The following is a 102,307-nucleotide window of genomic DNA, read 5'->3' as shown; positions in this document are numbered from 1 at the left end:
CACAATGGCAGCGGGGCCTTTACCGCTGAGGGCTCCGTGCGCCGGGAGGGGGGACCCGCTGCTGAGGTCAGCACATTCTGCAGCTGCCGTGTCGCCGTTTCCCCGGCGGAAGCAGCGTGTGGCGGTGGGGCTCACACCGAGGTGCCCCACACGGCCCCTCTGCCGCCAGCCGCCACCGCGGCCCCCGGGCCCTGCGCGGGCAGCAGTGGCAGCGGGGACGCATGGAGTGCAGCTGCGAGGAACAGGGAAACGGCTTATGCAGCTTTTCCAGCTGACTATGCCACGGGGAGAAAACACAAGGAAAAGGGAGGCCCACGCTGCAGCTTTCCCTGGTGGTCGAGAGGCGCTTGCTTCCTCTTTTCCTTTCCTGGCCAACCACAGGAACATAGAGGGACTGCTGCTGGGGATGCAGGAGAGACCTTCGGCAGAATCACTGTGCCAGTAAGAACCTCTGTGCAAACAGTGGTGGTTTGTGTGTGAAGTGGAAGTGTTTCAGTTTTCCCTGAGAATAGGCCAAGATTGCTTGCAATTTTTGAAAGGCCTTGCTTGGCAGGAATGCTCTTGCAAGACCCTAGGTCCTAATTCCTGCTCCCTGTGAGGTAGTCCTAGAATCAAGGGACTAGCTGATACTGAAGAGACAAATACAGGCTGCTCAGTGTCTTTAATGTATCAGCTATGTAATGGGCAACTGGGCCCTGCCTGCTCCCCTCCCACCCCATTTCCTGGCAGTTGCATTGCAGTTGGATGCATCCTCAAGCAAGCTCAGGAGAGAGCACATCCTTTCCCCCCTACCTCGTGGTAAGGGCTGAGGTTATGCTGTCTGGAACTGGTTAGGTCTATCCTGGGCTCAGATGAGTAAGCAGTGTGGTTTAATCTCCAGGACTCTTAAATTTATATATACACGCACAAAATGGGATGAAAGAATACCCAGCCACTTAGACACAACACCATTTTACAAGCACTTGGCTACTGATTTATTGCATTGGCTATTGGTTTACAAATACTAGCTACAAGATGGGTCTAATGGCCAGTAACAGCTCTGCTGGCTTCTCGTCTGGCTAAAGGACACTTCAAACAACAAAGTAGATGATATTATCGTAGGACAGGGGAAGATTGCTCTGATGGTGCAGTGAGCTTCCCCAAGTCTTGCAGCTGGCAGCTTCTTACCTCCCTCCCCTAGCATCAGCAAGGGAACAGAGATGCATCAACCAAATCTTCCTGCTGCTTGCTTAGCCTATAGAATATATACAAGAAGTGGTAGAGGAAAAACTGTTATGTATACATCACAGTAACTGTGCAATAAATTAAACTTCAAAGTGCTTCACTTTCCTATTTACACCACCATTAAATAGTAACTGACATTATTTTCTCAGACTAGGAAGAAGTATTTAGTTAGTTAGCTGACAGGGTAAGAGTGCTTGGAAGTACACCAGGACATGGGGAGTAGGCTCAGCTTGGCAGCTCCTCTCTGGGAGAGATTTGGGAGGAAGGAGGTAGTGGAGAAGTGTGAGGACATCTTTATGGCATCAGTCAGGGGCTTTGATAGGAATGCTGGTCTAAAAAGGGAGACCAGACCTGGAGGCTTGGAAGACACAGAGAAAGTATGTAAAAACCAAGTGATGGGACCCTTTTTTAGAACAGCTGTGTAGTGGGCAGGTCAAGCAGCCTCTTGCTGCTGCCATTTCAAATGCAAAGTAAAGCACTGGAGAACTTAGCAAAGCTGTCAAAGGGTGGAAAGCAAAGCTGTGGGTTCCTGGAGGCTGGCTTGCTGAGAAAGGAGTTGCATGCCTTTTCTATTTCCTGATAATGTAGGCCTGAGGCAATAAGGTTTTAGTACCTCTATTTTTTTTAAAGCCTCTTTTCATTTACTGATCTGAGTTGCCTGATTGTTAGTGCCATCTCAGTTTCTTTGTACTTTTTATCTCACTTACTCAAAAGCCCAGAGCAGGTGCTTGTTTAGGGAACAGAGAAGATCAAAACCACAGGAACCACCAAGACAAGACGTCCTGTGTTTTCAGAGATAATGCTATAGTCACTGGATAGAGTGACACTGAGTTAAGGGACCGAGTCTCACTTTGTTTTGTCAACACTTGAAGGTCTCCCCAGAAGACATTACACACTTCACTAATGCCCTGTATGGGCAAGGCCTGAGCATTCATACAAGGCTCTCTTGCCTTGCCCAAGCCCAAGTGAGGCTGCAGTAGGATTGAGACAAAACTATGCCAAACAGAAGTGGTGCCAGGAGCTGATGGGAAGAGCGGGAGAGGAGAGGGGTAGACAGCACTGTGGAGGAGCAGAAGCAAGTTAGAGCTTTCTCTTGAGCTTGCGACTGGCTCTGCCACCCCCGCTCCGCTCCCGCTTCTCCTTGCGCACACAGAAGTACTTGGTGACCCGTTTGCGGCACTGCTCGCAGCGCACAGCACAGCACCAGTGGAACTTGCAGTTGCAGCTGGACACCATCTCGGCTCTCCTTTCCTCCACCGCCAGCCCGCAGTCCCCGCACAGCCGCCGGCAGCTCCGCTTCTCCCACTTGCTGAGCGCCTTGCCCCTCTTCAGGCACTCCCTGCCCTCTGTGCCCAGCAGCCCCAGTGTCTTGTTCTCCAGGCAGTAGTCAGGAGAGTCTTCCAAATGGACCAGTTCCTTCTTGGAGATGGAACTGAAGGTCTCAGCAATGGCACCCCGGCTGGCAGCGCTGTTCCCTGCTCCCTGCAGCAAATCCACCTTCAGGGCTTTGTGGTACCTCTCCTTGAGGTAAGTGCCCACCTCCCGAAACTCGGGCAACTGCAGCCAGCAGGTCTGGGTGGTGCAGCTCCCCGACACACCATGGCATTTGCAAGTCCGCTTCATGGTCCCTTTCACTGCCTACAGGGTGAGTAGAGAGAGGGGTTCAAGAAAAAACCCCAGAGGGGCCATTTCTGTACTGCAATGCATGCAGAAACATGGCTCCAGGCCTGTGGAAGAATTTGGCATCAATTCTCCCTGCACAGTAGTCCTGAAGCTCACAGATTTGCTTTTCCACAGTGCTCCCCTCTTTTAAACTGGGAGAAAGAGGACTGCAGAAAGTCATTAACACTGTAACAGAGAAGCTTTGCTACCTTAGAGCAGACACCATTGTACTGCTGCCATCCCCCCAAGAAGTTGTTTCTTTTGGATATGTGTTTTTAGCCACATCAAATTGTGACTCTCCACAGTGAATGCTCAGAGACAATTTGGTATGCACTGTCAGTTCTGGAGGGAGAGAAGGGCTCACCTTTCTACCTGCCTCGTTGTTATGCAGGTTCATAGCAGCTCTGGCATCTTGTCCAGTCTCCAGGGCATCCACAAACTGCTTGGAAATAGCTTCCCCAAAGCCCACGTTATCACTGCAGCCTCCCCACAGCCAGCCTTGTCCCCCTAAGAAAGGAGATGAGATGTGTGCTGTCAAAGAACCAGAAGAGGTTTCAGGAGTGACGGGAGGGAATGGAGGCTGTGGGGCAAATCCCGCCTTTCACCACACAATATTCCCTGATTCCCTTTCGTTGAGTTCTTGACATTTTTCCTGAGGCCTGGATAGTGAATGGCTCAGGCAGGTAGCAAAGGGGTATGTCCTGTACAACAAATGCAGGGCTTTCCAGGCTTTCTGTAGAGCAGGATTTAGAAGCTGTCAGTTACCATGCATTAGCAGACATGCAGAAAAGCCTTTGCGTCTCTAATCACCTCTCAAACCCTAACTTCAGCTGGTTCAGTGTGATTTGCAGGGACAGCATCTTGCCAACTTGGATTAACAAACTGGTGGAGGCCTCCTGGTCAGAGGAGGACCTGTTCTCTGCCTAGAACAGCCCAATCCTGGCACATGTGCATCAAGGAGGCCCTGGTTTTGGCACACCCAGAATTCTGAGATGAGATTTGGCATCTTAGAAGGGTCTGATTTTCTACTTACCATCAAGAAACACAGGAGTCAGTACAGAACTGTGAAATTACACAAAAATATGTGGAAGGTACTTTTCCTAATTGAGTGGGAGCTGAGTGGGACTGGAAAAACATCATGCAGTTTTTTTCCTCCTAGAGAAGGATGCCAATTATTAATGAAGGTTTGAAATCTGGAATTTTCTGACCCTGACATGCGACATTGGTACCTCTTGGGAGTTGTGGTTTAATGGCCTTGTGCCTCTCTAGAAAGGCCTGGCCCTTGCCTGGACTTCCCCAGGGCATCATGATCCCCTCTCCTAGGGAAAGACAGGAGTGTTTCATGGGAGGTGGGTAATTGCAGTGGATGATGCAGTCCAAATCAAGAACTGGCACTGAAGGAAGTAGGAAAACCTTTCACCAGCTTGGATTCAGTTCAATGGCTAAATTGAATCATACTGTTTTTGTCAAGCCCAGAAGTTTCCTGTGCCTTACAAGGTTTTAAGTCCACAATGGAAAGTTTTTTATTAAAAACAGATATATCTGGGAGGAAAGAAATGTAGCATGACGAACTTGGTTTTCCAGAGAAGATAGAATTTGATGTGTTGTTGCCCAAAAGTCTTGCTCTGCTAGAGACAGACATTCCCAAACTTTAGACACCTAAGCAGTAGTGACTGCTTTCAAAACTATCAGCCAGTAAAGTAAATTACTAAACACTGGACACTCCAGAGGAGTTTGTCATAAAGTGACACATACTTACTGCCTGGTGTGGCTGGGCAGGGCATGGCTTTTAAAAGGCTTTGATTGTTTGAAATTTGACCTCTTTCTATTCAAAACAAAACCCCCAAATGTCAGTGTTTTCTGTGAAAGCTGAGTGGAGAGCTGGAGTGGTGCAGCCTGGAGTTCCCCACCAGGAGTGCTTGGTGGCTGAGGGCCTGGATACCACTGACATGTGAAGGGTGTGATGGCTGTGTGCTGCCACAGTGATTCTCCTGGTTGTGCACTTGTGTGCCTGCCATGCCAACAAGTCCTAGAGAGGTTTATGAATACCACCCTGCTTTTCCTCATGGTCATTCTGCTGTGGGGCCAACCTGGTAATGGAAAGCATCAAGAGCTTGGCTGGTGTAAACCGGAGATGGCTCCATTAGCTTCCACAGAGCTACTTTGGTTTGAACCAGAGAAAACTCTGCTCTGAGCATTATTCCCAGCTGTGAGGACCAGGATGGGGAGGTGTTTCTGCAGGCCTCAGTGGAGGAGAGAAGAGCTTCTCCTGCTGCCTGGGACGAGTGAAGGGCAGCAGCTCATCTCTCCTTACCCAGCTGTCCATTGCGGGAGTCGTCACAGCCACAGTTGTCAAAATCCCCCAGGCTGCAGTTCCGGGTCAGTGTGTACATGACGCCCGCAGAGCTGATGGCATGGACAAAGGCTGTTTCTCGGTTTGCTGTCAAGGGGGAATACAAAGAGAGCAGATGTGCAAAAGATTTCATGGCAAGGGCAGCGTTAGAAATTGTTCCTACCATGTAGGAATCTACACAGGACATCTGCAGTGGGGAAGAATTTGTGGGGTGGAGAAGAGACCCTACATATCAGATTAACTTAGTTTGCGCTTGAACTGCATAAAGATAGAAGCTCCTAAATATGATCCAGACTGACTCTTGCCATTTGAAAGGGTGTGGACAAGACAATACATGGCTGTCCTTGTGGGAGCTCAACAGTGGTGATTATCACAGACAGCCAATGTCCCCCACTTCTCACTAACACACCCCCCACAGGAAGGGGTCCTCTCCAAGTACCAAAGAGCTCCTTCCCTACAGTCCCCTCGAGCCTTACCTTCTGCTGAAAGGGATCTGAGCAGTGACCATACCTACCCACTAGGATCAGTCTGGGAATCATCAACTGGCTTCACTGAGCCTTTGTCTTTCATTTAATACTAGCAAGGTGTGGATCTGAGCAAATAACCTTGACAGGAGTGATTCAAGGACCTGCTTCTGGTCTCAGAGTGGGCCTTGTGCTGCAATCGTCTCCTCAAAGCCTCGATTTGACACCTTTGTCCACCTGTGCCTGGGGCTCTGGTATCTTGTCTGCTGCCAGTCCCACCAGAGGCCTGAGGCTTTCCTCCGCACCCAGCTCCTGCTTTTACAGAGCAGGTATGAGCCCAGCCCAGCATCAAACATAGGTCTAGAGGGCCAGATATGCACTGAAATATTTCCTGGGACCTGCATGTAGGTAAGGAATAGGATACAGTGACAATGACCACAGCCCCATGCCCTACATTGGCCCAGGTCAGGGATGATGGATTTCTGCCTAGGGTGATTCTGACATCTGGAAGATGTAGGAAGACTTTTCTTCTGCCTCTTGGCCAGAGCACAGCCACTGATGAACTCTTTTGTGGTCCCTTTAGCCTTATCCCCCTCTGGTTGCTACCCAACAAGCCCGTGCTGGTTCTCAGCCTCCCTGGGATACTCCGGGACACCATCGAGGCATGGTGTGTCCAGCAGGCCATGTTCAGGTGAGGGGGGTGCATCCTTGTGGGGAGGAAGTTGTGTGAGGGTTGGTCCTGTGCCAGCTGGGGCTCAGCAGGTCCATGGGTAAGGTTGGCATTGCAAGGAGGCCTTGGAGCTAGATCCCAGCATATCTGGGAGCTTATGGGTGAAGGAGTCTCCTGGAGAGATCCCTCTGTGGGATTCCTGGGAGAGGCACTTCCCAAGTGGGAATGGGGAAGAAAAGGAGGCACTTGGGAAGAGAGGAGGGGGCCATGGGCTCTAACCTGTAGCAAGGGGGTCCCAGTAGTGGTATCCAATGCTTTCCTTACCACTGCGCAGCCCACCATGGCTGGAGAGCTGCAGTGCCCTCTCCGGGCAGTTCCAGCGGTCCCAGGCGAACTGGAACTTGCACTCCTCGATGCCGCTCTGTGCCCCAGCTGCCACGCTGCTGGAGTAGATGAGATAGGCCTAGGAGCAGAGCTGGGGGTCAGCACAGGGACCATGTGTATTTTCAACTGAAAGTAATCTGTGTGCCATCTTACAAAGACAAACAGAGCTCAGAAGGTGTCTTGGCTTCCCTGAGAAGCTCACCGCCAGCAGCAGCAAACCCATTTCTGCTGTGCTAGGGTCAGAGTCTGAGCCTCCTGAAGGAGAAAGCTGAGCTTGTGGCTTTTAGCAACATTAGGAAATGTGCCAGCCAGCCTCTGCCATGGGGAACCCCTTATCTCTCCATCATGTGAGGAAACAGAGCTTTCTGCTCAGATCAGGGAGCTCCAGACCAGCACATGCCTCAACTTGCCTTCTTCTTCACCATAGCCCATGGGGGAGAACTAGTGCTTTGGGGCAAGGTTGCTCCACCAGTGTATTGGGAGCTAGATGGGCCTGGGGAATAGCCAGAACAAAATCTTTTTACGCCTGGTCCTGGCTAAGAAAAAAAGCCTCTGAAAAAGGAGCGCAAGGATGTGAGGGGTCAAAAAATATGGAACAAAGTCCTGGCAATTCTAGTTGTGCTCCTTGAGGAAGTATGTTTTACAGGGCCTACAGACAATACTTTCTGGCTGGATCAGTGTGGGCCCTGATGCCAACCTGATCCTTAGGAAGCAGTAGATGTCAGATGAGAGCTTTAGCTGGTGTCAGTAGACAAATCTCCAGAATCTGGCCCCAACCAGCTTAAAAGAGCCTGAGGTCAGCATTGCTCATGGCTTATGTAGCCCAAGGAGCTCACAAGTTGTAGCTCACAGCAAATCTTTCCTGGCCTTTCTCTGCCTTATTGCTGGAAACCTGGGGGTGAGGGGAGCTCTGGCCAAGGCTGGGTGGAGAGGATTGGGAAGGAAGAGCCCCTCTCTCCCTCTCTCCCCTTCCCTCCCTAGGTTTAGTGGAATCAGGAACAGAGATCAAAGGGATTTCTCTTACCTTGGGGCCCGTCATCAGGAAATTATTCACTGACCTGGAAGATAGAGACAGTGTCAGCAGGGAGGGGGTGATGGTGGAGGGGCCTGGGGAATGCCAGGCATCCCAGGACTCTCCTCTCACTCCCCCACAGTCTGCCTGTCTCCTGACTGCAGGCACCACTGGTCTCTCCCCCAGGTCCCCTTGCTGCTCCCTAAGGGACAGGACAGTGCTGTCCCATTTCCCCCTCCCTGCTCCTCTCAGTCAGGCTGTACAGGACTGCAGTTGCTTCACTTCTCCCTGCTTTTGCTTTCCTCTGCTCAGCTACCCATTGTACCAATCCACCCATTATTTAGCTTTCCTGTTCCCCTAGCCTTGCTTTTCACCTCACTTGATTAAACTCAGGGTGGCATTCCTCCCAGCCCCAGGAGTGGGACCATGCTGAGGGAAGGAGGGTATCACACTGCTGCTCCTTTGCAATATGTGTCCAGATGCATCTCTCCACATCACAATCCCTTGTTCTCCTGTGGTTCCATGTCTGACTGCCCACATTCTTTTCTTCGTCAGGTTATGGTGATGGCTCAGCACAAATATATATGTCCTTCCCGTCCTCCTGGACACCATGCAAGGGACCCTGGGGGTTTGGGGTGTGTGGGAGATCCTAGACAAAATTAAGCTTTCTGGTGTTCCCACTGAAGGTGTGGAGGGATCACCTCCAAGGGTCAGGCAGTGTGGCTTGTCTCCAGCACTATTCCTATGGCCTTGCAGACCTGATGGTGTCTAGTCTGTGTCTTTTTCCAGTAAGAAAGACTGTTTCTGTGCTAATGGTCAGTCAGCATTAGGACTCCATATGGTACAGTGACCACTTGCAGAATCTGGAGAATGGCTGCGTGAATCCTGCTTAGCTGTGTCATGGCAGAAAGGACTGACACTTTGAAAAAGCCCAAGAGCCAACTCCAAATATCCCAAGTCAGAAATGACATAAGAGAGAGTCTCTTAAAAATACCTAATTCTAGTCTTTCCAGGTTTGTAAAATAACACTCATAACTATTTCTGGTGAGTCTGTGGAGCATTTTTCCTGCTGGAACCTAGCACTTCAGAGAAATGGGTGAATGCTTTTACCACCCAGAGAGGACACTGAGGCCAGAGAGGTGGAATGAGTGGATTGAGACCTTGCAATGAGTGAGTGATTGGGAAAATGACAAAACATTCACTGATAGAAACTTGGCTCTTCAGCTTCTTCTCAGTATTATGTTCTGCTTCAAATGAGCCACTAGTATTCCCTTGTAAGGGAGAGAAAGATACTGTCTTTTTGTGTCACAAATCCAGCACAGACACTGTGGGGGCATCCCAGGCTGGGCTCAAGCACAGGCAGAAGCAAGCACTGACAGAGAGGGTGGCAAGACTGGTGCCCAGACATCAGACATATGAGAGATTGAAAGAGGATTCTGTCCTGCCCTGGAAAACCACTTGTGCAGTTAGCAAACCCACTTCACTAGAACTGCACCCACAGAGATCCTTTCTGAAGTACACCACAAAAGGAGGTCTTACTACTTTAGCTTTGTCAAAATCACAAGAAACCTGCTTTGCTGTTATGGTTTAGAAAGAGTTAGGAGAATGAGTTTGCAACACTTCATTCTAGCAAGTCTAGCTTTCTTTTGTTCAGGTTTGGTTTCGTGGGTTTTTTTGGTGAAAATGTGTTTATATTGATGAAACTTGCTTTGGGAAAGATTCTCCTGGGTCAAAACAGGAGTGGGCTGTGCCAGGGCACTGCGAGAACAGGAGATTCTTTCCCTTTGTTCCAGGCTTTGGATTCAGACCCGGCTGTGCTCCAGTCTCTATGGATGCTTTAGCATGAAGTCGATGGTTGTTTTTCAGAGGAATTTTCCTTTGGAAGCTTCTTCTGCATTGTACAGCTAATTAAATATTTCCTGGGACTTGGAGAGACAGCATCTGTAGCCGAGTGATTAGAGCATCGGGTGACCTGAATCACACAGGGCCATGAACCTGGGGTTAATCAGACTGTGTAAGCTCCATGGGTCCCCATCCTAACGCAACTGGGTAGCAGCATGAACAAGTCATTTTTCCATCTGGTTTCCCTTCTGTCCATTGCCGTGACCTTAAGTGCTTTGCTATGGGGACCACACTCAGGATGGTGTCAGTGTGAATCTGAGCCCCTGGTAGCAGCTGTGAGAAAACTCTGGTAAAATGCTCCTGCGCAGACAAGAGCTAGAAAATGGCAAGTCCTCTCTTATCTTGTTTTTATCACCAAAACAAGAGATACATTCCTCTGCATTGCTTCCCATGTGGGTAGGAAAACCCAAATTCACAGTGTATAGGAGGGATTTGCCTCAAACCCTTGGATTAGGAACATCTGAGAAGTTGCCAGGACAGCTTTAGGAGGAGGATGGTAATCCACAACATCAGAGTTTGCAGCAAAGCAGCCTGTTAGCAGGAGTCAATTGACATGACTGCATTGAAGCAGAGGATCTGTTCCTTCCAGGATAAGCTTCAAGGTTCACAAAAAGGCCAAGTTCACCATATGCCAATTCTCTGTCGGCAGTGGAGCAAATGATACAGTAGCAATTTCCCAGCAGGATATTCTAAATAGTTTATAAAGTTAGAGAGACGGCATTTTCCTTAAGCTCTCAGATCCACAGGCAGGCATGCTGCTGGCTGGGTTAGTAGGACTCAGACAAGTGAAGGATTCACAAAGTTTCAAGTGTTTGGTGCACTTGACACCCCAACATTTAATTCTTACAACTTCAGGTGGGTTCAGGAGAAGGGGAGATGGGACTGTCACATGGCTAGAGGCTGTCTGAAATTTTTCTTACTTGTGTTGAGAGGGAAGGAAAGATAATGGAGACAGAATCTGTCTGCTTTGTCTTTGCTCTTATAATTTAGCTAAGAAAAATGCATCTCCATTCTGTATATAGTATCCAGTATGGGCAGAGAGCAAATAGGCCACTACTTGCACAGATGTAGTAGAATAGTGACAGTGTCTCTAGAATCATCTCTGTGCTGTAAATAAGAATCACTAGCAAAATCTCTCTTCATTATTTTCTCCATAGTGTGATTTTGAAAAAGAAATTATGTATTTCTACTGATTTTTCATTCCATTGTAAAGGAAAGCAGAATGTAATACAAAACTAACTATTACTAACTAGTTGCGTTTGCAGCTGGTGTTAACCAGCCCAATTTCTATGACTTTGGTAATTTTTTGTATCACACACATGGAAAGAGACACTTGAAGTAATTTCTCTTCTCTGAGAAAACTCAGGGGGTTCCTAGCTGTGTAAACCCCTTTCCCTCCATCTTCAAATTCCAGGACAGCATTACAGGGACTGAAGCAGAGCAGGCTCATAGCTAAGCAGGTAGAGGGTAGACCCCCGAGTTCCTCTGCCCCCTCCCCAAGCTGTGCAGGGCCCTGGCCAGGGCACACTGCTTCCATCAGCACAGCTCTGTGTCTTCAAGTTGGAAGTAAATCTGGAGCAAGAGATTTTCATTGGATCCAACATTAGAAAATTGTCTCAAAGCTAGTGAATATCTTCAGCAGGAGTTTTCTGTCATAATTTTATTGAATCTGAAAGCAAGGAGCCCTGCCAAGTAGCTGTCCCATTATATTTTACTCATATCAAATACTAATAAGCCTCTGATAATTCTGTCTCAGTTACAACTTTAATCAATAATATCACTCTCCTCAGTTTAATATGCCCTAAGAGCCTTATCTAATCTCTCATTACAATATTTGTCTGATACCTTACCACCCACTCAGGCTACTGTGCTGCTGGTTCTTCTCTTTAGAAAATGATAAAGCTGGATTTACATCTTCACTGTCATTATTGTAAACAGAGAAAATGGATAGAATTTCCCTTTAGATCTGAGTTTTCTTCTCAATATGAGCTCCCTCAGTTTATTAGAAAATCAGGGAGGCTGGAAGCTAAAGGCAGTCCCACAGCTGAAGTGTAAAAAACACATTAGAAACAAACTACTGAGTTAGAGATATTTATAGTATTCCCACAGGAGAGGAGAACTGGGCAGAAACTCAATAACATTTGGAACTTTACTTCTTTTTTCTTCATTTTCCTTTATTTTGTTGTATTTATTTTGAGGATTTTGTTCCTAAATGCAACCCTGACATTTTGATCACCTAGAAATAATGCACTGGTTGAATGGTCCATTAATGGTAAAATCTAATCCACATTCAAAGAAGGGAAGTGGCCACATATATATACAAAACATTTTTTGTTGTTGTTCTATATTGCTCCCCCCCCCCCCCCCCCATGCTCCCACTCCCAATTCTTGTGAGTAAATCACAGGAAAAAAATAACGTTGTGTTTTAAGCCATTGGATCAGATAGAGAAAACCAGCACAAATTTCAAACAGAATTATTTTATGAATCCCACAAATTTGTCTTTTCTCTCCTCAAGAGTTAAGGGAGAGTGTCTGCAAAATGATAATTTCAAATAAAGGCTGCAATTTTCCTTTCTCTATGGAACTCATGACATATGAGTAATATGCAGAGAGAAATGGGGTTGTCTTGATCTATAAACTTTTCTCCTAGATAAAAAATGCTGAGAGACAGGGAATTTAATCATCCAACTTTAGACTGAAAATGTCTTGGATTTCCATATTTAGCTCTACTTTGTGCACTGAAATTTCTCTCCTTTTCTCTCCTTTGACCTGTTTCTTTAAAATGTTGGGGTTTTTTCTTTTAACATAATCTAAACATATTTTTATTGAGGAAAGCAAGACACATACAGAGGAGGAGCAGAAAAATAATAATAAATTCAGCATGAGCTCTTGCCTAGCCTTTCTGTAGAACATACATATTCCCCTTCTTCCAGAAGGGAGGTTTATCTTGAGTTTGCTGCTTTACAGTATTTAGACACACACAAATTGTTGCATATTTTTTTAATGAAAGGAGTAGAAAATCTCTGGAAGAACATAAATTTCACTTCCAGACTAACAGGAATGAATTCCCATTTACTCTTTAGTTTCTCTTTTTGTCATTTTGATTTTTCCATCCATGATAATAACGCTAGAGATCTGCTATGGGGAAGGCAGGGGATTTTAGTAATTGAATGGTAAACGACTTTCCTTGCCATTAGAGATAAGTCTGTAACCTGCTGAGCAGATTCCCCAGAGCGTCACAGCAACTGAGAAAAAAAATGTTTGGATGCTTCGCAAAAATCACATAGAGAAAATACCCGCAGAGACCATTTCCCTTTGGGAATGGGACTGATATATCCCACAAGGAATGATATGAGACTTGATGCAAGCATAATCTCTTTCTGTTCATCCTTAAAGAACTTTTTGGAAAATAAATATAACACAACCCTCAGGACAGAGCAAGACGTCCACGGGAGATGGCCACAGATTTGTGCACAGCAGAACTGGTCTGATGGGACTCAGGTGGTTGGAAACCAAGCTGTAGCAATCACCATAGCAAAAGCTTCTCCCCAGGAAATCCTAATACATGAATTTCAGACGTGTAATTCTGACCCTGTGTGTGTGCCAAAGAGCTTGGCTCTCAGGCTGCTCATCCAGAGTGACACTTCTGTGGATCTAACTCACCCCTGTGGTCCCTGAGCTCTTAATCATGGACTGTCCTCTTTGGGGAGCATGAGAGAAGCCCCACTTCATTTAATTAAGACAAGAGACAAGCTGTCTGGGAGCCTTTGGAAAAACAGAAGTCTCTGGCTCTTCCCTTGGGTTATCTTCCCACTTCAAAGTGAGGGACAACGTCTCAGGATCCTCTCTCCTCTATTTTACCCCAGCTTACAATGTGGCCCCTAGTTATTTTTGGGAGGTGCAGGGAAAAGGGGGACTTTCACAGTTCTAACCTCTCTGCCAATGCCTGTGTAGGGACTTGGTTAAATACCTGATTCCATTAGAGACAGAACTGAGCTAAGTGAGAAAGAGGAAACATTTAGGAAGGTGAAGAGGAATTTCCTTAGGGTATCTGGGAAGAGCACCTGCCTGTGACACAGACTGAGTTGATCTTGATACTCACCAGGCATAGCAGAACTGGAAGAATGGAGTGAGGAAGAAGATGCCCAGATAAGGGTCCATGTGAAATATAAAATCCAAATAAACAGGGTGAAAGGAGATCCTAAAAAACAAACCCCAAACTTGGGTACCACCACCAGAGAAAATAAAATTAAAAAAAAAATAAATAAAAGAAAAGAAGTAACACAACTAATTTAGGGAAGGGATGGAGTTATTTTCCACCCGGCAGTGCTGGTGTGGTGATGAAGAAGCGGGTGGCTCCTGAATCCCACCTTCTGCAAAGGATAACCAATCCTAAAGTAAGAGCTAAAGGGGGCTGGTGAAATGGAGCCGCAGAACTTCCTAAGAAGAGATTATCTACTTAATTAAAGATTTTTTTTTCCTCTAAGTCCTTCAGCCAATCAGGACTCAAGTGCCAGAGAGAGATTGAACTGATGAAAAGAACACCCCAGGTTCCTCGAAGACAAATGCACCACGAAAGGGATAAGAGGGAGGGAAAAGGGGGGGAAAAGAAAAAAAAAAAGAAAGAAAAAAAAAAAGAGAGAAGGATAAAGAAAGAGACAGCAAATCCCTTAAAGTAATCACTAGATTCAATCTCCACCAGCACTGCCCTGGCTCTCCATTCCCGGGAAAGGCAACTGGAAGGGCTGTTTTTGAAGTGTCCTCTCCTCCTGCCTTGGAGATACTGCTGAGCTGGGGGGCACTGGGTGCTCTGGGTGGGGGGATTGGGTTCAGGATGCCTGCATCTGCTGCTTGGGTCACAGATACGTGATCATTGTCTCTGCCTCAGTCTCCCCCAGAAGTCTAAGGAAGACCAGGGCCGGTTTCTACCTCCATCTGCTTCTCCATCACGTTGACCTGCTCTTTCTTCCCACCTCCTGTTTGCATCAGGCCATCCTCACCCCAGGAGAAAGGCCTTTGGCTAAGTTTCCTATTCACCCTTAATTTTTTGCTTTTGGTATTTCCTATAAAATCAATGGGAGGGGAATCTTTGGTTTGGAAGGGTTAGCAGTCTCTCACTGAGGGCTTATCCGAGGCCAACAGCTGCATCCAGCCTGTGACAGCTGGCCTCATGGGACTTCCCATTTACTGTCACAGCACCCACTACAGATACCCTGACAGGTCCTAAATCAACATGACCAGTTGTATCAACATGTCCCAAAGCCAAAGGAAGATCTTCTCCACACTATACAATTGAATTTTGTGCTGTGGACATGATCAGCCAAAATACGGGCTGAGACCAGTCAAACTCATTTCATCCAGGGCACAGCTACCAAGCAGAAGTGCTGGACCCGGGCAGGATTTGAAGAGGACTGGGACCCTGTGGCTGAGCCATCAGGCAGGGCTGGCGTGAGGCTGAGATTTGCCTGGGGATGCTTGAGGTGGACAAAATCCCTCCTGGGTTTCACAGTCTCAGGAGAAGAAAATTACCCAGCAGAGATTTGCTGTCTGATGGATTTGGGCCATCCCGCACTGAGCCCAGCTGTGCTCAAGTCAGGGAGCCCTGGCCAGGCACAGCATGTAGGACACTGCTGGCAAAACACTACCTTTGCCCACAGTACTGCCTGTCCAGCCAAGGCACCCCTCACCCCAAGGCTGGCTGGGCAGTTTGTGGGCACCTAGAGGAGAAGAAAATGCAGGTGGTAGCAATTTATCCCAAGGCCAGCTGTGTCCCAGCTGTGTCCTATTACAGCAAGACTGATGGTATTTGCACTCATTAAAGCCCCAGGTCCTGGAGCCCTAAGCATTTTAAAAAAATAACGTGTTATATATGCTAAGGAAAACCTTTTTGAGGATTTGTCTAGTAGAAGATAAAACTGCAAAAACTAAAAGTTTAGGGAAATGTGCCCTTTATTTATTCTTAAATTATTTTTTAGGAATGCTATTTTTAATTATTAATTATATTGAAACAAAATTTCAATGCCATGATGTTTAGCACAGTTCAGTGGTTTTGGTGATCTAATTCAAGCAGCTGAGGTAGCTGTGCTCCCCCTCCTAGGCTGCCCTGGACTTGGTGTAGAGAGCAGCTGCAGAGGCTGATGCTGCCTCAGGGGAGCTGAGGGTCTGCCAAGGGGCTCATTCCCACTGGGACAGCACTGGTGAGAAGCAGGAGATGCCACCATCCTGCATTTGGCATCTATTTCTGATGGTAGAAAGGGGAAGAATTTCCAGTTGTTTCTTGTAAGTCTCCAACTGTCTGTTTCAGAATTCTTGAGCTGGAGTTTTCACATTTCTCAGGTCCAGCAGCAACAGCATTTTGAAATCATGCAACATTTCAGACATTTCTTGACCAATTGGAAAGGAAGGACGCCATTGGGTTTGCTGATATGAGCTGGTTTTGTTACTTCGAGACAAATTAAGTAAGAAGATTACAAAAAGTAGGAAAAAATAATAGTAGATGGATCCAAAATAAACAGATGCAATAAACTGTTTTTTTAACTGTTGCAAGAGGCACCCAGGCCTTTCTCCAAGCTCACAGAAGCACCAGCAGCATTGGAAACATCAGCTTCCTCTGTCAACATCTAATTCCAATTAAATGCAATACTCACTTTACTGGAAACAAGCATGTTTTTCAAACCAAAGAAGCTTGAGGCAAAGTCTGAAACAAAACTGTCCCAAACATGTTTCAAAGTATTTAATTACAGTTCTCAAAGGCTATTTAAAAGATTCTATTAAGCATTATCTAAAGAAATGGGATGCAAAAATATTTTATAATATTCCTCAAATTTTGTTATTGTTACTGAAAAAAGCTCTGCAAATTTACTAAATGGTTGTAGGGAGAAGTAAAACACATTTTGTGGCCAGAACTGGTACCCTACCTCGCTTGACCTGCTGGCCAATACAGATCTCTTCTGACCTTTGCACTGAGTACTGTAATGTGTGTTTGACTATTTGTTCATCTCCCAGAATGGCAGGCAGGGCTTGAGGACAACAACAGATAGAGAACCTGCCACCATCTGCAGTAATTGCTTCCAGTTTATGAAAAAGAAAATAATATTACAAAAATTTAAACTGCCAGATTTTTAGTACAATAAGTCTGATTTCCAGAGTACAGAGAAAATGTAAACTATTCTAAAAGACCTTGTACAAGTAATCATGAAAGTCAGAGGAAAAAGTGAAAAATAAGGCCCTTAACACTCCTGCTGCCTTTCACCTCAGTACCAATGGAACTGATGGATAGGAAAAAAGAGATTAAGAAGTGGGGGTAATAATTCCAAGTCTGGCTCACAGATATCTCAAAAGTTTCTTGGTGTCAGTGTAAAATGGCCAAAGGGCTGATTTGTTGAAACAAAATGGCCATTAAAAAGGTGAAGAAAGAATTCAACATTTCTTCTGCTAAAAGATATGTAGAAAGTATGCGATCAAAGTAAAAAGGCAATTAACCTTATCTAGGCAACACACAGAATTCAAACCTGAAAGGGCTGAAATAGTCTCAGGAAGGTCCAGCTTCCAGTGCAGTAAGTGATTTCAGTTGCTTTGACTGTAGCTTTGCCTTTTGCAACTAAATGCATCTTCAGTAGTGCCTAAAATCTTTCAAAGCATCCACCAGCACCCCAAGAAGGTGTACATGTTGCTCACAGTCCTGTACTGAACATGCCATGGGCTATTCTGTTTCTTCAGTCAAGTGGCCCCAGAAACAAAGCCATATAAAGGCTAGGGAAATGCAGTAGCTTTCATGAGATCAACTGACATGCAATGGAAGCAAACATGGAATTTTTATCATTTTGGCTCTGAAAAGGCAGGAAAGGTGTTGGTGTGCCCAAAAGCCTCTCTGTTTATTTTTGTGTTTAGCTATATCAGTCTGAGATTGTGCCATTAAAGACAGTATTGACACACCAGAAGATGTGATGTGACCTCTTTGCTGTAAGCTTGATTTTGTAACATAGCACTGTTCCCCTATGCTGTTCTCTGCGTAGGTGACGCACACAGAGCAGTCTCCTGTGAGGTCTGCTTGTTCTTTAACCGTATTGAGAGCATCCTCACATTTGTAGGTTCTCTGAAAGGTTCATGCAGGGACAGCTCAGTGGATTCTTGTCCACTGTAGTGAACTGTGGGACGGGACACATCCATCACACATCATAGAAAGTGACTTGACCTGAGGAACCCCAGAAAAATCTACTTGGGAGCTGCTTAAACAGGTCCACTGTTGCACCAGAGACATATATTTTCTTTCCCTTTCAGGCTCTCAGTGCTCCCTTCATTACTATTATTATTATTATTATTATTATTATTATTATTATTATTGTTGTTGTTGTTGTTGTTGTTGTTGTTGTTGTTGTTGTTGTTGTTGTTGTTGATATTTGTAAACAAAACCACATTTCAAACTGTAACAATGAAGCATTAAAAAGACTCCCCAGTGCCATGCTTCAACCTTCTTTAGCTGAAACTGTTCACAAGTTCTGCAAGAGCCATAAATAACTCCAGCTAACGTACAACTGGGTCTCCTTCACCCAAGTTAGTTTGTTCAGCCTTAGTACAGAAAGACTGACTGGTTTGCAGTCCCTTTTGTGAGGCTGCAGTCCCTTTGAGGAGGTGGTTTAGCTCAGGGATTTGTCCAACCCTGTGATTTTTCATCTCTGATTTGCTGTGTGGTCTAATGAGCGTGCAGCAGCGTACACAGCTCTAGGTTACCCTGTAATTCGTCCCTCTGACAAGCCAGCCTGCCGTGTCGAAGCCGGCAGATGGTGCTCCCAGCTTGGCCTGTGGCCGGGCTGCAGCTCAGCACTCCTGTGGAAGAGCACCCCTGGATTGCAGGGAAATGCTGCTGTGCTACACATGACCATGTCCAGCACAAAGAGGCACTACACAAGATCTGAGCTTAAAAATTCTCCTTTCCTCCTCCCTGTTCCTCCAGACTATGTATCTTGAGGTCTCAGAGTAGGTAAAGTCCAAGGATGATTCTGACTGGTTGTGTCACAGCAGTGGTGTGGAACTGCTGGTGGCTGTGCCCACAGCTGGAGGTCAGCAGTGCCATGGTGCAGCCACCACCCATGTGCTGCAGCACGCTTCCCACAGCCAGCCACTTCCCAGTGGTAGCCAATGAGACTCCCACCAACACCTGGCCCTAGCTCAGGCACAAGCAAATGCTCACCAGTTCTCAGCAGTCAGCAGTATATACAAATCTGTATTCATACTTTCTCACTGGTGTGCCCTTAACAGGTCCTGGGACAAACCCCAAGGTCAGGGACCAGCAAATCTGGCTCAGCTCTTTGCCCTACAGCAGCAATGAAACCTGCACTGGGGTAAGTCTGGTGAGGTCCTTCCTCTTTGCCTACATCTGACTATCATGACTAACCTTCTGCATTTATCCAGAATGAGTCAGACCTGTAAAATCATGAGACCAGCTTGAAAATAATACACAATGTGAGCTATTTGTGTCCAAATCTTTAATGTACTCTTGGGGCTTGTTTCCTCTGGAAATGGCAGAGCTGGGAACATTCTGTTCTCTCATAAAAAAGGCAAACTGACAGTGCTGGGCTCCAGGCAATTGGACTTTCCAACGATCACACAGTGTCAAAAGGCTTGCCAGAAATTATGGGGGTAGTGAGACTGAGCAGGCATATAAGGCCTCTCTGTGTTGACCAAAACTTGCTGAGTGTGGGTCCTGGCTGTTTGCCTGAGAGATCTCACACGTTCATTGTTCGTACATTGAATACTGGATCCTTTTTGCTCCGTCCTTGGCCAAGAACTCCTGTTGGCCTTGCGTTGTTATACTTGTTGCTACTCTTCACCTTGGGAGTGGCTGCATTTTAGTGGTGAACATCAGATCAGTCCATGGGGTGTGGTGGCTCCCAGTGAGCTGGAAGGAAAGCTGAATCATTTCCCCATAAAACTCAGGGTGCAGGATCTGGCTCCAGCTTCAGCGTTCCCCAGTGTCATCTGCATTGACTAGCACTATTTCTTTTGTCAGAATAGTCAGCCAGTCCCAATAAATGGTGTTGGTGTTGATGATGATGAGCTTGGCTGAATCAGGCAGCCAAGATGAAGAAACAGCTCCAAAATGGTCAGGATAAACTGGCACCACAAAATCTATCACCAATCCTTTGCAAATGTCATTGCTGACAGAGCCATTATTAGGCTTTCTGTCACAATCTTAAACATGAGGCACTTTTAATGATGGTTATTGGAAAAATGTTACAGACAGACTGTTGTTGGACAACCCTGACCCCTTTTATAAGTGTCCCAAGAAAGAGGCATAAATAATAAAGCATCACTTTTGTTTGCCTGTTTGGAACAACCCCTTGGCTTTCATACTGCCAGCCAGGACAAGGTTTCACCACTGATGTGGGCCACCACAAAGAGGTGCTTTATTGAAGCACAACACTCTCTGAAGGACGTTTCTTTTCCCATCTAAAATGAACCAGATATTTTGGTTGCAAGTTAAGAGCACAGTCTGTATCCTAATCAAGATTTTCCCTGAGTCCTAAAAACCAGAGATGCAGAGAGTGAAGGAAAGAGAATTGTGGCTAGAAATAATAAGCTTTTTTGAGTGCCACTGTTAGGCACAGATTGGAAAGAGAGCTTTGTGCTGTGAGGTGCTGCTGAGGGGAGTCAATACATGGTCAATACATACAAAACTTTTGGCTGGTTATGTTCATTTTTCACAGCTGAAAGCAGTCAAGCATACTTTGTATAAATCTTTTACAAAGTCATTCTTACCCATCCCAGGACATGGGCTACTTCAACCTCTCAGTATATTTATGAAGTGTCATCTATTGTCTAGAGGCTGGTAACTGAGGCATGACATAAGTAATGACCTGCCCAGACTCAGGCAGCCAAATGCTGTCTCATATGGTACATCTAAGCTGAAAATAAAGCAGGATATAGCCTGCTAATAGTGAGAAGAAGAGCGAGCTGAGGGTGCCTATGCAACAAATCACTGCTCAGAAGGAGGGTACCCTATAGCAGAAGATGCAAGAACATCCTGGCTTCTGGCCAGAGGTTGCTGTGACCTGAGACCCCAGTACACTGGGATGGCATTGCCTTTGGAGTACAAGAGAATCCTGTATAAAGTCAGCTCTTCCCAAATACTGGCATTTATATGGGGACCTGTATCATTCTGTGTCAGAATGAAAACCAACAACAAAGTTTGCACTGGTTTCACATTAACATATGCAATGTAGGAATGAGCCCTACTTTGTGGAGGACAAAGCATTCCTTGCCATGAGAGAAGGCAGCCAAAAAACCCCAACCACCACATTAGGGGAAACTATGTATATAGTTTCTTTATACAAATGTTCATATTTATCCATCACAGAGTAGTATTTTTTTGGAATAATGTACTTTACGTAGCTTTATCCTTACCCGTTGCCACAGTGAAAGACGAGCTAACTCCCAGACTTTGTGTTGTCAGATTGCAGTACCTATTTGGAGACAGAGTCCAACCTTTCCTCTCCTCAGTTTTCAGAAATATGGCAACATAATTCAGACTTCATGCCATCAGGGTGACCGAAGGGGAATCTGTAATTCAGACACATTGAGCCTGCAGTTCCCTGTCCGACTCCAGGGTGGCGATGCTGCCTCAGCTCTTACTCGGGCTGATAATGCACACTGTGCACTCCGTGAAGGGATTTTTTTATTAGCACCACAGGCTGTGCTGAAAGATGATTGCGTATGGCAGCAGTCATTCTTACAACCATGGTCCGCCTGCTTTTGCTACATCTGAAGCCTTGCATGTAGCTGCTGGAACAGCCCTTACCTGTTCATGGATTGTAACCAGAGGAAGAACGGAATGTCCTAAGCAATTACAAGTGTCTTGTTTCTGGGATGCTTTATATTATAAGTATTTACAGATGGTGTCAGTCATTGTTAGGTGGTTATGCTAAGAGGAGATAACAGATCCCACGCAGGACACAGGCTCTTCTAATTCCATCTCAGCCTTTGATCATGGAAAAATTATTCCTCTTTCACATGCCTCAGTCTCTCTCCCCATTCAAATATCTACTTAGACTGTAAGATTTTGGAGACAGTGGGTGTCTCATAGCGTGGGGATACAGAATGTAGTACTAATACTGTATAGCACCCAGAACAATGGAGATGTTGATCTTGATGGAAGCCGTCACTCATTATCTTACTGGAAGCATCCGAGTCAATATATGGGACAATTTATATGAACAATACTTTGGATAAGAAGTGACAGAGGAAACTGTGTGTGTGTAGACAATTTTATATCTTTGAAATGACTGAAGGTATAACTTTTGCAGCCAGAATGGTGGTGAGTACCCTCCAAGTGGCAGCACTGTACCTCACACACAATGTGTGTGCCATTTCCATTACAGGCTAGAGCTTTCTTCTGAGAAGGGAAAATAAATTAACTCCATCTTGGATCCCAAAGGGCAATTTTGTATCAATTTTAGTGGCTCTCTGCAGGGAGCAACTCCTTAGAGAGCAGAGCTAATACTACGCTGGCACCAGAGAAGGAACTAGTACCTCCCTCGCAAGGGGACACTCTACCCATCTGAAGAGGGAGCAGAAACCCAAGCTTGAGGAGATGGGACCCTCCAGCCCTCCAGTCCCTTTTCCATTTTTAAGTACACACTAGAAACACCACGGGACATAGGAAGCATCAGTTCTTAAGGAAAACTCCCTTTTGACTAAAAAAATCTCACAAAGGACATTTTAATGGGGAGGTTTTGAGCATAAGTAGCGTGAGGACCATTAATACTGTTTCGCCATCATGAAGAGAGTGAGCTTCCCATCTTGTGTGGTGGAAGAGCAGACCCCAGAGTGTACCTCACCTCCAAGAGTATGTCTTCCAGCTTTGCTGGGCTGCGAGGAGCAGATCTGTGTGCAGCCTCTACCAGAGTTTATTTCATTGGTGTACTACTACCTCTCAGCCAAGACATCAGTCAGTTATCAAAAAGACATGGTAGTGCTTCCTCAGGCCAGTTTTGTATTTTATGTGTCTCCTCCACCCCAGCCCAATAGACCCGTACTCACACTGTGCAGGATACTCCTGGTAACACTAGGCATAGCAAAGCAACAGTGAACCTCTGTTCCTCATTTGACAACCACTTTCTAATCCAAGCCTTGCTATTTTTATCTAGTTCAGATTTCTTCACTCCTTTATTAAATAAATAATGTGGCAATCTCTCAAATGTCTGGCCAAAGGCAAAGCAGTTTGCAGTCATTTCTGGCACTACTGCCAGAAAACAACTGACTAATCAAATGGCATCTTGCTTGCTAAGCTGACCCCAGTAACAAGGTTCTCCTCTCAGAGGAAGCACCTGCATATCAGGACTCTATCAGCATTTCCACTAAACTAGGGGTCTCTTTCCCCTTCTCTCCCAAAACAACTGCGTTCATGATGTAGTAGAGGAGAATTCAGCATCATCCTAGCATGTCCACCATTTTCCCCAAACACCAAAGGAGTAAGTGCCTTATGTGCCTCAAGGGAGGTTGTAGGACCTCCAAAAAAATCACTCAGTCCTCTGAGAGTTCTGCCCTCGATGTCCCAACAAATGGTAATAGTGTTCAATGCCCTGTCCTCTTGTGACCTTAGTCCCAGTGTGCCCTAGAGGTGATACCTCTCATTGAGAGCCGAGTGACTCTTCTGGCTTGGACCACCAGCAGACACAGCTGGGGCTTTGTCTGAGGTGAGTCGAAGAACACACTTTCAAAATGTGCTAAGCCCTATAATAACAGGGAGAGGGTGGCCCCAAATTATGTTGTTTGTAGCATCAGCTAAATGCTAATTTAGAGCTGGTTTTCCTCCCACTTTGCTGGGTTATCTTGACAGAACAAAAGCCAGAATTCCTGAGGAACTAGCAGTTACTACTCAGTTTCCAAGGGCAAAACTCAGAAAATGTCCAAAGGAAAAAAACAAACCAGTCATAAAATCTCTGATTTCTGAAAAATAAACAGAGTCCCTCTCCTCTGAAAACTCTGCTTCACACTGTCTTTGGTAGGATTTCCCAAATCACCTGTATATAAAAGCCTTGGGCTGGGTGTCCTTTATACAAGACTAAGATGGTGGATCATTGTCTTACAGCCAGTCAAATATGTTAATAAATTTCTTTCAGGCCTTGTTAGGGGCTCAGCCTGTGCATTTTAGAGTTTGTACTGAAAGCAGCACAAGGTGGAAACTACTCTGCTAAAAAAAGGTAGACTGACTCTCTCTGAACCTCAGCTATGCCTTATCCCTCCTTTCAGGTGGGGGTATTTCTAGAGAACAGAAGGCAGCTGAGCAGTTGGATTTTCCTATAAAAGGAGACTATGGGGGTAGAACTTCTGGAAGACTGGGGGAAGTGGGTATGTAGGGTATTGATGATATGTGCTAGGGAAAGATGGGTTGCAGCAAAACCGTAATGTAGATTTGGAGATTAAGCCTCAGAAGCTCTGTGGTTTGGCTGTTGTTTAAGGCTGGCAAAGCAGCTGCTAGAGAAAAGGGGAAACAGATGAATTTGAATACTTCTTATTATAACTGGTACTGTGGAGGTAAAGGGGAGCAAAGCAATGCATGTTCTGCTCTAAGGGAGGGAAGCATACTTGGTTGAATAGCGACCTACCTTTTTTAATTCTCCCTTGTTTCTATCTCTTTTCTGTAATTAGGCATGCTCTGGATAGTGTAATGGTGTAATGGAAATTTTACCACTCTGATAGTGGGAGCCTGCAGCAACCCTGAGGCCCCAGAGCCTATAAATATTTCTGAGAGTTTAGGGTCTCCTGCTGTTGTAGAAAGCAGTGCCCTTGTCCCTGGCCTTACATGCAGTGAAGGCTTGTGCAAGTCTCCTGATGACGATACAGCAATCTGACCTCCCATGTGGCCTTTCTCTACTTATTGCTGGGATATCATCAGGGTCTAGAAGTTTATGAATTACTTCTGGGGACAGAGCTGGTATTTTAAGTGCCTTTGTTCCCTCTTCCAGAGGCATGGGAAATCTATGGTTTTTAGGTCTCTGAACATATTAATAGTTCATTTGCAGGCTCTTCCCTGTGCCAGAGCAGGTCTGCTGTGGGATCTCTTTGGGCAAGCCAGGAGTATTTCTCAGCTGATGACTTCTCAGACAGTGGGGTGGAAGGGGCAGAGCTCCAGGAAGTGCCATCAGAGGTGCTGGAGACTGAGGCCGTCCTCAGATGAGGTCTGTCACTGACCTGCTATCTTGGTGTGGTGATGTCATCCTTAGTGAAGGTTGGTGTGCTGGCAGTGCCTGATCAGAACATTTCAGTTAAGTAACCCCTTGTTCCTCACATGTCACAGAGTGTGGAGGTGCATCAACCAACCACTTGCCTGGCACACTGCTCTTATCTGAGGGTTACTGCTCTCAGGTTTCTGTGCTCAGATAAAGATTTGGCAACTCCCTAGTGCTTGTAGCCAAACAGAAAATCCGGTACTTGTGTTAGTGTGACCATGTCCCTGCAGTGGTTGACAGGAACTGGTCTGAGGGAAAATAACAGAGTTTGACCTTCAAACAGTGTCCATTGGGACCCCTACTAGATCTGAACAGTTATCATATCTCTGATATCTGAAAAGCAGACAGGGGCTATACCCCTGCTCTTTATCACTAGGCAGATAAACAGTTTGCAAATCTTTTATTACGTACTGATGTGAAATTTTTAGGCCAAAGGCTTTTGGGCCTGAAATTGACTTTTTTTCTTCATTTGCAAAAAGATCTTAATCAAGATTGCAGAATCAAATAGGTTGTGGATGGTTCACCCAACTCTTCTGCCAAGCCTCTGACCATCTAGGATAGGTGCAGTTATTCTTTTAATGGGTCACAGGCAGGATCACAGGCTGCAGCAGGGGTATGTTGCACAGGGCTAGGTGCAGTTCCTTCTTGTGAAGAAGGAACAGGAAGACATGGCTGAGGTTGCTCAGATGATCAGTGGCAGAGTGGGAATGAGCTCCAGTTCATGTTTTATGCATCAGGTGAAAAAAAGCACATTTAAAATCCTCATTAGACTTTTATGGGGGTAAAGGGGTATTGGAAATTTCTGCCCTATTGATGGAGAAGCTCATATGCTCACCTTGTTACATACAGAGCCAGACCAGAGACGTTTCTCTGAGTGGAGGGATGGATGTAACTGGGGTTTAACTTGAGTAGGTGTATAAATTACCTCATACAGATTCCCTTCCTCTGTAATTAATTTAAGTCCTAAAGTGATGGGATTTAATCTTAATGTTCTTGCTGGCTTCCCTCTGGCATTTCTGGCAGTATAGTCTTGGAGAACTCTCACTTGATACCCTAAGGCTTTCTAAATGCCACAAAAGGTGACATCTGTTTAGGTTGCTGGCAGCAGTAGTGAGGAAGCTTTAGAGGGCACTGGAGCCATGCCATCAGCTGCCATACTTGTTGGTGCACGGAGAGAGGTAAAGGCATATTGTATTCTGAAGTTAGGAGGCTTTTGACAATGTTTTGGCACTGGTAGAGAGGACTGGAAATTAATTCCTCTAGCTCTACAGGTGCTTACACCTTTAAGGCTTTCCTTAAAGTCTGAGGCAGAAGTGGAAGTAACAAAGCTAAACAAAGTTTTCAGGACTGTCTCAGCAGGACTGATATCACCCATTTCACACAGATGAAAGAGATTAGAGGAAAAAGGAAAGCAAGCACTGAAAACATTGAGTGAGCAAAAATTCATGACTAATATTAAAGCATAGCTGAACCAGCTTATTTTCCCTGATCTTCGATCACACACTATTTGACTTCTTTTACCTGAGCACTAAGCAAATCCAACAGCTGTAGACAATGTATAGGCTCAGGAGGTCCCACAGCCTGAGGGGCCTTCTTTTGCCCTTAAAGTGAGGTGCTGGGCACAAGAGCAAGCATTTCATTATCTGCCCATGCAGGCAGGTGACAGTGGGAATCAGCTGCTGATTGCAAATGTTTGCTGACCACAGCTTGCCAGCTCCAGCTGCCAGCACCGAGAAAGCTCTCAAAGCCAGGATCTCATCAGTAACGACAGTGGTGGGGGAAGAGAAACACTGGGAAAACTCTGTTGCATGTCTTAATAAATCATAATGTTGCTGATATTTGTGTGCTGGTACTGAAGGAGTTAGTGGAGGCAAAAGGCTCATCAAGCAGTAAGTTTTGCTTGAATGGCTGGGCATGAGCTAGCACTATGCTCATGCACACTTAGAGGTCAGGTGTGCATGAGGGATTTCAGTGATCAGGCTGAAACTGCACCAGAAAATCTGGAAGGAAATTTCGTCTGCCAAAGCCTTTGTTCCTTTAGTTTAATCACTCTCATCATGTTTCGGACAGATAGTTTTGAAAATATGACCTAATGGCAAGAGACTGCATTTGATTCTTAGCTTTGCCATGAATGCTCTGGGCTGTCTCTTGCAAGGTAGCTCTGTGCCTGCATTTTTAGATGTGGATTTTGCCTCTTGGGTTATAAACTCTCTCTGGAGTAGGAGCTGCAAGATTGTGTGATCTGCTCAAACCTTTCAGCACTTACACGGACGGAATGCTTCACAGAAGGTGAGGTTATTGGTAGTTATTAAAAACAGAGGTCCAGATATAATCTGTCTGTTCTATAGGTCTCAAAGCATCTGCTGCTGGCTGTGGTTAGTCAGAGGGTACCTTCGGTCAGACTCAATAAAGCTAGTTTTGTTGCAATAGTTAGTTAAACAACCTTACATTCTTTTTATAGATGGAAAAATCTGGCTGTTGCTTAATTGGAAGTACAAACTTCAGACCTCTGGAGATACATGCGAATGCAGATTGCCTGGAGTCACATTAAAAGGGAGGCTTCCAAGATAAATTGTCATTGTTGTCACTTATTTGCAGCAGCATGACTTCCAACACTTGTTACTTTTTTGCATTAGAAGTGATGAGTATGCACAGATTCTCTGTACATCTGTGGAAGCCATAAGGCATACAGAGATGCTTTAGTAAAACAGACTTGAGCAATGCCCATGTTTGCAGTGTGTACTAAGTGGCAGAGTTGGGTCTGCCAGTTCATGGTCCCCAGCCATGCATTGAAGCACGAAGGGAAGACAACATGTGGGTGACAGAGCAGAAAGCATTTAGCTAGCTCTTACGTGGGACCTTCTCCTTTAGAACAGATCTTGCCCATACAGATGTGCATGTGGTTCCTGTCAAGTCCCTCCACAGGGCTGAATTTGACTGCATTTCCTACGGCACATTTCAGGAGGAGGAACATGTTTCCCACAGCCATCAGTTCTCTCTGGCAAACAGTAGCACGTGTTTCACTGGGCTTTCCACAAACCATTTCATGTTATTTTTGGTCACAGAAGCTGTCCTGTGCTAGCACTGTCCTAGCTTTATCTGCAGGTGCTACCATGAAGAGTTATGCATGCCACACTCTCTTTAATGTGTTTTTCCTAAACAGGTTGTATAAGGTCCTATTTTCTTTGCTATGGAATACTCTTGGGGGGAAACACAGATTACAATTGCTATTTCTTAAAATATCTTTTATTCATTAGCTGCTGTTAATACAACCAAGGAGTTACTACTAAAGCAGATAACTATTCTCACAACACATCACTCATTCATGTTCCCTCGTTAGCGGGAGCAGCCATTAGAACACCAATCCCAATGTGAATGCTTGGAAGCAGAAGGTCTTCCTGACGTACCACTGCCTTCTGTGTAGGTCTTTAGAAATTCCTTCAGAGGGCACTTTGTTTCCCCACCTGTATACATAACTCTTTATTCTTAATCTGTGTAGAGCAGCCACTGCCCTCCTGGGTGTGATCCAAGTTATACAACCTGTTGCAGGCTCTAATGTGTGCTGGCAACCTTGTAGAGCATTAAACACTGGTAGTCTAAATTTATAATTTCTTTCAAGTTCATGAGGATTACTTATCTCTGTAGTTTATCAGCCCCTAGGAAACTTTCACATAGTATCTTCTGAGAATATATATGTCTTGGCTTTGACCTGTAATATTTCTCGGTAACCATTTATCGGTCTGAATCTATAGAAGCATACAAACTTGTACAAAGGGGGCTTCTATGATACCAGGAGGTAGTATTTAACTGGGGTGGTGGTGGAACATGTATGTCCTCTGGATAATATGTGATAGTATGGCCTAAAGTGGGCTCCAATTCATTTGGAATAAGCTGGATGGATACCAGTACTTGGGCACACTGATGCCATCATCTTCTTGTGGATGGAGTTGACATTTACCTACTCCAACTGGTTTAAGAGCCTGTACGTGACACATAGAAAGACTCTCTGCCGCAGCTCCTCTTCATGTTTTGCTGGCTGGTGGGGGTTCCCCTGGTGATCCAGCTCTCTCACACATGGAACAATGACCTCTTCTGACAGCTCCAGCATGGCTGCTGGCGCAAAACAGAGTTCCCTGCAGACCCTAGAAGGGTTAGGAGGAGCAGTGCAATTGCATAGCACCCAGTGGATACCAATTTACATTTCTGCTCTGTATGGAAACTTATCAGAGCAGGATGGCTCAAGCTTTCAAACCAGGAGAGAGCACTGTGGGATCCCAGCCATATGGCATGCAGTGCTGGTTACTCATGAAGAGGTTTGCTTGGGGTTTTCCTATATATGTGGTTAATGAGACAGTCTGCTCCTTTAGCAGGTCTCAGTCTGGCTCCTTTTTGAGCAGCACTGGCTCACACTGGTGCCTTTGCTAATGCTTCTGGTTGGCTTTCCATGGTCTTGCCCAGGTAAGACTTGGTCTGCTGCTGCTGGAAGAAAACAGCCCTATTGCTGACTGCAGAGCAAGCATCTCCAAAGAAGTCTGAGCCATAGTTGGTGTGGAGTTGGCCAGCCTGAATGTAAAGCCAGCCAGCTAGCCTGGAGAAAGGCGTATTACCATCTTTGGTTGCCACAGTGAAAGAAAGGGGTAAGTGCTCTGAAATTTTTCCTAAATCTAGCCTTGTGTTTTCACCTCCATGGAGTCTGGCCTTCTGAAGAGGCTCCTGTCCTGAAAAGCCAAAGTAAATGGGAATAAGGGTAGAGTTAAAAGAGCATTGAGATAGAGAAGTCTGAGGGCTTCTGATCACAATTACATGGACCCTTCCCTGCAGGAATCTGCAGGATCCCTCAGATCTTGTTCCCCATCTTACCTGGAGGGCTTGCTTTCAGTGCAACTGCAGCAGACCCAGTGGATCTGATCTATCAACAACCTGATGCTCTGATCCACATTAGCCACCGTCAGGGCAACCAGGATGCATGCGAGAATCTGGCTACTGTAACCAGAGAAAGAGGAGGAGTGGGTTTATTAGGAGGACCAAAATGGAGAAACATTCTGAACTAGAAAATTCTTTTACCACATAGCACAGTGGAAAAAACCAAGAGGGTTGTGCTGCTGTGCGTGACAACTGACTGTGTAGCTATTTCCTGTGATGGTGGAGCTGAAGTTGGCAGGTGTGTAGGTTAGCATACATTCCATGTCTTTCTGTCGCTGCCATTTTCTGTTAGTTTTCAACAACATTCAGAAGTCCCACACAGAATTATAAATTTAAAATATGTGGTAGCTTGTATATCATATGATAAAAAGTATAAACCAGCAGGAAAGTGTGAAAAGGCCATGCTGACATGTCAGTGAAGCACAGTCACTAACTGTGGATATAAGTGCTACGTGAAGTCCTACAGGTTGTTTCACAAAGCCAAGTTTCTTACTCAGCTTACTACAGAGCTGTCATTTGGGAAATCAGAGGCATGTGCAGCCCTTCTGGACAGACTGTGCTCTGCATTGACTTCACTGGAGGTTTGCACTGCCAAGTGCCTTCTCTTCTTTATTTATTTGTCACTGTGATGACACCCTGCCAGCCATGGCAACTAAAGCATTTGTTATCTGTCGTGCCCTTAACTGGAATTTGGTCCCATCCACTTTTCCCTGCCGGTTCAGTCAAACAGCTCTTCAGCAGCCAGGTTATTTCTCAGCCTCTGCTGCTGGTTTTTCTGCAATGGTACCCTTGTAATCTCTATCTTGCAGTAAGAACATTTCTGTATCAATGTCCCTATCTCCCCCAATAGGAGGAGCTGCCCAACCCTGTCCTTTCAGCCACGGAAAAGCTATTTGCAAATAGGAAGGAGGCACTTTTTCAGTCGTTCCATATCTGAGCTTTTACTGGGAGATGCTTTATCTATGCCAGCTAATCTAGTGTCTCAGTACTTTACACTGAGGATGAGGGTAATTATCTTTCAGCTAACTCACTTTCTAAGTGAGCACCGTTCTCTTTTATGGCTGCACTGTGGCCTCCTCATGACCAGGAATCGGTTCTTTCTCTGCAGTAGTCTCCTCACAGAAGGGAATGAGTGCATTTAATAAGCTAATGTGCTCTGAAGTGGGGCTTGTGTTCAAAATGCAATACCTGATCACAGGCTGATCTTATAAATATTTATTATTTTATATGCTTGCAGCAGTCTTATGCATTTAAACATTGGCAGTGAACAGCAAGCACATTTATAAGGATGTGTGTGGTACCACCCTTGTGTTAGAGCTGATGTCACAAGGCCAGGAAAGCTCTCTGCCTATCTCTTGGGGACCAGAGAAGGTCAGAGGCCATTGGCACTGACACCATACACTGTGCCCAGGCAACATTTGGGTTGAAAATGTCTGTATGTGCTGGCCACATGGGAAGGAGGTTTATTTTTAGGGTGCAAGTAAAGGGCAAAGCTGCTGAGCTAAGAGTTCTCCTGTGTCCCAGCTTAGTTGCTTTGCTGCTGCATGGCAGAGCAGCACTGGGCAGGAGATGCAGAAGTGTTTCTCCAGCCAAAGAGAAATCTATCACAGCACAACACATACTGCAGCTGAATTAAAGTAACTCACCAAGGCAGGGAAAACTCAGTTAAGGAGTTACTGACAACGATGTGTCAGGCAATTAGTGATCCTTGCAGTATGTCCTGTACCTGCTCAGATAGAAGAAGGAGCTGACAGTAAACATGCTGTTAAGAAATTAAATGTGTCCAGTTCTCATGGCAGAAGCATTTATTATCAGCCTGTGCTGTTCTGTTAGCTCAAGGTACCCAGATAAGGATGAGGGCATATAACAAGCTAGGAGAGCTGTGCCTCAACCCATCAATCATTCAAATCATGTATTTAAATGTGCAATTGGAACTGATTTGAGTCTCTTGAGAAAAAAAAAAAACAAAACAAAAAACTTTGCTTGCATCTCCTGGGAGAAGGTGCATAATTTCAGTGCTTCAGTGTATTTTATTGCACAGGAGTTTTGTTATGGCAAGGGTTTCTGCAGTAGCTAAGGAGGGGATACTGGACTCTGGTTTTTCTCAAAGACTGAGGGACCTGAGGACCTGCTTTGTGAACTTCAGAGAAACAAGAATGGCTGAACATTAAGTAAAGCAGCTAAGATAGAAGATTACTATGACAGCTCTGTCTTAAAACATCCCTAACCATGCTCTGGCTTCCCTGTGCTAGAACATGAAGTCTTTTGTCCACAGAGCGCAGCAGAAAACCTGGGAAGGAGGAAAGCAGTGTTTTCCCACTTCATGGAGGATTAAGAGACTTACACAGCATCACGCAGGAAGTCAACAGCAGAGTGGGAACCAAACAGATTCACTAGTAGTGATTCAGACTAGAGGCTGGCCCAGCCCAAGGCTTATAAAACTGCATCATCCATCTGACTGGATAAATTCCACTGAGGGAGCCACCTGCCAGCAGAATATGTGGTCATCATAATTGAAACACTGAAACCAGAAGGAGAAAAAAGATGTTCTGGACATTTTGAAATTTCCTGGTTTGGCTATTTTCAAAATGAAATGCTTCTGGATGTTGCTTGGAAAAGACTCTTCAGCTGTATTTGTGTGCAAAGGTGGTTTTCTTGCATACTATTATGTGGAATGGAAGGAGTCAAATCAAAGACAAAGGAAAGTAAATACTTAAGGCTGAAACTGCCTCATGAACAATCAACCACACAAGAAAGCTGGGAGCTTTTTCTCTGTTTTCAGATAAATCCAAAAAGTTTTGTAAATTTTTCCTTCAATTTTTCACCTTTCTGAATCCAAATTAAAGCTAGCTGTGAAACAAAAATTTCCCTTTTTTGATGCTTCTCTATTATAACCTCTTACACTCTGCCAACATATGACTCAGCTTAATTGGCATTGGAGAGACTAGAGACAAAGAAAAATCTCATAAACACAGAAAATAAATCCCACACAAATATTAAAACAAAGCTACATTGTTACTAGCAGTTCTAGGGACTTATTTCCTGAAAACTCTCATGTCTGCAGTATCTTCCACAGCATCAATCCCAGTATGTTATGTGGCCATTCGTCTGAAGAACATACTCATTTATGGGGTTGGGATGGCTTTGTTAGTCAGGAGTGGCAAACTCAGTTATGAGCTTCTTTCCCAAATATTCAATATTTATTATGTACCATCAAACATCTTGATAATTTCATGGCTGGCCTTCTTAGAGGTTTGGAATGCTCAAACAAAGCCTGTGGAAGAGAACTGGAAGATTTGGAAGGAATGATGTGGAGGAATAGGAGTACTGCCTCCAAAGTTGGGTGGGATCATGAGACCACAGTGATTCCAGCCCTCTGAGTCCCCATGCTGCAAGAGGGGCTGTCATGAAAGCAGAATTTAGAGCAGGGTAACTACTGGCAACTACTCCTGATCCCACTGTACATGCCTGACATGTCATATTTTCCATCAGTGGCAGCCAGAAAGGCTGTTTAGGAAGAGCCTGCAAGCTGTTTGAGGCTGTTCCAGGTCTGCTCCACTCAGACCCGTGTCCACGAACCTTTGGTATGTATTAGAGGGTACATCTTTGCTTTTACCATCTGGTTATGGACCTTGTTTGCTGTGAATCTCCCTAAAGCATGGATGAACCTGGTGATGCTGTGGAAATCAGAAAGAATTTCCAGAAGATAATCACTCACAGTAGGAAAAACCAAAAGTATGCTTATATGTCGAGTGCATTTCAAATTTCCCGTAGTTCTTGGGGCATTTTAAAATTCCTTAGCTTCAAACAAGGAAGCTTAGTCATAGGCCAAAGTCACAAAGATGCCTCAAATAACATGTTTCTCACTCTGAGCACTCTCCTCATTAATATCCAGGTGTGGAACTCATTGCACCAAACTCATCCAATTGACTCATGTCAATAAGACAGGCATCCAAAAACTAATCCAGGTATCCGTATATAGAAGTTACAGATACACCACCAGCAGATGATTCACCCTTTTCTAAAGCAGGTATCTCAGATTGCTGCTGTGAGTCACTGTAAGCACCACCTCCCTGTCACCCCTGACTAGAGGATGCTTATTTAACCAAAGTGGATTTCACACATGTTTAAAATTGCTGAAGTTAATTGCTGTCCCCACCACCTTTGCCCTGTGAAAAGAGATGCATGGATTCTGAATCATCTTGAAAGACATTTGGCTGAAGGTGGATAGTGAACAGGTGAGTGAAGGGCAGCCTGATGTTCTTCACCTGCTTGAGGTGAGAAAACATCTTGACCTCAGTCACAGTTGTAGTCGTTCAATGCTTTTAAAAGAATTATCTTGGTTTTCTAATGTATCCAAGTGTAATTTCTTTGGCATTCAGGATCAGGCCAAATCTATTTTAGTTGATAATATGGTAGCAAAACATGTGATATTTGAATCACCAGTATGTAATTAGGCAACTCAGAAGGACTTTTTTGAGGAAGAAGTGAAATATTATGATTGTGTAAGTCTCCTCCTGTTTCTGAATGTTAAAAGTCACGTGGCAGGGGTTACCAGAGTTGTGTGATTAGCTTAGAAATTTTTAATTTTATATAACTGTGTAAATGTGACAGAATGTTAGATTCTCTGCAGATGAAGGAACACGTAATTAGGATAATTTTGTCAAAATTACAACTTCACTTAGGCAGTATATAAGGTGCCTGAAGCTCATAGGCATTTTCAAAGGGGATAAGCATTTCTTCTATCTGAGTGATAAAGACCAGAGTTTTGTAAAATGCTATTTTAGGAGAACTGAAAAAAGAAAAAGCAAAGAAAAAAAGTAAAACAAACAGCTGTGTTTGTTACAAAGCCAAAGTGGCATGTAAGAGCTGTCGTCACTGTGTTCTCTATTATGAAATACTATTTGTTCTGCAAAGTGTTGTATCTTTCCACGCAGTTTAAGAAGAAATAAAATACACAGTTTTACAAGGTTGGTTTTTTTCAGTTAAGAATTAACTGAATGAAAGTGAGGGGTTTTTTTTCATGTAAAGCCATCTTTCAAAATACAGTTACAAAATCACCTGATCATAACAGCTAACATTTATATGAAAACCCTACTTTTAAATATGCATTAATTAAGAACTAAGCATTCTGCTTTATGAATGACATTTTTGTGTTATTTATGTATATATATGTCCGTGTTCGAGTGTGACTGCATGCATCCACACGCATACTGAATCACAATTTTTGCATCCCGGATTTTTTCTCCTACTGTCTTTTGAAAGCTGAAACCGGAGCTCATTTTTAAACACGCGTTGAAGCGCTCCCATTTCCCACGACTTCAGCACCGTTTGCTTTTTTTGAGAAAGCACTGCGAGGGGCTGGGGCGGGGCCGGGAATGGCGCTGGGGCCGGGAATGGCGCTGGGGCCGGGCCGGGCGGCGGGGCTGGATTGGCCCGGCGCGGTCAGGCGCCGTGGGCTGTTGCAAACACGCGGCTCCGGGCCCCGGTGACCGGCAGTAACCCCGGGGAAGCCCGGCCCACTGCGGGTGTTCCCCCCGGTGCCGGCCCTGCCTGTGCCCGGCCTCCTGGCTGCCCCGGGGGCTGTGTCGCCCCCACATCCCTGCTGCGGCCATGGCAGCCGCGGGACAAGAGCTCCCTCAGTGCCTGGGCTGAGGCCGCAGGCCAGTCAGCACATGCCGCTCCATCCATCCTTCTGCTCTGCACGGCTGCTGCGCTGCCATCTCCTCCGCGTGCTCTCTGGGACTTTGTTCCCTCTTTCCGAAAGTCCCCACGGGCGTGTGCGGCCTGCATGGAGGGTCAGCAGCAGCTGGTGCTTTCTCGCTGTGGCTGCAGCACATGGCTCAGAGCAGAGCTAGTAGCAGTCCTGCAGAGCGGATACCCAGTCCTGCAGAGCTGGTACCCAATCCTGCAGAGTGGATATCCAGTCCTGCAGAGCGGATACCCAGTCCTGCAGAGCTGGTACCAGTCCTGCAGAGCACATACCCAATCCTGCAGAGTGGATATCCAGTCCTGCAGAGCGGATACGCAGTCCTGCAGCTCCTGGGGGGATTGCTGCCCTCCCTAGGGCATCCTCCCTTGGCCCTGCTTACAGGGTCCTGGACTGGACGCACTGGGTTACTCACAGCTGTGTTCACTGCATCCCACCCCTGGGGAGTGGATTGCAGCTGGAACTTGGTCTCCCCTATAGATCACATTGGCATCTTTTGTATGTTGTGTTCAGAGTGAAAAGATGTAGCAAATTCTCCCCTGACAGCCTTCAGCCCTCCCTGCTCTCCCTCCCTTGGGTCTGAACAAGCAGGCACTTGTTTGCATGTTCTTTGCTACTCAGCAGAGATGGCTTATGAATTTAACTCTTCCTTTCCCTCTCCTTCTCTGGTGAGTGGGATATTTTCAGAGGAGCAGAGTTGGGGTGCACTGGAATTGCAGCCCAAATGTGTAGATTACATAGGAAACCACGAATGATCATGCATGAAATACTTCCAGGCAATGACCTAAAAATGCTGAGCTGGCACTGCTGAAGGGCTTGATAGTGTAGGAAAACATATTTTGGGCAGGGGATTTAATAACAGTCTTTAACGAAGAGGGAGAGGCTGCGATTGGAGTTGCACTCATGAAATCCAGACAGAGGGATCATTAACTTTATTTTTAGGCTTGGCTGAATAATCAGGAGTTTTGAAGACTTGACTTGCCTTCTCTGTTTCAATTGTTTTAGGAGGGGCTGTGCTGTCACAACTGGGATCAAAGTGCACCAGATTACCAGCAGCAGCATTTCTCATGTCACTTCCAGGGACACGGTGCTGTGATCAGCTGATGAGCAGGACTGTTTGTTTTGCTTTTTTTCTACAGCTCAAAGCAGCCACATGTCATATTGGTTGGGCTGGTCACATACCTCCAGGTGAGAACACAGCTGCTGGAAGAGCCTCAAACTTCTGTCTGAGTAACTCTGTTTTTACTCCCTTGCTCCAATTTGCAGTGTTCTGGCTCTGGTCTTCCAACCCAAAGGGCTTTCCAGCAGCAGTAGCTGCAGCTGGAAACCAAAGCACAGGCCTGTTTTTCCAAGGGATTCAGCATGCCCAGCTGCAAAGGTCTGGCAGTGCTAGCAAGCATGGGCTGGATCAGGGGTCCCTGTGTGCTGCAGGTGACAAAGATGCCACAAACAAGGCCATCCCCTCTTCCCACTTGTGCGTGGAGCAAGCTGGTGCCATGTGGAGATGGCCTTACTGGCGTTTGGGTGGGGGTGAGGAGAAGCTACTGTCAATTCAAGTGATACTTGGTCATGGGATTTCCCCCTTTTCCTTTCACTTCCCTCCAGCTGCACAAGGGGTGGGGATAATGAGGGACACTCGCTGTTGCATGAGGAAAATTCCCCTCGCAGAGGCTGATGAACCCGCCTGACGGGAGGCGGCTGCCGGTATTACGTGTTGTGCCGCATGTGTATCCGCCAGCCACAAGGCCCTGGCAAGGGGCCCCGGCTGGAATTAACCTGCAGTAACCCCAGGCGCAGGGGCAGCCTTGGCGGGGTGTGCCTGCCTGGCCTGCGCTGGAGTATGAAAGCCATTATAATCCACTCATTCACGATGCTTAAAGAGCCAGAGGCGTTTTTCCCCTGGTTCTTCTGGAAGAGAGCAGGGTTTGGAAACAGTAAGGCACTGCATTCCCCATCCTGATGGAGCATCTCGTGCTTTACCAAGCCCTGCCCACCATGTCAGCAGTCCAACAAGTTTTAAAGTAACATTTATAATTTTTATTATGAACAAATAAAATTTCAGATCAGCACAACCAGATGTCTGTTTCCATATTAGTAGAAATTATTTCAAAAAGTTTTTTTTTTTTTCAGTACACAAAACAGAGATACTACTATGCAGAAATCCCTAAGCTGTGAAAAACCGTATCCTACTCACATTTCAACAGTGACAGAGCTTAGACAATGTGCAGATTCAACTTTCCAATCCTTCCCTGAACACCCAACACTTAGACTTCTGCTCTTCACAATACCAGCAGGGCTGGGAACGGTTTTGGAAAACAAACCAGTCCGTACTTCTGCCAGCAGCGGTGTGTGTGGTTCGTACTGTTCCTTCCTGTGCTCGGCTGCTCAGCAGTGAGCCTCACCACACCTCTGGGAGTCAGGGTGTAACCCCCCTCCCCGTTACAGATCGGGAAACCGAGGCACAGAGAGTTTTTAAGTGACTTTGTCCCAAATCACGCAGTGAGCAAGTTGTTAAGCTGGGAACAGGTCCCAGCTGTTTTAGCTATGAGGTCCCACTGCTGCTTTTTCTGCTTCCACCTTTCACAGACTCATTTAAGCTAAACATACAGACGATGCATCCAGGACACAAACATGCCACCAAAAATATATATATATATATTTATAGGTATATATATATATATATATATATATATATATTTATATCTCAAACAAAGTTCTACTTAAAGTGTTGTATCTGTTTCTTAATCTAACAAAAATCCTAACTCAAATACATTCAAAATCACCTGCACCCACAGTTCAATGTAGGCAATTAAATAATTAAGAAACCCCTTGAATGTTCATAACTCAGGAAAAAAAAAACAAGAAAAAACTGCAAATAGCTGTCAATACTTCTATGTATATTAAAGAAGGATTTAAGGCACCCAGAGATATTTGCCAATCTACCTTTAAAGTGACTGGACAAACACCAGGACTGTTTGGTTACTGCTCCTCAACTTCCACTCTCATTCCAGATTCTGGACCTGAATCAGCACTTGAAATTTGAAAGGAACCCTTGATGTCAAGCCCTGCTTCTCTGCTGAGAGGATGTGAAATACTGCTGCATTTCACAGCATGCATCTCTACTGTAGGGTATGTCACACTACACCTTAAGGGCACCAGGAGCAAGGAAATAATTCTCCCCTTCTCCCCTCCCCACACCCCTTTCAAATTACTGGCTGGAGCAAATTCATCCTCTCTGGGGACTTCCACAAGTTCAAAGGGGTTTACACTAGAGCAAAGTCAGCCCACAATTATGGAGCTAACAGTGTTCCTATTTTTTGGAGAGCTTTTTCTTTTCTTTTTTTTTTCAAATGGTAGGATACTGCTCTAGCCACAACTCCCTTTACTCCAGCCAGCAACCAGGCAGTCAAGAGCCTCAGAGCAGTGAGGACACTGTCTCCTGAAACCGGGAGCTGAAGGACTCTCTTCTCCATATGTCCTTGTTCCTCTTGACTGGAGATCACATCACTCGTTACGGCTCAAAAACTCAAAGGGTCCCATTGCTGAGCAAAAACAAGGTCGTGGTGGTGGCAGGGAGGGGAAGGTGAGGAGACAGACTCATTTTCTGAGTAACAAGCTTGTTCTTGTTAAGGAGAACATCACAGAGCTATCCTGGCTCCTGGCAAATTTCACTGCAGCAGGAGGAAACAAAGCTGCAGACACTCACTCCCGTGAAGCTTCCCTGGCGTGACATGGCAGAGCTGAGGTGAGAAAGTTGGCATCTGCACTGTCTCTGCCTTCCCTGGCCTGCCTGAATAAGGGAGACACTGCAAACCCCACTCCAGTATCACTTTGTTCCAGCTACCTCTTTGTGCTTTCTTCCAGCTCCGATTGATGCATTGAAACAACAAAAACAGTACTATTGCTACAACTAATAATAATAATAGTAATAAAAATTAATAATAACGAGGAGAATTAAGGGGGGAAAAGCATGTTCAGGTCAGTGAGAGACTTGACACCATAACATCCAGAATGTAACCAACCGCCTGAACTCAAGCTGCTCTCTGCAACTTGCAGGAAACAACACCCACACGGACTTTTTTCCCCAGCGCCCTCCAGCTGCATGCCCACATCGGCTGTGATGTAACTGACCTTTCTGCAGGCTCAGCCGCCCTCGCTGCCTGTCTCACTGGCAAAGGAGTGAGGTGGCGAGATGGCTCGCCAAGGGGGCTGGGAGGCAAGCTAAGGGACTAACAAGGAGCTGTTTTTGCCTCTCCTTCCCACTCTCTCTGGGCAGCAGGGAATGGCAAACCAACACAGCGGACCCTGGGCAAGAAAGCACAGAGGTAGCTCACACTGCTGGCAGTGTCTCACCCTGAGGTCTCAACTTCCTCGAGCTCCCTGTGCCATCTGGCCCCACACTGGTGTTTCTCAGGCACTTGTTGAGTGGACCCCCAAGGATGAAAATACCTGCTCCTGAACACACCGTCACTCCTCCCTACACCTGCAGGTGCTCCCTTGTCCTGTTCCTGTGCTCAGCAAAGATGTGGATCTGCCTGCCACCCAGAAAAGACCCTGTTATTCCAGCACATAAAGCAGCTTAACTCAGAGGTGGAGCTTTGGTTTATATCCTTCTCCTCCTCTCCATTTTGGCAAAGTCCCATTTGCTGGCAAAAATCTCAGCAGTGGAGGTGAGCAAAACTCACTATGGGCTGGTGCTGCCCCTTGGCAGCCAGTGGCACATCCCTCCATCTCTCCTCCTCCTCCTCCTCCTCCTCACTGTGGCTCTCCAAAACAACTGTGGAGCTCAGAGTCACACTCTGCCTTCAGTCTCTTATGGCACACAGGGCAGTGCAGGGAGGGAGGCTGTGACACTAGAGGGAGTGGGAATTAAGGCCACCAGCACTCCCCCTCCAGTGCCCACTGCTGCTACTTCATCCTCTGGCCACGGGTGAACCTGGCCAGGGATCTGAGAGAATCTGGGCACTCTTCTCTCCCCAGCCAGAGTGGCTAGGTGGTGAGGAGCAGGGGAGAACACTTCCCAAGAAACATCTTGGAAAGAAACAACTCTTCTTTCTGATAGCAAGAGCAAGGGATGGGGCTGCTTTTCCCAGGAAGAGCAGCTTAGCCATGTCATGTCTGTCAGCAGCCCTTGAGAAAAGAGTAGGGACAGTGGCAGAAACTTTGGGGGGAAGGTAGTGGGGAGAAGGTCCCTGACTTTGGCTCATCTCTTCATCTGGCTGGTACAGGCTTCCCTTACTAAATATTACATAGCCAACTGCAGTGGGCCTCCCCAGGCAACTTCCCACCAGCTTCTCTTCCAGGTAGAGACTGGGACAATATATAGCAGGAGACAGGTTAGAAAGGTTGGAGAGGAAAACAGAAAGGAAAGGGAGAGGAGGGAAAAGGTGGCCTTGTGTTATAAAGGCAGAGTCCTAGATCTTAAATACTTCACGCAAAATGCAGCGTGGGAGGGGGACATTAAAACTCATTATCATTATCTTAAGCAAACTGGTAGCATTATTCAGTAGTTAGTTAACAGAACATTAAACTTTTGTCCAGCGTGTTTGGAGGGGTCAGGAAGGGAGAAAGGGAGAAAAAAGGAGGAAAGAGAGGTGTAGATGTGTGTGTGAAAGGTAGCAGGAACTCAGCCACTCTTGTGACTTCCATCTCCAGTCCTCATTTTCCGAGCCAGGATGACCTCCTTGGAGACCTTCTTGCGATCGCTGGCCAGCCCCAGGAAGCACATGAGGTCAATGAAGGCTGTAGTTAAGTTGAAGCGCCAGCCAAACTCACTGGTGGAGTAGTCATAGGGGAAGGTGTGATGGTAGTTGTGGAAGCCTTCTCCTGAAAAACACAGCCAGGGAGATGATGTTGCAGAGCTCTAGGTGATAGACCCTTTATCTTGACCCAAAGCACCATATGCCTGTAATAGGTTCTGGCCTGAGTCCAGGTTCCTCTCTCCTCTCAGCCCAATTTCACCCTTCTGCAATCTACCCCATCTCATCTGAGCTTGACTCAGCTTGCCAGGGCTGGCCCAAATGAGGCAATCACAATCACAGAGGATTTTTGGTGCTTTAGAGGAAAACAAGCATGTGGCAAGGAACGGTGAAAGGCTCTGGCTCCCCAGCTGCACCAAAACACCAAGGGATTCCTAATAGTTTTTCCCCTGTCACCACAAAAAATCTTCTAGTTAATTTAGCTACCAGCTAGACCAGCAGCAAGCCCCCAACAAACCAGGCTAATCAATACTCCTACAACACTGGCAATCCTAATGCCAAATCCATAGGACATTTCCAGATGGGGAAAAAAGCAGACACTAAGCAGACATTTCTACTAAGCAAGCTACACCAGCCAGACACCATCTGTTCTGGGCACTGTCAACACTGGCTTCAGCGCTCATCTCTTCAAAGACACTGCCTCAACACTTGCTCCTACCCTTGAATCTCTGCAGTTCAAATCCCTCTCTACTAAAATTCCACTAGCAGATCCTTTGGTGGTGGAAATCAGTGGAGCCCCAGTGAGATACAGTGGTGCAAAACAAATGAGGATTTAGGCGTGGGAAAACATAAGGGCATGTGCTGATCCTGGGATGTACTTTCCTAGATCTCCAACATTTCAGTAAAAAATGTGAAAGCATCTATCTTGTCTTACCCTCAAGTACCCCCAAAATCACCAGCTGTCCTGAGCACATGTCAAAATGTGAATCTGCTGGCTTTCAAGTCAACAAATCTCAGATATGCAGTGACTGCAGCATGCATTTTTCATCCTAGTGAACATGGCAGAGAGACCTCTGAACAGGGTAAATAAAATATTGCCATTGAGATAAGAAGGTGCTAAGTGTAGCAGAGTCCTTTCCAGCCTGGAAAGAGACTGATGTGAGCTGATAACACCATTGCCCTTATGTACTCACTGGCCTGCACAGGAAACACCCCCAGATGCAAAGGCTGAAAGGGAAGGGTACAGGGGAAATAGGGACACCTGGACTGATAGAAATTCCTAGAAGCAGTTGCAGCCCCAAGGGGCAGTCCCTGTTCTACAGTCACCCTGCAGCAAAGACACAGATGCTGAACATACCTAGGGCCCCCAGGCTGACCAGGGGGTTTTCCCGCGGGTTGATGTTCTGGTCATACGGCCGGTTGCCAAACATGTGAGCAGCACTGTTCACTAGCCAAGTGGCATTGAGCCCTAGGGTGTAGCGCAGGATGGCTGGAATGAAGAAGCTGATGACGATGGATTCATCCCAGAAGTACCAGGGCACTACAGCTGGCAGTGTGAAGCACAGCAACACCACTGAGGGCTTGTAGTATCTGGAAAGGAAGGGACCAGGAGGAAGGTGTTCAGTGGTAGAGGCAGGATAGGAAGGACTGATTCAGTCCTCCATTTGGAGGATTCATGCTCAGCTATGCAGGGACAGTCAAGTGCAGAAATGCCTCACTCCTGAGCCTTGTATCTTTTGCTCTGGATGTGCAGAAGCCATGCCTGGAGATTCCCAAGTCCTATCATCAGGCAAGAGTCTCAGACTAAGCCCTGCTCTCCTCACATATGCACAAAGCAATGCCTCCATCACCGTGAGTCCAGACACCAGCTGCCGCTTTTGGTCTCATCTGTCATTTGCCTCTCAGCTACATTGGTCCTTGTAAAGGCAACCCCAAGCTTTCAGAGTCCCACAAATGGTCTTTTCTCTGGCTTTGGCCCAGTGCTGTAACTCCTCCTTGCAGATTTGGGTCTGCCTACCAATACACCCCATCAACAAGTGCAAGCAAGTGGCACAGACAAGCATACAGATGAGGATGTGGGCTCTTTCACACTAGGAGAATGGCAGTAGAGGAAGGTTAACCATTCTGATGACCCACAAGAAAAATCACTGAACTAGGGACTTCCAGACTCAGGCTGCTTACTCTATGGGTTCAGTCCCACATCCCTGCAGCCCTGGTGATAGGCTCACCTGCTCTGGGGATCAGTCCTACTATAGCTACAGGTGGCTGAGAGATACCCTACCCAAGAGGCACCAGTGAATCAAGCCTGTCCTCTGTTGCTACCTCTCTCGCATCTCCATTTTCAACTGTTCTTTCACCATACTGTTTCCAGGAGACCGAGGGAAGAGGGACACACACATGGCCTGGAAGGTATACAATCTCCAAGGATGTCTCAGCCCACCTGTGTGTGGGCTCTGGGCCAGCCAAAGCAGCATCTGGGCTGTGGGGTGAGCAGGTGTGGGGGGAGGGGGTTGTGGTGGGAAGCTCAGCCTGTTGCTGGCAAGATGCTGCAGGGTAGGTGGACAAGAGAAGGGTGTGGGAGGGATAGATGTAGCACTGGATTCTAAAAGCTTCCCATAGGAAAGGAACAGCTCATTTCTCACAGTTCATCTCACAGCAAAGCCTTGGCCAAGATGAAGAGTCACATTTCTCACATGATGCCCTCAATCCTCTCACATTCCATCAAAGCCACTCGAGTTCCCAGCCTTTTGTCCCCCCTCCATTCCCCATGGCTCCCCAGTAGGGTTGACCCCACCACTCACCTGCGCTGGAACATCACCACTTTGTCAGCTTTTATGTCACTCAGGTCCAGCTTCTGTCCCTTCTCGATGACATCTGGGTGCTTGCGCACAAGCAGCCAGCCAATGTGGGAGAAGAAGAAGCCCCGCATGGCATTGTGTGGGTCTGCATCTGTTTCAGAGAACTTGTGATGGACACGGTGGTCCCGGACCCACTCATAGATGTCATTCTGCAAGTCAACAGAGTGAAAACTTAGGATCAGGGCTGGAGAGGTTCCCTTCAAATTACAAAATGGCCTGAAATGTTTAAATACTTAAATCCTATTGACATGAACTTGTATCAGTGGCATTATGTCTCATTAGGGTTTGGAGTTTCTGGCCTTTAAAACAGAGACTGGGTTTTGTGTGCACCTCTTTGGTTTTTTGGAAGCAGCTCAGTGCTCAGTGCTGCTCTTTGATTGGTCAACTCTGAGCTGGGGGTTGTACCACACCCATGGTGTTGCAGGCTCTGATTGGTCAGCCTGTGCCCCACCCCTGCAGCAGCCACTCTCATTGGCTGGCTGGTGTCCCACCCTCCTATGCTCTGCTCCTCTCCCATTCCCATCCCCGTCCCCGTCCCCATCCCCATCCCTGCACAGTGCCAGCCAGGGCTGACCTGCCCCTTCTCTGTACCTGACATTTCCCATAGGTCATCCTGCCTTGCTTGTCTTGGGATTGCCTAATCAGGTGTTTAATTTGGGGGGGGGTTGGGGGGGAGGGGGTGAGGCATTTTTAAACTCTTCTTTTTCCCATTGAAAATCAAACAGTCTTAAAATTAAGGTCTCTTTTTAGAAAGAACAAACACACCATTTCAATGCCATACCTCTCTTCAGCCCCATCGCTGTTCCTTTTAAGCAGCAAAATCAATAGAGTTTGGAAAATGTCACTGCTTCTATCATTTGTATTATGAAATGATTGCTTTGGCTGGTTTTAAGAATAGATTTTCATAAGCCTGTGATCATTTCTTTGTATCAAGATTTCAAAGAGCTTAAAGACATGTATTACACCATCCTAGAAAACATGAAATTGAGATTCAACCATGGCTCTATTACCTGTATTACACAAGAGGCTCCTTAATCTCCTACATACCCAGGACTTTTCCTGAAAACACTTTGAAGGTAGGGAAATGGCATAACCGTCCCTATTTCTTGCCTCGAAAGACTAAGGGACTTGTCCACACAGGGAACCTGTAACAGAGACACGACTCCTCAAGTCCCTTTCAAGTACTGTAACCACTCCTCCTTTGACTGAGATAAAATGATTTACCTGCAGGCCATTCAAGAAGGCAATGTTAGACATGGGCCAGGATTAAACTCTCTCTTGTTTCCAAATACTGGGAACTGCTGCCTTTCTTCCGGCCAAAAATCTCCAAGTATCAGCAACCCTTGCAGATCTTGGCCAGAGCTTTGTCACTCAGTATTCCCTCAGAGGAGGGTCGCTCAGCTGCCCTCCCTAGTGAGCAGAGAAACTCAACCAGTACCTATGCTGGAAAAGTTTCACCAGTGACCCTACACAGCACCATGTAATATGAGAAAGCCCAGTCTGAAAGTTGACAGACAACTTGGGCTTGCACACAGGGGAAGGTTTTCCCTCTCTTGCTGGAGGCAGGAGGCACAAATTTGGAAAGAGATCATATAACACAGCTGGATCATGGTATGACTTCATCCACCACACCCTGTCTACAAACAAAATCAGGAGTCTCAAACCTGAAAAATCTGTATCTTCACCCAAACTTTAGCTCATTATTTTTTCTACAGGTCTTATTTTGGTATCACCTCTAACTGCGACCCTGACTGAAAATCATTACTTTCTGAGAAAAGCAAGGAAAGCCAAGGAGAATGTCTTCTTCCTTGGGAGTTTCCAGCTACAGTCTATAACCATGAGCGCTTCTGTTGTGCTGTAGCTGACAGGTCTTGCAGGTGGAAAAGCCAGTTAGAGGCAGAATTCACAACTTCTCTGAAATTACCAGTCACAGGACTCTGAGGAGCCAACAGGCATTTTCTGGAGGACCAACGATAAGACAGTCCATGAAATTCTATGGTCTTAAAAGTCACTGATCTCCTCTGCTGCAACTAACAGGAACGAGATAAATTCAACATAAATCTTCTCTTGATGTCACTGAAAGTAACTAAAATAATCCATGGGGAATAGTATTGAATTTTCAGTAAAACTTTGGATTAGTTTCTATTGAAGCTGAAATATCTGTCTGTCTCTCATCTTTGTCTATTCCTATCCCCTACAGCAATAGCTCAGCAAATTCTTTCCCCCTCTGCCCTATAACCCTGTGAAAGATGGTCTTTGTACAGGACTAGCTAATACACAGCAACCCATCCCGTTGCCTTGATGAGTGCTAGACCACTGGCTGGCATTAGCAGCTTGGTCCCTCCCCATCCTCCTCAAAGACTGCTGTTTGGTACTATCAGAGAAGAAGAAATTCAACCATGTTTTAGAAAGTTTTTCAAGGCTTAAAAAACTTTACTCTGTTTTGGTTACATGTAAACAAAGTGGTATCTTCTGGAGAATTACTTAAGAGCACAGCACTGATACTTTTGTGTTCACCTTTTTATAGCAAAAAAGTGCTGCATTCTGACACCCTCCTGAGTACTTGCCACAGACAAGCAACCTTTCAGTACAGTTGGAGGATGGAGTGTTGTTAGGGCTGACTTACAGCAGCAAGCCTGAGAGCATTTATTTTTCTGTGCCATGCCAATCTGGGCTTTTACTCTGACTTCTACAGATTTGCAGTTTTGTTTGCTTTGGGGACTGTGAAGTACTCTCACAGTAGTTAGGCAATATCCTAAGGTTAATGCTCTTTGAGAAGTGAAGCAATCTCCCAAGGTGCTTAACAGTGCCTGCAGTCACTTGTGCCACTCTGAATGGGCCCAACCCTTCCCTCCTTAAAATATCACTGACCTGGGACAACTCTCTGGAAGCCAGTGGTGTGATTTGTAACATTAGTCCTAAATATCACTCTTTTGAACTAGAGAAACACCCCCTAAATCTCAACAAATTCTTAGAAGTAGCAAATTCTACATCCTGTAGAATTCTACATCCTTGGCTTTGAAGTCATCTTCTCCTTTGTCTGCCACACAGCAAAAGAAATGTGAGGCAACCCCAGGAGAATACTTAACACTTCCACACCTCTTTCATGGGACCTGGTGCAAGCACAGGGAGACCACACCTTGAGAGAAAGGTACATTCCTGCTTTGGAGAGCTTTCCTACCCTTGGTCTTAGCCAGTTGTCCTCTCCCCTCGTGTTTGTCTTAGAGTCAACCTCTGATGGGGCAAGGTAAAGACAACAAGACAGACTCTAGCACTGCAGTGTTAGATGAAAAGGGCTGTCTTTTTCCTAACAAGAGGTAGCTGGAGAGAGGAACCTCTTCAGATTGTGTCCCATATCTGAGACAGGGATTCATGGGATCACTTCCTTCTGAGGACCAGTGGCACATGGAGGAAGTGCTTACCTGGAAGGCCATGGAGTTCGCAATAGTCAGGAAGATGCGCAGGGGCAGCGTGGCTTTGTAGGACCGATGACTCCAGAGGCGGTGAGATCCAGCTGTGATCCCCAGAGCACTCACCACGAAACACAGAACAGCTACAAAGGAAAAGAAAGTGTTTGAGCAGTTAGAGCAATGCTTCAGGCAGAGCAACACAAAGGTGGGCTTCCCCCAAAGCTGTATAGCAAGAGAGGAATCCATGGAGAGAGCACAAACTGGGGCAATAAACTCAATGTGAGAGTGCCCAAGCTACCACAGGCCTCCTAGGCAATGTGGGGAAAATAAATTCAGTTCTTCATCTCTAACAAGGAAGGAGGCTTCCCCTTAGAAGACTTGTCACAAAGGTTGGTTCTTCAGGACAATGCCATCTGTCACAGTGTAGAATAGTCAAAACCGTATAAAGTGGCTGCTTCCATAAAGCACTGTGGTAAAAGCACTGCAGTCCACCAGGGAACAGCTTTTCCCTTTCCTTCCACCCCAAATAATCTAGGCTCTTGCTTTCCTATCTTACACTCTCCACTAAATCTCTTTTGCATTATTTTCACTTAGAGATGGTAGATAATCTTGACATTCTTGAGAGGGACAGCACAAGATCAGGGTTAGACTTTCCTTCTGCTCCCTTTTTGAACAGAAGCTAGCTAAAAAAAATCTAACCTATCTTCCCGCTGAAGCCTGGACTTTAGCTCTAGCACTATTTGAAAATCTGCCCAGAAGTTACCTTTCCTAGGGTGTTTTTGATCCCTCCCACTGCTCAACTCCTGCACCTTTCACAGAAGGAAACCCCAGGGCTAACAATTCATTGCAAGTTGTGCCCATGGCAGGGGCAGATATTGCTGGGCCCTACTGAGCTTTGAGGTTTCTTTGTGTGTTCCCTCTCCATATAGGGCAGAAGGAACTCCTTGCCCCTTTGGCATCCAGCAAAAAAACACATCCCTCTCCCAATACATCATGTGTTCATATTTGCCCTGGTCTGCGTGTCCATTTGTCCTCCTGGGAATTCTGGAAATTAAATTAAAATTGAGAAAAGACCCCAAGAGTTTCATAGCAGCATTATGCTAGGAAAGTAGGGTAAGAAGAAAATTGGTTCTGCAAATTAACTCTTCCTCTAGGAAGGAAGGGTCAGGAAGTTTGGCAGAAAGAGAGCATTCAACAGCTGGCTTGCACTGCAAGCTCAGATACAAAGAGGGAAGGGTGCACATCTGTGAACAGGTCAACTGATCCACCTCTAGTCCTCTGGGGTAAGTAATGCCTTCTTACCAGTCCCCCAGGGCAAACTTTCCTGGTATAAATTTGTACATTTCAGCCAATTGTACCGTTCATGAAAAGAATTCCTTATTTTTACACATAAGTCCATGGATAGGATAACCCTAACCCATTGATGTTCAGCCATTCAGTCCAGCCAAATGACTCTAATCAAGTTTACCTTGAACCCAGAAAACCAGATACTCAGAAACTTGCCTAGAATCAGAAATCTGAGACCTCTGCCAGGCATGACATGGCCCAGTTCTTTCATTCAGAGTAATACAGGCTTTATTTCCTGTCATCTCCTGCTTCGTCTTTCTTCTGTCACCTCCTTTTTGTTTTTCTACATTCCCAGCCTAATCTCTTATTCACTAAAAGCCTGTCTTGGCTGATTTAACATCATCTTCTGGCCCCTTAAACTTGCATGAACCCTTCTCACTTCATCCGGCTGCACAAGAGTGACCTTCTCTGTCTGCTGATCTGATTGTGATTCCCCATCTTCATCTACTCCCTTGGTTCCCCTGCCTGCTGCTGAATGCAACACAAGCCTTGGAGCAGCACAACCCTGCCTTGTGTCTCCCAGCACTTCAGCAGTCTTTCAGAAGAGCCAAGCATGCAAACACAGCAGGATCCAGCCTTTGCAAGAGACAACAGAGCTGAACAAAGCTCATAAATCTTTTCAAGCCTGGAAGGGAAGAAGTGAAGGATGATGGAACAGGGCATTTAGTTCAGGTGTCTGTCTCTTTGGCCTTACTGGTGCTGGAAACCTTGAAGATCTTACTCAGTTTCATGATTCTGACTTGAAAGTTATGAACCAACCCATGACCTATTTATTTTCAATTTAAAGATGCATTTTAAATCAGTACTAGCCCCACAGATAACACAGGACAGAGAGTTCATGATAAACAATGGCACCTTGCAATGATGTGTAATGCAACTTGCTAGGGAAAGAGCCCATCTGTCCACTGTAGGGCAAGCAGCCCCTATGACTTGATAGTGTACCAGGAATACAAATGAACTATGTGATTTTTCATGATCTTCAATAGCACAAGAAAGTAAATGCCAGGTTAGATGAGTAGAGGCCTGATTCATAGCCCTGAGTTTTCAGCTTTTCTTATCTGGTGAATCCTGACATACTGAGTATATTTTGGTAAAAGCGGCCTCCAGGAAGATGACTCTGTCAGACAACTGTTGTATTTAAGCTTTGCAGGGCAGAAAACTCATGTATATCTCTTTTATACAGACAATTCTCAGAATTCACCTGTGGTTATTGCTGTTGGGAAAAGATGACACCAGCAACAAAGACACTATAAGCAAGCACAGGGAATCAAAAAAGAGATGTGACTGGGACACCCTCAGGGCACATCCAAACCCAGACAACCCAGCATCTGCTTTTGGGTAGCCTTTCCTGGAAGCTTTTATAAAAAATTTGGAGGAGTACCCACTACTTTTGGGTGCCCTGGCATAGAACAGACTAAGCCACCATCCAAAGCCCATGAACCTCAGCAGCTCATGTTGACTTCTGTTGGAGATGCATCCCAGGTCACTACAAAATGGCCATAATCATATATAATCATACATAATGGATATGGCCTCTTGCCCATATACAGAAGCTGTAGTTTATCTAAAGGACAGACACTTTCTGTGGGAAAGCAGATGATTTTCAGTCTATGCCTTTGTGACAGCAGCCCTGTGGAAAGCCAAACCCTACCTGGAGACTATTAGATCCATCAGCCATCTCTAAGAGTTTATATGACAGTGACAGGGTATGCACAATGACTGAAATCCTTGTGGAATACAGGAGAATCCAGCACCCTTATGATTCAGAGAGTCCACCCCTACAAACAGGTACAGTGATGATCATTGCATAGTCAGGGAATCAGCATCTAACAGAGAAGGAGAAAAACTCCTTCAAGATCATCCACTAAGAATTTAATTGGAAAAAGAGTAGAGAATGTAAAATAAACTAGCACAGATTTTCACACCTGCCCTGTGATGCTGCCCCAAACTGAAGGACTTAGGGGCTCCATCAGCTGAGGATTCTAAGTCCTCTTCTATACTAGGCTTTGAACTACAAAAGATTCAAAAGATTGGCAACTCACGGGTGATATTCTTGGTGATCCATTCAACTGGAATACAAAGAATTATGACCACTGGCAGTAATAAGCACTCAATGCTCCAAAAATTAAACAGAAAACATTCCTCATTCAGTCATACCTATGACTCATTACGCTTTACCTCTTTAAGGGCCCAGATTCATACTCAAGTTATGATGAGAAATTAGGAATGCGCTGAAAGCGTTGTCACCTGCAATGAACACCAAGGATGTTTACATGAAGAGGTGCTCCTGCTCCAGAAGGTGTCCCTGGGCTTTTACTCAGTACAAGACTGTTCCCAGTCCCTGTTAGCCAGGTGAGTCCTGCTGCTGTCAGGAGAAAGATACCAGGGGCAATGAAATTTACAGGCTGCATAAAGGGAACAGTGTTTAGGAGGAGCAATAGGATCTGCTATCACTGAAACCTAACTTCCCTGCCACACTCAGAGAAGCACACCACCTACCACTTAAGCCTGGAGGGAACATTAAGCGGAAAGGTGTTGCCAGCTGTCTTGATGGGAAAGTAAAAAAAAACACTGTAAACACTTTGCTGGTCATATCTCTGGGGGTGGTATGGGCTGAGATTTTCAGACTGTCAGAATTGCCTGAATTATCCAGCAAGATTCACCTTGGTCCAAAGATAATACAGCAACAACAAAATATGGTATGAATCCATGCTTCTAGAGCCTCTGTCACTGCAGGGAACTGAGGTGTTGACAGAGCACCATGTTGAGAGGAACCATTACTGTTTACAGACACTGCTGTCCAGGAGCTAACACAATTCCTGTCAATCTGCTGCATCCGAGGGCTAAAAAGACTACCCACAAATCACGTTTCTAGGGAGGATCTGAGCAATTAGAGAAGAAACTGTCCATCACCTTTGCATCCTGCCCTTTTAGACTTAGTCTCTGTGCCATTTGGCAAATGATGTCATATCTGCTCATGATCCTTGAAAAGACTAAGCAAGACTTTGAGAAGTGCAGTGGAGAAGTCAATAAATAAAATGGGAACTGACTAGAAAGCCAGTGCTGGACAGGCTCAGGGAGCTCTTGTCATGGTGAGCTCTCACCTGATCAACAACCCGAGCTCATTCTGGGAAGCTCTGTACCAGAAAGAGATCAGGGGATACAATGCACACAGCAACGCAGAACAGCAAACAATGATGAAGGCAGGGTTGGGCAGCTTGAGAGACAAAGAGGAATCAGCACACAGAAATGAAAACAAAAGAGGACAGTCACCAATATAACTGGTTTCAAAGGGACAGGAACATCAAGGAGATGGTGGCCTGGATGAAGTGGGTATAAGCAATGGATAAATTATAGAAGGTAGATGAGCTACCAGGCCCCACAGCTGTCTACTGTAACACAACAGAGAATATCTGGGACCATGTTAATTTTTTATTATATGCACAAAACCTGAGGAATAAATTATCTGAAAAACAAAAAGAGAAACAAGCAAAAACTCGAGCCGCTCCAGAACTACCATTGCTAGAGCTGGCCTGCGATGAGCATGTGGTGTACAGCCAGGAGCAACCTAAGTCTCTGCTTCAGTGTTCTTGTGTGTAACATGGGAACTGTAGTCCTCTCCTTGCTACCAGAGGGTGATGGGAAAAAACAGCAAGTCACTGACATGACAGCCACAGATGCCTTGTATATGCCAAATAAAAGTATGAGCTGAGAAAAAGGGCAATGCAAGCAGCAAGAAGCCTTGCTGAGAAGGTAGACGTGGAGGATCAGAGTATTCCAGTTCCAGTTAGTGCTGGAGAGGAATGGACTATAATGGAACTCTGACTTGGCTGCAAGGTGCCATGAAGGGTGATCCTTTCCAGAGGAAGGGAACAGGAGTGCAGGACAGGGAACTTGGTGGAGCTACTCCAGCTTTGGTAAGGCAGGAATGATCTTCAGCCAGTCTAGAACAGTGCAGTTTCCCCAAACACCATGTCCTCCTCCCATTCCCAGAACATGTCACTCCAGAATTCACCAAGGAATCTTGCAGTGCCTCACAGTGGCAGGAGAGCAACTAGCACTTCACATCAGAGTTTACTGAGCAAGGAGAGCAGGAAGGACTGACATCAGATAAAAAGCGAAGCAGATTCCTGGGAAGTGCCAGGAGATGCCATACAGACAGACACACAGTTGCAAAGACACTGCCTCAGAGACCATTTTGGTGTTTAGCAGAATGCAAAACAGAATTAACTTTCTGGATAAAGATGCTCAAGACCTTTTAAATATCCCAAGGGAACTCATGGGAGAAGGGTTGGATGGATTTGGAAATCATGGAGCATATCAGCAGCCTGAAATGAAATCAGTAAATTCAAATCACTTTTCTTCCTTTTCCTTGCCCCAGCATCCTGAGCTTATCTGACTGGAATTGGAGGACCCAAGCCATCACCTCAGTGAGTGAGAGAAGCCAGCAGTCTTTGCTTCGCCTCCAGCCCAGGGATGGGGCACACAGAACAGGACCAAGAGCCCTGAAATGCTCCTCCAAGGTCAAGCTGAGGCTGCATGGTCTGCCCAGCTCTGACAGGCCAGAGGAAAGTACAGCCTGCCATGTTTTCATAAGGGAAAGGCCCAGCAAAGTCTTCTTTCATAACATGCCCCTGAAAGGCCATGCTGGCTGCGCAAGGGAACACATCAATATTTCTGCCTTTGCAGATGCTGTAGCCAGACTCTGGCTGCTGCCTGCAGTGAAGTCCATTCCCCAGACCTCTGCCTGTGAGAGGCTGATACCAGGCAGGAGGAAGAGTCAGCCTGGCCATCCAGGAAGCCATCTCCTTCCTGGTTCAGCTGTGATACTTGTTGCACACAGCCATCAGGAAGACAGACTTTGAGAGTGTGACAGACCAGGTGGATCGCCCCAGGGCCCATCCATAGCCTGGCTGACCAGGAAGCAGGAGCACTACCGGACCCAAAAGCCACCCCAGCAGGCCTCAATCTGGACTACTGCTTTTTGTTTCAGGATGTTCTGTTGCACAGGGAGGCAGGGGCTGGATGCAATCTCTTGACCTCCCTACTGGGAGCCATTTGGCTTCTGGGCTCCTCCAGGGGTCCACACAAAGGCTCGGGGAAAGCGAGCTCTCCTGCAGAGTGGGCCCTGGGCCCAGCTGTCTTTCAAGCAGTCAGAGGAGAAATTTGGTTCCTACCCAGGGCCAGATCTCTCAGAAAGCACAGCTTTGCCTAGCTACCTTCTGCTGGGTTGTGCTTTCCACTGGAATTTGCTGCCTGGAGAAACGCTTATTTATTTTCTGAAAGTTGTCAGCCTTAGTTCTGGAATGTCGGTGGCTAATCTGTGCTTTTTTAAGAATGATAAAAGACCTTAACTTCAGAATTAATTCTTGACTTTTATCTTCAGCACAACTGTATTTTGTCTCTTTTCCCTCACACACACATTGAGGCTCTGTGGGATTTATACTTCCCTGGTAAGGACAGGAATGGTTCTCATGTCTGGACAGCAGTCTCATGCCAAATAGTGCTCTGTACCTTGCCTCCCCAAACACCTGTTAAGGTGCTCTTGCTAGCATCTTTCTTCCTAACTTTCTGGCACTGTCACAGTACTCTATCAAACAGTTTTTGTGCTTCACCCCAGAAGCAGCTGCACATTCGGGATATTTCCAAGCCTAATGTCTGTGAATCAAGTTTGTTCTTTAAGCAGACAAGCCAAATCCCTGCCAAATCTTTCCCTCTCATATATAACCTTACAAGAGACACTAGCAAGCCCTTACACAGCTTGCTACAAACCTGGCTGAAGAGCTGCTTCTAGAAGAAGCCCCCTGCTTCTTTCTCTCTCATCCCCAAGTCTGTGGGCCTGGAGGGAAAAAAACCCCCACCCAACAGATTTGGGAGTTATGGATGCCAAGAAACAGATAGAGGAATATGCTTACCCCATGCCAGTGTCTGGATCTTCGCAGAAGGTATCAGTGTCAACGCAAATAGGGCCCCTAGGTGCAGCAGGCTCATGAGGATGATATTCCTCCAGACGTATCTCAGAGGGGGCTTGGGGCCCTCTTTCTCCTGGTAGGTCTCATCAAAGATATCATCCATCATGCCCCGGTCTCCTGCCAAGTCCTCATGATTGAGTAAGTCCTTCTCCACGACGGCATTTCCATTCTTGGTCACCCGGGAGGTGACTGTGCCAACAGCAGTGGTGCTGGAGGTGGAGGAGAACTCCTTGAAGAGGAGCAATGGAAATTTTCAAGAGGGAAAAAAGAGAAAACAAAACAAGAAGTTGGTGGTTATCAATTCAAGAAATAGAAACACATGCATCTAGGCTGGCATCAGTGTAAAGATTCACAGGCTGTAGTTTCTCTGGAAGGCTCCATTCTTTCAGCTGAGCCCTTGGCACAAAGAAGAGCCTGCTCTGGCCACATGGAGTCATGGCCCGAGAGGACGAGGACCTGATCTTTCTGAAGAGGAGGTGAATAGTAGGGTGCCAAAAGTAAAGAAAAATACTTGAAAGTCAGTCTCTTTTCCACCAGTGGTTTGGGAAGATAATTTGCAGACTGCAAGGATTTTTATTTTGCTTCAGTTTGATTAGTGGGTGTTTTTAGGTGGGTTTGTGGTCTGGGCTTCTGCATAAGCAGGCAACAATAAAGGAAATGAAACAAAGTAAATGAACAGAGAGGTGGGAGAGAAATTTGGTCTGAAACACAGTTTTATAATAAATCAATGGGCTGCTCCTGATATCCTACTTATTTATGTCACCCCACCAGGGATCACAGGGGAACATCAGGAAGATCCACGGGGCCATTCCTCTGGGGTGCCTCCTTATCTCCCCTGCCTCACTTTCCAAGATGGGATGTGGCAAGACCAACATGTTTGAAGTTCAGTGGATGGAGGCAGTCAGGTGAGGTACTTCTAGTTAGAACTGCAGCTACTTATCCCATGCCTGCTGCTAAGACTCTTATCCCTCTCTCATTTCCCACCCACAGGCAAACTGAAGCAAGGAAAGACAATCCTCTGATCTCTGGCCACCAGCATGCGGAGAGGAAGTTTTAAGCAGCAAAGTTGGCTCAGCTTGGCTCCTGGCTCCCTTCTGTAACTCTGACACAACATTCCCTCAGAACATGCTTGTTTGCCCTGGCTGAGTGACAGCCTGCCCGATCAGGCATGCATGACAAAAGGAGCAGGCAGGACTGACCCTAATGAGACAGGTCACTGAACCCTGAATCACCGATTTCCATCTCCATCCACACAGCCATGTGCTCGTGTGCTTGCTGGTACTCGCAGCCCTTTGTCAGCAGCAAGCCCAAGTGCCCAACACGGCTCAGCCCTGGAGGTGCCAAGCACGTGGGATGTGAGCGGTGTGTCCCACACACATCACCCCCATCCCCTGCTCCCTGGGATCCTGCCCAAGGGACACATCCCTCTGCAGCCCGCACTGCTGCCTCCACGGGGAAGGGGCACTAAAGGTCAGCCAGCAGGAACAGACAGCTGAGACTGTGGGAAGAAGCATGGTCAAGCCAGAAAAGCTCCTTTCCCAACAGAAACCTCTCCTGTATTAGCAGCAGATTCCCACTCAGGTGTACAGGATTCATAAAAGACCACCATCCTGCCATGGCCTAGTTTCCTGAGGGAGGCATTAAAATCAGGCCAGGCAGCTTACGTGGCCACCCCAACTCCTCCCTTTCCCAAGGGTTGAAACTAGAGGGTTACAGACATACCTTCCGATGGGGAGGAGCTGGCAAGGCTGACAGATTCCCCACATTTGGGAATTAAAATGATCTCTACAGAAAGAGTGCTTTTAGTTCTTCCTTGGGGAGCCGAAGGTTCGAAAGGCAAAAACTGGACACAAAGTATCCTGCTGCCTTCACTGCAGGCAGGCAAGCTGCTGAGCTTGGGACTGGCTCTTCTGGCTATAGGCTGTCTCTGCCTGCTTTCCTAATTAATGTTTTGAAGGTATGATACTCTCATCTGCTGGAGAATTTAGAAGTAATCCCCACTCCAAAAGAGCCATGAGAAATGCTTTCTAATCCAGACATTAGGCAAGGAGAAGTCCTGCCCATTCCCAAGTGTTAGATATTCTCATCTGGCATTTTGGCAGAAAGGTACAATTTTCTTTCTTGGCTGCAAGACAATCTACCAAAAAAGACCCAAGACTTGTCTATGCAGGAAAAATTCCCAGCAGTGATTGGTGGTATAATTAGATGGGTAACACACACCCCATATGGACATGCTGCTTCCAGAGTAAGAATGTGGGGTTGGAGTTGCATTTTTCTCCTCCGTGATAGCTTATGTCACTGTCAAAGTTACACAGGGGCAGAGGAGGAGGAGGAGGGAGAGCGCAAAGAAAACAGCAGGGAGGAAAAGATCTCTTCCAGAGTTGTAGTAGCCACATGAGGAATTTTACCAACATACCTATGCTGCTGGAATTACACTGATATAATCAGACTGGTCATTTCTCACACGCAAACTAACCTTGAACAAAAGGGTTATAAAGCAGCTGTGAAACAGATCCTCCGTTACAGACTTGGTGGGAGGAGCATGGGGGGAAGAGGGGGGAGAGAGGGCAGCTATTTAGGTAGAAACGGGGGAAATTAGGAAAGAAAGAGGACTTTTATCCCCTTATGACCATAGTGGCTCCTACCAGGAAAATCGGATAGAGATTGATCTGTGGTCTAGGGCTGCGTGTGGGAGGAGGCCAGCTAAATAATTTTCATTAGCTTTCCCTCATTTCTGAATGACTTTGCAGCTCTCATCTGCAGAACAGATGTGTTTCCCCACCTACACCCCCACCTCTTCAGCACTGAGCACACCATAGGTGATCCTGGCACCCAGCCAGCTTATACAACCAGCTGCAGCTCAAAGGCTCCTGCACCGGGTACCGTGTATGGGCCCCAGGGCACTGAATCTCGGGTCCAGTATATTTGAATATGCCCAGCATGACCCAGGGACAGGATTCTTTCCAGCTTCCAGGGTATGACTCAAAATACATGTCAAAATCATGAAACATAGTTTGAGCACACTGCCCTTGATATCCATTTTGGGAAGGGAGAAAAGTAAAGTTCTTTACATCACAGCATCCCTGGAAGGTCATGGCACCTGCACAAAAGGACCAAGGGAGACCCTGTGTGCTGATGACAGTAAAAGAGCAAGGCTATGATTTACATCCACTTCTAGGCATTGGCAGAGGGGGGGAAGGATGAGAAGGTGAGAGCACAAACACCAGAATCAAGCCCCTGCTTCCTCCCCTTGGGCAAAGGGTGGCTGCCAAAAGGGTCAAAAATAAAAAAGAAAATCTTTAAAAATCCAGCAGGTCCATACATCTTACTGGTGCCAGGTTGTTATTCAGACCTTCTTATGCCAAAAATGGGCAGTCTCCCTATTGTATGTTTGCTTGGCTCAAGCAGTGGAGATACAGTCATTCATTTAATCTGGGCAGCCGGCTTTCACCTTGTGTCTGTCCTAGAGACGCTTCCTGCTGCAATATTTGGCTTTAAAACACTGCAAGTGAAACCCCTTTCTTATAAAAAGAAAAATAATTAAGAATTTTTTTTTAAAAGTCCCAGTCTGAGTATTATCAAAAAACCTATGACTTCTTGGCACAAAATATTTTCTTGAATAGTCCTTCGTGCTATTCAAGCACCCAGCACGCTTCGATGCGTGTTTTCAAAATAAACCTGTATTTTTATTCTCAGTCTACCGAGGGCACAGGATCCAGGAAGACCGCCTCAAAGGCGGATGTTTCCCTTTCATCCATGGGCTCCCCATCAGGCTTGGGTGATGTCTTAAGTAACCACCGAACCCCTTCGCCCGACGGCTGCGAAGCGGTGCGGAGAGGACACGGGCACACACGTGTGAAGACTCTGTGCGTGTGCACTCACAGACACGCGTGGATCGCAAACCTTCTTCCCCAGCACAGCAGCAGCGCAGCGCTGCCGGAGCCGCGGAGATGGAGAAGGAAGGGGCGAGGGGGAGACAAAGCACCCGCACCCCGGGGCCCCGCTCACCTCCTCTTGCAGCAAGTGCGCAGGCATGGGGCCGCCCTGTCTCGGCTCCTCGGCGGCGGTACGCGGGCGCGCAGCTCAGGTCCCCGGCGCTGGCGAGAGGCTGGCTCTGGTCGGCTCCTCGCTCGGCGAGCTGTGCGGCTCGCGGAGGCGGGTGCGGAGGTATTTAAGGGGGGCTGCTCGCTCGGCGGCTGGCGGGGCCGGGCTCTGCGCGCCCCGGCCTCCCGGTGACCCCCTACCCGCGGCTGGGATGCGCGGGGTCAGCGCGGAGGGCGGCGAATCGCGGCGGGGACCCGGCTCTCGGCGTAGCCGGGGGGAGAGGCGGGGCGGAGCGGGCAGAGGGGCGGGAGGGAGGAAGGATGCTGAGGAAGAGGAGGATGACGAGGGCCAGGCTCTCTCATGATGCCTGGCTGCGTTTTTTTTTTTTTTTCTCTTTCCTTTTTTTTTCCCCCTCCCTCCCCCTCGCGAGCTGATTGGTTGCGGGAAATTTGGTGCCACCTCGGCTTGCCCTCGCCATTGGCTGCCCGCAATCTGCTGTTCGCTCCCCGCGGCGCGCACCCTGCGCTCCCTGCTCCGCGCACGGTCCCGCGCCCCGCTCCGAGCCCGCCGCGGCGCGCCGGGGCTGCTGCGGTCCCCCGAGAGCCCCGCGGTCCCCCGAGAGCCCCCTTCGCCTCCGCCATGGCTGCCCCTCAAGAAATAAGGGGCTCCCGAGGGGTGAGGGATGTCAGAGAGGCCCGCACCCCTTCCACAGCTGGATGTGGGTTGCGGCGGGGGAAAAATGGGATTCAGCATGAAACATCTGCTTTGTACTGGGGATCTGTCTGGGAAGCATTCTACACATATATGCATGTATAGAAATCGTACATTTCTGCAAAGAAAAGCACCCCACAACTTGTTTGCGGATAAGCATGATGTCTGTGTAGCTGTGCATCATGATGTGCACAGTTTAGAAACGGTTGCAACATTTTAAAAAGAATCCTGTCTGTTGTCTCCAGAAAACAGTGCTTTCAGCAGAGGATGGGAGGAAAAAGTAGATCAGTTTGCCATCAGCTATTTTCCATAACAATCTCCTCCCTAGCCAGTAATGTCAGCAATATCCAGCCTCTGTCCAAAATCCAAGCTCTGTCCACAATTCAAACTCTATCCCACAGAGACGTTCACCATTAAAAGTGAAAAACAGGGCCCTTACGAATTAAACCTTTTCGGAGGCAGAGCCCGGAGGCAGTTCTAACTCCACCGTGTGGTCACCGTGCCAGACACCCTCAGCTACTTAGCACCAAGGCTTAGGGGTACCCTAATGCCATCCCCCTCCTGTAGCTCCGTCCCCTACTCTGTAGTGTGTCCCGTGTTCAGTTTCTGTCCCCTGCTGACACATGAGTCATTTTGGGAGTGGAGCAGGAATGTAAAAAGCCAAAGTGTGCCCATATCCTCTGACATATATCCTGTTCAGAGCTCTCCCGCAGTGATGGAACTGACCACACGAGGTGCAGACCGACAATCAAGATCTTGCGGAGTCTAGCCCTGGGCTGATCCTGCTCAGACATATCGCGGCTTATTCAGGGGCAGCTGTCAAAAGTGAGTTGCATTGTAATCACTGGAAGGGAAAAGTGGCAATGAAAAATAACAGCAGCCCATTTCTTCTCCAGATTTAGAGGTGTCCAGCAAAGGGGGAAATATGTCCCTGCTTTTTCATTTCACTGTGTTAGATGAAGAGGTCTCTGAGGAGTATGTGTTTAAATTTGATATTAGGATCTTGAGTCACACCTACATTTTGAGACACAATATTTAAACAGAGAGCCCAAATCAGAAGATGTTCCTGGGTGGTAAAAGTGGACATGAGTCAGGGAGAGACTTGCAATTTTCTCTTTTAAGACTGTTCATTAAATGTTTGGTTAACAACACTGAGGATAAATTATGTTTGAATTAAAGATTCTACCTATTTTCTATGTGAGTGCCGAAAGAACTACAAACTGAGCTAAAAACTACCCTAAGGAAGCATGACTCTTGCTATTTCCAAAAGAAAACCAGAAAATAATTTTTTTTTTAAAGTAGTTGGTACTTGATGTTTTTAAAGAGGTAATGTCCAGATCATAATAACCTCAATATCATGAACCAGGGGCAGACCTGGAATTGCTACCAGTAGGTGACAGTGAGGCTTTGGGGAATTCAAGGTTTGCAGTTTTGCAGATACTCAAACCCACCAGAGCCCTTTGCCTTTCCATGGCTTTATTTCCTCAGACATGGAGTGTAACTAAGAGGCATTATGTAGGGCAGCTAGACTTTTACAACCTAAAAATTAATAAGATGTTTGGCTGCTCCCTCACAACAGGAATAAGTTTTCTGGATATTCCTCTGCCCAGTTAGTCTGGGGGGTAACCATCACTTTTTTTTTCTTTTTTTTTTTTTTTTTTTTTTTGCATAGAGGAAGAGACGGATCTTGACCATTGTTGGGGTTGTGCTCACCTGGTGGGTTTCAAGTGTTCTATGACAAGGACAGTCCTGAGAAACGCCCTGCACAACTTGGCCAGCTTCTTCAGCTGCCATTTTGATTGCCTTTGAAACAGGTTAATGTTCCTGAATGTGGCCATGAGGTTCAGGCATTGACACCTTGGTGAGGAAGTGGAGAGTGTGCAACGTGGTTTGCTTTTCCAGTGTTTGGATTGCAGCAGATCTGGCCTTGCTGTCGAAAGGCTTTTTGACCCTATGTGGGCTAGAGGCTTGGCCATGATCTGCCAGCCAGGCTCCCTCCTGTGGAGAGCTGCTGGCCATGCCAGTGGTCTGCACCCTGCACACCCCTGGCCCCAGCACCCGGTCCTGCCCATCTGAGTCCCAGCTGCAGACTTCTGTCTCAGCTGCTCAAAGGCTTGAGACAAAAGGGAGATCACTGGGCAGCCCCCATGAGAAAACAGAAATGTCTATATAAACACAGCAATACAGCTTAAATCAGGCTTTTCCCGCTCTAGTTTCTACCTCCTTAGACAGGCTTTTCCCTCATTCCAGGGAGAACATCCCAGCTGAGCCTTCAGCAGAATTACATTGTTTGTGGTGTACACCACCATGGCTTCATGAAGATTTTAGTCCTCAGGAAACTGATTCCATTTTTCAGCATCTGGTGACTGCTGCCCAGGGTCATAGTCTTTCATAAAAGAGTTGATGCAATGCCAGGGCCATGGTGCAGGGCAGCAATGAGCAGAGCCATGTCATGGGCAGCACAGACCATGAACTTCAGCACCGGATCTCTTTAGAAATACATTGTCTAATGTAAGGCTGTTCCCACCTTCCTAAGACCTCCCACAGATTCATGACTCAGCTGAGGCACTTAGTTAGTGAAAAATTCTTGTAGAATTCTTGTTGTCAGAGAGTCTCACAGTTTTTCATCAAGGCTGGGGAAAACGAGGCACAAACCAGCAGTGAGGTTTACCACAAGGCAGTATCAGTGAGCAGACACCTTAAGAGAAAGAACTGTCACATTCCTGTCCTGGGATGCACTAACCACCCTGGTTTTGCTAACACAGTGGCAGAATGCAGATAAAAGCATCAAAGCTAAGCCAAGGTTCTTTTACCATAACATGTTCCTTCCTATTCTCCCCCAAAAATAATTTTTAAAATGCTTTTCCATTTAACAGTAAGTTTTGCAAGGGGATTTCATCTGGTGTTGACATTTGGAAATTTTATTGGATCTCCTCAGTTACCCCCTCCAAAACTGTTGAAAAAGCCATGTACACAACAATACTTGCTGCAAGGGCTTTGCAAGGTTTGTTTAATGTTGTTTATTTATCTTTAACAACATTCCCTGTCTACCACTTTGCCTTCTATTTCATAGCTGGAAGTTGAAACAAGGAGAGGAGACTCAAATAATGAGGGAATAAGCTGTAAACTGGGGAAAGAAATGAACCTTATGCCAAAAATAAAGGCTTGCAAAAATTTTCCTAGGATTATTTTCTGCATCACTTGCATTAATTTCATGGAGAAATATGAAGCAATTCCAGCTTTAGAGCTTTTTCTAGAGGTAGGAGAATCATGCCATGGGTCTTTCATTCAAATTCATGGGTCTTTCACCAATGCTTTCTTTCCTCCTTGCCCTCATAAAGAATCACCCCACTCTGCAGAGCACATGAGCACTGCCATCACTCACCTCTGCTGCCAGTGGTCTCTTAGGTGTCTCTGGTTTTGACAAGTTGACTTTTGGGCACAGTTGTGTGTTGCAGAGAAATAGGGTAGGGGACCGTGGCTACAGAATGGGTTGGGACAGGACCTGACTCAGACTACAAAAGTTCAGAGTTAATGCCTGCTTGAAAGATGATGGCAGCTGCAGATCTTTTGGGGTTGTCTGTTTCATAAGTTCAGGTGCCAGGGATCAGATGCCTGCTCATGGAATCACCACCCTTGTTTGATGTTGTTTGCTCCCCATGCTTTCTTTTGGAAGCTGATGATCCCATGTTATACTTTCACACACTCCTCCTCGTCCGGGAGAGGTAGTAAGTGGCTTTCATATTTGAAATGGAAAGCTAAGAATTGTTTAGTCACCTGGCTCCAGACACAGTGACTTGAGGAGCCTGGTATAATAGTATTCACTGAAAGTGCTATTTATGTTTACAAGAACTGGCAGCATCCTGGTCATCTGCTTGCTTTCTCTCATGTTCCCCCCACGACACACACACCCCCCTTAAAACATCATCCATTGCTCTATAAATTCAATGGTTCCCACAAATTCCTGAAGATCCCCTGCTCCATCTTCATTCTTCAAGCATGGCTAAGCTCAGTATGCATTACCTGGGCTCCTCAGCTGGGAGCACCCAGAGGAGTAGCAATGGCCAATACCCCAACTGCCTTTGGAAGGGCAAGGGCTGGAAGAAGCTGATGCTTACCTTGCCACCCTGCTGCTGCTGAGTGGGAAATGTGGGATTAAAGGCATTCAATAAAGTAGCTGAAATTACTTGTGTCTTATTGCCAGGGTTAGAAGGGAATGCAAATGTAACTGGGGTGAGGGCCATGGCTCCAGGCTATGACCCGGATGGCTAAATTCCCTGTCATTGATGAGAGAATAAGTGCCAAGATAATCTTATCAGCATCAAGAATTAGGCTGGTAACATGCTGATGACTGGGATAGGGTGCTTATCTCTGCACTTTGCTCCATCCCTTTCAGTCTGACTCAATGCCAGGCACTCTCTCCACCCTCCTCCCCTCCTGTTACCCCAAACAGGCTTTGCTCCCAGTCCTCGGGCTGCCAGCAGCAAGAACCCAGCCGGTATTGTCTAAACAGGGCCATACAATGGGCAGCATTGTTGATACTGGATTTTTGCCCTCATTGAAGATGACCTCACAGCCCACCCCTTGGCCACTTCAGCCAGCCCCTCGGGACTGTCAGGCTGTCTTTTGAACTCGGGTAAATAAATTGGGAGAGGAGGGGGAGAAAGGGATGGGGACCAGAGGAACACAGCGGTCTTTGTGTTGCCACCCTCTCTTCAGCACTGGTGCTCTCTGGTGTCCTACCCACATCAGATGTGGCAGGCCAGGTGCCAAGGAGCCGCATGCCGAGCGCCCGTCCCCACCGTCCCGCCCTGCGCCCGCTGGGCAGCGGCACCTCTGCGCTTCCGCAGCCTCCCTTCCTCGGGCTGCAGCGTGCTCCGCTCATCTCAGCTGGCCTTTCTCCTCCTCCAGGCCTTCCGTGCCTTCCTTCCCACATCTGCAGCCGACATCTCCTGCCCCTCTCTTCAGGCTGCGACCGTCCCCCAAGGTACCCCATCGCCCGCTGCCAGCACCGCGGAGTGCCGAGCCGGGATCTGCAGAAGTGCCACCTCCTGGTGGCAGATCTGACCCAGCTCAGGAGGCGTGGGCAGTGCCACGGTGTCCCGTGCTCCGGGTGTCAGCCCGGCTTAGACGTAGCTAGCACATCCACAGCATCCGCTGAGTCTGCAGGTGGATCTCCACCTGTGGAAGAGAGGTGATGCTACGTGGCTGTAAGCGTGAACCCTGGGGACACATTGCCACGTAGTCATTACAGGGGGAAACTACAGCACGGGGGAATGGTGAGGGCACATTCAAGGTCAGTTTGCAGCTGCCTCTTGGGCAGAGAGCACAGTGTCCCATGCCACTGTTTATCCTGTTTGTGTGCGTGCTCTGCATCATTGCTTTCTACCCTGTCTCCTTGCTGCAACAGCAGCCTGATCATTTGATGACCGCCCCAACATTTAGGAGAACGAAAATACTTTATCAAAGTTAAAAATAACCTGAGGTCTAAAGATTTGAGAGACATCTCCCTTACATGCTTGCTGGCTGAATCTCAGATATTCATTTTTATCCTGGAGATGTTTCTGATAGACTCCTGTTAGGGGAAGCAGGCATACCTTGATGGGGAGACACTGGTGGGGCTGCCCTGAGAATGCATACATGCTGCTGGGATAAGAAGCAGGAAGGACAAAGGAGAAACTTGCTGGACCCTCAACTCAATCATCCTTTCTCTAGGCTTATCAATGGCACACAGATGAAAACCTCAAAGGTGGGATGTGCCTCTCCCTGCCTGCTGCTTCTGACTTCATTGACATCCATACCTCAGTTGCTTTTAAAATGAATGTTTTCTTTCCTCTTGCACAACAGGACTAGAGCAGAGAGCTCTGTGCTACGCCAGAAGCTAGTATTGCTTTTCCTCTTTTTGCCCTTTGCTTATCTCAGTGAAGACCTATATATTGTCAGCAGCATTTTATTGGTTTGGGGATTTTTTTTTTATTATTAATTTTTTTTTTACCTACAGGGATGGTGCTCATGTCTTTGTCTGAGTCCATTCACAACTGAAAATCCTTCAGGATTCCCCCCTGAGCAGAGTGTCTCCCCACCATGGTGTATGGGCTGCAGCAGTATGCATGGCTGGCCCTGGTAAAGGACATGGCCGGTAAAGGACATTTTGAGTGCTTAAGGAGAAACATCCTAAAAGCTGTTATGTTTCTGCCCAGAAAAAAGGTCCTACAAGCTGTTAGGTTTCTGGCCAGGAATATTTTTAGGTTTCCTCACTTGCTCCCTTACCAGCCTGCCTGGTTTTGCTGCCTTTTCAGGTCTTTAAAGAACTTGTCCACCCTGTCTCCTCTAAAGAATGGAGCTGAAAATACTCTTGCCTTTCCATGTCTACCTTCTCACTTAAAGTAAAGGGCTGCAGACTTCTGGGTTCCTGTTAATTTTGGTGGGTAAAAATGTCCCATGTTAACCTGGTGCTTGTATTTGGAGTGTTAATAGAGGGAAAGTTCTGTTGCAAGTGTAAAAGAAATCCTGAGCAAGTAACACTGAGGGGACCCTGCAACCAGGTAGCATCTGCTCTTAGCTACTTCTGTTATCTTTTTAAAGCATCCTCATTTTGTCTCTAAAGTCTTGTGATGGTACTAATGCAGCAGTCTCATTCAAAATGTCAGTCTACAAAGTTTTTCTTACAAAGTCTGGTCCTCATTGTACTGGAGAGGTGAGCAGATGACTGACCACCACACGTATTCACACATTCACACAGCAGGCACTTGGTGTGTTTTGGAAGGTGTGTGTTTTCCTTTGTCTGAACTGTGTTTGAATGGATCATGTTTGCAGAGGATTCAGGAATAAACTTCAAGAACAATTAATGTTGGCACAGAAATTACTTCAACCTTCTCTAATTGATAATGCCATGTGATTTTATTCCTGATTCTTGGAGAAAATAAAGCAAAGGTGAGGTAGCAGAATTTTATGCCTTTTGGTATAGGGTTATATGACACTATCACAACTGTTCTTATCCTCCTAATTTTACCTAGATGAAGATAGTTGTGGAAGTGTTGGGATACAGGGCTAAGAGCCTCCACTTTCTGTCTGAAGGTTGCTGGAACAACTCTGGGATCTATTGCTGCAGTACAGCTACTTTTAATATCCCTGCTGAAGAAAGACAGACCAAACTTCTTCCTTCTGTAGACTGTACTGGCCTAGGAAGAGTAGAAAATGTGTTGGAGGTCACTCTGCTTAGATTTCCAGTAAGATCTTGGCAAATGGGATACATGAAGTGAACTAAATTTACGGTATAATTCACTAGACAAGTATAAAGTTCTAGTTTGAGATGAAGAGTCAACTATCTGAACCTGCACTGGGAGAGTAACTTGGTGAGACAGCAGTTCTGCAGATAAGAGTCTGGGGGCAACAGTGGAGCACGTGTTCACAATGGCACACTACAAGCAGAGCGAAGTGTAGGTGTACAAATAGTGGCATATGATAGACACAGGGAGTGACTGTCTGGTTCTGGGTGGCACTGGAGACACCCAAGGTCTGAAGGTTTTCTTTGTTTGTCCACTATGCCATTTTGCTTTTTAAATAGCCTGCTGACTCTGTGGTGTGCCTTGGGAATAACAACTCTGAAAAAGGATTTGCATGTAAAGATTAGCAGCCCTAAAACTTGAAGAGCCTCCCTGAACAGCAAAAATATCACACAGGGAGAATCCAGGCAGAATCCTTTGCTGCCTGTCCTGCAGCAGCAAAGTTTTGGTTTCATGTGTGATTCTCAGCTGTACAGTTTTGGGGGATAAATACCTGTCAGGATGGCACCTCTCAAACCACTGCTGCAATGTCTCCCACCCAGTGGTGTCCCCACCAGATCACAGCTTCTGACATATGCTGAAAGCACCCCACAGGTACTCCAGGATCCCAGCTAACATACTGAGTCTGAAAAGCACTGGAACACAGATAGGAGCTAACTGGTATGCACACACACTGTTGCTAGAGACTGGTTTAGCCCCAACTCCTTCTTCACCTCCTCTTTCTCAATCACTCAAGTATATCCTTTAAAAACTGGCTCAATCAGATGATTGGGTGATCTCTTAATATCAATCACATGCAGCACCTAATCCCAAAACTGATGACAGACTCTGGGTGTTCAAATGGCCACCTAAGCCTTTCTCATCTTGTCTTCCTACCCATGAAATATAAATTTAATGGATTATTTGGAATTACATGGTGAGGAATGAGTAGAGAAAAATAAGTACTGTGCAGAATGGGACTGTGCAAGTTGAATGGATATAATTGCACTGCAACAAATTATTTCCATCTAAACAATGATTTGATTACAGTGAACCAGTGAACAAAAATAGAAATGTGGTGAATAATTTGCAGCTCCTGAGGAATCTGCCTCTCTGGTCTCTAGCCAGGACTTGGCCAGCACCCTCCCCCACAAAAACAGTGGAGTGAGCTCAGGATGCGCTGAGGTAAAACTAGAGCAGCTCTTTAGTGTCCAGAGGGTCCCTGCCTTGGTTTCCAAAGATGTCAGGATTCCTTCCTTTGCATTTTCTCCCTGGGGCTCACAGCAGGATCTCAGGAGGTGCCAGGCCTTCAGATGCAGGGACTCTGCTCTTCTCCTGGTGCGGCTGGATATATCCCAAACATTTCTTTCACCCCTGGGAACAGGTTATTTCCTCTTCAGCATGTGTCCTCTTAGCCATAGACGATGGGAAAAAAAACACTAAAATGTTGTTACTGGAGAAGGGGGAGAGGGATATTCCTGCAGCAGGTATCAGAGATGCCTGATGTTTTGTCCTGGATGACCCTGATTTCAGTATCTCTCATCGCTAAAGTTTGCTCCAGGCATGACAGGAACAGGCAGGGTGAGTTCCCTGTCCAGGAATGAGTTACATGACAGTTAACCAGTGCTGAGGATTTAAGTTTGAACTGCTAATCCAGTTTTATACCCCTAGCCCCACCCTTTGGACTTTCCCTAAATTATTCTGCATGGGATATCTGCATTGCTTGCTCTTGCCAGAGGCATGAGAGGTAGAAGTATTCCCAAAGTCAACGTGGAGTGATTAAACTGCAAAGAGCCCAGCAACTTTCAGCAGATGGCCGTGGTATGTCCTCCATAGCATGTCTGCCACTCATGCTGTAGCTTGTGCATGATATGCAAGGATCAGTAACCAGCCAGAAAAAGTTTTCCCAGGTGGAATAAATTGCACTCCCTTCATCCCAAACACCTGTACTGGTTCTCAGGTGGGATTGGTTGATAGCTGAGTGCTCTGCTGAGCATTTAGAAGAAGCCTGGCTGCCTTGTTCCTGGCTGTAGGATGTTGCTGTGGCTCTGTTCTGGCAAGGACAGGCTGGGTCTTGTCGAAGCTGTGCTGGCTCTGCCCGTATTATCCTTGTTAAGCGGGGTGACAGGCAGTAACTGACCGAGTACGATAAAGCACAAACCCAATGTGGTAGGAAGGTGAGTGCTGGTGGGACTGGGGTTTCCAGTGCTTGTGGCTGCCGGGGAATGTAGCTCCATGCAGAAGAGCCCCCTGAGGAGAGGGCAGTGCAGATAAGGGGGGGGGACCATGGAGGGCACAAAATGGGGAGACCAGGGAAGACACAAGATGGGGGGCCCAACCGCACGGAGGGCACAAGACGGGCATGTCCGGGGGTTCCGCTGTCCCGGGGCCCTGTGGCACCACGGCAGCGGCGGTCTGTGCGTGCGGCCACCGCCACAGCGGGGAGGCACCCGCTGGGCCGGGCGCTCAGCAGAGGCCACCGGGGAGGGAGCGGGACAGGCCCGGCGGGGCCCCGGGGACAGCGCGGGCGGAGCGCCGGTGCCACCTGGCGGCCGGGGCCGGGCGGCGCAGGCGGAGGGAGCGCGGACGGCCCGGCCCGGCCCGGCCCGGCGGGAGCTTCCTTGGAGCTGAAGAATTTCACCCCAGCTGAGAGGGGTGCATGTTGAGGTGTGCTGGACTGCCACGGCTGAGAGATTTGAACAGCGTTCTCGTGGGATTCCTCCGAAAAAGCAGGAATGATCAATGATGCGCCAAGGGAGCTTCCCCGAACAGAGCAGCCCTGTAGCCGTATGCGAAGAACTGCCCAGCAAACCTGGCAGTGGTGGTCACAATAGTGAGTTTAAGTGCTTTACTAAGCTTGTAAGCACGTAACTGGGGAGTAGGTGAAAAGCACTGAAGTATAAATAAATCTAATGAAAACAAATAGTATTTCAATGTAAGATTTGCTGTGAATAAACAGAAAGAAACCCGTAGGCATTACTTACACTTCTGAGATCAAATGCTTTAAGACGTGCTGGTACATCTAAAAGTGGGAACACCAGCAGGCACACAAGTTCTGGAGGAGGGAAACAATTCCGCAGCAGATTCCTTCTTTTACTAGTCTCCCGTTATATGAATTGTGCTATTCCATCAGAAAGCTCGATGTAGCACTGTAGTTCTGTCATGCTTGCTTCTGTTAACGAAGCTGCTGGAAGCTACCATCTCATCTTTCACATCTGATGCATCCTGCTATTTTCCCCCCCTATGTATTCACCCATGTATTAATGCAACATTCCCCAGAAACCAAGATGGATCAGTATTCTTTCTTCTCAGCACACTTATTCAGCACAAACTTGCAGCCTGCTATGTTCTCAGGGGTTTTGTACAGAGACTCTCTTGCATCTGGCAGATAGCTGGATTGGGGAAGAAATCTTTGGTCTGAGTCCTGCTTTGTCTTTGTAGGGACAGTGGCAGGTGTTTGCTTGTGGTATGCCATGGGACACAGACTGTGTGTGTCCCTCTTCTTGCTGGCTGTGATAAATCTGGCTCAAAGGAGCAGTCTGTATCCAAGCACCCTGTCACTGACAGCAGCCCAGCCTATGAGAAGTGACTCCTTGAGCCCCTTGAAGGAAGCTCCCTGATTTATGACAAGCATGGGTCATTTCTGGGAGTAAACTGTGGGTTGGTTGCCACCCAATAGCTGGCTTCATTTCACAGGAGGAAATACCTTTTGTTTTGAAGCTGGTTTTCCTCAGGCGCTTCTGGTTTTTTAGGTGTGGTTCTTACCTGGGTATTCATCACTGCCCACGGTGTGTCAAAGACAGACTTTCTCCCAGCAATGCCAGTTGGCCCAGACAGCTCCTAGGAGCATGGAGTGTGTTTGCTGCATGTGTGTGTGTGTGGTAACATGCCCACACATGGATCTGGACAGCTGCATGTATCGCAATGAAGCCTTAAGAAAGCAACACCATGCAGAGTGACAGTAAAGGTTCTTTGTAATCAAAATTTTACTTGGAGATCAAGAAAATTTAGTTCTATAGTCTAAAAAGAGGAAAAAACAACATTGTCTTGTAAAGGACATGATAACTTCATCCTACACCTGCTTCTTTCTGCTCAAGTGGAGTTGTATGTGCAGAGTCCCTATGATTTTGCAGCCAGCCAGTGTCCCCACTGAAGGCCACTGCACGGGTACGTGAATGTAAGAGAGCTCTCCAATGTATTAGGAAATATGTAAGTGTTAGTAAATATGTCTTTGTACAGATGTTTATGAAAACATATTGCTAAGTTGTACATCATGGTAACAAGTTTTTATAGGTCAATTTTAATGTGTCCTTAGCTAAAATGTCCTTCATACTCTCTTCACCTTCTCCTCCTCAGGCAGATCTACCTTGACAGGCTGGAGACGTGTAGGGCTGCTTACTGAAACAGTTCTTACATTTTGGTCTGCAGAAAGCACCTTTTTTGCTGGTTCCTCATCAAGTCTCTCATGAGGTGGTTGAATTCCTTAATCTCTCAACATAACTAGCATAGGAATGGTATTATTTAAATGTAAATAAAATCCACCTGTTCGATGCAAAAAAGAAAAAAGAGATCAGCAGAGAAGACTTCCTTTAAATGAAAAGTAATGAAAACATATGAACAGTAATATGCTGTGCTGGGAAAATTTTCAATATGTGTCATAAACAGTTTACTCAACACCAAAGTACTGTGCTTGAAAGTCTGTTTTTTTCATTTCTGATGTTTAACATTTGATTAGTGCTGTTACCACCACTTTCCCTTTCTCTATTCCTGATGCAATCCATAGAGATAACAACTATCTCTAGCTCTGTTTATGTTGCCTGGAAGTGGGAACCAAAAACTTGTGTTGATGAGAACCTGCTGAAAGTGGGTTCTTGCCAAGAGAATTAACATAGCACCCTAAGTAAGAAAACAGGAACTTAGATATAGAATTATTTATGCGTGGTTATGTCTCTTTGTTTTAGTTGCAGTGAAGAGTGACTATAGAATACTGTGTACTGCTAAACTTATATACAAGATTTCTCATTAATGAGGCATCTGTAAAACTTTAAACTTTAGCGATGATCATTAAGCTCCTGGAAGAAAATTCAAAGTATTGTTCAAAATCTGTGCCCAAACTGATTCTGTTATAGAGCTGGATACTTCTGTCTTGGTTCTCTACCAGCTCTATTCAGCACAGAAAATTGGTCTGTAACTGGTGTCTCTCTAGCTGGTGGAAACGTTCCTGCCAGGGCTGCTTCAGCAGTGGCTGGTGAGCTCTTGGAGAGCCTGTCCTCTTGGGTCTGGTGAGCAGAGTTGCCTTCAGTCCCAACAAGTATCTGCTCTTCCTTAACTGATAGGACATTTTTCCAGCCATGAAATCTAAATGCTTTATAGTTCTAATTCAATGTTTGATAGTGCTTTTTTTGGGGGGAGGGGCATGGATTTTATGAACACTTTGGTGCTCTCTTCTCTTTACACAAAGGAGTTAACTGTGAGATATTGTTTAAAGGTCTGTGTGCTTGGCACACTAAGAGAAAAACTTCTGTGGCTGTGGTACTTTGTTTTATCCTAACATGCTGAATCCCATTGTGATAGTGGTCTCTGGTTTTAGAAACAGTCTTCCCTGACTATCTCTGAAAGGTTTCATCTAGGCCTGCTGGAAAATGGATCTCAATAAAGAAGGGAGAAAGAAGAATGGAGAATAGAAAGTCTATTGAGCTGGTTTTCACAAGAATGGGAGTTTGGTGAACAAGGCCCAAGGCACTGTAAAGAAAAGAGATATAAGTGCTCACAGATGCTACCAGACATACACTCACTGTTCCTTACCAGGAAATACTGCTGTTCCACACGGGCTTACATGAAACACCACGGAGGGCAGAGCAGAGTGATCTATGAGGTCCTAAAGTCTGGATCATATTCTCCCCCAGCTGACACATCTCCCATCATTCAAGTTTACTGGCTGAAAAAGAGCTTTCTAGACCCACATAAATTGAGTCACCTCATGCTGCCTGTAAAATGTTGCATGTGTTTCTTTAATTATAGAGTGCTCTTGGTTCTGCCTTGTGTTAGGCTCTTCAGAATCAGGTGACAGAGATATGACCTGTATTCTGGGCTAGGTGGGTGACTTGGTCTTTCAATACAGGACAACACCCCTTCTTTCACCACCTGCTCTGTGCCCCAGCCACTGAGACAGCAGATCTGCACTGTACCCGAGTCCTGAAAGATGGGATGGGATGTGTGGTGGTGCTGTGTCACAGGCAGCAAGAGCTGCACTGTGGAAAAAAAAAAAAGCAAACCATATTCCCCCAAAGCAGCAGCTCCACACATAAGTCATGCTACTTGTGCATGGGCAGGGGTATCTGCCGTATGGTCCCTGGAGTGTAACTGGATGCCTGGCTCTGGCACTTGGCCTTTCACTGGGGTCTCATTCCTTAGCATTGCTGCTGCCTGGGAGCCCTGCAAATGCTTTCCATCTGTTGAACTTTATAATTCCATGCCACTGCTTTCACCTTGCTTGGGAGTAATAAAGCACAACAGGCCCTAATAATACCAAATTCAGTCAAAGGGTCCAACCCAGACCTTCAGTGACTTTCCAGCCACTAAGGCTGCCCTCTAAGTGCCCTTGTCTCACTGTTGTTCAAGCAGCTGCTTAGTGCCATGATCTTAGGTGACATGGAGGGGACATCTCTGCAGATCCCCACTGGATTGGCAACATCACCTGTATGAACATTACAGTCCAAATAAAACATCCTTACTTGGGCCTACAGGTGTAGGGTAATGCCAGAAAAATAACAGCCCTCAGTACCCATGGCGAGGCACCTCTTCTGAATGATGTATTCAGACCTGAGGAAGGACCAGGCTCAGGCTGCACATTCTTCTGCAGTCTCATCACCAAGACAAGTGTGTCTTCCCAGGATTAAACTCTAGGACCCCTCAGGGTACGGTCACAGGACTTGTGCCTGGCACAATTACTTGCTGGTGGCCAGTGGCAAGGTGGATGCCAGGCAAGACAATTCCCAGCCACTGTTATTGCCAGTTTTGCTTGTTTGTTATTTTGATGCGTTTTGTGGGTTGCTTGGTTTCTGTTTTGTTTTTTGGTGGATTTTTTGTTTGGTTGGTTGGGTTTCTTTTCAATCAGGCTTGCCTCAGGGCTGGCAGGCACTGCAGGGCTTGTGGGAATACTGCAAAGCAGGAGATTCCACCCCCTGGTTTCCAAAACAACTGCTGCATTTACTCCCGTGTTTCACCCCTGCTTTTACAACCAGGGAACCTTTTACAGAAGAGGAAGGATGCTGTTCCACCTGCCCACCTGGGCGCTGCTGTTCTGGGAACTCCTGCTCTTGGCCCTTCACTGAAAGTGGGAGCCCCCAGCCCCGAGCCCAGGCTGCTGTCCAGCCCCTCTGCCAGGGCTCTCTCACCGGGTCCCCCCTGGAACTGACCCGGGATGCAGCACCCGAGGGGGCCGGCTCTTGGCAGCCTCCTCTCCTCACGACGGCATCTCGGTCTGTCATTGCCGGTAAGAAGCAGAGGAGGCTCCTCCTGGACTTGTCGGTGTTCCCAGGGCGACTGGGATAATAGGGCTGACCGTGGTTCCTGACAACGGGTAGTGCCACCCCTCTGATCGGTGTCACCAGCTGAGCTGATATAAAGGAAACAGAGGATGCTTACTCTCTGTGGGGAGCTGCTGGTGTGCCCTCTCCTGGCTGCTGAGGCAGACGAGCTGTTTGCCATTGATTATCTCCGCTAACCTTTAGTTCCAGCCTGGGCAGGCAATCGTCACAATTCCAGTTAGAAAGTGCTTCTGCTGGCAGTGAGTAGTCATGAATTTGTCTCACCTAAACGACAGAGCTGAGAGCCACTTTAAAGTATCAGAAGTGCATGAACTGGAGACAGTGGGAAAGAAAGCTTGGGACAATCCTGTTTACAATGGCTCTCCCTCTACCTCCTCGAAAATTCAAACCATCTACAACCCCAAGTCTATGCTGGAGAATCCCTACAAGAATTTTGAAGAGGTTGGGGATCCACTGCCCTACCAGGAAGAACGGAGCAAAGCTGTGAAGGGAAAGACAAGTCCTTTCCTCAAGTGCTGCTTCTACATCTTCAGAGGCGTGCGAGGTAAATCTCTGATATCTCATTAGAAGGGACTTATTATGTCCTCAGAGCAATGGTGTGGGAGGGAAGGGAGGAAGAGAAGGGATGCAGAAAGCAGAAACCTCATAAAGTCTGTGTAGCCCAGGGACCTGTTCAACATGCAGCAGCATTACTCCAGAGATCATCTTTGGCTGACCTGAAAGGACCATCCTTGTTCTGTGTGCCTTGCTATAGCTTTGTGGTCTGTCCTGTTACCTTTACTACAAGGTAAGGGACTTAATGGTGTGCTGTGGGGACTAATGGTCATGCAGTGAATCTGCTGGCAGAGTTTAGGTGCTCTGAATCCCCAGGAGCCAACACCGTGGTGGTGAGACTACTCTTAGTATGCATTTTCTAGATAGAGTGGTACTGGCCTCTGTGCTACAGTAGCATAAGAACTGGTAGACATACCTACCAGAGAAAATCTAGCACTGTCAGGACTGAAATGTAGGGAATTACACCAATGTATCAAACAATGCTTTACTTGAAGACAGTTGACAGAAAGAAGTGCTGTTTTCCGGTTTAAAAGACAAAGCAGAATGAAATATTATGCAGCCTTATTCAGAGGCAAACAGAATCCTGGGGGCAAGATAAGTCTCCTGTCAGGATACAATATTGGGTAAGGGCATTATTTGAACAGTTTCCTATAGAAGGCATAAAATCCTATTATTTTTAAACCAGGAAAGATAAAGCAAAGAAGAAATAAATTCTTGCCAATGTGTCTTTTTTCCCCCTCTCTTGGAAGGCAAGACCCTTTCTCAGAGCCATACCCTCTAACAGTACAGAGTGGGTGAATAACAGTATAGCTTGAATTGCACGGCCCCTTTGTGATCAATACTATTGTAATTGCCATTACAGTCTAACACTACTAATTCACATGGAATTCACTGTAGAGGCTTTAGAGATTTCTCCTGGCGAAGGAACAGTGCTGAGTGGGTTTGGTAGCTAATTACAGATTACTCTTAGGCAGTGTATAATTTACCTGGTTTATTCTGAAATGCTTTCTTCTAGACATTGTTGAGGCTTAAAATGGAAAAACATATCCATACTTTAACATCAAATTTCCATTTGTGAGCTGCCAGAGTTGAATCTGCAGCATGCAAATGACAATAACTGTCAGGACACTACATTATATTCTTCTTCTAACTGTTGTAGCAGTGTGTCCTGACACTAAGGGTGGTAAATAGGGCTGTAGGAAATACCAAAGCTGGAAATCCAAAGGCTGGTGCAGACAGACCAAAGGCCTCTTTGAGCCTCACTGAAGCGGGGACATTTTCCTCAAAGAATTTGCTTCCTTCCTTTGCATGTTTACTAGGTGCTCATCATTTTTCATTGTCTCTCCATTGCCCCTTTCCTTTCTGTTTAGCCACCTTGGTGTCTCACATGGAAAATAGAAGTAGTACATATAAGTCACTTAGACAATGAGAGTTTGAGGAAATGGTTGGATTATTAAGCTTTTTTCTTGTCCTCATCAATTACTGCGCTGGGTTAGTAGTGAGTAGCTGCTGCTCCTAGTGCCACTGCTCAGGACCATTCCTTTTTAAGCAGTCCCTAAGCAATTCTGTGTCCTGGTTACTGCCTGCCTCCTGCCACCTCTGCTGTTTCATGGCCAGCCCATGGACACACTGCTTGGTGTCTGGGTGCATGGTAGTTGATGAGGGATGCCCAGCTTCCCACTGCCTTTGAAAGAGGATCTCCAGCTGTACCTGAGACTGTGAGCTAGTCACTCACCTGGGTCACAAGTCTGGTTTAAAAGCACATTCAGAAGATAACGTAGGTGTTTCCAGTAATCGTATCATGCACTTGTTACTATCAGGAAGATGAGAGTTATAAATGAATTGCATTCATAGCCTATTTTCTAGATTCTGTTATTTTTTCTTTGCTCAGCTGTGTGAGTGCTGGATGGTCATTCGAAGTGCCATAAGGAAGACTGGATATCTTCTAGCCTTGAGTCCTTGTACTCCAAATGTCATGTCCAAAATAGCTGCTTGGGGTAGGTGGTGCCAAAGGAGACACAGATGGGGACATGCTTCATGTATGGGGTGATAGATTTCCCTGGCGTGTTTCCTAAAGACACAGCTGAAAATAAACGTCAGCTGATACAGTATTACAACTACTGCATTCAATTTGAGAGGACTGGAGCAGCCTCATGGTCCTCCAGGTATCATTTTGGGCAAGTCACTGAACCAAGTTCTCAAGGATATTTGAGTGTCCTTGAATTTAGGTGTTCCTGAATATACTTCTGTTCTCAAAGTAAAGAAGTGTATTTGCTGTGCATTTGCTCCAAACATATGGATAGTAGGGGTTTCCTGCTCATGGCAGAAACCCCAAACAAACCTGTTAAAAGCTTGCAATGTAGTCATATCTAAAGAAGAAGGCAGTAATTTAAAAGTAACCTGAAGAGATGGGCAAATTTTTCCCCCATGTTTTTCTCCATTGTGAAGATTCCTGTAGATCATGATACTTTCTCCTCCACAGGAGTTAATCCAGATCGTCTCCAGGCTGTCATTTCTGTTGCTGGTCTGGGTTGTCCAGAACAGGCTACTGGTTGCCTGCCCAGAAGTGACAGCAGATGCTGCAGCAGTCACTGCAGTAGTTAATGGTGCAAAAAGCTCTCTAATCTCTTAAGATACCAAAGAGCTATCAAAATGACAAGATAAATGCACACAGACCACTAGAACACTTTTGCTTACTCCAGACAGAAAAGAAGTTTGTCATCTGCCAGAGATGACTTCAAATGTGGGGCCTTTGATCAGCTTTGATCCTGGTTTGCAGGAAGATGGTTGTTGCATCCTACTGGGGATAGGAATCAGGGCTGAGCTCTCCAGGAGCTGAAGAAAGCAGCAAGACTATGGCAGTTATTGACATGGCTTTCATCACTAGGCTTTCAATTGAAAGTTCTTATGCCTTTCAACTTCAGGAGCATTCCAGAAATCACAACAGAAAGCCATTACAAAAAGAACAAACAAATACGCTAATGGTATTAGGTGGTTCATCAAGCACAAAATATCAAGGCTTCTTTCAAAGGAAGCATTTCTCTCTTATTGACAATCCTGGTGACATTTAATGAGTTGTGTGAAGAAATAGGATCTTTAGGTGGTGCAATTGGTGTATTGGATTCAGCTAAGCTCCATTGTTGGATGTCCTGAAGATAATTTGGCTCTAAATGTTATGCTGAAAATATTGAGTTGGGTTATTTGACTGAGTTTTATGATGAACAAGAAAACTGCAAGAGTTTTTAGGTAAGCAAGAGACAAATATTTGGGGACTAAAGATTCAGTATATACTAAACAGAGTAATAATTATAAAGCTAACACCAGATGCAGTTCTGCAATAGAAGACCTCTTGGAAGGTCAGCTGTTGGCACATGGCTGACTGAGATGAAATATTATGGTTTCAAGAGCATTTGTGACAACGACAGAATTTCTGCAAAGCGTAAGCTGAAAAACAGGAAAAAAACAGGCTATAATGAACAGGAAACAGAAGAAACATAAAACTAAATATTGATTTAGCAAAATAAAAAGCCCGTGTATTTCAGTGTTGGTTAGCCACAGATCTTTTATTCATGCTGGAACGGTTCTTCTTAGGGGTATTTAGCACATTTTTATGGGTCAAGTTTTGAAATTAAAAGTGGCTTGGCCTTGAAAAGCGACAAAACTTCAACTTCCAACAGTGTTTTTTTTGGAACAGGACTACAGTTCCTCACGTGGCCCTTGAGAATGGCTCATGTATGTAAGTGAAAACTTACAGTTCCTTCTTTATACCCAACAGGTCTGTGGGGCACCACGCTGACTGAGAACACAGCTGAAAACAGGGAGCTTTACGTCAAGACCACCCTGCGAGAGCTGCTGGTCTATGTTATGTTCTTGGTGGACATTTGTCTATGTAAGTAGCTGTCATATCTCATAGGCACCATTTCTGTGTGCATAGTGAGGGGAATAATGTGAATTTTTTTTTTCTAGTCTTCCTTGCTCTCTTACATTTATTGTATGGCCACTCACAGCAGCAGGAAGCTGTCACTAACCTACAGAATTGATGCTGCACAGAGAAGTAAAATTACTGACCAATGCTAACTGATGTTGGTTAGAATTAAGAAGTATTTTCTGATTTGTATTTTCAGTTCTAGCCATTGACTCCACAGTCCTGGAGAATCTGCCTAAGGTCTTTTCTCAGTTTTACAGCAAATGCTCAACACCCAGAGAGCAGCTCTAGAAACTTCCTGGTATCAAAGACACAGTTCAGGGAGATTTTTCCCTCTGAGACTGAGATGATAAAGCAGATGGTAGCTCACCCTGTTGTTCTTGAATGTAATGTGTCCCTGTACTGAATGCTAATGCTAATATTGACTTTGTGTCAGTAGGACAATGGCTGCTTGGTTTTGCAAAGGTTCATTTGTTATCACAAGTGAGCACCTGTGGTATGGGACAGTTTAGAGGGTTATATTTCATGGGCCCTATGGCAGGAGAGATGGACAGACAATACCACCTAAGTTACTATCATGGTGGCCCAGGGAGACAGGGCTTCAGTCACTCTTCCTAAAGAACCAAGACACACACACAGACGTACGTGTTGTCACACACTGACTCATCCAGGAAGTGTAGGGGATTGTGTCTTGAATGTCAGATGCTTTATTTTCCTGGTGTCCTTTCAAGAGTAGGACATGTTCTTAGTGATCACAATGATGGATGTCTTTCTGAAGGAAGGAGCTCCCGAGTGTTGCAACAACGCATTTGTGGAAGTTAGAGCCTGCTCCTCTTGGAGTTTCTTGGTAGATGAAAACTTGCCTTTTCATTTGGGAAAATAGGATGGTCTTCGTGCCTTCATGGTTTCTCATCAGAAATTCGAAATATAGGTCATGGACTTTGTTCTGAGAAATAAAATGTCCCTTAGAAATTTTGTCTGGGAACAAAAAACTGTCAGAATGTTCAGTTGTATCCTCCAGTGGTCTTTTCTCACTACTTAACTCTTATACTTGGTCAGTCTGACAGTTTAAACTGTGGAACACAGAGCAGATAAGTTTGTAAATTCCTAAGAAAGCAAAACCCCCTAAGATTTATTCTCCTGTGCCTTGTTCAGCTTACCTGTGAAAATATAAGGTACACAGAAAGTGAATATATAAATGCATTTATATCAGGCTCCAATATTCAGGTATAAGGAAGGACCCTCCTCTTGTTCTCTTAGTGACATATGGAATGACAAGTTCCAATGCCTATTACTACACCAAAGTGATGTCTGAGCTCTTCCTGCAGACCTCTACAGATGGCCGTGTGTCCTTCCAGTCCATCAGCAGCATGGCTGACTTCTGGGTGGTGAGTACAAATCTGGTCTGCCAGGGGAACCCTGAAACTCAGCTAGACTAGGATATCCAGTCCCCTCTGAAGTACTATCTAGTGATTTCAGCAAGACATTTTGCTGCCACAGGTTTTTGCCAGCTACTAGAAATAGTTACAATAACATTTGCATGCAAAATGTTCATTGATTTAAAGTATAATTTTTCCTGTCACTATGTCCAGAATACTGGCTAGGCTAAGTTTTGTGTGTGCCCAGAAGAGTCCATTTCCCAGTAAAACAGGCAGGACAGAACAAAATAATTTTGGTGATATAAGCATGAGCTCGTTGCACAGATAGGAAGTACTGGCCTAGAGAGGCCATGAAATTTACTTCAAGTTTCCTTGTGACACAAGTGGCTTTGAATCCAAGAGTTCAATGTCTTCAAGTTGGTGTCTTAGTAACAGCCTGTGTCTGTTTTCATGGCATTTTGAGAACATCAAAATTAACCTGCCTGTAATTCATGCTTGGGCTTGTCTAATCTGTAGATTCTTTAAGAAGGAGCTGGATTAAAATTTGCAGGGACTTTTATCAAAGAGAATAAAGAAGGGGAAAAACATCTGGGGTCTAACACATTTCTGTTGAATGAGTGAAAGAATAACAAAAGCCTCAGTGAAGGCCACTGAGTTATTGCAACTACTTATCTCTGACAGCCAGAAATTATTTTTCAATTAGAGTTGCCTTCTTCTGTCATATTAAAACACTCCAGCAAACAATGATGCTATTGTTTCCCCACCCCTGTTTCCAGGACACTAGCACACACACTAGCACACACATCACTTACAACTTGTGCCACGGCAATTCCTTGAGAATTGTGCTGACTGAAGTAGAAGAGACAATGAGATTTGTAGGGCTCTTGTCTTTTAATCAGACACAGAAGATGCCACAGGCACATTACAGGCCTATGACAAACCAATGATGACCCTGATGCTCAGCATCCCTCCTCTACCACCAGCCCTGGTCTTTCCCCTCCTTAACATACATGCAATGCAAACTTCTACTATTTTCCATCTTGGGGACCGTAGAGGGGTGGGTCAGGTCTTACTACCTTACTATCCCAGACTAAGAAAATTCCTCTGATGCCTGAGCTATGGAGCTTCTCTCCTCTGCCTCCTTTGCAGTATGCACAAGGTCCCCTGCTGGACAGTCTTTACTGGACAAAGTGGTACAACAACGAGTCCCTGGCAGCACACAGCACCCACTCATACATCTATTACGAGAACCTGCTGCTGGGTGTCCCACGCATGAGACAGCTGAAGGTGAAGAACAACTCCTGTGTGGTCCATGATGACTTCAAGGAGGAAATCTTGGGCTGCTATGATGTATACTCCGAGGACAAGGAGGAAAGGGTCTCCTTTGGGCTCATCAATGGAACGGCGTAAGTTCATCAAATCCAAATTAGTCTCTTCTAGATCAAATAAGAACTGCTGAGCTGCAGGATGCTGGGGGTGAGTTTCTCACATAAGGCTGGAATTCCCCTTGCAGTCAGAGGCAGAAAATCCATTTTGTCTATCAATAAGGTCTAGTGTCTCTTTGTGGAGAAGCACAACAGAATGAGTTTTCACATTGGGAAAGCCATGAAAAATCCAGTGGGAATATAGGAAGAAAGTGTTGCCTATTTTTAAGAGAGTGAGGATAGATAAAGGCCTTTGGGGCCAGATCCATCAAATGGCAAGCTGGCATTCAGCTGGCAAGTTACTACTTACTTTCCTCTGGGATTTCAGGAGCCAGAGAAAGGGGAGTGCATCCCTTTTATCATGACAACCCGTTTCTCTATAATAATGTTAGGTAACTGCAGTTTAATAACTCTGCTCACTGCATGAATCTTGATCCATTAATGAGAAGCTATCATTCATTATGAAATATGAGTACAAGAGCATTCTAAGCAGATAGTTGTGTATGATGTGCTAGAAGGCAATAGAGTAGATCCTGAGAATAATATCCATGAAAACAAGACTGATATAGCCAACAAACCTCAGAATTTTCCCTCCTTAGTATTGCAAATAAAGTAGTGTCATTGCTGGGAAGCACTAAACCAGAAAACTAACCATAGTGGTTACCAGTATTATGTAGGTTAGATCAGGAGTAGGAATTAAGCACCAATTCTTCAATTGAAAACTGCTCTGCCCCTTGAAGATATAATTTATCCTGGGTACAAGGCCATATTCAAGCCTGGGCAGGTGAGGCCTTTGTGCCTTGTCTCTTGCAGGTGGAGGTACCACTCTGAGGAGGAACTGGGTGGTTCATCTCACTGGGGAAGACTAACCAGTTACAGTGGGGGAGGATACTACATAGACCTCAAGATGACCAGAGAAGAGAGTGCTGAAGCCCTGCAAGTCTTGAAGGAGAAACTGTGGCTGGATCGGGGAACACGAGTTGTCTTTATTGATTTCTCTGTGTATAATGCAAATATCAATCTCTTCTGTGTTCTGAGGTAAGCTGAGTCCTGACAAAAATTCTTAAGCCTCTTGCATCTTTTTCAATGCCTCAATTTGTTTCTTAAAATGCAAATATTTTAATATGGTTAATATTTTATCAGTGGGGTGGGTCTGAGTGATCTCAGTAGAAATTGTATGGATCAGTGAGAAGTCTTGGTCTTCCTGAAATAACCAGTCACACTTCTTGTCACCTTTCACCTGTTCCTATCACAGGCAGTGAAACAGCAGAGATATGGCTGCATAAACTCATACATAATCCTTCCACTCATGGTCTGGTGGATAGCTCATGCTCAAGTTTGATGCCTCTCAATATTTTCTCTAAGCCTCCATCCCTTAGTTTGAAATTGTTTCCTTGTCCCCTTCAAGGTTAGTGGTTGAGTTTCCAGCCACTGGTGGTGCCATTCCGTCCTGGCAGATCCGGACAGTGAAGCTTATACGATACGTCAGCACATGGGACTTCTTCATTGTTGCCTGTGAAATTGTATTCTGTGTCTTTATCTTCTACTATGTGGTGGAAGAGGCTTTGGAGCTCCGTATCCACAAGCTTCAGTACTTCACCAGCATCTGGAACATTCTGGATGTAGTTGTCATTCTGGTGAGGATCCTTGCCTGCTGTTTTGGGGGAGCAATGGCAGGGATGTATAAAAGACAAAATAAATGAAGGAATGTGGAAATTAATCTAGATAAGACAAGAACTGGCACATGTTTTTCTCCAATACTGAAATGGAGAGCAGAATAAATGGACACATGCTCTTGTGTCTGGAAGGGCTTCTAGGAGAAAGTTCTTTCTTAGAGATGCCCAAGAGACTGTGAAGTCAGGGCATCATTCAGCACATCAAGACTGTATTTCCATAGCCCACCCCTAGATTGCAGCTCTGAAGTGGGATTCCAATGAGTTCTGTGACATTTGAATCTGCATGGAAAGCATAGGAGCAGTGGTCACTGCAGACTATTCTTCTTCCTCGTTGCAGCTCTCCATTGTTGCTATTGGGTTTCACATCTTTCGCACCACTGAGGTGAACAGGCTGCTGGGAGAGTTGCTGAAACGCCCCAACACCTACGCAGACTTTGAATTCCTGGCATTCTGGCAGACACAGTACAACAATATGAATGCAGTCAACTTATTTTTTGCCTGGATCAAGGTATTGTAGGGGGTCTGGGAAGTGCCAGGTCTCCAGTCAGGCCTCTCCTTCTAGATAGCTTGAGGCTTGTCTCTTCCATGCCTCTGAGTAAATGAATGTAACAGCTATAGAATGGAGAATTTTCCTCAAAGTCATATGCTCTGTTTTGCAGTAAATCTGAGCAACTTTTCACCCTGCATTCTGAGGTCAGTTATTTAGAGATAACAGTCAGGGGGATGACCTCAGACACTGTGGTGTCAAGTGGTTTTAAAAAATGCTGAGTACTATGTAACTTTGCCCATCCTGCACTATTTTGGTTTTTTTGAGGATAATCTTGCAAACCATGTGTTTTTTTTTTTTGTTTTTTTTTTTTATATGGTCACCCAAGAGCTGGAAATCACTCATCTGTTGACACGGACTTTGCATTTCAACTAAAGCATCTTAGTGTGGCAGAAAGCCACCAAGGGGGTCCACATCAGCCTTAAGAGATCTGTCCTTCTAACAGTCCCTGTTTATATTTTCCTTTGACAGAGGGATCAAAGTCATATGTTTATGAACCCGGAGAAGGATGGTGGCACACCTGGGATAAATGTCCTGAAGGCTAAGCCACCGTTCCCTAGCCAACTTTCCCCTCAGTTCTTGGGTCCTGTGGTGAACCTCTTGTCCTAATAAGCATGTGCATATATGAGAGGGACTAACCTAGCTGATGGTTTGGCCTAACTTTGTCCCCATTCTTTCATCCTGCAGATATTCAAGTATATTAGCTTTAACAAAACAATGACCCAGCTCTCCTCCACGCTGGCACGTTGTGCCAAGGACATCCTGGGCTTTGCCATTATGTTCTTCATTGTCTTCTTTGCCTATGCCCAGCTGGGTTACCTTCTTTTTGGGACACAAGTGGAAAACTTCAGTACCTTTGTTAAATGCATGTAAGTGTGTAAGTTAGTAACACGTTTCCATAATTTTATCAAAATAATTTAAACTGGTTTTCACTCTTCCCCCCAATTGCAAATTTCAGTGTCAATTAGACACCTGTTGTGTATCACTGTAATAAACATGAAATGGTTAATAAGTTGCTCACAGCCTTCTGGACAAAAGAACACAATGAGAAAACTGAGGGCAGATTTCTGTTTATCTGGTGTTTATCAGTAAGGACAAGATATGGTGGATATTGCTAAGGATATCTGTTTCCATGGAAATCCCACATATATTGATCAATATATCTGAGCTGGAGGATGACCAGTGGGTGGATGAGCACACACAGAAGGGAATGGTGGTGAAGCCAGTTAAAATCCTGTCTCAGACAATCCTGCAGTCCATGGGCCTGCTCAAGTAATGTGTGATGTTAATTGAGGTATCTGCTACAGAAATGGTTTTCAGCTTCTGTTCCACAGACCTCTGGGCATCCAGGTCCTGCCTTTGAGAGGGTTTACAAGAGAAAACTGAGATAAGGAAGCTTGGGATCAATGCACTTAAGCTTTCTTCATTATAGAGGCTATGAAGTTGAAAAGGTTGAAGAGCACTGTCCAGTTCTAACATCCCTCCAGAGTCTTAAAACTCTCTTGCAAGAGATGGCTTTGTTGAGTCAAGTGCCTTTAATCAAGGAAGTTTTGTTTTGACTCCTATTTATACCAAAACACACTTTGGACAGCCTGAATTTGTGTGGAAACCATGTTTTATTTTCCACTTACTCTAACCACATCAGCTCGCTTCACCCCTGAAATACTGTGGATGCATTTAACTTGCCACTCTGGAGCAACTTAGACCTTGTTCTGTTTTGTGCCTGTGCCCATCTGGGCTGCAGGCAGGTTCAGGTTCATTTCAGAACTGTTTGCATGTGCCTTTGTGTGACCCTGTGCTCTTTCTTTTCCCCAGTTTCACCCAGTTTCGGATCATTCTTGGTGATTTTGACTACAATTCCATTGACAATGCCAACAGGGTCCTTGGGCCTATTTACTTTGTCACCTATGTGTTCTTTGTTTTCTTTGTGCTTCTGGTAAGCAACAAAGTCCTCCTTGTCCCTGTGTTGAAAGCAGTGTTTGAGAGACCCCTCCTGACAATCCCTGGGTTAGGTGCCAATGCTTAGAAAAGGAGTTTGTTACAATAGATTTGCAGGGCAAATAGACCACAGTAGGCAAGGTGTGTGTTACTACAGCTGGGGATTTGATTATTAGGGTGATTAAAGGCCAACATCTGTGAAGGTGGAGACTGAAACTGACTGACTTCCTAGGCAATGGATGCAGAGGGATACTCATAATAACCAAGGTTAAACACCCAGTGTCAGGAGTCAATATGTAACCGAAGATTTTGCAAGAGAAGATAACAAAGGTAGTATTTGATGTGGGAACAAATGTACTTTCAGCCACGGCTTTAACTGCAAAAACTTAAGAAAACATGGTGTGGCTGAAATGGGCCTTTTCTTCACCCTCTTTAATTTGCCTAAGATTTACCCAACAGGGAAGCAACTGCTTGTTTAAGTCTTGCACATCTGTACCTGTTTCTTGCTGCTTCAGCTGCTGGAGCAGGCAAGATGTATCAGGCATGTTCATCTCATTTCTTCCCCTTTTCCTAGAACATGTTTCTGGCCATCATCAATGACACCTACTCAGAAGTCAAGGAGGAGCTTTCGAGCCAGAAGGATGAGCTGCAGCTCTCTGACATCTTGAAGCAGGTGATGAATAGTAAAAGCTGTGCTACTTTCTAGCTAAATCATGAAGCATTTTTTGGAAATCCCTGACCTAAGTGGAATTTACTAGTGAGAAACAGTGGGTGCCAACTCCAGGCTCCCCTTCTTTGGGTGCACAAGAGTCACAATTCCTTTCTGGGATAAATCAAGCTCCCAGACCCTCTGGCAATGAGAATATGAGAAAGCAGATGTTGGGGGCATTCTGTTACTTGATGTAGTGTTTTTGAGGGACTTTTCTTCCCAGGATGGTCTCGAGACAAAGCTCTTTGAGTCCTTCACAAAATGTACTTTGATCAATAACATGGCAAGTCCTGCTGTGCTGAACTGAGCTGAGCCTGTTACAGTGGCACAAATCTAGCAGGTTAAATCTGGCTTTCCCATGGGTAAATTCCAGAAAAGTTCCTGGGAGGTCACAGTTCTGCTCTGGGACCAGCATTCTGCAAGGAACAGTATTTGACACATTATCTTAAACAGCTGATGTGTTGGGAAATCAGATAAAGGAAGAACTGGGATGAGAAAAGCAGAGGGTTAGCATGTCAGTGTCACTCTGAAGGTGTGATTCTAGTTTAGAGATGAAGTTCATACAACAGTGCTTTTTTTGCTTGTGGAAAACTTGAAAACTCCTGGTATTACTTAGCATATCCTCACCTGTATCACGTTGCCCACTCTGCTCTACTTTTCATTGTTCTATTTGCATGATTGTGTGTCTGTATCTTTGGTAACAGAGCTACAACCGAACACTCACGAGGCTGAAGCTGAAGAAGGAACGGATTTCTGATGTGCAGAAAGCCCTGCAGAGTGGAACAAAACAATTAGACTTTGAAGACTTCAAGAACAGCTTGAAGGAGTAAGTGAGTCAGTTTGAGGGATGCCCACTTAGTCCTTTCTCTTAGTAATACAGGTAACCTTAATTTTCTGCTTTTCAAGAGAAGGAGGGCAGTTAGCTCAGATCTGGGCAAGTTAAGACTGATAAAAAAAATAATATTTCCTCAAATGTTTAATTTCCTGTTCTAAACAGGTTTGTATAACTATCTCTTGCCCATTTGGGATGATAAGGTTTGTCACTGGCAGGAGGAAACAACACTGATTTCAAAATTGCCACTCTGTTAGAGCTTAACAGTATGATTCTATGCATTGAGCTTTCTATTCTTTTGCAGACTGGGCCATGCAGACCATGAGATCACAGAAGCTTTCTCCAGATTTGACAGAGATGGCAACCACATCCTTGATGAAGAGGAGCAACAGCAGATGAAGCATGACCTAGAGGCAAAAAGGGTAAAAAAAAAAGGGCAAGGAAAAAGATCTTCTCTTTGGTAGATATCATGCCAAAGTGGCCTCAGGAATCTTTGGGTTTATGGTATAAACTAAGCAGGTAACTAATATATAAGTTTCAGCTCTACCTGGATACAGTAGAGTGTATTGCTGCCTGTGAAGCTCTGTGTTATTGACAGTAAAGCTGACCACAGAGTTAGTATGCATATTTGCAGGAGTTTTCGTTTTCCAGGTTGCTCTGACTACAGAGATTGAAAATTTGGGGAAATCCTACGGTGACAACAACCTGGATGAGAATCTGACCTACATGGAAGCAAGGAATAACCAAACAAATAAGGCCACGTGGGTCTCCAAAGAAGAGTTCCAAGTGTATGTTCATGTCAGTAGTTTAAACACCCTGCAAATGAGGGATCCAATTTCTGCTGCTTCCTTCCCTGATGTAACTCTTTACAGTGGTGCTGAGCAGTTCCAGTAAGATCTTATCCTTTTTATCTTGCACATGTGTAAATAAGCAGGTGAGGAGATAACTGGAACTCTTCTAGTAATGTAGTTTGCTTGTTCCTGTAAAAGACTGAGTTAAGAAATTTTGCTTTCTGCATCTTGAATAACCTCTTCAGCTGTCATCTAGCCACAGGCAATATGCTGTCATGTTTCAGGTCAGAAGGTAGCCCAAATAACTGGGCCAGGGAAAGTTGATACCTTTACAGAAGGTCCTGCAGCAATAAATATCCTTGATTTACAGCCTAGTTTGCCTGTATCCTCCAGGTCCAAGAATAATGCTTGGCTATTTCCTCCATAGGAGGAGCACAGGATAAACACAACACAGAAAATTAGTATATCTTGATTCTGCTACTGAGAAACAGTGAGCAAACCACATAGGGTTGTATCAAAGGAGAGGCAGGTGCACTATTTAATAATGGAATTATACTGTGTGTGGACTGGGATCCATCCTAAGCAGAACCACTAATTACAGATAAAAACACAGTGTAGAGGAGAGTTATGTCACCAGTAGGTGTGAATCAGTGATCTGGGAGCATTCATTTCTGTTTGAGGTTTCTGGGAGAGGTCTGCAGCAAATCCCTTTGTTCATCACAAGAAAAAGCTTACAAAGGCTCTCCATGTCTCCCTCAGCCTCCTGCATCGTGTGCTGCAGCTGGAACAGTCCATAAACAGCATTGGCTCCAAGATTGATGCAGTGGTGAACAAGCTCAACGTGCCAGAAAGAAAAGAGCTGAAGAGGAAGGATCTGTTGGGAAAATCAGTGGGTGATGTTAGCAAGGTTGGTAGCCCTCCACCATGCATTTGAACCAGCTTCAGATCAGATGACCAACTCTGCTGGGAGAAAGGGCCTGGTACCATCTTTGCTTTTCCAATCTTCATTAAGACAAAAAGGCTTGGGCAGGGTCACCATTTTTTATGATCAATCCTTTTCTGTTTAAGCAAAATGACGCAAAAGCTCTTGTTTTTATGTCCCCACAGTTAACTCTAGTACCTTTAAACACACCTTCTGGCTCCTTTGAGGCCAACCTCAGCCCTGTGGCAGTGGATAAAATTTGCTTGTCTTCAGTTGCTTTCTAACTGTTCATCTTCAGACATTAAAATGATCAAACTGTCCTTTCCAGCAAGAGCAGCTCATGGCTGTCATGGACTGTGATCTGAACATATCGCTTGTGGATTATTTATCACACATGGTGGTGGAAGATTGGTCAGCTGTGTGCTTATATCACTGCAGAATTGTGGCTTTTGCCAAAGAGTGCCTGTATTGAGTCAATCAGTGTATTTTAGATCTTCAGCTTTAAAGTCAAAGGCTGCAAGGCATGTGGGAGCCATGTCACTACTTCATGGTTTTGTGGCTTCAATAATGAGAATAGCCAAACAGCACAAAGTGACCTAGCAGAGTCAGAAAGAAGCCTCCCTTTTGTAGAGTAGTCTTGTGATCCCTTCCTAACTGAAAGAGTGTTTTGGGAGTGTTTCTGTTGCTTCTCATGTGGACATGCCCAAAGTCTTCTGCAAGTGTTTGCAGATTTGCTTTGCCACAGGATTTCTGTGAATGTGTTCACATAGGATGAAAAGGGATGAATCTCTCCTTGTTTATCTAAAGCTTGAATGTGCATCCAGCAGTGTATTGCAGCAGTGTATTGGATCTTTAACAGACAGGCAGGCTTGTTCTAATTTCTGACAGAATGTGGGAAGATATTTTATTATCATGCACACCTTGCCTCTCTCCTGGAGTGTTGCTAGACTTGGTAGCTTACTGACATTGCAGGTCACACTTTCTTCTTGTTCACAGGAGGAAGAAGCCAGTCAGGAAGAGCTGCACCCCCAGAGCCTAGACCAGCTGGGGAAAGAAGATGCAGAAAGCTGGGGAATGGAACATGTACAGAGAAACAACCTGAGTGGCAACTCTTCCCAAAATGGGGTCTACTGCATCTTGCCCAAGTCAAGTGTGCTGGGGTCTCAGGTGCCCAAGAGGCTCTAGCCAGTCTGATGTGCACTTCTATAGCAGTGCTCAACAGCCCAGTGCTCCCAGTCTGGCTGCCATGGTACCAAGTCACTGTCAGTTGTTCCCCCTGTTAGGATAATCCAGACAGCTGGACACAGACACCACTGTTGCCAGGAACTCTTAATGTGAAAAATCAGAGATGCTCTTCTCCAGTGTAATCATGTGTTATGTCATAGAGCTAGAACTTCTGTCCCCCTTCACCTTCTCCCCTGCACCCACATCTCAGGAAGAGGTGAAAATTTGCACTAGGGTGACATATTAGATTTCTGTCTCTGAACAGGCTGGCACAACATTTGTTTTTCTAGCCTTCCCCAAAAAGTAGGGACCCCAGAACTCTGAACATTTGTGTCCAGAGTGACATATTGCAACTTATTCCCAACACACAATGGTCTGCAGGAGAAAGATATGATTGTCATGTAAAGAAAGCAGAATATAATCACTAGTGTGAAATGGGAAGAAGAAATGTAGTGTTTTCTATCTAGTTACAGCCAGTATTTTCTGTTGTAGTTTGTTTCCAGATTATGTTGGTAACCCTCTCTGTACCTTACATTCAGGTGTTGAAGAAAGAGATTACTAGTTCTTGACTCTGGATAACTACCATAAGAGTTGACACCAGTGTAATTGGGAAGTTTGAAATATTCTAAAATGAAAAGCAGTTGGTGCAGCCCTAAGTCTGAGTGTTTGGGAACAAACTTCTGGTTATGTGATTTCTAATATAGCTGTTGACATTAATAAATCTTTGTTATTTATTTTCACACTCCTTAAACTGCATCTCAAGGTTCTTGCACCTTGCAAATTAGCACCCCATTTATAAAGTTTGATGCTTCTTGTTTTTGCCATGGAAACAAATTTGCAGCTGTGGGTGCTGACACCATTTGCGTTGAAGAATATTATGAAAATGAGATGAGTGTCAGTTTTTTTACCACATGCAAATACTTTTTTTCCAAGATTTTTCTGTTTGCTGATGCTTCTCTTTCCTTGTAATTGGTGCAGACTATTGCTGCTATTACAGGGCCATTGTAAATATATTTCAAATACCTTAATCACTGATATTCTGCAATAGTTAACCTCAAATAGGCTCTGTAGGCTTAAAGCCAATAGAAATGTGAGCTGTACCAGACCACTTCTAACAGCTCTCATTAGTGCTATACTCTTAAGTGTGCTGTGCATAGCAGTGATAGATTTAGTGGGGGCCTTGTGCAGGGGCAGCCTGTATTGCCACCTTTTTTTAAGATGGATGTGTCACTGCATTCTGAGGAAAGCCTCTTTGGCAATGTCTGAAAACCTCAGGATGAGCCCTGTCCTCAGATGGCCCAGGTTTCAGGGCTGCCACAGCCACACAATAGTCTTGGTAAATTGAAGTAGAGCGTCATTCAACTACAAGGGCCCAGCAGGAGCTGTGAGAAGGAGTTTGTTGTCCAGCCCACAGGGAACTTATATTTCAAACTAAATTGAGCTGTGGAGGCAGGAATTGTGGGGTCTCATGACTCACTTCCCATCATCAGCTGGTCCTGCTGTTGGGGACAAGACTTATCTGTGAGATATTGACTCCCAGATCTACTGAATTCAGAATTGAGCAAAACCTCTTAGCTTCAGCTTTTCTGGCTGAAAACAGAACAATGGTGTTGCTTACTTCCTCCTCCTCCCTGCATTGAAGCTATTATCTTATTCAGAAGAAAAACAGCCTGTCAGGAAAGCTTCCTGAAATAGGTTTTCTTTTCCTTCCAAATTTTAATGAAACAGAAAATTCTTATGCTAAACTGTAATTGAACAGAGGAGCTATGTGCTCTAAAAGGGGCTCAAATAGTGCACACAGCCCTTTGTAGTCAATTCATCAGGTCTTCTGTGTGTTGAAAGGCACAGAGCAAAGTTCTTACAAATTAGTTTGTAAGACTTTATTTTAGATCCTGGCTCAAGAACAGACTACAAGTACCAAGGCATAATTGCAAAGTAAGAAAAAAAATTGCTCTTTTGAGGTCTCTGAAAGAGTATCTGCCTTTTCCATGCACTCAAATTACTGGATGAGATTCTGAGTCTGTATTACTGCACAGATATCAAAAGCTAGGGATGCTGATCTTTTAGGAATTAAGTCTGGCACTTTGAGAGAGATCCAAGCAGCAGTTGTCTGCTTCAGGTGGTTGAGCCTGTGCTAGTAGCCACTGTAAGACATGATGCTGGCTGAGGCTGATCTCCTAAACCTAGAAATAACTACTGTGAGGGTAACAGGATCCTGAAATCAGGTTCTGACAAGAAAATGAAGGCAAAACTTATTATCTGTAAAGCTTGGCTTTAGAAAGCCTCAGATTTCTTGCAAGGGGAGAGTGTTGTTTAGCTGCTCTGTTCAACAGAGGTGACTCAGAACCTCCCTTTCTGCATTGCCCAGTGTTTCTTTTCTGTTCCCCTTCTGAGCTGTGCCAGACCCCAAGACCAGCCCCACAGATAACCTCCCACTGAGGCAGGGATGCTGCAGCCCCAGCAGCACAGTGTAAGAGCCCTGCCTGTCACTACACAGCAGAAAGTAACCTTCACTCCCCTGCTCCTTTCTGCACAGGTACTCCCATAACTACGAGGGAAGGGAGGTGAAGTGCAGAGGTGTCACAGCTGAACTCAGATCCATGGGACAGTGACCAACAGCATCAGGCAACCAGTTCCCAGGCACTGAGTCTGCTCTTGAGGGCAGCAGGAGGAACAAAATGGTAATGTTCACATGTAGTGTTTGTTCATGCCTGAAACTTGGGAAGCCAGTTTTCCCCTGCAAAGGGAGAGCACCGGAGTCTCCACACTGCAGCTGGGAGAGATGTCTGCCTCTCATTCTGCCTGTCTCTGGTAAATGCAGGAGACTCTAGCCCAGCTTGCCAGCACTCTTCCTTTCTCTCTGGCAAGAACAGCCTGGCAGGTTCCTCTCCCTTGAACTTGGGGGACAGCAGTCAGCCTGCCATGCCTTAAACCAGCTCTGGCTATGAGAGATGAGACAAGATGATGAGACAAGAACTACAGTCTGTAGTGGTCTCCCAGGTCAGCTCTTTCCCCCCTTCTTGGCAGAAAGACCACTTCCCCCTGCACTGTGATTTTAGTAGTGCTAGTGCTTCTCAGTATAAAACAACTTCTGTTACTGGCATGTGCCTATGCCTGCATTAATCTTGTATTTCTTGTACATCTTCATGCCACTGTGCCTTGTCTGTTCTTTGTCTGTGCTGTCATGTATATGATGTGTCCTAGAGCAGGCAAGGAAACTACTTGTCCCCAGCATTTGCTTTTGTGCAATTGTCAATTCTGTTTTCAAACTTGTTGAGAAATAATATCAATGTACCAAATGGTAATTTCATATAGCTTTTATTTTCAAATGTGTATTGTCAGGACTCCCATCAGGAGCTGATATTACTTAGATGATACATGTCTGATGGGTAAAGTAAAGTGTTTGTTCTTCAAAACAAGGTGCATGATTGTGTTTTGTTTCAGTCTGCAGAGGGCAGCCTTCCAAACTGCTCTGTGCCAGCTTTGCCTTGAAGTGGTTAAAATCTTTGGGAAGAGGTTTGGAAAAGTATAAAGTGCTTTGAAGAGATATCAGCGGTTATCACTGTTATTTATGTTGGCACTAGCAGTGGATGTGGTCCGAGGCCCACTCTGGCAGGTGCACTCCTGATTTAGAGCCAAGGGGGAAGGAAGCAGTGTCCTAGTCATGATTTCAAAGTACAAGTGAAGCAGAGAGAGATTTGTGCAGGGAAGGGCATGCCAGTGATGTCTGAGAGCAGGCTCAGGCATCTGGCAATAAGCAGCCCCAACCAGTCGTGGCTATGACCATGGAAAGCTCCTGGTCGTACCTCTTTGCTGTGTCTCGCCAAGAACGTGATGCCATAGTCTTAACAATGAGCAAGCCTAACTTTCCACGTTTGAAAGGAACACGTATATCCCCTCATCCCCCACAAACACAGCCAAGCTTCTAGCTACCTTACCAGCCTGTTTTGGTTTACCAGTAGATGTCAGTCAGGACTACTCACAACTCCTTGCACCTACAGTCCCTTCTCTTCCGTTTTCAATGGACAGAAACAAATCTGTCATTTGTTTTACTGAGAGAAACTGAGATACAGAAACATTCTCTTGATAGTGACAGAGAAAAGACAGAAGCAGAATCCATGGCTTCCAACAGGTAATTTATAATACTACACCCTCACACTTGAGTGTTGCAAGCTTTATCTACCTCAGGCAGGTTATAATTCTCCCTACAACTTGTAAAAAGGGTTTATACAGGTTTTGCTCATTTTTTTCAGTCTTGTAAAAAGTTCCTAGTGCGTGCTATTATTAGCCTGGAGCTGCTGCTAACTGGTCAGTCTTTAGCAGAGAAGGTTGATAGCTGGAGGCTGCCCTGCCCTGGCTGTTTTACAAACACGCCCTAGCAGGAATCACTTACAAAGAAAAGAGCAACATTAAGGAACAACTATCAGTATTCAGGGTTTATCAGCAGCTAATGAAAAAGGGAGGGGAGTAGCTAACACCTGATGATCTAGCCGATTACAAGCCCAGATGATGTGCCATCCTTTTCTGGTCACAGAAACCCTAATTCCAGGTCTCCAAACATGAAAGCAAGGAACCTGGGACTGCGAGAGCAGTAGAAGTAGGAGGAATTTCAGTGAGTGCCAGGTCCAGCCCTCATTCCGGGATCAGAGGTTAAGGGATATGATAACGGGAATGTGCCGGGTTTTGGAGAGCCATGGCACAGTTCAGCGCTTCTGGCCCTGCTTATGACCCGCTGTCAGAGGTGGCAAACACCGGGCATAGCTCATTGCCAGCCAGCCACCCTGTACACATGCCAGGCACTCAGGCAGGTAATAAAAGGGTGTCAGCCCCGCGGGGTGCCGTGAGATAAAGCCTTGCCCTGGCTGAAGAGAGCGAAAGTTCAGTTGACAAAACAATGGCCGTTCAGCGATGGGTCTCCAGCCTGCATCAGCCAACTTTGCTGAGGCATGCCATAGCAACTTGCAAGGGAGCTTGTGTACATGGCAGTAACAGGGTTCTACAGCACAGGAGGTCCCGAGCAGCTCTGAATGGTGCTGTTTCCTGGAAACTGCCATCCCCAGAAGATACCAATCTTTACTCTGATGGCATACTCACATCTAGGTGCCAGAAGGTACAGCAGCCTAAGAAACAGCTACTCAGAACAACACTCAAAGCAGGAACTTTTAAGATGGCTTTGTTTGTGCTGCCTGAGAGGGGACTGGGAAGCCATCCCAAGTGATCATTTCCAACTGCTGTGAGTCCCTGTGTCGTCCCCCTTCTGCAAAGAACGTCAGAAATAATAGTGAAGGGCTAGCTCAGAGAGAAAAACTCCATCTGTGTGCACACACACCTGCAGACATATTGCCGTAAGGCTGAAAACCACCCAGGTTGTTCAGACATGTTTGGAGTTCACAAAGACAGCAGGCTTTGAAAACACATGCAAAGACTTCTGAGACAGACTAAAGGGCAGAGCTTCTTCTCAGCTTCCTACACAATTGAGAGGTGTTACAGCAACAAGCGATGGTAGACTTTCTGAATCCTTTCAGGAATACTGCCTTTTCTGCCTCAAAGAGTTTTATTCTGGTCAGGCCCAGGAGAGGCCATGCCATCAGCAGGCATTCTTTACCATAAAGAGAATAGGGTGACCTTATTGTAGAACAGAACAGGTTGTAGTTGCTTCTGTTCTCTTACCAAATAGTCATGAAGGAGACGTGCTCAAATGAACTGTTCAACATTTGAACACCAGGACCTATGTCCAGGTGCTGTGGTCAGGCTACTTGTCATGACACAGAACAAGGAACACCAGCTAGACACCTCTCATGTCTCCTCCATCCTTAGCCTGGTGACCATGGTTTGTTTATAAATGTGTCTTTTCACACGCTCTGGGAGATGACAGTGTTCAATTTCTTGTCCTGTCCCTCCTCTGTGAGTCATTAAGATTTACTCATTGCCCCTTCTCTCCCAGCTGAGTGACTGGAGAAGCTATCTCTAGATGTGCTGCTGTCCTGGTGAGAATCTAAGCTCAGTGTCTTCAACACTTGCATCTCCTGGTGTTCTACACCCAGACTCTCACTTACTCTCCATTCAGACCCACCTTGGCATTTCTGTTGTGACTCTCTACTCCCCTTGCCTCTCCTGATTACAGAGAACTACCTCCAGCGTTAGGACAGTCACTGGCCTTCAGTGGCTCCTGGGTGTCTCTGTGCTCCCTCTGCCCCATTTGTGTGCACTTATCATCTCCACTTATGCAGCCATTTCCAGTGTAGGAGAGAAAAAATTAAGTCTGGAGAGGAGCAGAGCAACACAGTCAGAAAACCTGAGATGCCCTGGCCAAGACAAACTTCAGGCAGTGGCTTTAGTGAAAGAGCCAAATACAGAGTTGAATTAGGACATAGTGGAACATAACCAGTGAGGCCAGATGGAAGGTGAATACAAAAAACTCTGGCATAAGTAACTTAGGAGTGGTTCTGCTTTTTCCTGTGGCATTACTGGGTGACTTTGTGCAACCAAGTGCCTTCTTCTCTTTGTTCTCCTCTTTGTTACTGCTTTCATCTTCAAGACAAAAATCCAAACATTTAGTCTGGCTTTCTGTTTTGGGTTATGTTGGGTAAGCAAGTATGTCACACTTGCTACCTGGTGATTCCCTGCTTTTCTTCCTCAGTTTACTTGTTTATAATTGTGATTTTCCTGCAGTCTGCATCAGAGTAGGGGACAGCTGAAATTTCTGAGCCTTTGCACTTTTTCTCTCACCTACTGTGATGCTTTGCCCTGTGTCATGGCACAGTAGCTCTCTGACAAGGTCATGTAGCATTGGTGGGCCTCTAGGAAGGCACAAAAGAAGGGAAGAGTCATGGGTGAGACAGAACTACTTTTCTATCTCTCCTTCTCCAGAATGCAAGCTGTTTGCTATAATGATATCTCACACTCTAACTGTTGTGTATGGTCCCTTGCAGGAAGAAAACTCTGCAGCTCTGGGTGTAAGCACCTATTGCAAAAAAAAAAAAAAAAAAAAAGTCTGAATGTGTTCAGGGCTGCTGCAACAAATCCTAATGGCAGCAGCTCAGGCCTTGGGAGCAGATAAAAGTTAAACAGTTTTTAGGAATATCTCATAGGGCAGCCTGGACTTTGCTCCTGAGGAAGGAGATGAAATGCCTACGTAACAATGTGTATGTCAACATTCATGTCTAGCAAGGGAACTGACCTCTGCAGAGCAGAGTTGGGACAGATAAAACACACTTTAATCCTGTTAGCCTCCTGCAGGCACTGAGGCCCTCAAAAGGGAAGCAGGAGGATGGAGTGCCCATTCCTGACTTACAAATAGCAAGAAAAACTGTACTTGAAGGAGTCCTGCACAGGAGCTTGGGTTGAGTGTGGGAGAAAATTGTACTGGGGATTTTGTGTTTAACCTTAGTGCTTGGGGTGCACTTCTTGGTCTGAAGTCCTAGGTTTTGTCCTAAAGGCTTGAGAACACTATAGGGGCAGTCATGACTGGCATCTCTCCTAGACCTCCTTGGCTAGAGAGGACATGGGAGCTTTCTTTCTCCTTAGCAGGCTCCTGAACACATTACTAACAGCCACATAGGAGCGATAAAAATCTGAGCACATTTATGATGTCATCTTTTTAACTCCTGAAGAACTTTGTGGTTTAGATGCACTAGGCATTTTATCTATGACATCTTTGGCTGATTACTTGCTTTACCAGATAATACCTGTTGGTCCTATCGGTCCTATATCAATTATTCATTTTTTCTGTCAGAATGAAGCCCATGATATCTCAGTGTAGTGCACTAGTTAAGTACTGATTTCCTTTACTCTTAGATTTGCTTGAACCCTTTCTTATCTTTAACCAATTAATGATTTAGTGCCACTATGAATTCAGATAATGGACTAAAACAAAACTTGAGAGAGTCAGATTTCTTCAAGTCTTTCAAAAGTCAACTTCCCCAAGGCAAGCAGCACTTTAACCAAGTAAGGGAGGCCAGTCAGCACTAGCTTTGACATGATGAGCAATGAGGGTGGAAAAAGCACAGTTAGTTTTTTTGTGCCTAGGGTGGTAAATTTGTAGATGTACCAGATTCAGTACATGTGTACACATCTGTACAGGGTGTGTCTTTTGGAATGGTTTACTGGAGCTTTGGGAAAAGAAGAGCCCAGGAAACATCACTCAAGCACCATGTCTGATATTGCTATCTTCTGCATTGATCTCAGAGCTGCTTTTATACAGTGAGCATTGAGATCTGCTTATTGATGTATTCGGTAGAGAAGGCAAAAGTACTAATCATCACACATTTCCTCCTGGACATATTTCCTAAGCACTCTCTTGCTAGTTCAAGTCCCTGAAATATTTAATGAGCTTTATGAAATTCAGCATTAGGTAGGATTAAAAAACACCCTGGATCTGCAGGTCAATGAAAGCAGCATGCTAAAGAAAGTAATGGAGAAACAGCCAGACTCCTCAAAGCCTCACTTTCTGCTAGATCCCTTTCCCCATGCCCAGGATGGTATCATGGTCCTTCCTGCTCTGCAACCCTGTAGTGGCAGCCAAATTAGAGGCTCGAGGCAGCAGGAGCTATAAAGCAAAAGCAAAGATCTCAAACCCGTGATAAAACCTGCATGAGATCTGAAACATGACCCAGGCTGTTCTTTCCTTGTTATCACAACACATCAGTTGGAAGCCTGTAGCATTATTTGTTTAATGTCACTCACTAAATGCACCAGGACATTGTAGCCTGGTGCCTTCTAGGGCTTTACACTGGGCTTATGCTTTTGGTGTCTTTCTGTGAAGACCACATCTTTTAATCTGCAGTAAAGCCTGACAGTTTACAGAGCAAATGCCCCTCTCAGTGGATGAGGAGCACAAAGCTGTGCTGGCACATCCACCAGTTTACAGAAGGGTGAGCAAGAGAAAAGTACAGTAACATCAGGCTTGTTGTGAATATTTGTCTTAAATAACTACACCCCTGGCCACTGTTTTCTATCTCTGTACTGGCAGAAACTTCCCTCAGCAACAGTATGAGCTAGGTCAACTGGATTAGTAACATGATACAGTTGAAAAATACTCCTAATTGGGGTGGGAGATGAAACAGACTCTCCTTGAAGATAACCTAGAAGACTGCTGCTTGAAGAATGGGCTAGAGAAAAGCCAGAGCCTCCATCCAGGTCCTGTATTTGGCAGATTTAGTTCCTCCCCATATCTGGGGTCTCTGCTTATTTCTTTGTCATTGGGATGAGCTTAGGCACAGGGGACACAGAAGGGGATTTTCCATTCCATGAATTGTGGGAGGAGCAGTAGAGTTTCCCAAAATTACCAGAATGAAGGAACCTACCTCCTTTGTCTGAGGAGCAGATGCACAACTGAGGCTGTCAAGGATAACCTGAACTTTTAATTGTGCTCTTTGAGTGAACTGTTCTCCTGCACCACTGTGCAGGCACTATGTGGAGCAGCAAGTTCATGACTCAGAAAATGCTCACCTTTGTTCCCAAGCACACAGGCTCTGTTTGTCTCACTGTTCCAGGCACATGACAAGAGAAGATTGCCTCTGCAGCTTGTTGAGGTGTAGCGGGTATGTACTATTGAAATATTTTTGGAGACAGAGATGTGCATGCTTGGTGAAACACTAGGGCAAAAGTCTTCGATGTAGGCAGATTTTCCTCGAAAGGGGAAGTTAAATAATGTAGGAAACATGAACTCAAGTCCACTTCTTACCCATAGAGTAACTGAAACTAACATTCAGCAAGCGTATGGCAAAACCTGCTCTTCTAAGAGATCTCCAGGACTATTTCAATACCCCCATAAACCCACCTGCTCACTCCTGTCAGTCCTGAAGAACAATACAGCTTCATAGGATGTGGCTGTCTTCTGCCTAATGCATCAATAGCATTGAGTATATCAATGCACCCAGAAGAGGCAGGTATTGAAAAGGGAGAGGTGAGCCTTGGGAGTTTTTATTATTGTTATTGATTGGATAGAGGTATATTTTACCCTAGCTGAGCCTTAAATTGACCTAGCAAAAGATGTAGTTAGAAAAAAAAAAGGAATGCTATACAGAGCTGCAGAGGGCAGTCGAACTGGAGGCAATTAATATGATGACTTGACAGCTTTGCCATAAATCATATTTATAAACCATAAAATTGGGCTTTTCCTGCATTACAACATCAAGGAATGTGGGGAGATAGAGCTTATTTATAAAGACAGTAGTGCTTGGGAATGGGAAGACAAGGAGAAGGTTTGACCACAAACTGAAGGAAATCCGATATTCCTGATTTCACACGATCTCCTAGCTAGGAACACATGGCAGCACAGAGAGGCAACCTGATGGACACCGGGTCACCCCAGCAGGCTGTCCTGACCCCCTCTGGGCCCACCAAGGAGCACACTGCCACGGAAGAGGTGAGATCCCAGTGGCAATGTCACCCTGGGAAGGGCTCCTAGGGCTGCCGACGGCCCCAGCTGACCCGGCCGGACTGGACCCATGCCCCGGGGGCGATGACCTTTCCAGAGGTGGGAGGGCAGCAGGGACAGCGGGCGCTGCCTCCCATTCCCCGTCTGTCCCTCCCGTGACGGGGTGCGCAGGGGCATTTCTCCGCGTTCCTCGTGTCCGACGCCCGCTGCCCCTCCTCGGGGGCTCCCAGCGAGCGAACACCGCGGCTTTGCCCCGCTGCTCTCCCCGCCCCGGGAAGGCGGGCGGGCAGCGCCGGCAGCCCGCGGCACTCCGGGGGCTGCTCCGCTCCGCTCCGCGCCGCCGCCCCGGGCCCAGCGCGGCCCTCACAGCCGGGCGCGGCACCGCCCGCGGAGCGGGGTCCATCACCGACCGCGACCGGCGGGGCTTGCGTGACACCGCCGGCACTCCCCGCCGCCGCTTTATGTAACCCGCCGCTCGGACCCGCTTATAAAACGCCGCCAAGGCAGAGCCGCCGCCACTCCGAGCGCCGCGGCAGCCGCGAGGTAACGGCGCGGGCCGGGCCGGGCCGGGGCGGGAGCGGCCGAGCAGCGCTCTTGGCGGGGCCGGGGCTGAGGGAGGAGAGCGGAGCGGAGCGTGCTCGGCGGGTCGGGTCCGGCTCAGTGGCGAAAGTGGGGCGTGGGTGGGAGACAGAGGGTCACTGCAGTGAGGTGCTGCTGCTGCTGCCCGAGCCTAACTGTATCTGCCCTCTGCTAGGCTTGTCTCGTCCTGCTGCCGTCCGTGCACACACCCGCTTACCAGTGCTAATCGGTGGCTTTACAAAAATCTTCATAGAAGGGTGTACGATGAGCTAAAGCACAGAACCTAGTCAGGACGGATACAAGAAAAATGTTCAAAAGTCTGATAAGGTCTAGTGTCGCTGTCATCCTGTTGAGGTTGTTTTTTCTTTTTTTTTTTTTTTTTTTTTTTCTCATTATCTGTTGTGCAACCTTTCAAGTGTATAAGCCATCTCTTGCTGATGTAACGAGCATATCCTGTGTTGTCTCCCATAATCAAGCCTTTCCCAGGGGTGGCTAGCTTTAGAGCTCAGTATGGGTCCAAACTAAACAACCCTTCCTTTGCCCCTTATTTTTATTTTACTTGTACAGGAAAAAACTTCTGCAACTTGTTGAGCTTTTAGTGATAGGAAGAAGCAGAGAGAAAAGGACAATTCCTGTTTCTTTAAACCTGGCTTTTGTAGGTGCAGTTTCCTAATAGGGTGAGCATTTCTCCCCGAAAGATCTACTATTGCTGTAGTGGTGGTCCTACTATTTATCACCCTCTAAGTCCTGAGAGGAATGAAGTGCAGATGGTGAGAAAGGGGTGGTTGGTGGGATACTTCTACCTTCACACAAAATTCAAGGAGCTAGCAATGGATGTGTTTGTGGACAGGTCTTTCTCCTTGCTCATTTAACCTGATGAGCATCGTGGCTCATCAGCATCACTGTAAGTTTTAGCATGTGTAGTTGTTATTTTAATCACACTGATATCTCTGAAAGAGTCCTGTGCAGCAAACAAGATGCATGTGACTGGCCTTCATTTTCAAAAACACAACCATTTTTCTTGCTCTCGTTCTT

General features: G+C 45.9%; 3 protein-coding genes across 3 annotated transcripts; 1 reads left to right on the top strand and 2 right to left on the bottom strand.

The window, feature by feature from the left end:
- Positions 1-2,304: 2,304 nt before the first annotated feature.
- Positions 2,305-14,654, bottom strand: WNT8B (Wnt family member 8B). Its single transcript, XM_062496295.1, has 6 exons — positions 13,774-14,654; positions 7,782-7,815; positions 6,698-6,836; positions 5,201-5,326; positions 3,251-3,393; positions 2,305-2,862 (listed from the first exon to the last, which is right to left on the bottom strand). The coding sequence occupies exons 1-6, from the start codon at positions 13,830-13,832 to the stop codon at positions 2,305-2,307; spliced, it is 1,059 nt and encodes a 352-aa protein (XP_062352279.1). The 5' UTR covers positions 13,833-14,654.
- Positions 14,655-41,138: 26,484 nt separating this feature from the next.
- SCD (stearoyl-CoA desaturase) lies at positions 41,139-59,397 on the bottom strand. The gene is made up of 6 exons (XM_062496434.1): positions 58,829-59,397; positions 54,764-55,049; positions 47,514-47,644; positions 44,035-44,240; positions 42,591-42,823; positions 41,139-41,360 (listed from the first exon to the last, which is right to left on the bottom strand). Exons 1-6 carry the CDS (start codon positions 58,853-58,855, stop codon positions 41,161-41,163), a joined length of 1,083 nt encoding a protein of 360 aa, XP_062352418.1. The 5' UTR covers positions 58,856-59,397; the 3' UTR covers positions 41,139-41,160.
- Positions 59,398-74,639: 15,242 nt separating this feature from the next.
- Positions 74,640-90,273, top strand: PKD2L1 (polycystin 2 like 1, transient receptor potential cation channel). Its single transcript, XM_062496338.1, has 15 exons — positions 74,640-74,934; positions 78,721-78,834; positions 80,131-80,258; positions 81,399-81,655; positions 82,487-82,711; positions 83,082-83,310; positions 83,687-83,857; positions 84,584-84,765; positions 85,712-85,832; positions 86,409-86,507; positions 87,248-87,369; positions 87,680-87,797; positions 88,027-88,163; positions 88,926-89,073; positions 90,085-90,273. The coding sequence occupies exons 1-15, from the start codon at positions 74,640-74,642 to the stop codon at positions 90,271-90,273; spliced, it is 2,535 nt and encodes an 844-aa protein (XP_062352322.1).
- The last annotated feature ends 12,034 nt before the right edge of the window (positions 90,274-102,307 follow it).

The sequence above is a fragment of the Cinclus cinclus genome, chromosome 7 (assembly GCF_963662255.1).
Source record: "Cinclus cinclus chromosome 7, bCinCin1.1, whole genome shotgun sequence".
NCBI lineage: Eukaryota > Metazoa > Chordata > Aves > Passeriformes > Cinclidae > Cinclus > Cinclus cinclus.
This window is presented reverse-complemented; position numbering and strand designations above follow the sequence as displayed.

Excerpts from the sequence above, each read along its gene's own strand:
- WNT8B (XM_062496295.1), bottom strand. The coding sequence starts at position 13,832 with ATGGACCCTTATCTGGGCATCTTCTTCCTCACTCCATTCTTCCAGTTC. Across the intron at positions 7,816-13,773 it reads TTCCAGTTCTGCTATGCCTG|GTCAGTGAATAATTTCCTGA; the intron begins GTGAGTATCAAG and ends TCTATCTTCCAG. Across the intron at positions 6,837-7,781 it reads TCCTGATGACGGGCCCCAAG|GCCTATCTCATCTACTCCAG; the intron begins GTAAGAGAAATC and ends CTCTGCTCCTAG.
- SCD (XM_062496434.1), bottom strand. The coding sequence starts at position 58,855 with ATGCCTGCGCACTTGCTGCAAGAGGAG. Across the intron at positions 55,050-58,828 it reads CGCACTTGCTGCAAGAGGAG|GAGTTCTCCTCCACCTCCAG; the intron begins GTGAGCGGGGCC and ends CTCCTCTTCAAG. Across the intron at positions 47,645-54,763 it reads GATCCAGACACTGGCATGGG|CTGTTCTGTGTTTCGTGGTG; the intron begins GTAAGCATATTC and ends TTTCCTTTGTAG.
- PKD2L1 (XM_062496338.1), top strand. The coding sequence starts at position 74,640 with ATGAATTTGTCTCACCTAAACGACAGAGCTGAGAGCCACTTTAAAGTA. Across the intron at positions 82,712-83,081 it reads AATCTCTTCTGTGTTCTGAG|GTTAGTGGTTGAGTTTCCAG; the intron begins GTAAGCTGAGTC and ends GTCCCCTTCAAG. Across the intron at positions 89,074-90,084 it reads CAGTGGGTGATGTTAGCAAG|GAGGAAGAAGCCAGTCAGGA; the intron begins GTTGGTAGCCCT and ends TCTTGTTCACAG.